Genomic DNA, 128,558 nt, shown 5'->3' with positions numbered 1-128,558 from the left:
GGTTGTGATGCAAGCCCAACATTTCTTGTGTTCTCATGAGGAGTTCTTAAAAACTAGGTAAGGGTGAAGCACTGCTTCTTTAATCCAGCTCTGAATTATAGAGGTTAGATATTAATCTCCAAATTTAATTTACTGTGGAGCATGTATTATCTCCTGCATGCTCTACTGCAGTAAACCCCACACTTCCTTCTGCTGATGCAGACTTTTCTGTAGGTTGGAGAATGGATGGATGAATGAGGAATTGTCATTCCATGCCATGTTAACAAAAAACATAATTATTTTTCTTTTCCAGTTGGGCCCAGGAACAACCTATGGGGGAGTCAGCAGGGATGGACATTGGAAGATGTGCTATAGCATTAGCCACCTTCCCTTTGCACATTTGTAGTCACTGCATCCAGAAAAATCTGCTTTCCTTGGCTTGCCCTTCACACATGCTGTTCTCAGTCATGTTACTAGCACCAAACTGGCAGCATGAAGCAGAAGCGCAGTGGTTTTAAAGATAACTCTACTTAATTTTAGTATCACACAAGTCTGGATTATGATCTAGTGTCTGTTAAAGCTGTCTAATTTCTTCTGGCTGTTACTGGTCAGCATTTAAACAGGAGGCAAGAGATGGATGCAATGTGAGGAGGTAGAATAGGATACCAAGGATTATCAAGTGTATGTACAATATTCAGCAATACTAGCAAAACATGGTTTTACTGGGGTATTTGATGTTAAAGGAGTGAACTTGATCTTTCTATAGTCTATTTATATAATTGTTTCTAATTAGTAACTGTAAGGCTATTATTTACTATTACTAGGAAGAAAAGATTTAAAAATGTGACCATTAATACCCTACTGGTTGTCCTGGGGGGTCTTGCTGATTCTGGTACTGGTGCAGTGATGAATTTTGTAGCTCCCCAAGACATCTGTGCATCTTGGGTACAGCTCACCACCACAGCCCTGTTCATTCCCATAAAGATCTAATTTGTGTGATCCTTGGGGTGTCCTGTGCAAGGCCAGGAATTTGGCTCAGTGATCATTGTGGGTTCCTTCCAGCTCAGGACACTCTATGATTCTAATTTCATGTTGCTTTCAAGAACTGGCAGAAAGGTTAATGAGCTCTTAAGGGAACAGCCAGGTGTTGAAAAAAGTGAAAATGTGCCTGGGAGCTCAGCCACAGGTTGAGAAGGGAGAAAGAGCCATGGACTTTTTAGCATCTACAAATGACAAGTTATGGTTTTATTTATGTGCTTAGTGCTTTACATATTAAGGAGTGTTGAACATGAAAGTACTGCTTAACAACATTCAGTCTGGTTTTTAATATCTAATCCATCATGGCCAGTTAAGTGGGGAAGCAATAATCCTTGCCTGCACTTGATGAATGGCACAGTCTAAACAAGGATTGACATGCTAATGAGGAGCTTAAGCAGCCGGGATACAGAAAACCCAAAATTAACCTGAAATGACATGTACATTTTCCCAGTAAAGACAGAGCCAGCAGTGAGTTTACTGTGCATGGATCTGTGCTTTGCTTCAAAAAGCCAGAGTGTCAGAGCACTCATGGGTCTTGAGCAGCATACTGAATTACTGAAATTCAAGAAGAAAGAACTGCCTGAGCCACGGTGCCATCAACTGCTCTCTGCTGCACCCACCTGAAGCACCTTTATATCACATATATAAAATACTTTTGGCTTTTGATATCACTAAGTTCTTATAAGAGGATTTGGAAACAATAATGATTTCTTCTGTTTTCCAGTTCCAAGTGGAAAAGGAGAAAAGCAATATTAACAATAGCCTCACAACTATAATATGAAGGATAACACTTGACAGTTACTTGAATTTTTATCTTGGAAAATTAGGATTTCAGCTCACTAACTGATCTATTTTTTCTGCCTCCAAATCAAAAGAGTGAGGAATGCCAGCCAGAGGAAATCTAATGTCACAGGTACAACTTGACCAAGGTGAGTGGCTTAGCATGAAAGATCATGAGGCTTTATTTAAGTCTGAAAGCCATATGTTTGAGATGACCCCTCTAAAGCTGGAGCTGCTCTGCTCACCTGCAGCTTTGATGGGAAAAGTTCTGGAAATGGCTGCCTGGAAACAGTTTGGCAGTTCAAACATTGTCTGTCATAAACAGATTATTTGTTATATAATCTGTGATTCTAATTTCATGTTGCTTTCAAGAACTGGTAAAAAAGTTAATGTTAGTTAATATTATTTGATGTTAACGTTAGCATCTGGTATTTGAAATGTATTTGTCACTGAATTCCTGTTCTCTGTATTCCAGCAGCAGTATTTTTTGCTTAGGCAGTAGCCAACAAACTCTCCTCTGCTGTTTGTTTTCTCACCGAAAGTTTTTAATCCCATTAAAAGCCCTGGGGAACTTAACAGTTCTCTATCATTTGCTAAGAACCATTAATCAGAACTGTGTTGAGCTATGGTACATAAAGGTAAATTAGAAGAGAACATAATACCAAGGCTCAATAATAATGAGTTTAGTTAACAGGGATAAGTTTACAGCCTCACATTCCCCTGGGAAAATTACCTCATGGTCTCCACTGTACAACTTCATAAAGCCACATTCAAATTATGTTGCAGAAATGGAGGCTGTGTAGGAAAATCTTTCACCTCCCAGAGTTGAGTACCACTTCCTACATTTGAGCAACTAAAAAAAAAGGAGCAAAGTTTCCAATTTAAGAGCAATCTATAACTCTGCCCCACCCTGTTTCCTGCAGTCAGTTCCTTTGGCAAAAAGGTTTTAGATACCAGGACTGTATTACAGAATTCCAAGTTTTCCTCCTGCCATCTGCAAAGGGTTGTTCAGAAAGACTATACTGGAAAATACATAGAGAACTGGGTTTTTTTTTCCCCATAACTACTGGTTTCATGTACATCTCCTAACCTATAGTCAGTGCCTGATGTGTATTTCCTCACTTTTACTTTCTACTAAAGGAATTAACAGCCATGTGGATGTTTTGGGAAAAAGGGGAATAAGAGTTGTCCCAACTGCATCAGTGCATTTTCCAAAGAAGGCAAGTGCAGGAAATCTCCATTATGGTGAGCAGAAAGAATAATAATATCAATATATAAAGTTATGTGGCTCTATTGCTATAATGCTGGCCCAAAGTTCCTATCTGTGGATGGAGAACAGGAAGTCAAAGCTCTAGTCATAAATCATAGAATCACAGAGTGGTTTAGGTTGGAAAGGACCTTAAAGATCATTCCATTCCACCCCCCTGCCATGGGCATGGACACCTTCCATGACCAGCAGAACACAGTCAGTTGCACACAAAATAAGCAAAACTCTCTTAAAGAGAAGAATTTGAGATCCAGTCACATTATTATCTGTTCCAAGACATCTCCCAAATATATCCCTGCAGAGATAAAACTGAAGGAAGTAAGAACCTGTAAGCTCTCTGCAAAGCCCACTGTGGAAGCAGAAGGAAAGGCCTACTAAACTCATAATACAAAAATTAAGCACAGCAATGGAAACTGCCTGGTTTTCTCTTAGGAGAAGCCAAATGAGAAGTTTTCTAGTACATCCCTGAATGTGAGACAGCTTTGGACTTCTAGATATTTATAATCTCCTGGAATGCTCCCATGCTTATAAACAAAGAGACCCAAAAGCCCCAGGGCTTTCATGGATTTATGCAGGAAAGGCAGAAAATGTATTTTCAGACAAAAGTTTTCAAGTATTTCAGGTCTTGAGACCCATCTCAAACAGAATAACCTGTCTCCCAGTGGATAGAGCAACCCCAAATTAATGAATTAATTTTGCTAATTCTCTAGTTTGTAATGTGAACCTCACTAAGCCAGGAGAGAGCTTTGAATCACTGACTCATAAAAACAACTCACACATCCAAGCTGCTTGGATGGCTGGGAGAGCAGATGAACAGCAGTGCAGGTGTTTACTCTGTGACCTTTTACAGCTGCCATGAAATGGTTCATCCCCTCCCTTATGGCTAGTGCAGACATTTGCTTTGGCTAGTGGAGCTGACAGGCTGCTCTCAGGAAGCTCAGCAATGCTTCAGGAATGGAATTTGGCTTTGCTCATCCTTTGGGCGTGGCAGCAGTCTGCCACAAGAGAAGAGAGAAAGAAGAGGGGGTAAAAAATACCAATCCTGTGTCTATGAGACCAGTTCTGTGCAGTCACAGGGGAGAGATGCTCCTGTATGAGCCCAGCAGCTGCACAGTGGCCCTGCTGTGCTGGTAAAGGGGAGCAAGGGCAATGAAGTCAAGAGGGGCTAAGCCATGCTGACTAAAAAGAACAGAACAGAAATAGACAGCAGTGGGTCAGCATCTTCATCTTGCACCAATCCTGCCCACAGCAGAGACCAACAGTACTTTTCCAAGGGCTTGCTAAGGAACTTGAAACTTTCCTATGCCAGGAGAGGCACTGGAGAGGTTGTCAGCCTCAGGAACATCTCCAGTGCATCAATTATAGAAGATACCTTTGTTATATGAACAAAGATAACTGTGCTTCCAAAGACTTTTCCTTGTTTTCAATAGGAATGCCCATGGTAATGGTTCACAAAGCATCTATACCAGGACATGGATAGCAGGTAAAAGTTGAACGTGCAACACACATTGATGTTGGTTTGATATAAATTAGGATAAATTGTGCAGAAAGATATTTCTCTGCACATGCTAATGACTGCTAAGGATCACATTCATCACCAGACAATGGGAGAATCAGAGCAAGTCTCTACATCAGTTTGTCCCCAAAACACCAACACCTGTCCATTAATCAGGTGAGTAAAGGGTTCTGTAGGGCCCTCACCTGCCCTGCTGTGAGGTTGTGCAATTGTGGCCCTAACACATAGCAAAGAGAGAAAAAGCCAAACCCTGAGCAGAAACAGCTTACAAGTTGCAGGCTGCTGTTTGATAATCTTTATTCAAAGGGTGCAGCACCAATGAGCAAAACAAATCAACAGCTGAATGTGAAAGCATTTTCAGGTTTGCAGACTCTCAAGACCTTCAGATTAAGATTTCTTCTTCCCTCACTCAGGACAAAGTCCAAGAATAATTTTTTCAAAACTCAGAAGTTTTGTGTTTTAGTGTTTGCAGTCACATACACTCAACAAAGTTTTAAAACTATTTAGTTGTTTGGTTTTTTTTCCCCTGAGAGAAACATCTCTGGGATTCAGACTGATTGTGTCACCGTAAGTGACTGCAAAGTCACTTTAAACTGTCACTTTAAATTTATCACTGGGACCAAGCCAATGTTACAACAACCTTTATCTCCCTGAATGGCTCTCAATCATGAGAGCCATCAGGATCCATGCCAATATTGCCTACTTGATATTTTTGACCAAAAGGATGTTTTAAAACATCTTGTCAGCTCTCGAGATAAATTGCTATAGCCTTAAAAACACCATGCACAGAGAATAGTAAAACAACATGGAACAGTGCCTGTGGAATAACAAGAGCAAGGTGGAAAGAAGACACACAGCTGGGGTGAGATACTGAGGTCAGAGATTTCTGTACAGCCAAGACTACTATGGTAGATATTTCTGTGTGAGGTCAACTGAGCCAGAGAAGTTTCTGAGCAATGTGACATTAACATTTCCAGGCACATGAAGAACCAGAGTGATGGACATAGCTGTATGATCTTGTGATTCAGCTCACAAAGCTACTTACATGAATAGTCTGTAATGTAAACCAAAAATCAGCATTTGTGGGAACAGCATCTTATCCTTCTGCAATTCTTTCCAGGTAGAATACTTGCTCAGACTCAAAAATATTAAAAAATATACATTAAAAATAATGTCTACATCAGGTAGCCATAGTAACCAACATCTAGAAGTGGACAACAAAGAGCATTGAAGCTGTCCCAAATGCTGGTTTCTGCATTTACTTTTTAAGGGATGGCTCCTTTCCTCATTGCCCACAACTTCATCTATCCTAAGCTGTCTAAACAATGCAAGTAACTTGGCTTTTTCCCACATTATGTAACTTAATTTGCTTCCAGCTTCCATGGAGCCTTTGCTTTTGGACTGAAGGTTTCCAGGTTCAGCCTCAGTAAGGTGACCTTTAAACTGACTAGAGACTCTCCAGAAGAGAGCCATGGAGAAGAAGTTACTGTGAGCTTAATTACAGACTCAGGTCTGGTTTGGAAATGTCAATGAGCTTTGTCAGGAAAGCAAGTTTAGTAAAACCACATCTTCAGAAAGCATTGTCTGAAAAGGGCTTTAAAATCATAAGTAAATAAATAAGGCAAGAAAAAGACCTGAATGCATAGTGGCTGCAAAGATATTTGTATAAAAACATTTCTATTAATTCTGTGTATCATAATGAAAAGATTACTTCTAAATTGTACCCAAATCTCACATCCAGCATTTTTACACTGTTAAAAATTCGGAGAGAGTTCAAAGTGGTAACAAAGTATCTAAATTGGCAATCCCCACCACAGGATGCAAAGGGAGTAACACACTGGGAGAACATCTGCTATCCCAACTGTAACCTGGAAGGGAATGTGAGTGACAGTACTTGAGTTAAACATAAGAAAAATGCCAAATGTCTGCTGTATACTTCAAGGGACTAACAAAGTCATGTGTCATCTGTTTGTGCTGCGTTGTTCATTCTGTTTTCTCTGTTTGCAAAACCAGATGTTGGTAAACTGGGACCTGGCCTGCTGGTCAACCTTCCAGTGAGGGAATGGTTGTTGTTGCCTCTTGTCCTGAGAAAGTGAATTTGTTAAAACTGGGGGTACCTGTACTTGTCCACAGGTGAGCTGGAGATGAAGTGAAAATGAGTAAAGCTTTCCAGCATGAATTTTACAGTTAACAAACCAGCAAAGTCTCCTGCTGCTTAGCTCCCTTGGACTTGAGGTGTCACATCCAGGAAGAGCAAAGAATGACTGGAAGACATAAAAACAAGGTGGGACAAAAAAATAAAGAAAACTTTAAATATTTTAATAGAATCATAGAATCCCAGAATGGTTTGGGTTGGAAAGCCCTTAAAGCTCACCTTGTTCACCCCCTGCCATGGGCAGGGACACCTTCTAGTAGACCAGCTTGCTCCAAGCCCATCCAGCCTGGCCTTGGACACTTCCTAAATTTAGGTGAGCTGAAAAGAACTCTTGGTGATTACCTGGAAGCTTATGATGCTTTCAAGTACTGTGTGGAGAACTACATTTTTATTTGTGTAAATTAATTGGAAGGGAGCAACCCTGAGGGTGGTGCTGGCAAAACTCATTGAATCAAATTTACCTGTTGTGGGATCAACTTCATTGTAAGAAGAAACATGGGTAGTTCAGGAAAATGAGGGAGAAGCTGAATATTTCTGTGGATTTGTAAAGCCCTCAAACAAGGGTATAAAATGAATATAATTGTTATGTGGTGGTGTCAGCTAAATCAATAACATTCATTATGGCAGCCTTCCCTGCTCATGGGCACACCTGGGGAAATTTCTTAATTTTAACTATAGGAAAATGCAGGACAAACACATATAAAGTTTCCAGTATGATTTTGGAGCTTTGGGAGTTGCACCAAAGCATTGATGACAATGGTATGGTATCTGTTACTGCATAAAGATGTTTATGCTCCAGAGCCTTTTTGTTTTCTTAACCCTTGAAGTCAAACAGTTCAGGTGGCAAAAATTTTGTTGCCACAAACCACTGGCTGATGGGGAGGTGTGAAATGTGTTTTGAGAATGATTCAAGTCAAAAAGTAGTCCAACAGAAACTACATTCTAGGTTAAAAAAACACTGGGCAGTCACAGTGAGATGCTATTTTAGAGAGCATTTTGTGATTTAAAATAGTATCTAAATCTCCAATGTTGATTCAATGCTACTTAAAATACCTTTCACTGACAGGAATCTGAATCTTTGTGAGAAAACAGGAGCAGAAGAGATTGACAGTGACATTCTAAAAAGATGTAGGTTCTCCTCTGTAACCTCCCCTGGTGTTTATTGTAAGTTAACTCTATCACAAACAATTACAGTTCATTGTTTAATAAGTCAACATGCTAAATCTTGATTTTCCTTCTTCATGTGATTTTAAAATAATGGGTTTATAGCTGGAGGTAATTTACTGTATCAAAGATAAATGTTGCAGTTGATCTACTCAGAGAAATGCTTTTAATACAATAAATATGCTGCTTTTAATATAATTAAACACATGATGTAAAAGTTTTCCAGAGCTCCAAAATGTAAGAAATGAATAACAGTTCCAGAAGCTACAGATTTCCTATTCTTTAAAGATCTGAGAAGTAAAGAACAGGATGCAGGGTATAGAATTTCCCATCCCTTTAAAACCACTCCATTTTGCTGAACACTTGACTTTGTTCCTCTGATATTTCCATAAATTGAGTGTCAGGGATGAAAATGTGGGTAGTATGCTGAGGTTCCCAGATAGCAAAATGCAGCCAACAGCTATAAAATCTGCGTTTTTTCTTGCCTACTGAGTTCTTACTTTAATAATAATAATAATTTTTAAATCTCCTCCTTAGGTAGTTTGCTAGTGGAACTTTAAAAAAAAAAAAAAAAGATAATTCAGCAGGAAACAGTCTATTTATAAAGTATTTTATACATTTTCCCATTGTTTATGGTATGCAGTGATGAGTTTAAAAATATCATTTCCTTTCCAACAATCTTGATTTTCCTCTTTGCTTTGATGATCTGTAAGTAGCTGTGTGAGTGTTTACACAGCATTTTGCATACCTCCAACCAGCAGGAAAAATCCTCTTGTTATTAAAAAAATTATGGATACAGAAGGAAACAGGGATTCAGTTCCTCCCAATGAATGAGGTTCCAACACTCTGCCTTATGGATCAAGATTAATTGTAAATTCAGTGCTTTATTTTGCACATGCAATTTATATCAAAGCCACTGTAGATATTTCACGGTGACTCTGTGTGATCTGAATGGCAGTTTGACATGGGGATGGTATTGATGTTAAGAATAAGCTTTCAGTGTTCTTGCAAGCATCTACCTAAGGATGGCTGGGTTAGAAACCTCTAAAAATTGCAGTTCATGTATGCTCTGTAGCTTTGCAAAGACTCTGTAGAGATAATAGCTGTATTTTCAGAAGATTCTGTTCATTCCAAGTATTTTTTTTTTCATTTTGGTTCTTGGCTACAGAGACCAGACAGATTTTCCCTCAATGGCTTCTTTTGTCTATTTAGTCTTTGGTAGCAGGGGGGCTTTGAGTTCAGAGAATGTGTCTGCTGTCCTCTCAACTGGTAGTTGTCTGACCATCAACAGAGTGATGCAGGGGAGCCATAGTGAGCTGGGGGTACCAAGATTAGAACTGGGACATGCTGCCAGAGAGCCAAGGACATGGGTATGAGTCCCAAAAGCAGCCCTCTAGGTCAGATTCCTTGAAGCTGCTCACCCTTCACTGTATTCTTCCTGTCATGTGTCAGGGAAGCAGCTCTGCCATAAGTCTGTGTGGGAGCAGAGACAAATTGTTGAGATATGTGGGGAGAGACAAGCAGCTGGCACAGATCAGTGATCTCCAGATCCCAAAATTACATCTAGTGTTCCCAGCCTCCAGGTGGACATCCAGGTTTAACTCTTCTGGCAGAACAGCAAACCAGACTGCAGCCTGCTTGTCAGGACAAACTATTTATTTAGCAGGGGAAACAGGAGCTCTGCTCATTCAAAGTCTGTCATTGAAAAGACTGGGTTTCTCAATTGGCTGTCAGAGAAGCACAGGGTGGCTTCAGCTGGAAAAGAACTTTAAGGTCATCTAGTCCAACCCCCCTACAGTGAGCAGGGACATTGTCCATTAGATCCAATGTTTCAGAGCCCTGTCCAGACCGACCTTGAATGGCTCCTCTATCAGATGATTGAGCTGACCTTGACTAAGAGTCATTAATCATAAGAGTCCAAAGGCTAAGAGAGACCTTAGGCTAAGAGCATAAAGTATACAAGGCATTACAGGTTTTTTACAGGAAAAATAAAGATCTAAAAGAAGATGGAGTTTTTCAGAGACTGCTTTTTTCTTTTGTTTTTGAAAAGCAAAGGAAAGTTCATGAAAACTAGGCTTAAAGAACATCAGACTGCAAAGGTGAGGTCTTGTAATGAGGGAGACACCTGAACCAAGGTTGCTCTCAAGAGCCATCATATATGAAGAAATGAAGGGTTTTACATATGATAGAACATCACAATTCACTGATAATGAAATTATAGTCATGGCAAGACTGACTGGCAGATGATGCCATGAAAAGACAGGCTGTGACCATAAAGAGCTGGGATGAAAATTTCATCCCTGTTGTTACTTGCCAAAAGAAGTTAGCCAGGTTTCTGTTGAAGCAATCTTGGGAATTCTGCTGGAAGGCCAGGAAGTTGTTTAACAACTTCATTGTGGTCATGCACCCTGCATGGTGAGATCCCCATGAGCACCTCCAATACACACACCACTTTCTGGGATGCATTTTATCAGGCTTGGAAGATAGCTTCACTGAGAATGTTTTGGTGTAGTGTAAACAGGCCCAGCTCATGCATTCGAAGGATTTGTGTAGCCAAGCAAGTTGGTGAAGAACAGGGCTCAGGCATTATCCAAATGGATTAGGGTAAATGAGTCCTGCTCTTTACAAAGCAAACTTCATTAGCATGTTGGAAACCTAAATATTGCTGGGATTTTTTGGTGGCAGAGACTCCATCAGCAGACCCTGCAGTGCAAGGATGACAGTGGCTAAATTCTCAGAGTAGTGTTTCTATACTGTAAATTTAATACCATACAGAAATAAACCAATTCCCCTGGTGCACTTTCATCCATGCAGTGCTGGTGTACTGTCTGAGAATGGAGTGAGAAGGGAAGGGAGAAGAACTGCTGAGGAACAGCTCTTCTCCAAGAGATCCACTGGATGTTTCAAGGCTGAACACACCTCTCCATGCATGTCTCTCTCTCCATGGGAAGGTGTGGGACAGGCAAGGGGAGAGCTCAGAGAGGGGATGGGAGCATAGTTTGGTTACTGATGTTACTGCCACAGTCTAATGTAGACTGCAAGATGTGTTTGATTAAATTCCACACAGGGGTACATGGCAAAATAAATGCAGGGAGTAAAGATAAAATATACAAATCTTATCTGCTAGGGTTAAAAGATTAAAAATTCAATTTATATACATGAAAATAGTTATAAGGATGAGCTGTGTTTGAATCCACAATCGGAAGATGGAAAGCTGCACAGGCCTTTCATGTTTTGTTTGTTTTAGCACATTTTTCCCAACATTATCAGTATTAAGAAGAAAAAATGAGGCTACATCCCAGACCCACTTGAGAAAACAGATAAAATGATCCCCTTACATCTTTCATTTCTCCAGGGTTTGCAGAAACTTGCAAAGAAGCAGCTTACCTCATGTGAACAGATTCAGAGATATATTTTTATTCACCTTTACAGCAATTACCCACAATTGCCATACAAGATTATTTAGGACATTCTGCAAAAGAGTGATGAAGAAAGTAAAACCTAAATAAACCATTCTATGAAACCTTCTGATTTCATGGCTAATAGCTCTGTTTTTCAGTTCTATTAATAAGATTAACTTTCTGCTTCCATAAAATTGTGATGAGATATGAATAGTTAGTAACTAGTATGGTTGTCTGACTTACTCTGTATTTGTACTGATTGTGACTACAGTGACTACAGAAATTGGGCCATTTACCAAAAAAATTCACATTCCTTTCCCACCTGCCCTTGATTGTGGAGGAATTTCTCCTGAGCAGGATGTCTTTAAGGCCGATTTTAATATAAAACTGCATTTCTCATACATTGTGACATCAATCCTGTGCTGTGTTAGTCCCAGGGCACGACTGGAGACTGCAGATGGGTTTCTTTTTGCATCCACCTGTAAGAGCAACTGAATTGTCACCAGCCTTTCTGAGTTTTAAGTCATCCTCACCAACTCTTTAGTGGATCTGCTGACTCACTTGCTTTCTTTTAAGTCTTTTTGGCTGTTTGGTGGCCAGGGGATGGATGTCTGGTGTGATTACTGTTGTTTTTATTGGGTCTGCTGAGAAAAGTGCTGGGGCCAGCGGGAAGCCCCCTGCATGACAGAGAAGGGCAGGAAGCTGCTGGAAACTTCTTTGTTGCCCAAAGCAGCCAGATTATGACAAGTGACATTTCCTACACTTGCTTGGGTGGCTCCTCCACTGGCTGATGACTCTATGAGGCTGATGGTGAGCATGGGGCTTTTCCGTCCTTCAGTTTTTAGTGAAAACTGACATCTACTGGTAATGAAATGTTGGGGTGTACAGCAGTTTTAATTTGGAGATCCTAAAACTATCTATTTGCTTTTATTAGTAAAAGCAGGGTTTTTTCTCTATGGGCATTACTTTTACCTGTTTTAGTAATTAACAGACATGGAGCAACCAAGGTCTGCTATCACAGTCTGAAATTTCTGAGTTTTTCCTTATTTCCTTAGCCTTTTCCTTTCCTATACACACACATGTTGTCCTTGAATAAATGCTGATACTAAATGAGTATGGGAAGAGTGAAAATTAAAATGAGTGCTGCCCTGTGACTCTTGTGAAAAACATTCTGGACCTCTTAAGCCCCAAATGGATCAAATATCTTGGTGCATAGGTGTGCTAGCACTTGTTTTGAGCTCCTGTAGAAGGACAGAGGCCAACAGTGCTCCTAATTATTTTTTTTTATCAAAAGGAAAGAAAACACTGCTTTTTCCTTTTTGGCCTTTTTTTTTTTCCCCTAAAAGGGGTCTATTCTAACAGGGAGACAGCCAGCCTTGAAAATTCTGGCCTTCTGACAGAATTTCCTGTAGGAGTGGCCTTTATAAAAGCTGTTTCCTATCAGGTTTTTATGTTGCTTTTCCTTTTTTGCATTTCTTCTCTTTGTTCTTAGTCTCTCCCCACTTTTTCTCAATCATTTAACCTGATATGTATCTGTCAAAAAAGAACTGAAGTAAGAACATACCCATTTAGACAGCTAACTTACAATTAACTTACAGTCAATATGTGTGTCTGATCTCAGCACAGTCATGAACCTTATCCACAAATACTCTTATTTTACAGCTGCTTAACTGTAGGTTCCATCCTATCAAATAGGATGTCACTTCCTTCCAGGCCACTTCTGCCACACAGGATGACTCATTCTGCATCAGGGGTGTTGCCAGCTGTAACAATTTATTTACCAATGTGTTTTTAATATTATTCACCCTGTAAGCATTGCAAAGTCACAGAAGTTCTCTAGGTTCTATGCTTTTAAGGCACAGTTATATTACACAAGGATGCTTTTTTTCTGTGTTGGGAAAAAATGGGTTAAAGGGAATATGTCGCAATGCTTTGATAGATTATTTCAGGAGGTTAAAAAGGAAAAGGAAAGCACAAATCATGTCTTCACAGGGATATGAGATTTAATTCTGGTTTCAGTTGAATGAGTGTAGGTTTACTGAATGAAATATGTAACTGCATCACTTGATCTGTCAGGGTGTTTTAAGGTGAAATTACATTAAGAGTACAAACTGGATTTTGATGGCAAATAGTAAATATCAGCAAATACCTCTTTGTCCGGATTTGTTACAATCAGTACCATTAAAATGTCAAGGAGGACTTTAAATAAATTGTGGTGCATTGTCTTACACAGGTACTTTAAAATGTTGGAAAGTGAATAGTTAAAAAACCCAAGTTATTTGGTTTAGGTGCTAAGACTGACTATCTCTAAACCCAAGAATGTTGTGCGAAGCAGAATTTTTTCCATTACCCATGGGAACATTCTGCATATGGACAGATGATCTCATTGCATCGCTGATAGGGATTTGTGGCAACACCCTTTGATCCTGCTTGTGGTCCCTGCCCCCCTCTCACCTCTATCCTAATCCTTCCCTTCTTCACATCGAGTTTCCATGTGCTTTCCTTGTTGCCCATCCTGCTGTGTCCTCTCTCAGCTCCAGGCACCAGCCAGGCTGCTGCTGAACCTGAGGAGCTCCATCAGCATGTTGTTTTCAGAGCTTCTGCCCTGATGGCATCAGCTCAGCACTGCTTTCACAACAGAGGGCTTGTTTTCAGAAAAGGAGGAAAAGTGGGGGAAGCAGCGGAAATCCAACTTTCCACTGGAGATGTGTCATCCCAGCCTGAACAATAGCGAGGCAGCGGTGACTCTGTGCTGCTCTGTGTCCCTTCTGCTGCCCCTTGGGGTGCTGGGGGAACCCTCAGCACAGACATTCTCTCCGTGGCTCTGTGGGGAGGCAGAAAGAGGAATCACCCCACTGATGTGCAAGAACAGCCACACATGTAAAAACAGCTCCCAGCAGCAGGACAATTTCCAGGCGTGCTGACCAGTATGTGCTGTGCAGACCTTGCGAACAGTCCAGCTCGGGCTCTTCATGCAAGGACTTCTGTAGGATACATGTGTTTACTTTAAAACAACAATGTGCATTTTTTCCCGGAACAGACTGTATTTTTTCAGCTCTTTCAGCCACAGGCTGCATTCAGGCTTTCTCGGGATATAACCAAGTTTACAAGGCCTTTCCTTGACTCCCCTATCAATTTTTTCTCAAGGAGTAGTTTCCTGTTTACCAAGAAGGCTTCTGGAGGCACTTTCTCCTGTAAAAGCAGTTTTGTAGATTCACAGAATGCCTTGGGTTGGAAAAGACCTTTTAAGGGTCATCAAGCCTAACTTCCTGCCGTGGGCAGAGACATTTTGGCTTTACAGGATTTCTGGATTTTACACAATCTTTACACAATTCCTTAACCTGAAAAGTTGTGGGGAGATCTTAGGATAGCTAAAAACCATAATGCAGTGTATGGCCAGGTCTGGCAGAGCTGATGCATCTAAGCAGCAGAGAGATCTGGGTTATGGTAGGGAAATAACCAAAAGTTCATTAAAAATTACAGTAGCTGAGGTGTGTCCCCTGAGATCTGCTTAGAATCATGTCCTTGGATGGCACAAACCATCCAGGTTTGGCGTCGCTTAGCTGGCAACCCACAACCGGTTTTCTTGCATTTCTCAAGAGACTTTTTATTTTCCCTATGAAAAGCATTTAAATGAACAAAGGACCTGGTGGTGGTGTTTGACAGCTGGCTGAACATGAGACAGTGTGTGCCTGGGTGGACACCTGGAATCAGAAACAGTGAGACCAGCAGAAGCAGGGAAGTGATTCCTCCCTTACGCTGGGCACTGCTGAGGTACCCTGAGAGCTGTGTCCCTTTTAGCCCCCTCAATTCAGGAAGGCCATGGAGGGGCTGGAGCACGTCCAGGGAAGGGAACAGAGCTGGGGAAGGGGCTGGAGCACCAGGAGGGGCTGAGGGAGCTGGAAAGGGGCTCAGCCTGGAGCAAAGGAGGCTCAGGGGGACCTTGTGGCTCTGCACAGCTCCTGACAGGAGGGGACAGCCGCGGGGGTTGGCGTCTTATCCCAGTAAACAAGTGACAGGATAGAGGACATAGTCCTAAGCCAAGCAGGGGAGTTTGAGGTTGAACATTAGGAAGAATTTCTTCATAGAAGGGGTGTTAGACAGTGGAAGGGGCTGCTGAGTCCCCATCCCTGGAGGTGTCCAAGAAACGACAATGGACGTGGCATTCAGGGCTCTGATCTGGTTGGCAAGGCAGGGATCGCGGAAAGGTTGCACTCGATGATCCTGGAGGTCTTTTCCAACCTGAGTGATTCGGTGACTGTGTAAAGGGCTCAGTTTTGGGGCTGTGCCGGTGCGGGTGCGCTGGCAGGCCCGGCGCTCTGCCGCGGTCACTCACTCGGCGCTGCAGTGAGGGCGAGGGCAAGAGCTGCCCATGCTGTGGGAGCGGGCCCACCGCCGTCATCGCCGCTTTAAGCCGGCGCATTCCGCGAGGCGGGGGCAGCTCCAGCCCGGCTACGCTGCGGGACTCCGCTCCCGGCCTGCTCCGCGCCCGCCCCGCCTCGCCTCGCCTCGCCTCGCCCCGCCGGGCCTCGCCCGTCTCAGCCCGCGGCCGGCGCGGAGCGGTGGCACCCGGCGAGCGAGCGAGCCTATTCCGTGCCCACCGCAGCCCCGCCATGGGGGGCGGCGGCGAGCGCTGGGCGCTGTGCCTGTGGCTGCTGTGGCTGTGGGCGCCCGCGCGGTGCGGCGCTGCCATGGACGAGTGCGCGGAGGAGCGGAGCGGGCGGGCGCAGCGCTGCATGCCCGAGTTCGTGAACGCGGCGTTCAACGCCACGGTGCTGGCCACGCACACGTGCGGGACGCCGGCCGAGGAGTACTGCGTGCAGACCGGGGTCACCGGCGTCACCCAGTCCTGCCACCTCTGCGACGCCGCCCAGCCGCACCTGAGCCATGGCGCCGCCTTCCTCACCGACTACAACAGCCCGGCCGACGCGACCTGGTGGCAGAGCCGCACCATGCTGGCCGGCGTGCAGCACCCCACCGCCGTCAACCTCACCCTGCACCTCGGTAAGGGCGGCAGCGGGCACGGGGCGAGGCACCGGGGCAGAGTTAGCCTGGGCTGCAGCGCAGGCTGGGCTGAGCTGCCGGAGGGCAGCGCTGCGAAGGAGAGCCGGGACTCCTGGAGGACAAGGAGGTGTCCACGAGCGTGCCCTGTGCGCGGTGGTGTCCCCGGGTGTGTTAGGACCAGCACAGTCAGCTCTTCCAGGGCTAATCCTGCCCCTGTCCTCAGGCCTAGGGAGGCACATCGGGAATGCTGTGTCCAGGTCTGGGCTCCTTAGGACCTGGAGCAGGTCTAGCAGAGGTTTTGGAGATGATGGAGAGATTCGAGCATCTCCCTCACGAGATGGGACTGTTCAGCTTAGAGAGGAGATGGCTGAGAGGAGCCCTGTCTGTCCCGGTCTGCAGGGAGGGCTCAGAGGCTGGACACAGCATACTGCTCCCTGGGTCCCAGCAATGGGACAAGAGACCATGGGCAGGAATGGATGCCCAAGAAGTTCCACCATGATGGAGAGGTTCTTTCCTGTGCAGTGACCAAGCACTGGAACAGAGACCAGAGAGGCTGTGCAGTGTCTCACTGAGGATATTCCAGACCTGTCAGGACACAATCCTGTGCCATGTGCTCTGGAATGTCCCACCTTGAGCAGAAAGGAAGGACCCAGTGACCCACTCTGGTCCCTTCTAACCTGCCCCATTCTGTCGTTCTGTGCTGAAAGGTCACCTGGACAATGGGCATTGCTGGGGCCATGCCTGGGTGAGTGCCAATAACCAGGCCCTGGGTGGTCCAGTGTTCAGGGGCTGTCATTGAGTCCCTGCTCTGGAGGTCCTCAGCCATGCTCACCAGCTCTAAATCAGTGCTGCCTGCACCCCATGGCTGTGGTGGGATCCTCAGCCAGGGGTCTGGCCCTGTGCTGGTTCTTCATCCCTCAGCTGATAGATTACTCACATCTGCTCAACAGTGCTTGGTAAACTTGATTTTCATCATTCTCCAATGAATATTGCAGGGGTTGCTCCACTGCAGTCTGCATTGGAGGTGCTGTTGGTTTGTGAGAGGAGAGGCCTCCCTGCCAGAGGCAGCTGGTGGAGCAGGTTGCAGTGATCGTGTCCCACCCCATGCACCAGGGATCATTGAGCCATTTAGGTTGGAAAAAGAGTAGAAAGAAATTGTTCCCTGTGAGGGAGGTGAGGTGCTGTGGATGCCCCATCCCTGGAAGTATCCTAGGCCAGGTTGGACGGGCCTTGGAGCAACATGGTCTAGTGCAAGGTGTTCCTGCCCATGGCAGGGAGTGGAATGAGATGAGCCTAAAGTCCCTTCCAACTCAAGCCATTCTATGATTCTGTGCAAAGACCTTTAAGATCGAGTCCAGCTGGTAACCCAATACAGCTGAGCTCAGGACTGGATTATGGAGTTTTCCAGGCAACAAGCTTTGGATGCAGGTGGGAGATGTTGGTTTGGAAAGTGGCAGGCACTGTGGGGAATCACGTGTGCCGGGGCACATCTGCCGTGTATCCTCTTACCCCCTGGGGCAGCATTGTCCTGTAATTGCTGGGTGGGTTAGGCGTGTCTGCAGCCAGCATTGCTGCTGAACTGTAACAGCCAGGCAAAAAAGGAAGGTAAATTTCCTGATTGGTTGTCACTTCCAGAGGTTTCTTTGGGATAAAGTGTTTTAGCCTTCACTTTGGTTTGTGGACAAGCTTTTCTTTTCTGTTCATTCAGTTATTCAAGCTGTCATGACATGGAGGAAGGGTAATCATTTAAGAACTGGAAGACAAGACAGCTGAGAGAAGGGTGAAACCACAACTTATATCCTCCTGTCATTAAATCAAATAAATATTAAAGAAAGCCCCACTGCAGCCATTCACAGCTTCCAATCAAGAGCAGATGTTGAGCATTAAGTTTAGTATCAGTAACAGTCTAATTCAGGGGAAAAATGGTGTTAGGGCTTGGAGAGCTGGATCTTGTGAGAGCTCTCACCTGCATTGGTGAGATGGAGTTGATGGCACGGAGTCCTGTACTGGGGTCACCTGATGAGCACATCCATGTGCCCCAGAAGTGTTTCCTTCTGTTTGGAGCTTCAACATAAATATAACACATAAGCATATCTAATAGTCCCTCTTTGTTTTCTTTTCTTTGCACATTAGGAATTTTTTTTTCAAAAGTCCTGGAAAGCAAAGATTTGATCTCAACTTCTTTTTTTAATAACAGTCATTGTAATTCTCATTATCAAGGCAAGACTCACACACCCATCTGTATTACTGCTGTGCTTGGTTTTGTGTACCCATGTGTATATGGGTGTTCTTTGAGAAACAGTACTGGGAGCGTTGTGCTGTGTCCTGAGCTTTGAAGAAATGCACACATTTTGCTGAAAACATCTGCATCTTCAAAATACTGTAGCACTGCAGCACTTTCACTTGTGTTCCAGGTTTGTTTGCAGGCTCTTGGAGCTTTGGGAATTTGCTTTGCCATGTTTTTTGAGTAGAGTACAACTTTAAAGCAGAAGCTGCCTGACCGACTTTGATGTATTTGAGTGGTTTTTTTGGCCTGATTTTTCCTAGTTAGGTTTTTGAGAGGGATATTTTTAGTATAAAGCCTTTTAAGAATCAGAAGCTTGTTGTGGCCATGGTGGTGGTGAAGTTGGTTTTAAGATGACAACAGCAAAGCATTTATCTCTCTACACATGTGCTGTGTGATTCTCTGCATTGCTGAGTTCGTGGCAGGTTGAAGAGCTGCTGAGTACTAACAGCTCCTTTTTAGCCTGAAATGCCCCAAACTTCTCTGCAGCATTGCTCTTCCCTACTTTTGTGAGGTCTTAAAACCACCTTTGTTTGAGTGAGCTGCTGGGTGCTGCTTTTGGGTTCTGTGTGCCCGCAGGCACTGTGGTCTGTGGGACACTTAATTATTGTCATCACTAAGAGGCAAGGAGCTTGACGAGTATTTATGCACTGGGTAGGACATAAAGGCATTCTGAGGCACAAAGCCCTTTCATGCATTTAGTTCTGCCTGGTCTTTGAGGATTAAGCTCTGTGCTCAGACCCATATCCTTATTTGATGCTGCAATTGCCTTCATTTCTGAAAGTGTTGGTGTCCTGAATGGTTAATGCTGTTTTGCACCTGGTCAGGACCAGCTGCCTTGACTCTGGGTTTTATGTACATGCTGCCCTGTGCTGAGTTTTTTGGCAGTTTGAGATGTCTTGATTAACATCCAGCAATGTTCAGTCCATGTAGAGCAGAATTAACATTTCACAGGGGCCTGCAGCAGGTCAGTAAGAACTGCAGGTCTGTTGCCAACATGTGGATGTGGATTTCTTTGAATCTCCTTACAATGTGCAGTTCAAAGCAAGTTTAAAAACCTTTAGTTTTGGGACTAGGTGCCAGCACAAAGCCTGATACAGGAAAACACAGCACAGATCACTATTACTGAGTTAAAGGCTCAGATCCTGGCAGTGTTTGGAGATGACATCTGTGCCCAGAAGTTAGGGTGCTCCCTGGGGAGAGAAGAATTGGGGTAATTACCACTCCCTGCACCAGGAACATTAGAGTTACACAGGCTATTTCTCTTTGTGTGAGAGGGTATTAAGACTCCCTAAGTAAGGGTGGGTAAAAGGCCTGGAGACACAAATTTGCGGCTGTAAGTCAGGAGAAGGGGGAGCTGAACCTGTTCATAGGGTGGTGTCTGGATAATCAGGTTAGTGAGTGAGAGGAGGGGAGAGCATTGCTGTGTCCTTTCTTCCACATTTCTTAAAAGTATCCCTTGGCTTCCCCATTTTCCATTTCCTCAGAATTTATTACTTATTTAGACATGACCCGGCCAGTCTTTTTTTTTTTTTTTTCTTACTGCTCTCCTACTATGTTTCCATATACTCCCAAAAAAAGGCACTTTGAGGCAGTGGTGCCAGCTTTGAAGTAGAAGATGGAAGCCAAGGCCTTACAGTGCGTTGTCTGCTTTGTTTTTGGAGCCAGGGTGTCACGTTATTTTTACTGTCTGTGCTGTTTGCTTGTCCTGGGAGCCTGGGATAGCTCTGGCATCTCCCCAGTGCTTTGTGTGCATACACTTGAGCACAGCATTGCTGTAGACCCCTGACACACAGAAGCAATGCTGTGCTGTTGGAGATGCTCCCTTGAACACTGGAAGAAGGGGAAAAGAGACAGCATGGAGGTACATGGAGTATTTTTGGTTCTAGGTGCTCTTGCTGGGGCAAAGGTTTGTGTTTTTTCAGAGCAGATTCTCACTCTTTCCTTCTGCAGCTCTAATTTCTGTGTGCTTTCTGTTGTTTCTACACTTTTTAAAATCCACTTCTACATGTACCTTTGTGTTCCCAACCAGCTCTGCTAGAGCCACCTCTCATTTTTCCCCACCACTTTTACTTTCTGGACACTCTCACACCTTGGTTTCAGCTGTTGTGATTTGTGACTATCCCAGGGTTTTGTTCCTCAGATAAAGAGGAAGCCTCCTCAGCGTGCTGGTGGCTGTTCCATGGTGGGGTGGCTCCATGTCCACTGAGAGCAGCCATGCTTTTATCAGCTGTGAGCTCAGAGCAGTCCAGTTCCTGGGGCAGGTGCCTGTGCTCTGCATCTCAGCAGGGATGGTGTCCAGATGTGCCTGACTGATGATGCTGGTGGCCTAACTATGGATTCAGGGCTATCTGGAAGGCAGACAGGATCAATTCCTTCCTCTTCTGTCATTGCCTCAGAAGACAAGACAGTGTTTGGTGCTGGAAGCAGCCCTCTGGTAGGCTGCCTGTCAGGAAGAAAGATGAATTTTCTGGTTGCCTTGGTTAAAAACATGTCAGCTCCTGAAATCATTGCTATAGACTAGCCTGGAAACTCATGTCACCAAGCTGGATGGTGTCTTGTATACATAAAGAAAAACTTGTGAAAGCTGTTGGTTGCTGAAGAAATGAATTACCCATGTCCTTCCCCTCCCCCTTTCCCACACGCTCAGTCCTTTATTTGGCTCTGAGGGAGCGAGGGTGCTTGGTTATATATACACTTTGCCGGCAAAGCTTGGTTTGAGGCATGACTGCCATTTGAAGGCATTTACAAGGAAACCCAGGCGAGTTGCCAGTTCTTGTGCTCAGCCCTGGCTTCATTTGCCCGTTGTTTTTAGCAGACCAGAGGTTTTTCTGAGTACAGAAAACCAGTGTGTTTTATTTTTTTCCAGAAGAGAGAGCTATAAAATGTGACTTAAATCAAGTAGATAGTTTATAGCATTGGGATGCAGTTGCTGTGTTTTACTCAGTGCAGTGATGCCCTCAGTTTGCCAGTTATCCCATTAAAGCTTTATGAGGCTGCGGTTTGCTGCTTTCCTTAGGGAACCACGGTGGTAAAACCAAGTGCAAGCACGCAGGGTGTAGGTATGCAGGTGAAGCTGTGCCTAGTGTAGCTGCAGTTTAAAGACTCGCTGGTAATTGAGGCGCTGGGAGGGCATTTCCAGCTCCAGGGCCGGTGTTCAGGGCGTGTCAGGAGCCCGGGCTTTGCCGTGGTATTTGTGGAGCCCTCAGGGAGACGCTATTTTAGTTGGTCTGGCAAAGGCTTGATTTACATTTTGCAGGTTTCAACACGAGTGCTGAAGAGATCGGGGCTTTTAGTGGCCAGCAGTTATTCAGTGCAGTTATATAAAGCTATCACTTCCTGCATTCACCTCAAATTCCCAAGTTTTTCTCCTGCTCTGTCTCGGGATGCTGATGTTGCTGCCTGATGGAACCTTTGGGTTCCATCCTTTGGGAATGCTGTACATGGCAGAACACTTACTTTGGGGGATGGAGAGAGCTGGAGCTGTGTGGTATTTTGCTGCAAAACCAGCTGCTATATGTGGTGCTTGCCCTGAGTTGGTAGAAGAAATAGTCACAGGTTTTCACACACTCAGACAGTTCCTTTTGTAGGTTTAAACCTTTGAAACAGTTTGCTGCTCAGAATTGTTGGCGTGCTGAAAAGCTTCTGGCTTATTAGGTACCATTTCTCTTGTAGCCTGAGGCCTTGGGAGGCTCTTGTGGCCTCTCTGAGTCTCAAGTGAAAATCCCAGGCTGCCTCTTCCCATGGAAATGAAAACCAGGATTGCTCTGCAAACAACACTTGGAGAAAAGAATTTCCAGTGTGGATGGATGGGATGGGAAACTTGGATCTTGGGTTCACCATGAGAAGGAAGGCTGTGAGCATTATGCTTACCACCTTTGTCTGGCTAAGACCTCCTGCTTGTGTCCTGGGGCCCTAATTCAGTGCTCACCCCCTCTGGTGAGGCCATGCTGAGTGAATTTACCCTCTGGCTGCATGCTCTTCCCTGGGCTAACTGAGGTATGGGATCTGGCATGTTAAACATCATAAAAGTCACCATCTCTGGTCTGTAACAACCTTTGGAAGCTCACCCTGGGCTGCTGCTCCCCATGTAAGCTCTGGCATGCAAAGAACCATTCTAGCCTGCTATTACATGTCTCCTAACCATGAGCTCTTACTTATTGGTGGCTACCACGGTGTGTTTTGAGCAGAAAATAACATGAGTTTCGTAGTTGCATATGAATTGCACAAATCTTGCTGGGTCTGCTGTCCCACCACACAGAAAGGAATATGTTTTCTCCCTCCCAGATAGCCCTGTGTGTCTCAAATCAAGCTTTACAGCCCTTAAGTCAGGGATGAATGTGGCTGCTTGTGTTGAGGACACCACTAGCTGTGTTTGAAACTCTTTGTGCAATTAGGATAATCTCTTAGCCATTTCCAGAGGGTGTACTGGGGATTGCTCTCACTGTCCACAGCATTCATGAGTTGGGTTTTTAGCAGTGTGCTGGTGGTGTTGGTTGTCACATCAGCATTGACGAGAGCTTCCCAACAGCTGCTAACAAACATGAGATCAGGGAGCTGCTGCTAGCAGGCATGTGCAGGTGCCAAATAGGACCAGGAATACTGAGAGGAGAAGCTGCCTTTTGTAGCTTGCCAGACCAAAGGTGCAAGCTGCTGGTAGCCTTGGTGGGCTTTTAGGTACTTTTGAGGTAAAACATAATTTCTAGGAATTGTTCTCATGTAGAAGCTTGGAAAATGGTGAAAACTCATCAGCTGTAACAGGATCTGAAATAGCAAGGTAATTTTATTTAAATTTAAAGAAAGCCTCAGTCTTTTTTTCTACCAACACAGCCCTATCTGAGAGCTCTTTCACCAAAAAAACCTAAATTCCCACCAACCATCTCATATATTATTCAGTGGTCTTCAGCATTCTGTTTGAAACTGGGTGGCAAAGCACTTTTTGTTTCCATGCTTCTACTTGTTTTAGATATTCCAGTGTGATAGTCATCAAAGAGCTGTTTCCAGTGGTAATCATACCCGCAGTTCTGACACAACACAGCTGTGTTCAGCAATGGAGAATTTCAAAATTTCCTCATTTAGAAATATTATCTAAAAACTATTATTGGACTTTTTTCTTCTTCTTTGGCGGGTAAACTAGTACCATCTTGTACATGGGAGGTACATTTCCAGGGAGCTTGAGGCCTTATTTGTACAGTTGTTTGGGGGTTTGGTGTTTTTGTGGGGGAAGGGGAAGACTTTTAAGATGTTTGTAGAGATGATATATTGAGAACTTGAAAAGACCCAGGGTTTGTGAGTTCTTGGCTCAGCTTTCTGCAGTGTTCTCATTTCTGGTACAGACTTTGGTGTGCTTGGGGAACTGTTTGTCTGACTTGGCTTTGCAGTGGGTCCTGTGTTTTACAGGAGAACAGGGTAAATGGCCATTTCATCCTTGGCGGCTTGGGGTGCTCCTGTGGGAAGGCCAGGGTGCAGAACCAGGGTTAAATGGCTTCAGGAGTGGCACCTGGCCTGACCTCACCTTCCATTGCTCTTAACCCTCTGTAATGGGAAGATCACCTCTTAAAAGAACATCCTTAACCCCCTTAAACCTATCAAATATTCAAACCTGCTTGGTGACAGAGATTGTTCAGCACATCTGTGCTCGAGTGGGCAGTGGCTGGCTGGACATGGTAGCCCTTGGTTTCCCAGTGAGTTGCCTGAAATGCTCATTCCTTTTGGTGCTCCAAGGCTGAGGGAGTGCTGAGGAGTTTGGGCTTGGCACCAGCCCAGTTCTAAGCACTCTGCTTTCTTCTTACAAGTTTGTTTTTTTTTTTTTTCAAAGTCTGCTTTATAGCTCAACCTACTTGACATCAAAAAAGACCTTGTTCCTAGCACAGTGAGCAGCTGCTGGCCCAGCATGCTGCACTTGGTCCAGTTTGGTTTATTGTAGTGGGGGGAAAATATCAGAGGTGCTCCACACGTTGTTTTTTAATTTTTAAAAACTTTTCCTTTCCCTGTATACTTTGTTTAAGGAAGGGGAATCTTTCTTATCTTTGAATTAAAAGATAATGTGTCTTGGAGACTTTTTAAGGAAATGGTTGCATTGAACCTCCTCAAGAGGGATAAAGGCACTGTTGGTGCCTCCACAACCTTGTAAATACAGTATAAGTCATGTACTTTGAAAGGCTCAGTTTGTTTTGGGTATATCTCCTATTGAGATTAGTGGAATGAAAAATCAGTCCCTTCTGGAAAAAGTCCCATTAAAATGCTTCTTGATGTCAGTTTTGTGCGGGACTGTTTGACTGGGAGAAAAGAAAATGTTCTTGTCCTGGGTCAGCTCTGATTGCAGTGATTATTTATAGTCCTTTCATCTGCAGTGCTTTGCATGCTCCTGTCTGCTGGGATATTGCAATGGGATTTTCTTCCCAGCGGCTTGCAGGGCTGGTCCCTGGGGAGCAGCCCTGGTCAGGCTGCCCTTGCTTCTCAGCTTCTGAAAAAATGTGGGTTATTTATGAGGATGCAGCGTGTCTCCCTCTGTCCTGCTCCTGCCTGTGGCTGTCAGGGTGCTGGGCTTGGCCCACAACCTCCTTTTACTGTGTGGCAGCAGCTGATGCTCCCCTTCAGCTGCTGCTTCCTCTGCCTTTGCTGGCTGCCTGCTGTGCTCTCATGGCTCCTGCTATCCTCCCTGGAGATACACAGGACAAGGGATTTATCAACACTGAATCTACTTGATGAACTTGTTAAGAAGCTGTTGATGAAGTCTGTGGTTGCTCAAAGCTTGCAGATCTCTTTACTGTCCCCTTTCTCCCTTTTTTCTCCTTCCTGAAGCTCCTTGCAGTCTTCCTGGGTTTCCCCTGCTCCCCACTCCTGTTTTCCTGGTGCTGGTATGTCCCTGGGCTGTGCAGATTAGGAAGGTAACCCCCTTCTGGGATGAGGTTTTTTAGCTGAGATCTCCCACAGTTGTAGTCCTGGCAGTAGCCTTGGCCTGCCTGGAGCATTGGTGCAGCCCTCGTACGCTCACTGATTTATGCATGTGCACAGACAAGGTGCTGGTGGTTTCATTTTGGTCCAATGGCCTGAGAAATACAGTGCAAGTTCAAAATTTATAAATGCTCAGTACTCCAAAGTTTCTCATCTTGCACGTGTTAGGGACTGGGCAGGGATGGGAGCCCCTCATCAAAGGGCAGTTACAAATTTTCCTCAATTGAAGCCATTTTTTTTTGGTCATAAAACCAAATGTTTGTGTCTGGTGCTTCCCAGCAGGGTTGTGAAGAAGTTACTGAAAGTAACTTTGGAGTAAAGAGAGTTGGGGCTGCAGGGATGGGGCAGCTGCTGCAGAGCCAGTGCCACTGCCAGAGCAAAATGTGAGCTCTGAATAAAGCCACAACCCACTATCATTGTGCAATGTCTGCTTAATGACATCTAGTTTTTAGCCCACTTGCCCTCCCTGCCTTGTTCTTCTGGGGCTGCAGGTGGAGCTGGGAGGGTTGCTGGGCACTGGGATGGCTCTTGGTGCCCTCCATCCGTGCTCTGCAGGCACGAGTTTACTGATCAAATCAGGGGCATTGCACGAGTCACTGCCCTTCTGCTTTCTAAGCAGAGTGACTCTGCACCCTGTGTTCTGCCCCTTTCTCACACCCTCCCTACCCAGGGCCAGCCCACGTTGCAGGGGGTGAGCAGGGATGGTCCTGGGACACCTAAACCCTTGTGGAACAAAGTACAGATTATTTTGGAAGTAATGATACAGAGATGAGCTTTTCCAAAAGCTTTGTGGCACTTTCAGGAAGTAAGGGCCTTTTTTACTGTTAGCTACTTCAGATGTATTTTCTCTGTGACATATTTCCTTGTAGCCCTATTTTCCTATACTTCTGTTCCTTCTAGGATGTAGGAGCTGTGTCAGGAGAAGCCACAGCTTTTTTGGGAGATGCTGGAAAGGCTGTGAATCATGAACTTGGGAAACTCCTTTGCACCCCACATTGGTTCTCCCAGTTCTCTGGCAGACTGCCACAAGTTTTTGAGCACAGAGCACACAATTTCATAAAAAGATAATCCAAGAGGCACTCTTAGAAGATCTTTAATTTGATATCCAGTTATACATTTAGAGCTCTCTAGGAAAATGCATTTTTCTGTGGCTCTGAAAGTACAAGGGTAGCCCTGGGAAAGAATATCACAAGATTGCCAAAGATTGTTTGTTGCCTTTCTGTTCTTTGATTTTCTTCAAATTCAAGCAAAAACATGGCAGTAACATGGTTTTTTGATGGTAAGTCATGTTTTGCTCATAATTCATAGCCCCATGGTGTTGAAAATTGCTTGGAGCAGCTATGGTGCAGCTGTGGCATTGACAGCTCATGAACACCACAGTCACCAGCTGAGTACAGGCCTTGTAAAAACTCTTGTGTCAGGGAAGGCACTGGGCTAGTTATGTGCTGCATTTGAAGCAGTTGGTTCTGGTTTTGTTGTAGTTACTCAGCAAATTAATGGTTAATTTATCAAGGATTTGGATTTGCAGTTAGAGCAGCGCTGTGGTCTGGCTCTGATCTCTGCCTGGACAGTGACACTAACGATTGTGTGGAAAAGGTTAAAAATGTTCGTAGGAATCTCAGTTCTTCCTGTTGTGAAACCTTGTACTGAATATGTCTCCTCATTAATTTGTCTGTGAATTTATCACTTTCTTCACATCAGCCATTCAGTCTGTTTTGTAACTTCAGGGCTGTGCTGTGTTCTTTTGTGAGCTGCGTGTTAGAACATTAACATGCTGCTCTGCTGGGTGGGAGGGACCCTGTCTTGCAGCCTTTCTGTCCTACAAATCCTGACTTTCTTTATTGCTATTACCCAGAAAATGTCAAAGTTGACTTGAAAGCAGTGGGAGGGAATGAAGTGTTTTGAAAAAGGTTGATGCCATGGATGGGAGCAGTATTGAATGCTGGGGTACAGAGATGGGCTGTGGGAAGAGAGGTGGTTCAGCCAAAGGGACAGAATTTGGAGTTGTTAATCTGCTTCATTAGAGCTGTGTACCGGAAAGTTTGAGCTGTGCTTTGAAATTCACAGCAGTGCTGGCAGCCCCTGGCATTTGTCCTTCCTGCAAACAAACACACAGCTGCTGGGACCTGGCATCCCCGGGGCTCAGCACCCCACTGTGGCCTTGGGCCCTGCAGAAAGCTGCCCTTGGCTTCTGGGAAACCACAAGAGACATCCAGGAAAGGAGGTGGTGTTGCCTTTGGAGCCATGAGGACATGAAAGCAGGAAGGGTTTGATTCACATCTCTGCGTGTGTGATTGTGTCACACGGTGAAATGTTCTCTGCTGAACCCCTCTGAGGGGTGACATGGGTGCTGGCTTGCTTAAATAATTTGCTGGTGAGAGTCTGAGCTGTTGTTGGGGTTTGACACTGGCCAAAAGCCAGGCACTCACGAAAATCATTCACTTCTTTCCCTCTGCTTTAGCTGAGCAGGGGAGAGGGGAAAAAAACCTGAAAGGCTAAGTGGTAAGGATTAGGAGAAAAACACTTTGAGGACAAAACAGGTTCAAACTTAAACAGTGTAAAGAAAATCTGTTATTAACAGAATTAAAAGTGGGTAATGAAAGCTAAAATAAACTTTTAGAACACCTTTTTCCCCTTCCAGCCCCTCCTTCCTTCCCACCGACAGCACAGGGGAAGAAAACATGGGGTCTTTGATCAGTTTGTCACTTTTAAAAATCTTTCTTCAGTTCACTTAGGGAGTGGAGTGTCTTTTGCTATGCTATGGGGCCCTTTCCATGGGAGAGGAGTTTCCTGTGGACTTCTCCAACATGGTTCTAATTTTCATGAATAGCAGTCCTGCCTGACCTGCTGTAATGGGAGTCCCTTCCATGGACAAAAGGTCTTCCCAAACTATGTGGCATGGGTCCTTCTAGTTCATGGTGTAGTCTACTAAGGATGAGCTGTTCTAGTTTGGAAGCCAGGGTCCTCTATCTCTGGAAGCAAAGGCCTTTCACTCTCTATTTGGGTTTCTAGAGCTTTATAGCATCCGCTTGCTCTAGCCATGAGCACCTTTTCTCATGGGCTCCAGGTTTATCTCTGCATCCCCCCATACACTTCACCAAGTACATGGAGACAGTTGTATTCTAGTCCTCACCATGGCTTGCAGAAAAGTCTCAGCTCTGGTGTCGGAGCACCTCCTCCTCTTCTTTCCTTTCACTGATCTGAGTGTTGCCATGTTGTTCTCATGTGTCTTCACCTTTTCCTTGTCTCTGTTTCAGGAAAATATTGTTGTTCGTAGGTTTGTGTGTTCTCAGACTCAATCAGTTGAAAAGTTCTTACAGGGTTTTGTGGTGCTGAAAGGTTGTCTGGTCTCCTTATCGGGGAATTGCTCACTGTGGTCCCCACCGCGGTGCTGGCACCATTCAGCTCCTCTCTTCATGCCACCTCTGCCCTTCTGCTCTCAGCATGGATGGCTAAAAGCAGCTAAACAGGCCAAGTTCTCTGTGAGCTGTGCTGAGATGGCAGCAGCTGTGTGGCTCTGGCTCTGTGGCCCCGGCTGTGTGGCTGCTCCCGGTGCTGGGAGGGCCTGGACCCCACCACCCTCAGAAAAAGAAGAAAAAAACTGCATGTGTTATTTTTTCTTCTTAAATACATCATCACAGAGGCATTGCCACCTTCTCTAATTGGGCCAGCAACGTGTCCATTGTCAGAGCCTTCAGAGATTGACTCTGCTGGACACAGTAGAAGCTTCAAGCAGCTTCTCTCTCAGAAGCCACCTCTGTAGCTTCTCTCACCCACCAAAAAAACCCCCCAGACATACAGATAGAAATTCACATTTCTAACTAACAGAAATGTGAATGGAGAAATTGAGTGTGTGCTCCTGTAACAGTCTCTGGTCTTGCTGTGTTCAGGTACCTGTGCTCATGGGAAGCTTATTTTAAAGCATACAGCTGAAATCTATCAACCTCTGGTTTTCTCCTGCTGTTGTCTTAAAGCTGACTTTCAGCAGAGGTAGCCCTCCAGAAATGGCAATGGATTGCAAAAGGTTTTGGCTGGATAGTAGGCATGGAGCCTGTTAAGGGTGTTGTATGCTCCTCATCCAGTTACCTGATGTTTGGCTACCCTTGGGAAAGAAGTGGCAGTTGCTTCAGTGGTACTACAGGGTGTCTTGTCAGGTGTAAAATAAGAATAGCCTCAATAACAAATAATAAAAAAGCAGTGGTGGCTTTCCACTTGTCCTGCTTCCTGAGGTAGATGCTGAAGTCACTTTATTCTTGCATCTGCTTGCAGAGAAGAAAGAGCCTTTAGGCCAAGTGACCATGACTTGCAGAGTGGAACATCATGTGCTTTTTATCATAGAGGTAATGGTTAATTAATTAAGTTCTAGTAGCCGAGGTTTGCTTTGAAGTGTAAACAAGCATTAGTAGTTGAAAGTGTTTGTAACTCCTTGGTCTGTGTGCTTTTTTTGCATCCTTTAGAAAGGCATGTTTAAAGATTCTGAAGGGGAAGATTCATATCTGCATTGGAAAAGATTACCAGTCATTCTGAATCAGTAATTAAAAAAGGATTAATAAATAATTGGTAAGGAATTCCTGAAACATCTTCATTTACTGTGCCTAAAGAACACATGCCACACTGTTTTTTGAGGTATCTTATCAAGGTAAAACAATCAAATCATCATTAAACTTCCTTTCAGTACTTAATGGGAACTAAGAAGAAAGGTGGGGACAGACCTTTTAAGAGTGATAGGAAAAAGTGTGGTTTTTTTAAACTAAGGCAGGGTTGATTCATTTAGATACAAGGAAGAAATGAGGGTGGTAAGAAAGTGGAACAGGTTACCCAGAGAGGAGGTGGATGGAAACATTCAAGGCTGGGTTGGGTGGGGATCTGAGCCACCTGCTCTAGTTGCAGATGTCTCTTCTTTTTGCAGGGGATTGGACTGGGTGGCCTTTAAAGATTTCTTTCAACCTAAACCATTCTGTAATTCTCCAGAGTGAAGTATAAGCCATGAGGATGAGCTGGTGGGAGCTTGGGTTTTCTGTCAGGAGCTGCTCCAAGACTTGCTGTGTAACTCTGTACTGTATTGCCAGGCCATTTTTGTCCTGCGCATCTGCTGCTTCCCCTCTCTCTTCTTCCACCAGCACCCAAGGCTTTTATGCTGACAGTCATGCTTTGTGTTCAGTTGCTGTGACAACAGAGTGCAAGGCAGAAGCATTTTGTGTGTGAATTGTGCAGTGCCCTTGCAGAATAGCTGTCCTGGGGCTCAGTGGAGTGCTGGAAGTCTGGGCAGCAAGGAATGAAGGTGTGACTTCACAGCCTCTCAGGGTACACTGCTGTCTCTCAGCCGTGCCCACTTAGTGCAGCTGGGGGCAAGGAACCACTCAGCCCTTGGCTGGTAGGATCAGCTTGCTTGCTTAAGTGCCAGCAGTTAATTTGATGGAAAGATAACCTTTTGGTGGCCTTGGGGATACTGAGGTGTGCCTGTGGCCAGGTAAGTGCTGGCTGGTGGGAAAGAGGCACCAGGGTGCACAGCCCAGGGATGGGGGACGTACTTAGACTGGTCACAGACGACTTTGAAAACATCCTAAAACTTTTTTTAGAACTTGTGTGATGAGAATTGAGGAAGAAATTCCTCCCTGTGAGGGTGGGGAGGCCCTGGCACAGGGTGCCCTGAGCAGCTGTGGCTGCCCCTGGATCCCTGGCAGTGCCCAAGGCCAGGTTGGATGAGTCTTGGAGGAGCACAGTCTAGTGGAAATTGTCCTTGCCATGGCAGGGGGTGGAATGAGCCTTAAGGCCCCTTCCAACTCAAACGGTTCTGGGATCCTCTGATGCTAAGAAAAACTCAAAAGTGTGGACTTTGGATTATGAGAAGCTACTGTGAGCTTTCAAAACTCAGACTTCTATAAAAGGAATTTGAAATTTTGACTTTTATGTCTTGCACATGGGAGCAGCTCATTAGGTAAAGCAAGAAATGAGAAAAGGTTGAAAGAGATCACAAAACATTTCTGGGGGAGGGCTTTCTTAGAAAAGACATTCATGTCTGTATTTAAGTTAAAAAGCTGAATTCTTGTTGTTTTACTTCATGCAAAACCTCTTTATTTGGAGATTGAGCTGTCCTAGCTTGTTTAAGCTGACTTTGCATAAGGAATAATAATGAATTAATTTTTTAAAATAATAGCCACTAAGTGGGCCAGGTGATATTTATGCATGTGCTTGACTAGCCTAGAAGCAGATTCAAGGGCAACAGATGGATCTACACTAAAAAAATAACTTGATAGATGGTCCACTTGTTTGTCTTCTTAAAGCTTTTCATCACTGTTAAAAAAATAATGTTAAAGTAAAAATTTCCCATAAATGATGTTGAAGATGGGGCTAGTGGATTCCAGTGCAATTAGAATTATAGGCTTATTCATTTTAGAATTAATAGCACTACAATAACTTGCTTTTTAGTTGGTAAGTTCACAGTTTTCATGGTGATGGATGAGATGAAGCTCATGAAGGAGTTTTGCACCTCTGATATTCATTGCATATCTAAGAGTTAAACATAAGGAGAGACGGAGGCTGAAATGATTTGGTTAATTACTAAAACAACTCTTGCTCTTGCATCAGCGTTTCTTTCTTTTCATCTCTCAGGAAGCTTTTCAACAAAAGTTGGCATATATGCCTCCCAGGAGGAGGTTTTCTTGCAAGTCACCTGCCACCTGTACAGAGCTGCTCTTCAGAGACAGCCAATGAATGGTGATAAATCTTTGCAGTTTATAGTAATAAAAATGGTCATGCCTTCTGGTTTTGGGGACAAAAAAAAAAAAAAAAAGGTGTTCTTTGATCCGGCAAATGAATTGTATTTATTGGTCCTAGAGAGAGGATTGAGGGTTTTTTTGCAACTTTCACCTACTTGCTTAATCTTCTGGGTGCCTGGAGGAATGGAAAACAAGTTTAGCATACCTGAGGGCTTTTCTTACTGAGGTCTCCCTTTAGTTCTGTCCTGCCCACACAGAGCTGAAGATGAGCAAGAAAACCCCCAGAGCAATGCATTTTTGCATGGGTATGCAGCAGTTCCTGCCCAGTCAACTCTTGCTGCAAAGATCCAACCCATCTGCTGACCTGGAGCTGCCTCTGATGTGCTGGGAAGAGGTGCTGAGATCCCAGTGGGGTGTTCAGGTTCTGGGGTGCTTGTGTAGGGTGTGCACCAATGACATTTTTGGTTTAATCCTGGTTGGAAGCAGAGCATGAGGACAGATGCTGTTCCATCAGATCAGGGGAAGCTCCTTTGCAAGGCCAGGCACAGCACTGTAATGCAACTTCATCTTTCCCTCTCACTTACATTTGGGGGAAAGGTGGTGAAGAGTCAGCTCCCTCCTCCCCAGGCAATGCTTGAGAGCTGTCCCCGGTGGGCTTGGTTTCAAAAGCAGTGTCAAGTCCCTGGAAGATGTAAGCTGCAGAGTCTTGTTGGGGCTTTTGGAGTGCTGAGCCCTTTCTTCCTGCTGGGAGAGACTGAAAAACCTCTGTATCTTTTTATTTTTGATACTAAATGCATCCTCACCTCCAAAGGCAATGAGTGTGTGACTGCTCTGGAGCAGGGTGTCTCCAGCTCCAGCACAAGCTGAATCCTGCCAGCAAGGCAAGCAAGGGCTTGTTAGCTAAAGATAGTGTGCACACATGTGCACAGGCCGGGGGGAGAGAGCTCTGCAAGCACTCTGATTTACAGGCATCCTAGACATCCTCAGCAAAATTAAAGGAACCAGATGCATCCAATAAATAATGAGCCATTTAAGGTTGGCTTTATCCCTTATAGCGCCTATTTTCAATGGCAGCCCTACCAGGTGACACTGCATCACATGAGCATATAGGGCACTGACCTTTGCATCAGACTCAGCTCCCATGTGCCCCCAGGAGACCAGGCACAGGTTTTTGGCATCTCTCCTGTCTTTGAGCTCACTATATGTTTGTAATTCAGTAATCCCTGCAAATCATTTGGGCTGCCTTCACTTGTGGCTTGTGCTGATGTGATTTGGGCTGGCCCTGAAGAAAGTTCTGTTCAACTCTCATTTAGTTATACTTCCTTTAGATTTATTAAATAGCTGTCTTTTGCGTGGATGGAAAATGTTAAAAATAGAGCACTCCAGCCAGGCGGGGCTATTGTGTTGGTGCTGACAGGTTCACTGAAAGCTGAAGCATGTCTTGTATTTTAAGAAGCACCAGGTTTTGGAAGGAGTTCTACTAGCTGATGTCCTCTTGACCCCATACTAAGGAGCTGCTTTTCTGAGCTAAGAAGAGACTGTCTCTTGGATAAATTGGGGTTTAGTGTGTTACTATTCACTAGGTCATGTGATTATTTTAAGCAATTGACTGAGCTTGGGATTTCTGAAGAATTGGGGTTTTTCTTGTCGATTGCTGTGCAGGCATATATTAGGCAACAAGGCACAAGTGATGATACAGAGAAAAAAATGACAGTGTAGTGATCGGTACCATACCGAAAAATAAGTTTTTGCAGTTTCCCTTTCCCCAGTAGTTGTAACTGCTGTAAAGACCAAATTCTTTGTTTTCAGGACCCCTAACTTTGCCGAGCTTGCCCCAAACTAAAGCCATGGCTTTCAAACGAGAAGGTAAAGGCAGGCAAGACCTTTATTTAGTGGGATTCTTTTACTATGAAAGTATGTGTGTCCCCAAACATAAACCTGAGCCACAAGTATCTCTGGCCATCGTGGTTGCAGAGACAAGATTCCAGATGTAAATAGTGCAGGGAATGATGGAGAGCGATTTCCTGATTCTCCCAGCTCAAGCTGTTTGCTTTACAACAGCTGTCAGCTGCTAATATCTGCATTTTGTCATTGTGGAGATCTCAGCAGTGACCACACAGCTTTTATTGCTCTGTGTCTGGTGGTACGAGCAGACACACAGGCTGATGTCAGGCCTGTGTGGGCGCTTGCCAGGTATTGTCCTGTATCCGTCTGTCTGTCTCTTGTGCAGCTGTGAAAGTCACCTGTAACTTGTGTGGAATTGCAGTTCTGTGGGAAACTGGGATATGGAATAAACAAAAGGGAAAGGTAACAAGCTATGGGGTTGTGCTTTTTTTGTTTTTCTTTTTTGTTAGCCTTCCTAAAATGGCAGGAATAAGGGGAGGTTTTCTGAAGTTCAGGTTTTGACAACTTAGTCGTGACTCCCTTCTGCCTTCCATTGCACTGCATAGATGTCCTTTTTGCCTTCTTGTCCAATGAGAATTCCCTCTGATTTAGTAGGATCATCTAACCTTGATAAAAAGAACTGGATTACTTCCTATTGCTTACTGGTTGTGCCTTTGTTCCAAAAGTGCTGAAGTTTATTGCTTTGTTGGCTGTGGCTGGTGTGTGGCAGTGCTGAGGCTGGAGCTCGTGGGCAGCACTGCTCCCTGACTTCACATGGAGCACAGCTAAATGTGTTCAGAGTGAGTGCATACATATACTTTCCATCTGCAGAAGTTAATTGTAAAATGATTTTAATGTATCTGGAGATTTTTAGTTGAAGAGCATTCAACTTTCTTTAAAAAAACAGTGGGGACTACAGGTTTTTTATGAGAAAATGCGATTAATGCTGAGGCTTTTTTTGGAGTTCAAGTGAGTAGCATGCTTCTGTAAGCCTTTTTTTAAAGCTTCTATTTATCCTTGTGGTCATAAGTTATGAAATAGTCACTGCCATAGGTCATAGTATTTCTGTGCTAAATTTGGGTATATAACTGGCAGCTTGCATTTTCCCTGGGAACTTTGTTGTCAGGTTGGTACAGCAAGCTTTAGCTCCTTCACTGTTGAGGGGAAAGAGATTCTTCATTCCATTCCTTTTTAATATTTTTCTTTTTTGCATCCAATGCATTTCTATTCACTATCTTTTCCATAGCTGTGGAAGACACTGCGACTCAGTGGAGCTGTTGCAGCCACTTGGTTTTAGTGTTTGTCTTGCCTCTTGTGTCCAAGATTACCGTTCTTCTTTGTGGTTCCTCACTTTGTTTTGCCAAACCCCTGTATTTCAGAGCTGCTTCTTGCTTGTGGCTTTGTACCAGCTTGGGAATCTCCACATAATTGTTCTTTGCTTTTAGTGTGTGATAGAAGCAGAACTGTGCCAGGAGGTGAAAGTGTAGAAAGCAATGAAAATCTGTGAAAGAGATCCAGGGGTTTTCCGTGATTCTTTCCAGCTTTTTGCATATGATTATTTTTCATTTAAAAACCAGCAAATAGCACTATTTTATTTTTTCCCCTCTGATATTATAACTAGTCAAATTTTTATTAAAAGAAATAAAACTAAGAAAGGCAGACCCAGAGATCAGTGGTCTTCACCTGGCTCTAAGTGCCTGGACTTGAACAGCCATGGCAAATGATGTGGTTTCCCTTGCAAAAGTGCAGTAAAAAGCCAAGCTGTTCTTCATGCCTTCCTCTTTTGTTTACTGGTGATTTTCCCAAAATTAAATGCTGCTGACGAAATTATTGCTCAACACATGGGAGTAGTTGTCCCTCTGGGTCTGTGGATGATCTGCCCTTCTGGCAGAGGCAGTGCAGGACACTCCATGGCCAGGGCTTGGCTGGGTTACAGTTTCCAGCTGGGGCATGTTGGGGGTGACGTGTGGTCCAAGTAAAAGTGACTGGGGATGCTCAAGCAAGAAATCTTTCCAAGGTACTGCTCTGGTGAAAAGAGTAGAAATGGTACTGGGCCAGCTTGAAACCTCAAGGCCAGGTCCATGCTGCAGGTAGGTGGTGGGTGGAAAACCACCATGTCTGGCTTGGTGCCCAGAGTGCGTGGTGTTGGAAATTCAGGTGTGCTGCAAAAAGTCCTTTATGTGTTCTACTTATTGCTGGGCTTTCCAAAGGTGTCATCATTTGGGCTGCTGCCAGCACCAGGTGGACACCTGAACAAAAGAACATTCAATCCCCCCAGACTAGGTTCACTTTATCCATAGTGGCCTAAGTGCTGTCACTTTTTGCTGGAATACTGGAATACCCCTTGCCAGGCTCACCATGGCCCTCAGAGGCTTGCAGGGTGTGTTCCAAGGGTCTGTTGTCCAGCCCAGCTGCCCTCTGGTACTCCAGCACACTGCTGGAAGCTAAGAGGCTTTCCCTGAGGATTTCTTAAGCACATAAGCATTAAAATTCTCTCCAAAAACACAGGGAAACGATTAGGGGTAAAACCCTAGGAAAGGAACCTGGCTGATCCTATTGTTTCTGGGATCTGCAGCTTTCCTGTTTACTCAGCCGGGCTTTGAAATTTTTGTCCTGCTGCTTAGAAGTAAAGTGCAACCCAAACCAGTGTTTAGTTCCTTCTATTTTTCTTTGTATTCTAGGGACAGCACAGCCCCTGAAAGGAGGCTTTGCAGAGCTAGAAATTTCCAGGTACTGATTGTTACTGTGCTTTTCTGCTGGAGACTTGCTGCCTTTGAGGTGAATTAAAATGTTTAAAAATTTCAATTATATAAAGTCTTCTATGTGTATGTATTGGGAATTGACATACATCTTCATTGCCTGACCCTGCTCTAAAAAAGTTCAATGGGTGATGGAGAAGTAGAAGATCCATTGGACAAGACTGAACATTCTTTAGTGCTGTCTGGTAACTGACCATCCAAATGGCCTTTGCCCCTCCCATCCACTTGGTCTGTGTGGGTGAGGAGAAGGTTCTGATTTTTGGGGATCTGGGAGTGGCAGGCAACTCTGAAGTTGAGGGTTTTGTCAGCAAGCTGAGATTGCTGGGGGCTCTCAGCTAGATGCTTCCTTCCTAACCTCTTCAGCAGAGCACTCTCAACTAAATGAAGTTTTGCCAAAATAAGCATTCCTGCTTAATAGCAGTATATCACCAGGAATGGCTCTGACTTTAAAGCCTTAGGAAGAGGAGTTGTCTGGACATTGTAACAGGATAACATTTTTATGTACTTATTTTTTAAAGCAGAAGCCTGGATTGCAGAGACAGATTTCAAGTTCTTGATCTGAAGTGAACTGGTAGGGAAAATGCCAAATTATTTTTCTGGAGTAAGAAATGCTTTGTACCTCTACCCAGCCTACTCATGGGATGATGCCCCTGGAAGGAACAAGGTGCTGATCTACAAGTGTGATAACTGATTACAGCTTTGTTCCTGAAAAATGTCAGGGACATTCTGTTTCTGTCCCAGAAAAAGAACAGAAACAAACTTCAAAACCGTGGAGGTTGCTATGAAACAAAGTGTCTTCCCCTTGGCTCTATTAATAAAGCCTTTAAATATACTCAAAGCTGAATTCCCTTGCCATTGCTGGTGAGGTGCAGTGTCATGTATGACTGGTAGGTATGCATCTTCTCTTATCACCAAACATGTCTTGGTTGTGGATTCACTGAACTACTTCAGGCAGAATTAGGGTCCTGTGTGCTGCCTGTCCTGTGCTACTGGGTACAGAGGAGGGTGGCTTTCTGTTCCTATTTTGTGCAGGTGGAGAAAAATAATTTTGATCTTTTAATACTTCAAAAATTTTTGAAAATATACTTATTTTAGAAAATATAGCTGTCCAGCAGATAACACTTCTGGTTATGTTTTTTTCTCTCTGGCTTTCACAGTTTCCTTAAAAGGGTTTGTGATTTCTTAGTGACTTACCTTTGGAAAGCTTGATGCAGTTTGTAGGAGGGACCATGTTACCCCAGACACTGCCCTGTGTGTTCCTGCAAGACCCAAGGATGCAGCACTGCCTTTGAGTCTGCTGCTTGCAGACTTCCAGCAGGGGCAGGTTTGGGTTTGTAGGGCAGAGATGGGCTGAGGGTCCTGGAGCCAGCTCAGAGGATGCAGCATCTGTTTCCATCTGCAGTGCTCAGCAGCAGTCCTGTTCATTTTGGATAATTCTGTGTAAAAATCAGACCTGAACAATCTATTCTATGCAGGACGACAGCCCTAATGAGGAAACCTGTCTGTATGCTGCCAAGGTGCTGTGGAGCCCTGTGTACCCAGATGTTTGTCCCCAGCATGGAGGGCTGTGACAGTGGAGCACGCTGCCCTGCAGCTGCAGTGTGCTCTGGCTGTGTTACTGGGCTGGATGCCCTCCCAGGGCGGGTGTCCATGTGGAGCCTAGGATTAGATTTTGGTCAGTGAATCCTGAGGCCCCTTCAGCTGACTTAGTGTGGTTGCTCTTCAGTCTCCTGGCTGCCTTAGCTTGGGTGCTACTAATTGTCCCTGGAGATCAGCCATGTATATTCTCAGTCTGTCTGTCTGTCTGCAGCCTGGACCTTAATCCCTTTCTGCTTCTGTTCATAGTAGAGGTGAGTCTAGAAGGGACCACAGACCCTTCTGGACTTCTAATCCATACTTCTGCTTGGAGCAGGATCAATGTTGAATTCAGGCCAGGTTACCAGATTTGTCCAGTCCCATTTTGGAAACTTCCAAGTTCTCCTCCTGTCATTTGTTCATGAAGTGATACAGTAACTCACATTGGTGTTGATGCCAAGGACATCTCCCCGTGTAGTTGTGCCTCTTTGGATTTGCACAATTTCTTGGTCATGACAATCATGATTTTCCAGGTAGCAGTCACAAAGCAGACTGCTGAGCCCTTGCTTGTTAAGCATCAATTACCAGATGACTTTTCAGATGTGGTTGGTTTGGGTGCTTACATCTGTGTAACATGGAGATACTGTCTTAAGAAAAAGCACTTAAGTGACTGGAAAGAAGGAAAAGGAGAAATTGAATTGGTGACCTCCCTGCTGGGTCACTTATTTCTGTAGCTGACTGCTTGGGAACATGTCATTCAGTGCATGTGCTGGGCCAGGGTTGAGGGATGTCTTGTTGCCCCTCCTGGTCCCCTTGGTGGGATGTGCTTGCTTTGAAGGTCTCTGGACTTGATGCTTTCCTACTTGGAGACTTTCTTGTCAATTTTTATTTTCTGCAGAGCTTCATGCATTCTTTCAAGGAACAAACACCTAACTGGTAAGTTTACAAGAAATGAGAAATGTTTTTCTCTTTAGGTGTTCCCTGAACCTCAGTTGCAGTAACTGTAGCAGTAAATGAAAGGTGTGAGTTGTCCTGGTCTCTCCAAAGGGTTATTAAACATCGGAAGACAGCAGTGGTGTTTGGGCCCTGGAGCTAGGGAGTGCTTCTGACATGGCAGAGACTAACATGCAAGGTGAGTGTTGCACAACTGGGTGTTAGGAAAGAGTAGATGGAGCTGACCCTTCTCATAGGTGAGTGTGGTGGAGCAGCTGTTGAATCCTGTTACTGGAGCTTGGAGAGGACCTGAGCTGTTCTGAGGTACCTGAAAAGCCTTAATTCTGAATCTTTCTTTAAAGCTTTGAAGTTTTAAACTGTTTGAAAGTAAAAAGATGTGGCTAGAAAAACCTGGAATGAGATTTCCCCTTCAGGCAGTTTAGAACCCCTCTCCACATCACATCTTCCTGGGCTGATTTCTGCTACTGTCATTAGCATGCTGATCTCTGAATTTGAGTTTTTCTACTGTTCTGGAAAGCAGAAACTGAAGTAGAAGTAACAGCTCAAGAAAAGTAGGAGGTGTGTATGGAGTGTTGGCTGAACAAGCCTGTACTTTGTGTGTGTTTGAAGGTGAGGGTGATGCAGAAGGCACCTCTCCTCTCCTCATTGCTGGAGCCTGCTTCAAAGAGCTCCCCCAAGCTGGAAGAGGAACAGATGATGCTCATTTCTGAATTTACAGTGTTTCCTCCTCTGTCCCCACCCCATGCAGACATATGAAATTACTCACCTTATAATTCCAGAGACTTTAGTAAACAGAATGTGTAAATACATACAAACATCTACTTGATCTGCTCTGGTTTGCATGTCTAGGGGCAGTGCTTTACAAAACTTTGCTCCCAACCTTGGGCAGAGGAGGAGGAGTGGGAGAAGGAGCTCAAGCATGCTTCTCTTGTCTTTGCTCTTGTCTTTGCTCAAGTCCACTCTAAAGCAGCCCCCTGAGCTGGTCTGGTATGGCAGCCCTTTACCCAGGGCAGGGTCACCCCAGCTGTTTCAGCTGGGCTGGGGGGCTTAAAGCCCATCTGCCCTTTTGAACCTTGGAATAAAAATGGTCTGTTGTGATGGAGTGGAAATGAACCTTGGTCGTGGTTTCATCTGCCTTCTTAGCATCCTCAGGATGGATCACTGTGTGCTAGTCTCCCTTTCCAGGTCACCATCCTTGTTTTTGCTGATATTGTAGTTACAGCTTGTGAAGTTGAGCTCCTGAAGAGTGGATGGCAACAGTTAGATGTGTTTGTGCCACTCAACACTGCAGGTGTTGGCAGGAGCCCTGCTGGGCAGACATGGGGTCACTTTGATGACCATCTAGTTGGAGGCTTGACTTGGTGTAGAGCAAGTGATGCAAAAGCTGTTTTCTGCCCTTTGTTCCTCAGCCTCAGGTGGTAAATTCTGCCAGATGTTACCAAGGGAGGGCAGTCACTTTCCTAATGAGTTTAACAGGGTTTGGGCACACTTATCCATCCTGGGACAGCCATAGTGGCACCTCAAATTGTTGTTCCAGTGATCTTAAGGATTTTTAAAATGAAAGGGTAAAAAAGCCCAGTTCCTTCCTAATCCTTCTCTGCAGGTAGGAGGATATTTGGGTGAGGAGCAGGTTCTCTAGGAGAGAGAAGGAACAGACTCATGGCCAAGTTGTGCTGGGAGTATGGTAAGGGCAGATCAGTGCAGTGATGCTTCTAAACCTTAACTTGTGCCCTTTCAGTGAAATTAAAAAACCAATAAATTGTCTAAGGTGTGTTCTGGGATTAAAAAAAATCATGAAATTAATTGCTAGAGCATGGGGTAGGCTTGGAAAGCTTTTACACTCCAGGTTTTGCTTGTGGTGAGGAGGGAAAAACTGATGCAGTCACTCATTAGAGGTTAGAAATAGGTTTCTCAAGAACCTCTGTTGGCATCTGTGGTTTTTAATCTCTTTAGAAGGTGAAGAGGTAATATTTTCAGATAATAGAGCTACTGAAGTTACTGCTAATGAAGTTGGTTACTTGGTTTTTGAGGAGCATAAAAGGCTAGAGCAAAATCAGATTGTTCAGTAGCACCTCAGCAGATAAAAGTACCCCATGGATGTGTTTTGTATGCTGTGCTGGAAAGGAAACATTGGAGTTCTTCAGTTCTATTGATGAGATCTGAATATACTCTGGGAGAAACACATGCATTATTTGGTGTAACTCCAAGGGTAAGTGGGATTAATGGTGTCTCATCTCTAATTTTTGTCATTTCCAAGTGATAGTGGGATTGTCGATACACAGTACCACTGTGGCTGCTCCACAAGCTTTGTGTGGCATCTGTAACTCTAAAGAGCTCTCTGCTGGTTGGATTTGGTGATTGACTTTAAGAAGGTTTTTGGGGAAGCAAGGGGGTTGACAATATGGATTAAACTTAAAGAAGTTGAAGAAAGGGGGGGAAAACTAGAGCAATGGGAAGACCTGAGATGAAAAAGTTGATATAGGAAAGTGGCATCTTGGATGTTTTTGGGAATACCACAGTGATGTGGTATTGCTATCTGTGAGTGGAGTCTCCCTTCTGGGGTTATGGGGCTCTGGTAGCATTTGGCAGAGTACCTGGTGCAGAATACCTTATTGCCCATGGACCACTGCTGTAGGTCATTTAAACTCTGCTGACTTCACTTGGAATATCAGTTAAAGCTCTCTGGACTGATTATTTCTGAGACTCTATGTGCCTATATAGTCTCAAAACTCCTTCCTACCTTTTTCTGGAATTGGGATGGAGTGGATGGTGACTTGCTGAAAGGAGCAAAACATCTTAAAACACGTTAAGTGCTCCAACTGTGAAGCCAGCAGCATGATGCTGTGATTTGCTGGATAATGCCCTGATGTTAAACATAAAATGCTTGAATGAATATGAAGTCTTCTGCTGATGTTTTTTGGGAGTAAAAAAGTGACCACCACTACCCCCGATAAACACTTCTCAAAGGAGATGGCCGTGTGGTCAAAGAGAGAAATTTCTCTTGGCTGCCACTCCTTGTGGGGAATGTGCAAGTCTGGAGCACACTCTGACTGCAGCCCTGGCTGTTTTTCTGTCCCTGATCCGTAGCTGGAATTGGCTTCAGCTCCCTGCATGTTTGGTAAGGGCCTGCAAGCTGCAGCAAGAGGAAAAGGGAAGAAGCAAATGCTTTTCTTGTGCAGAAGAGGGATGGGGCATGTCCTTTAGGGTGGCACTCTTTCATTATTCTCCAAATTTGAAGGACAAGTGATTTCTCTGTTGCTCACGGCCCTTGGCAGTTGCCCTGTGAAATGTGGTCCTGCTGTCAGGATGGGCTCTGGACCCTTGGCTGGAAGTTCTGGACCTTGTGCTCAGTGGGGTGGGGTGAGCTGAGCCTTTGGAGCTGACACGTGGGAGCGGAGATGCTGGAGTTGCTCTACGTGCTGTTCTGCAGCTTGTGGCCCAGTGGGGCTGCTGGGAGGAGGAGAGACTTCCCACTGCAGCTGCAAGTTTAAGGGGTAAACAGGAGGAAAACCAAGAATGTTAGTACAGTTTGTGCTGGATTGGGCTGTTGAGACTGTGAGTGATCTAAAGGGAGCAGATGTGGTGTGTCTGAGTGGATTTGGAAGCCCTGGTCATGGAGCACGGCCCTTCTTGGGCTTGCAGACTCAGCTGGATGCAGGACATTAGGCTTCTGCCTCTGAACCACACTGCAAACCCGAATTGTGGTCGTTTCTTCTTAATTTTTTAATAGTTTCCCTTGGGGAGAATGGTGACTGTCTTGAGGAGTGGTGGTGATTTGTCTGAGCAGACCAAAGATTAAACCAGCTCTTGCCTGCAAGTTCTGTATAAAGCTTTTGCTGGTTTATAATTTCCTTTTACATAGGTTTGAAGGTACTTTTTCCCCCTCCTGAATGATGTTTCATTTGAGTACACTTGTAAGATCTGTGGCTAGTGGCAGATATTAGGCTTGAGGGATTATCCAAAGAGCTGGAGCTGGAAGTTGGAGCACTTCATTGTTAGACTCAGAAGTGGGAACTGGGAGAATTAGTGGCTTATAAAATGATTTAATAGCAGTGTGAGAAAAGGGGGAACTGTGAGTTTCCTTTCTGTGCTGGCACTCAGCATCCACCCAGTCCTGGAGAACAAGCTCAGAGATCTCAGAACCAGGACTTACTGATATTTTTTTTCGTTTAAACTAAAAAACTATTGCTACTTTAAACACTATGTGGAAACTATCCTGTGCAAATAGAATTGGGACAGCTCCATGTTTGTTTGCTATAGAGATAGAAATATTTAGGAAAACTTTGCCTAGCAAAGCCACCTTTTTCAGTTGTAAAAGTCTGTGTCAGAGGGACCTTGGAAGCTCAGTGTGTTTTGGAGAGAAGGAGTTGAATCTTGAGAAGAACTGATTAAAAAACCCAACAATTACAATTATTTTCTGAATTGCACTGTAATATATGACTGCAGCTAGACAGCACAGCGATTTTCCTCTACGTCCTCATGCTCACAGATTTATCTGTTGAAGTTCATCTTATTTCCAGAGCTTATTGGTGTTTCCATGAAAAGGCTGGGAACAGCCTGGCTGTGTTTTCTCAGGAGCTGTGGGAGACTGAGCTGGGGGAGCATAGATTACTCTTCAACCAGCAAGTCTGGAGGAGGATATGCTCATGTTGGGCAATGTGGTTTAAATTTGCAAGCTGTTACTATCTAGTCACTTGGTTAATGAAGCAGTGAATAATTTGTGTACTTAATGTTCCTGAGAGATTGAAGTGTACTTAAGAAGCCAATCTGTCCAGCTGCTTTGTCTTTTTGCCGCAGAACTTAGCATAAAAAGTAAACAGACCTGGTTAGGTGACCAGCTCAGTAATACCTGAGGAAATGAAGCAGTGTGTGATTAGCATAGTGATTTATTTCCTTATCAGTGACCTTGACATGGATGAAAAATATTTTGTGTACAAATTTTTAGCTGCACTCTCTCAGACTTCCATACTTTTTTTTGGTTTTTTATGCTTTTTCCCCCCCCACTCATGTTTACTTACCTTCAGTACTTAGGGTTCTAGATCATTTCCACTCTTGGAGCTGAAGTGAGAGGTAGGAGGTTAAGCATGAATGCATCCTAAAACTCCCTGAAGGTCTCTTCCCATGTTTTCCAGAGTCAGCTCTGCTTAATCTAGCAGTATTTTACCAGAGTGATACTGCTCTGTGAAGTATATGGAAGGCTCTTCCCATATCCTCAGCAAAATCAACTATTCCATGAAAATCCCCCCTGCTAAATGGCCAACACTGTCAACGTCTTGTCCCTCATTTCCACTGTCATCACTGTCCTTCAGAAATCAGCAGTGCAGATCTGGATCTCTTTATACACTTGTTAAAAGAAATGTTAATTGCTTGGTTTTCATGGACTGAAAATTTACTTTTTACTGCTATCCTTAGATTGCCAAAAAGTAATTGCGTTAAAAGTTCAAATAGTTTCTTGTAAAAGTAAAACAATGTGATCTGGAAGTGATTAAATCATTGCTGGTATTGATATAAGGCTTTCTTCTTGTAATTTGTGTTAAATCTAGTGTATCTAATCATGGGCCCAGAGCTTCTTTTATCTTTTAATAGCAGTGCTTTTCTTTGCATTGGCTTGTATAGGGAGACCTGAAATTAAACTAGACTGTACTTGAGTCTTTTTGTTTGTATTGGGAAAATTCAGCAAGTATTGGGTAGAACTATGTGCTGGTAGTAAAAATGTTGAATGAGCTTAAAAATTACTTCTTTTTCCTGACTTGTAAAAGAAAATAGGATATTTATTACATACAAAGGCTTTTTGAGGTAAAATACTATGGTTTTGTTTTGGGGTTTTTTTTTTGTAGTAGTACAAATAATCTACAGATCTACAGCAAATATAGGGTCATCACACCTTGGTGGAGGGAAATCTGAGCATGCAACTTGTCCACACATTTGAATACTTGAAGCTTCCTTTTTGGAAACTGCTAACAAGTCCATTCAGTAAAACTGCTCTCCAAGTCTTTGGGAGGAGTTAGACATCCAAGAAGGTTATCAGTGTCCATTTAGTCATGCAGAGGGAGGCAGCTCTATCTGATACTGCTGCATAACTTTGTGTGCTGAAGCTTTTTTCCTGACAGTGCCTCTGAGAGGTTTATGGAGTTATTTGCAGTGACTCAGGCAGGCATGGCTGTTAGCTGACTCTTTGCAAGCAGCTGTGTTCCTCCTCCTGGAATGCACTGCCCTATGGAAGTAACCTCACCTAAGAATTTGGTCTGTGCCCTGTCATGTCTTGCATAGTTTCTGAACCCTTTGCTCTTCTGCTTCAATGGGTAGAAGGAAGAAGCTCTCCACAATCATGACAGTTATTTTTTAGTGTTAGGGAAAAATTCAGCCAAAGAGGGAGCTGGCATTCAAACATCATCTCTCACAACTTCTGGCTTCTGCAGTCAGATGTGACTTTGAAGATATCCTTGTTGTGGAGTTGAGAAGATGCAAGACTTGACTCCTAAGACTCAACAAGGAAGCTGACACATAGAAAGGCCTGTGTTCCTTTGCTCTGCTCCCAGGACTCCTTCTCACCCCACTTCTCCTGTTTTACCAAAACTGGGAATTCAGTGTTATTTTGGGTGAGTGGCTGCAAATGTCTCACTTTACCCACTTGGATCTTGGCAGTCATTAGTATTTCTTCTGCTTGTTTTGTGTCCATCTGCTGCCTTGCGTTTAAGGAATCCTTCATAAGATTTTAATCTCTAGCAAGTCTTCTCTTCAAACTGAAGTAGAGCAAGGCTTTTCACGTTTAATTTAGTGTGGAGTTCTATAAGGAGAAGTTGGAGGGTAGAAGGAAGAGTCAGTGTTGCATGTGTTTGTAGTGAACCAGATCCTTTCACCACTGCTCCACTGCACCTGCAGCATTGCCTTTACATGGACAGACCCTGGGTTTGACTCATTTTCTCCGTTCAGAGGCTCTTACATCTGATGAATCTCCTGTTTTGGCTCTAAATTTTATGTCATTGAAGTAGAGACCCAACATGAAATGCATTGTGCCAAAAGAAGAAAGCTGTCTACCATGGCTGATGTATGCTGCTCTTAAGGGTTTAAAATTAGCTTTTAGGGTTTTTTGCCTATGAGTGAAAATTTTGCCTTATTAAGTGCTTTAAGGATAAGGACTGATACTCAGTTGAAATCAGAAGTCTACTGGGAAGTGGTAAACTTTAAAAATAACTACCTGATCAGACCACCAAGGAAGCAAACTGTTAGAATTTGTAGTGTTTGATGTATTTTGGATTTTCCTCCATTTCTATTGCACTGTTGTACAGATCTTTTTTTGAAGCGATGCTGTGAAGATTAACATTTGGGGTTGTGTGGTGGTAGCTTTCTGTGAGTCCTGAGTGAAGTACCTGTCTAGGCAGCTGTAGAGAAGCAGAGACATGGAATACTGTGCAACCTTGGAAGTCTGAGCTTTTGGAGAAGCCAAACCCTCACTGCTGAGCCTGAGCAGTAGATTGAGGAGTGTGATGCTCATCATCTTTCTTGGGGTATCTGTAGATTGAAGGACCACAAGTAGGCTGGTTTGTTTTAGTTTTATCACTAAATTTAAGAATTAAGTGAAAACAAAGCCTTGAGAGCACTCTATTTTTGAGACTTCACAAAGGCAGGGGCTTTACAGATGGGCCTACGTGGCTGTTTCTTTTCCCAAAAAATACTATCAAAAGTGTCAGCATGTAAACTAAGGACCCTGAAAGGAGAGGGAAGAAGAATTCTTTTGACCCCAATTTTTGGGCTTCTACTGATGGGCAACAAATTACTTGAAGTTTTAATGCATGGTATTTTACATTACTAACTGAGTTATGAGAGCTGTCATCTAACTTCATAAAAAGTTTTTTAATTACCTAGGGATTCAGCATTTTTAAAATGAATGTACTTAGCAGTACTAATAAGAAAATGAATTTTAAAGTTCCTCTCCGGAGAAAAATATCTTTTTCTCTGGTAGAGTTCCTTTAGGCTTCACAGCAGTGTAATGTGCCTGAAGAAAATCTCATCACTCGGCATTCAGTGCAGATGGTTAAACTCACTTTCTGAGCAATGACCCTGTTTTGGGCAGTGTTGTTACCTCAGGACATCCCTGCTTGCTGTTCTGCTTGAAGAACCTGTGCAGGGCTGGGATGAGTGTGGTGTGGTCCAACAGGCTGTGGCACGTGAATCTAACATAGGGCTCAGGGATGTGGCGTTTGTCATCTCGTGTGCACAATGGTCCTTGGTGTTTGTTGGGAGAACAATCTGGGCATGGAATGCATTTCTCTGCACAGCTCCCACCAGGCTGCTCAGCCTCTTGACAGCACAGCTGCCTCACTGCTCTGCTGCTAACAAGGTGAATTAATTGCACATCTGGAATTCCCAGGGTTGCATTGCATTCCTGCCACTGGGAACCAGGCACTATCATTTAGCTTCCTACCGCTGTATGGCCCAAGTTTCAACACCGCCGCATAAGCTCAGAAAATTAGAAGGTCCTGCAGAAGCTCTTTTAAATCCATTAAAATACATTTTCTTGTATCTGTCAGGAAGCTCATTTGATGTTATACTGTTATACTGTCTCAGCAGTATCCCAGGTGGTGTTTGGTCCCACTTCAGCAACTCTGTTGGTATCTTCTCAATCCTTCCTTTACAAAGCAGCAAAAGTCTGTAAATCTCCCTCATACAAAACAGTAAGGAAAGACTGTTCATGTACCCATTATTTTCCTTTTTCAGTTTTCTCTGTTCCTGGATGGTCAGTCTTTAGCTTGTGGAAGGAATTTTGATCTATAGGTAGCTTTCCAAATCAAGGTCCGGTGTGGATACATTGAGGTGTTTTGGAGCCTGATGTGAAGCAGATCTTCTAATCTGTCAATTAAATCAAGAGCTGCCGATTTTGCAACTGAACCTATCAAGAAGTCTGGACTTAGCATTACCAGCAGGGAATCATCCAATTTTATTCTCTTTGTTCATGGTACATGTTCAAAATACTCTTACAGAATGGCTTCTGTCCCTTCATGTTAAGCCATGCTAACTTCTCAAGCACTTGTGTTTTTTGGCTAAAATCTTTTCTCAGAAATAGCCATTGCATTAAGTAGTACTTTGTCCTTCATGTGTCTCCAGATGGGATGTGTGGGGTGAACATGAATTCACACACTTGTGTGCTTAACAGTGACTTCCACAAGCACTGGCAGTGTGTACAGATTATTCTCCAGAGGCAAAGTTGAAGGCATGTTCTGGCTGTTACATGGGAATCAGGATCTGGAGTGCAGCTCCTTCTCTGCTTCAGTAAAAATTTGGAAGAGCTTTGCTTCCAAATTCCCCAAACAAATTTGAAACATAACTCAGTGGCAAGCTTTGTTTTGACCTCTCTCCAGCAATGGTTTTGTCAAGTCTGTTTATCCCAATTTCTTCCCCAGCTTAATAGGCTGAGAAAGTAAAGCCATTGTGTGGGTGGTTGAAAATGGGCTCTATGGATATTGCTGCAATTTGTGTTTCATAAATAATGGTAGCTTGTGCATAAGCCTGTAATTGACTGGAAATGCATTAGAAGTTAGAATCAAGGCAGGTCCACTGCTGCTTAAAATCCATTGCTGGAGTCTCTTGGGAGGAGGGGAAGATGGAGAGGCAGGAGATACACAAACTGTGCAGTGTTAAACAGCACATTTCAAATGTGATCAAAGTTAGTTTTCATAAATGTTTACTGAAGAGGGCAAAACTTAAATACTTGAGAAAAGAAAGCTGTTGATTCTGCATCAGGCCAGGTGATGGATGCTCACAGCAACAATCTTATTCCCAAATAACAGTGCTCTTAATTATGGCCTGTGTCTGAAAAAAATCTGGGGCTGGTGAGTGGGAGTTGGAAAGGCTGAAGGGAGAGTAAAACATCAAAATTCCAAAGAATTCAACGTTCTGTGTGAAGAACATTTCTGGCCTCTCCATGGCTGTACAGCCAGCAGTGCGTGAGTCAGTCTGCAGGGTCATGTTACTCCCAGAGCTGCTCAACTTGCTGCTGCTTAGAGCACTCATTGTATGTAGACATATCACTTAATTTGTTCTTAATTAAGCTCAACAATACGAGCTGTGTGTTTTTGATATCTAATTCAGATAGGAGCAAAGCCAGGTGTTAGAGCTGTTGCAGGCTGTGAGCACTTGTGGGTCAGGGGTGAGTGGGTAAAGTGCTGCCTTTTGACAGGGGAAAAGGCTTCAAAATGTTATTTAGTAGAAATTAGTGGCTGATTGTCATAAGTGATGGAGCCATTGAACTGGGTGGAGCAGCTGTGCTCCAGTGGAGCTGGTGTGCCCACCTTCAGGAGTGCTGGGCCTGGAGCAGGGGGCATCTTGCCTATATGGGCACCATACAGAATGATTTTCATGCTGCCTTTGGTCAGGACACCTTTGGCTCTCATCATCTGGGTTTGTTGGACTTCTGGAACTGAAGCATCACATGCTTTGACTTTAGGTGTGCTGGTTGAAAGAGTGGGGGAGGACTTTGAGCTGCAGAAGGGTGAGGCTCCTGGGAGGGCATGCAGAAGGGAAACAGGCCTCAGGAAAACCTGCCATTCCTGAACTAACAACATTCACAACATGCTTTTTATTTCTTTTTTTTTTCCGTCAGAGGTCAGTAAACTCTAGTTTTCCTTTAAAGAAATGGTTTCACAATTCCCACCAGACTATCTGATGCTACATTTCTTGCAAGGTACTGCACTGCAGTCCAGTATACTTTTTTCTTTTTACAGGAAATAATGTTTTTGCCAGTTGGCCAAGTACCATATTTAAAGAAGCTATGAACTCAGTTTTCTTTAGCTGTTTAAACTTTTGGAGTTTGAAAGTAGTTTTTAGTCTCTTTCTTCTCAGCCATTCTTCCACCCCCACATCTCTACCTGTGGAAAAGTACAGTTGGAGCTGAGCATCAGGAATACTCCCTCCAACACCTCCTACTGTCATATTAAAATTTCTGAGGAGAAATTATCAAAATGGGATTTGCTTTTTAAGTTGAAGATTATGAGAATGACTTGAAAGTGGGTAAGACTTGTTGCTTTCTTGTGATTCCTGTGGAGATGTGGTCTTGCACAAGAAGCATTCATGAGAGATGCCTTTCTGTGTTGCTGAGGGTCAAGGATGGAAAGTGTCCAATTCGATGGAAAGGTTTTGGTGCATCTGCTGCCACCAGCTGTGATCTTCCTGTGGCTGTGGTGCTGGTGGTTGTTTGCTTCAGATTTTACTGGATGGTAGTTGTATCTCCACCATGAGACAAACTCTCTAGAAAATGTAACCTTGCTTTGTCACCAGGGTCCCACAGTGACTTGGAATGGGTGGGAATTGTCAGTTTTCAAGGGTTGTTATTACTGCATGCACTGTTGGTGTTGTCATTGGCCTGTCAGTAATGAAAGGAAGGTAATAACTGCATTCTTCTGCCAGGAATAAAAGCAGAAGACAAGTTTTGTCTTTTCTGCATACATAAATTTTTCTGATTTTTTTTTTTCTTTGCCTCTTGGGTAAAACTCCAAGTTTTGTGAGCGTAAACTCCCACTTTCCTGTAATCCTTCAGTTGTGGGAGTGACCTGTTTTCACCTATACCAGTTGTGTATGGGTTGTGGAGGAGCTTCTGGACATTTGATACAAGAAATGAGCTTTCCAAGGATCCCAACCCACAGTAATACCAATCCAGCTTATTTGGATGCTGATACTGATGGCAGGAGGTAGCTTTGCAGTCCTGATATGTGAATGAGATGGAGCCCTCCCCAAAATGGCCCATGATATCCTTGATCATCTGTGATCTGCTGTGGTTGCCAAGCATAAAGGGCCTTTTAAAATGAGCTTTTATCATTTGTGCTGAAAAAGGACTTTGAGGCTTCCTGTGCAGCCAGGATTTTTGTGTTGGACATGGGATCTTCCCAGTCCCCTGTGAATAAACACAGCTGGCTGTTTTGGGAAATGGACTTAACATCTTTGCATCAAAGCTGTACAAATAAGGCATCAAGCTGTACTGAATTAATGGATAAGGTTTTCTGAGTTTTTCACTGACTTGAAAGTGATCAAGGAAAAAAATGCCTTTTTCGCAAGGCTGCCTTCAGCCCAGAGCAGGGGGAAATGAGCCTCCCCCCTTTGGATACATGACTAAAACAAGCAGCCTCGATGGCCTATCAATGTTGGATTATCATGCAATAATTTACTGGGCAGCCTTTTGCTGTCCAGGGCCGCCCACGCACGGGAGTCAATGGTGCCTTTGTTTGGGAGTGCTGGAAGAATGCATGATCTAATGGGGTGGTGGGAGTTCGCCTTCGTTCCAGCATGCTCCAGCCTGTGCTCATTCCCCCAGTGTCCCAAACACATTTCCTTCCTCTGTCCCCATCTTAGAACGGGCTCCCAGAAAAAACAATCCATGTTTGTGTCTCTGTCAGGCTTTTTTAAAACCCCAGCACCCGTCTGTGGTGGAGCTCCACATGCCAGAATCTCTGGTTTGGTGGGGCATGGTTTAAGAAAAGACTTTAAATCCTTCAGGCCTTTCTTGTTCGTGATATAGGCACATAAATCTTGAGGCTCTTCGGGTGAGGACAAGAAAATAAACCTCAGATTTATTCTTACTAGTTTGTGTTCTGTAAAGCCCACAGCTTGGAATGTGAGACCTGTTGTCTGTGCTTCTGCATGGAGTTATTTTCTCTAGTGGAATTCCTCAGAAAGTGGAAATTACAGAATCACAGAATCACAGAAGTTCAAGACTGGAAGAGACCTATAAGATCATCAAGTCCAGTTGATGTTCTAACAGTTCAACTAGATCATGGCAGCAAGTCATTCTTTACTTTCCTTTTTCAGATGCTGGATATTCCATTTGCTTGGGCAATACCAGTGCTCTTATCTTCCTCTACAAACTTTCTCAGAAAGCTGGGATGTAGTTGTAAAGGACATTTGCTCTAGAACTTTAAAAAAAATCTTGATTTTGGTCATAAAAGCGGTTTTTTTCATGTACATGTGATGCAAGTGATATAATTTAACACTCATGTCTTGCAGATGTTGTTTAATGAAAGTACTTTATTCTGAAGGAACAAGTGTCTCCAGGTGTTTCTCACTCTCCTCCCCTCCTTATAAACTCTGTCCTGCTCTTGTTATCCATCTGCATGCTGAAAACTCCTATCCCATTCCCATTAGATGGGATAACTCATTCTCCTTAAATGTTGCCCCCGTGATCCAGGAGGGAAGGCTCTGGCAGGGTTTCCAGCATGAGAGGCTGAACAAAATACTGCAGTAGCTGAGAACTTGGAGTGGCCAGTTGGCTCAGGATGCAGTGACTGGTCTTGAAGAAGACCTTGTGAACTTGCTGGCCCCTGTCTGCTGACATCCAGGTTTCTGTCCCTTGCTAGGAACACACTGGTTGTGTGAGGTTCTGGGATCTGTGTGTCTGGAAGAGTCTGAGCCAGTCTGTTTTGCTCATGGCTGGTCCAGCATTGTGCTGGGAGAGCTGATGGTTCAAGAAGGGCAGAGTTGAGGCAGGAATAAGGGTGAATGGCATGGAGCACATTTTGGTCTAGTAGCAGGGAAATTTGGCATGTCTTCCTGGGAATGATGGGGAAACAGGTCAGAAGAAAAAAGCAAAGTGAAATGCCAGTTATATTTGATTACTCTCTGTCCTTCACTGCAAAATAGAAATGAAATCCAGTCAAAAAACACTTAAGTAGGCTTTATTTGTTACTGTGTTTGTTTTCAATTCTTTAACCTTTACTGAGCCATAGGTTGTCAGCAAGTACTTGTGTGAGAAAAGCTGCCTTGAAACAGGAGCCAACCAAAAGGGAAACAGTTAAGTTTAACCATTTCATTACTGCCCAGTGGATTTTGTGGAAAAGAAATCTTCAAAGGTTTGGTTCTTTGCCCCATGCAGTCTTCTCAGGTGGATTAATTTTTGCCTTAGCAAAACTCAGTAGCTGTATGCAGGAGAAGTAGCATCGATTCTTTCCATGTGCCAGTCCCATGTGCAGGGCATTCAAGTGAACAGGCAGAGTGTCCTCTGGGCTTATCTCACCCAGGCATCTGCTCACAATTCAACACTTGTAGTCACCCGTGCCAGCTGGCAGGGCAGTTTTCCTGATGTAAATTATCCATCCGTTCTGAGGGGCCTGAATACAAGGAGGTCTTTTGTGTGTGGAACGAATTCCTAACTTCAGGGAAAAGGGAGGAGTTTCTGAAGATCTAAATGGCATGGGCTTATATGGTTTTAGCATGGCACATTTCCTGGTGGACCTTGGGATACTGAATTTGGCAGTGACCCAGCGGAGGGAGGGCTGTAATTGCTGATGACAGCTGGGCAAGCCCAGCAGTGTGAGCAGGCTCTTGGGGCAGTATCCCCTGAATGAAACAATGCTGAACATTTTCTGCTCCCTCTCCAGGCACAGGAGTTGCTCGTTCCTTTGAATCTGTAATTGCAATATTGTCTTGAAGATTTGTATGTGTGTCTGCTTACAGTAGAGAAAAAGATAAAAGGTTTTCTTCATCATCAGAATTGTCAGAGGGAGCTGGTTATCGTGTCATCTTGTCATTTGCTGGTGAACAGCTCCATGCCTCAGAAAAGATGCAGTTTTTAAATGTGTGGCTCATGATTTTGAGCTCTGTATGCTTTAAAACACACATCACTTGTGTGTTGCACTTGGGAAGTGCTAAGTTTGTGGTCACTGATTCCAGCATCTGGAGTTTGTCCTGCAAAACGGATCTGTCACTTCTCAATACACACAGCGAAATAGTACCTGACAGTTGGCACTGTCAGACAGTTCTAAGCCAAACTGAGCTCCAAGTCAGTACTGGCTTCTAGGAAGAGGAGAACAATGTCTTTTTGTCTTCTAAATGTAATGTTTAAAACTGCCTTTCACCTGGTTATTTCTGTCACCATTTCTTAGTGTAATAGCTGTATACGTTTATTCAGCCCAGCAAGACATGAAAGCAACCTGGGCTGCTTATCTGTGCTAGAAAAAGTCTCTGCTGCCTCAAAGAACTGCCAGGCTGTTAAACACAGTATTTATGTTCAGTGTGAACAGTGGGGAAGCACATTTCCACACTGTGTCAGCTGGGCTTGGGTAAACTCCTTTGTTCCAGCAGTATTTACCCAGCAAGGCACTGCACAGCCTCTCTCTGTGCATTAACTGCATTCCTCTGTAATGCCATTAACTGCACTGCTCAAGGAGTTAGGCTGCCAGCTGCCATAAATGTCTTTCTCACGTGGATTGCTCACTTGGGAGGGGTTTGAATGCATTTTCTTGGCCTGCCATGTAAAACTGGAGATGAAAAAGGGAGGGTCATTGCCATTTAGCAGAAGGGGTTCCCAGGGATAATGTTTTCATGCTGCCCAGAGCACAGTTGGCATGTGCTGTGTCTTCAGCTGAGCTGGGGCTTTCACAAGGAGCAGTAGGAGACCTTGTCAGGAAACAGGGATCAGAATTCAGTTATAGTGGAGAGTGAAAAAAGTAGTTATTTTCTGGGGCAAGCAGCCTGTGACCCTGCCTTTCATCTAGAGCAGAAAGTTGTGTGTGTGAGTGAAAGCACATGCTCAGCCCCCTCATCATTCCCAGGATTCTTTTGAAGCATTTCCTCCCCATCTTGATGAAGCCTGAGCACAGGGGTTTTGCTTCACACCAGAGGAATGCAGTACTAGTAGAAAACTAACTGCCCCAATTCAAAAAAGCTGGGTATTCCTAACAATTCGGCTGACACTGTTTAATGAAGTTGTTGTCTCTGGCTTATTTTTTATCCCCTCTTGACTTAGGGAATGGCTGCTCTAGCTTGATGTTTTCCTATTTTCACTTGTCATTAAAGTTGCCCAAAAAAATTGCACCAGGGCTGACATTCAGCATTAGATTTTGCTTTATCTTACCATGTGAGCTCTCTCATTAAGCTGATGACACTTTTACTAGTGATAAAACTATGATAGTAGTTGTGTTTTTTAGTTGCTCTCCATCCAAGATGTTGGTGAAGTTCTGGGATAGGCTGCCAAGTTGCAGATCAACACACTGGGGTATTCCTGCAGAAGGAGGAGTATTTGCTTCCTGGGCCCCTTGCCTTTTACCTGGAAAAGGTGTGAAGTGTATCCTGGGTTTGTGTACCGTGGACCTGAAAAAGATGTTTGTGTGTCTCCAGCCTATTGCCTTGTGTCTGTCTCAAGTTCCTCCATGTGCACTTTGTTCCTACCTCAAGCATATTTTGCCTTCAGTGAGGAGCTCCCTTTGAGAAGAGCCCATGTAGTGAGAGAAACAGGAAAGCTGGGAGGGTCTGCTCTGTACACAGGATGCCTGCTTCTTACCTTTATTGCAATCATGAGAAAAACACTCCAAATACACAGGAACAGAATTCATCTCTTGTATTGGGCAGGAAGGGGAGGGAATGCCTAAGCTAAGTTAGTGCTGATCCTTTGAAAGAAAGCAGTTTGGCATTAATGGTGGGGCTTGCTTCTCACTTGTCTTCTGTGTGTAAGATCTCATTAAATAATCAGCCCCAAACCAACAGTGAGCTGCTACTGAGCAAGAGCCACGACTGAATGTCTGGCTTCCAGTCTTGTGCTTAGGTCATCCATAATACATGATCCATGCACACGTGATATAAATAGGAAAGGGATTTTGTAGGAAGTATCAGGGGGCTTGTATCTGTATAATGTCCCAGCTGTCTTGCATGTCACACACAGACAATACTATTTAGTGGGTAGTTTATACACCAGATTGGTCTTTTTCTATTCTTGGGTGCCATGGTTTGATGCTGGCCAAATGCCAGATATCCACAAAGTTCCCTTACTTTTGTTACAGCTGAGCAGAGGAGAGGGGGAAAATTTTAACAAAGGACTTAGGAGTTGAGATAGGGACTGGGAGAAAACACTTTAAAGGCAATAGTTACAAAAAAATTATAAAGTAAATGTATTGTTAACAGAGTGAGGGGAGGATGATGAGAAATTAAAGATGCCTTTAAAGCACCTGTTTTCCCCCAGCCCCTCCTTCTTTCCCGCCAACAGTGCAGGAGGACAGGACATGGGTGTTTTGGTCAGTTCATCGTTTGAGATCTTTTTCTGTTCTCTCAGGGAGAGAAGTCTTTTCTCTGCTGTGCCCCTCCCATGGGCAAATAGTTGTCCCAAAACTGTTATGGCATGGGTCATTTGTCCACAGGGTGCAGCCTTTTAAGGATAGGCTGCTCTAGTTTGGAATCAAGGGCTTTTTCTCTCTATCTCTGGAAGCAGGGGCCCTCTCTGTCTCTATTCAGGTCTTCCACTGGACCACAGCTTTTCTTGCCATTCACCCTCTCCTCTTTTCCCATGGGCTGCAAGTGGATCTCTGCATCCTCTGTGGACTTCATGCATTCCAAGGGCACAGTTTGTTTCGCCATAGTCCTCACAACAGCCTGCAGAGGAATCTTGGCTCTGATGCTTGAAGCACCTTCTCCCCTATTTCTTTTCCACCAACCTTGGTGCCTCCATGTTGTTTTCCCTCACATGTCCTCACTTCCTCCTCTTCTCTGATTAGAAGAAAAACTGCTGCTTGTAGGTACCATTGTCAACAAGTTCCACTGATTCAAAGATTTTTGTGAGATCCCACAGTGCTGAGAGGTTGATCTTGCCTAAATTCCATGCCAGGGAGTCGCTTGCCATGTTTTCACTGCTGACCATGCGGCCCCATTGCCATTGCAGGCAGCGATGGCCGCTGTGGCACTGATGCTGTTTGGTGCCTCTCTTCATGAGGGGCACCAGGAGGAGAAGCTGCCAGCCCTGCCCCTGTGCCTGCAGCACACTGGCTGGGGTGGCCGGGCAGGCAGGGCTCGTGTGGCTGCCCTGAGATAGCGTTGGCCGTGGTGCATTGCCACACGCCGTGACAGGGCTGGCCCCAGCAGTGGCGCTTCACCAGCCCTGGAAAAACAAACTGTGCACGTGCTGTTTGATTTTCTTCTTAAATATGTCATCACAGAGGCTTTACCAACCTCTCTAATTGGGCCAGCAGCATGTCCATCTCCAGAGCCATCAGAGATTAGCTCTTTGTTGGAAATGGTGGAAGCTTCTAGCAGCTTCTCACCCCTGTGGGCCCCTGCTATGAAAAACCAGGCTGTCCCAAACTAACACATTGGGGGACGTAATTTTTCAAGTGCTGTATATCTTGATTTTTACTTTATTTTTTTCAGGTGTGTTGGTTTCTGGACCCTTTGCTGTGCTTCTCCTGCTACTTTGGCTCCTCCCTTGTGCCATGCAGGCTTTGGGTGTGATGTGCCTAATGCAGGCTGGCCCCTGGCCTAATCACTGGGGGCTGCTCCGTGGTTCGTGACCTAATTCATGGCTGCAGGGTTGTGCGTGTGTTCTTTGAGGACACTCTGTTCTTGGTCCATGGTGCCTCTGGTCTGCTCTCACGTGTGGAGGTGGTGAACACTTGAGCAAGTGCCAAGCCTCATGTTAAAATTTAACATGGTACAGTTCATTCATTTTACAAGTCGAGGTTAAATATGTGTGACTTTTGCAGGTTGAAAAAAACAGTTTCTCAATCAGCTGAAACTCTTCTAGTAGCTTTTTTTTTGATCAGTGAAAGAACTGGTGATGGCTGCAAGTTCTGCTTAGAGCACTGTTTTTCTTGGAAGTGGTGGGAGCATAAAAGAGCATGGCAGGGACTAAACACCCGAGGTTTTATTCCAAACAAACTCAACGTTGTTTTAGCAAGCCCCCTACATGCTCCAGGATGTCCTGATTGTACACAGTCTGCTTGCTGAAGTGGAGCAAGAACAGCTGGTACACAGCTGTGTGCCTCCTCCTGGGAACCCCTGGCCAGCCCCTTGGCCAGTGTGGATAGCAGATGAAGGTGGCTGAAGAGTGTTATGTCCTTTTCTCCTCATGGGTTCTCTCAGAGATGTGACTCCCCTGGGCACTTGGTTTATGTGCATGGGGGTAGATGCTCAAGTCACTGGAGAAGAGTAATGAGGGAGGATGATGTGCTGATTGCCACAGACCAGTTAGGAGGGGAACAGAGGGCAAGGAGGTGGCTTTTCTTTCATTCTTCTAGGAGGTGGAGAACATAGGGTAGCTTAGAAATCATTGCACTCTGATCTTAAAAATACCTTGGTGACTTCAGTCAAATGATGTGGGAAACTTAAACCTCATTTTGTTTTTCCCAGGGAATGAGTAGAAGAGGGCTGTAGTCAGTAGGTTGAGGAAAAGCTTTGTGAGCTGTAAAAGGAGATTGAAATATTGTCTATTTAGGGAGGAAGCAGAGGTAGAAACCAGGCTCTACTGTGTGACTTACTCCTCTCTGGTTAATACTGTTTCTCCCGTGCATATATTTGGGAGAAATATCATCAAATGTCATTATAAACTTGGTCTGGCCTTAAATACACACAAACTCCTCATGGGTCTGATGTAGTCTGTCATCTGTTAAGGATGTATGCAGAAGAGAATTGCAGCTTCTGAAATGCTTTTGATTGCACAGAAGCTTGTAGGTCTCTTTATTTATCTGTTCAGCCTGTCCTCAACTTCTGCTTTCAGTTCCTTCACCTTGTCTTTGCTTGGAGATACCATACTGGACTGGAGGAGATACTTGTGGTGTTGCTGGACACGTTCATCCTTCTGCATCATGCTGGGAGAGAAATGCAGTGCAGCTCTTTGCATTCTCTCTCAGTTCTGAGTCTTTCTCACAAGTGTCTCCTGTCCCCCCCAGGAAAAGCCTTTGACATCACGTACGTGCGCCTCAAGTTCCACACCAGCCGTCCCGAGAGCTTTGCCATCTACAAGCGCACGAGGGAGGACGGCCCCTGGGTGCCCTACCAGTACTACAGCGGCTCCTGCGAGAGCACCTACCGCAAAGTCAACCGCGGCTTCATCCGCACGGGCGAGGACGAGCAGCAGGCGCTCTGCACCGACGAGTTCAGCGACATCTCCCCCCTCACCGGGGGCAACGTGGCCTTCTCCACGCTGGAGGGGCGCCCCAGTGCCTACAACTTTGACAACAGCCCTGTGCTGCAGGTAGGTCAGCGGGACTGGCTCAGGGCTGAGTTGAGCATTCCTGTTGAGTCGCTGTTCATGGTGGGTTTGTGCCGACTGGGCTGCACTGCAGCCCTCACTCATAGTGAAAGGGCCTTGCACAGCTGAGTTGGGGTGGACAATCCACAGAGATGCTTTTGAAGGAAAAGTTGAATTCTTGAGTTTATTGATAGGAAGATTATGGAACAAAAAAGCAAACCTGGTGGCATGAAGGGTTTGCATTAAGGATTTGTCAGTAGGGATGATGGACATCTTCAGATCTCTGCCAAGTTAGAAAGCAGCTGTGGACATTCTGCTGTTATTTCACATGCAAGGACACAGGGAAGGTAAAGTCTCAGTCCAGTTAATATTTGAAGCATCTGCATGTGTATTTCAAGCAGAAAACAGTAAGAACTATAAGATTCTTCTAAATACATAAAGCATTACAGGAATCCCTACCCTATTCTCTTACATGCGTGTTAAAGCAGAGAAGTTTGATTTTATCCTTGGTATTTTTCTCTTACAGGTGGCTTGGCAAGGGGTTTTTGACAGGGGTTTTTTGTTGTTGAACATTCCTGAATGTTTTGGATTTTTTTACATTCACAGGAATGCTTGGGCAGTGGTCAGGAGCATACAGTTTATCTGATTTACTTGCCAGTTTCTGTGTTCTGCTTGATGACTTCTCCAGTTTTTATTGCAACAAGGAGCTAAAGCTGTGGGGTTTGCCTCACTGGGGCTCGTTGTCTTCCTTTCAGAGCTGTAATTACCATCACTTCCCTTTGCTCTTAGAGTTGCAGGAGTAGTCTGAGACAGGCACCCAGCAGGCTCAGGGCTTGCCTGTTTCCAGTTCCCAGGCAGGAGAGCAGAACCTGGTGGGGTTGATTCTGCAGACTAAAGTGAAATGAAAAAATAAGATGAATGGGAAAGGACAAAGAACTTCTGAAGTGGAAAAGAACCAGTTTGGCCACCTCATTGATGTAGCCAACCCTTGCAGAAAACCATGTCTTATCGTTAAGGTGAACAAGGAGATTGCAAGTTAGCAATTGTATAATTTTCTGATAAGCTTCTCTATGTAAGGAATAGAGATCTGACCACCAGTTTCTTAAAATACATACCAGCTCCTGGTGTTGCTTTTTAGAACTGAAGTAAATGTGTATATTGTGATTAGTATTTCCATGTGTTTACATCAGTGTAATTCAGTAAATAATCACGGTGTTACTGGCTGAGCAGTGACTCAGGTGCTGCACAGTTGTACATACAGGGATGTTTCTTTGTGTTCTTTTTTATTGTGTTTGAAGGAAAACAGCTTTGTAAAGGGTATAATAAAAACAAGGAGGTGCCAATGTCAGTGACTGGTAGAATGTGATATGAAATTTGGCAACAGGCTGTGTGTGCTGGCTGCTGCTGCACGAGGGCAGGGCAGCGTGTTACAGACACTGTATAAATATTATGAAAAACTCTTGTGTTGCAAGTCAGATCTGTCTGTTTTTCTTCCTCAGCCTCCCCCAGCCTCACTCATTTGTCTGTCTGTATCTTTTAGTCTGGTTCAATATGCCTGCAGACAAATATACCCTAAAGCTTTTCCCATTGGTGCTGCATAGCTTTGCAGGAAAACTACAGCCAGACAGATACATGCAATTAGCAAGCTGGCATAATTGCCTGCCCTGCACTTTGTGCTGGAGAGGTTACTCAGTGCTTCCAGCTGAAAGCACTCAGGAAGAGGCATTGAAAGGGTCTCCAGAGAGGAGAAAGGGTCAGGAAAACCCATTTGAACCAAGAGGATGTGGCAAAAGGCTTCTGGGACAGGAACATGTGTGCTCCCAAGGTGCAGAGGGGAAAACAATGAGGAAGGGCCCAGCTGCTGAGGAGGGACTTCGTTAACAGAACTGCTAACGACTGGTACTCTCTCAAGGGAAAGGGTGTTTCATCTGATGGGATTTCTCTCTGCTCTAGGAATGGGTGACAGCTACAGATATTAGAGTGACCCTCAACCGTCTGAACACATTTGGAGATGAAGTTTTCAATGACCCAAAAGTTCTCAAGTCTTACTACTATGCAATTTCTGATTTTGCTGTGGGTGGTAGGTGAGTAGACAGTAAAACTCTAAAGTTTACTAAAGTTTTTGGTTAGTTTTACTAGATTGCTTTGAAGATACTGATTGTATTCACATCATACCAATAGGCTCTGGTCTTTACTCACTATCCTAAATCAAAATGCATTAGAATGAATTTGACATAATTTGCAAATATTATATATAAGCTTTTGTGGCATAACTTCAGGGCTGGCAGAGATATTCTTTTCCCTAAGTAGATTAAATATTAAGTGATTTGAGAGGGTAAATGGTAAAAAGAGTTAACTGAAATGAAAAACAAAAGAGGAAAATCTTTTCTGCTCTGTGGTTTGTGTGGTTTTTAATGTGTTTTTCAATTATTCTCTCCTGTGTCTGTACTCTTGAATAACAGTAAGTAGAAAATCTCAGTGTCTCTACTTCACATACATTGAATAACAGTAAGTAGAAAATCTCAGTGTCTCTACTTCACATACATTGAAAGAAGCTATCTCCTTTGGAGGTCTGGAACACAGTAAAACATGATTGTGGTTTTCCTTTCCTTTTGCTAATGTCTATTATAGAATGTTTTAACCTTAAGTAGTTGATGATAAAATGTTTTACTAAACAGAGATGAGACCACTGCAGGGTTTTGGCCTGCTTGCATATGGCAATCCTGAGAGTGGGATTTGGCCACTTGGAGATTTGTATTGGCTGCACCACCAGTCTGGAGGTCCTTGGGCTTCTGTATTAGTTCCCTTTGTGCTATTTAATTTCCTTCTGATACCGCAATAGCCCACACTCTGTGAACATACCATATTCTGGGCTCTCACAAAAGAGAAGTTGTGGAAAATTTACTAACATTAAGCCAGCTAAACCTTTGCTTCTCCTACTCAGGTTAATCTGAAGACTGCAAAGGAGTTAGTTAACTTTCTTGCCTTTCTAAATGCCGACCTCGAGCAGGCTGCACCTCTTTGTTTATAGAATGGTTTGGAAGGGACCTTCAAAGATCGTCTAACCCCCATTGTGGGCAGGGACACTTTCCACTAGCCCAGGTTGCTCCAAGCCCATCCAACCTGCCCTTGGGCACTTCCAGGAACAAAGCAGCTGCAGCTTCTCTGGGCAACCTGTGCCAGGGCCTCCCCACCCTCATTGATTCCTTATGTCCGATCAAAATTAAAATTTTGAGATGTTTACAATTACTGCCCGTTGTCCCAGCACTACATGCCCTGATAAAAAGTTTCTTTGTTTTGTAAACCCCTTTTAGATATTAGAAGGCCTCCATAAGATATCCATGAAGCTCCCTCTTCTCCAGGCAGAATGATAGCAGTTTTGTTCTCGATTTTGTTGTAATAATTTACCTTCAAATTTCTCTCATCTCAGATTTTGAGATCTGGGCCCTGTTTTTTGCTGTTGCTTTGTGAGTGACCCGGAGCCCTGGAGTTTTAATACCTGTTCTTACCTCACCTCAACCAGGTGCAAGTGCAACGGGCACGCCAGTGAGTGTGTGAAGAATGAGCTTGGCAAGCTGGTCTGCAACTGCAAGCACAACACCTTTGGGGTGGACTGTGAGAAGTGCCTTCCTTTCTTCAACGACCGCCCATGGAGGAGAGCGACGGCCGAGAGCGCCAACGAGTGCCTGCGTACGTGAGCTGTCAGGGACAGCCTGGCTGGGGCAGGGCCCTGCCTCTGCTGCCAGCCACAAGCTGGCCCTGCCTGCTTCCAACTTCAGTTACAGCCAGCATTAAGCACAGTTCATGGGGCTCTTGGTCATTCTACTCCTGTCCTGTGAGAGCTTTCTGGTAGATCCCTAGGAATGGGCATCTCCTTTCTGCAGAAGGATGTGTACCACCCGTCTTTCGTAAAGAAATGTACAGGCTTGTACTTCATGAGGCCCATGGGAAAAAAATCTGTTTACTATGCTGGAGTATAACTGCCCTTTCAAAAGCTCCTCATTTAGCATCAGCTGATTTTTGTGTTTGGGTTATTGGCTTTTACAGTTACTTGTTGATTATTTAACCTAATTTCCAGACCGCAGATGCAGGTCTCTGTCACAGAACACCAATTTGCTTGCTATTTTGTTCCAGACTACAGCTCCTGGTAGTTTACTTTATGGGGAAGCTTTTTGAGACAGAAAAGTTTTCTTCCTGTCTGACCTCTGTGTGTCTAGATAGGTCCCAGCTGTCTGTGGCTTCCCTCAATGGGCTGGTGAAGTTGGGATGTTCCGCTCTCTAGGGATTTGCAATACGGGGGAGAAGCTCTCATTACAGCGTGGAGCAGCCTCATGTTACCTTTTCATGCTTGTTTGCATGACAGAGATCGGTGCTGCTGTGTGGGAGGACAACATTTTGGCTGCACATGGCAGCCTGATGTTGAAAGAAGTGGGGTAGCAAATGCTGGTTTTGTTTTGGGCATTGATGAGCATGGTGCCATCTTGGTCTCGGAGTGGTAAAAAGCTCCTTCCCCAGCTCGCCCAGAGCTGAACTGAGGGTGGGATGTGTGCTGTGGGACAGGCTGGTCACTGACAGTGCCGTGTCTTTGCAGCGTGTGAGTGCAGCGGGCGCTCCCAGGAGTGCTACTTCGACCCCGAGCTGTACCGCGCCACGGGCCACGGCGGGCACTGCACCAACTGTGCCGGCAACACCGACGGGCCCCGCTGCGAGCGCTGCCGCCATGGCTTCTACCGCCTGGCCAGCGAGCAGGGCTGCCTGCCCTGCAGCTGCAACCCCGTCGGTGAGTGAGCGCTGCTGCTGGCACACTGACAGCACAGAACCCACCTCTGCTCTCCCTCATGCTGCTCGTTGTGGGCTTGTTTGGATTGCTTGTCTTTTTTCCCATGTAGGAAATGTTTATTGGATTGTATTTTGGTTTAAGTTGTCCTTGGATCTAAATGGAGTTAGGGTGGCAAGGGCAGATGGGTCACCTCTGCAGCACTTACTCCTTTGAATTTATTCTGAAATAGATTTTTTTTTTTCCCCCACTGTGTATGTGTTACCCTGGATGCTCCCAGTACTAAAGAACTCATTTAAATTCTTAATAACCAAGATGATGTGAGTGGGTATTTCTGGAAGTTGTTCATGCTGAGAAATTGTAGTGAACTTTAGCTGCTGCATCAGTTTCTCCTACCAAGTATCCAAGCACTATAAATACAAACCAGTGAAACATTAAACACAAAAGAGGGTGGGGTGAGATAGAACAAACTCAAAATGTGTAGTTAAACTCCTTTAAAATAAATGGGGATGGGGGTAACTGTGGCAGGAGACTATATCTTTTATTGTGTAGGGAGCCACTTAAACTGTAAGGAGTGATCCCATAACTACACCAAGCCCACAGCAATAAGGTGGAAGGAGGGAAAAGGGTAGCAAATAGTAAGATATGATGTGAGGTTTCAAAAGAGAAGCTGACATAAGTCATTGCTTGCAGCATGCCCTAAAAGCAGCCAGGGAGAGATCTGCCAGGGTACATCTCCCATCTAATTTTGTCAAGGAGTCATTCACTTGTGAAATTTTTGACCAATAAAGGCCTTTTCTTCTTCTGACAGCTTTCCTGGGTCCTTGTGTTAGACCTTATTTTAAGAGGAGTGTGGGTTGGTGTGAGCGGAGATGGTTGAAAAGATGGAGGGAGGTGACTTCTCAGGTCTTTAAGGACAGCCTTTATAACTTAGCCATTAGCTTGTATGCCATGACTCACTGACACCCAGAGTCTATTTCAATCTCCTGGATATGTTTGGATTGGTATTTTTTATCAAGTACTGTTTCTTCCTAAATAATCCTAAGTGGGACTGCAAAGGGGATTTGAACTTTGGCTGTATATGGTAAAGGTTTTGTGAGTTCTTCTGTCCCGTCCAGCCTAATCATCTTATAACTCTTCACTTTGCTGTAATCTTCTGGTGTGGATTGAAGTGGAAACAAGCAACTATTTCTGTATATTAAAATATTTTTCTCCTGCTAGTTAACTCTTACAGTGCTGACAGCTCCGAGGCTGGCAGCTACATGGATGCTTGGGAGAAAGCATTTTGTCCACTGTGGATTAAAGAAACCTGCTGCTGCTTTTTGTGCAAGACCACTTGAATAGAGCAGTACTGAGGAAGGCATACTTCCAAAAATTAGCGTTTTGCTCATGAGTTTACTAGGATTCATAGTGGCACATGCAGCCTTGTTCCAAAGAGGTAGTTTAGTCTTTAAATACAGCTTAAGAATCAAGGAAGGAAATTGGAGCGTGAAAGGGGGAGGTCAGGGTAAGGGGAGATGCTGATTACAGGGAGCACAAGGGATTCAGGGAATAAAATCTTGGAAATTACATATTGCAGAGTAAAACAGATGTGGAATTGGAGGCATGCAAATGTAGCACTGAGAATGAAGCAGGAGAGGGCAATTTGGAGTTAAAATTATATTTTATATATAAAGAGGTTAGTTGTTAGGAAAAAAAGGCTGAATATCATTTGGGAAGACTAGATAACAGCTCAACTGTCTAGAGCTGCCAGGGAAAAATCCCTGGGAGCTAGAGGCAGTCTTTAGGTAAGCTGTCACTCATCAGCTTGAGGCTGTGCTTCGCTCTTTCTTCTTCCTTATTTCTTGGCCATTGTGTGAAGTGTGAGTAGCTGATGGAGCCGGGTGTGTGTGCTGAGGTGGCTGTCCCTGCTGTCCCCACAGGCTCCCTCAGCACACAGTGTGACAGCTATGGCCAGTGCAGCTGCAAGCCCGGAGTGATGGGGGACAAATGTGACCGGTGCCAGCCAGGGTTCCACTCTCTCTCCGAAGCTGGCTGCAGGTAAGGAGGATTGCAGCTCTCTAGAGGAAAACTAGGCTTTTTTAAAAGCTTTCTCTGCGTGCCTCTTACTGAACTCTCCTGACACCCCCAGGCCCTGTTCTTGCAATGCTGCTGGCAGCACAGGGGAGTGCAATGTTGAGACAGGGCGGTGTGCGTGCAAGGACAATGTGGAAGGGTTCCACTGTGAGAGGTGAGTTTTTCTTCCCATGGCTTTGTTTTCAAGAATGAAAAACATTTGAGCAAGGACCTGGGGTTAAGCATCAGGGAAATTAATTCTCTTTCCTTCACATCTTCAGATGCAAACCTGGATTTTTCCATCTGGAGTCCTCCAATCCAAGAGGCTGTACCCCCTGCTTCTGTTTTGGACACTCTTCAGTCTGCACCAGTGCTGTGGGCTACAGTATCTATAGCATCACCTCCAATTTCGAGTTTGGTAAAACTGAGCTTTCCTTTGTATCTCAGATTGGGCTGTAGACTCAAGTCAGAAGCTATTAAAAAGCCCCAACTCCTTCCTTTCTGTGCAAGACCACAAACCTTGGGCAGACAGGGCTAGGATCCCTCTTTTGGAAGTGCTGAGGTTTCTATGTCTGCAGCTTGTTTGTTCAGATGGGGAGGCATGAATTCACAGCTCTGGCCTCGGGCACACAGCTATTGTACACCATGCAGGTGCAAGTGGGAATTGCAAATAGAAACCTTTTCTGTCCTGAGAGGTGTGCTGACAAAGCAGAGTTTCCTCAGTTCTAGAATCAAGTCAGGACTTTCTGATTGAGAGGATCAAAATCACATCAGATTTGGGGTTTACATGGCTCTGAATAAAATGCAGTTGTGTTTCCTATGAGTGTAAGCCCAGGAAAAATCTGTTCCTTTCATGCAGTCAATTTCATGTGTACGCGTGTTTTTATTCTGCATAGTCTGAAAATAACATCTTTTTAATTAAAATTCCACTGGAGAACAGTTCATACAAAGGCTGTAGCTCTCAACAAATTGTAGTGGCCTGCAGGTTTTTCTATCTCTGCTTATGCTCTTTAGAAAAGAAGGTTTTGGACTAGTAGTCATCAGAGAGTTCAAAGTTCAGAGGTTTCAAGTCAGCACTTGAGTCAGGGGCTTAAATTGGAGAAGTGGTGTTTACTATCTGAGTTCTTCTGCACAGCTGCTTTCTGCAGCCTGTCAGTGCCCACACACATTAGATTAGCTAAGACACGAACAGTGTGATGCAAGAAGTGTGTGCAAATCTCCATCTTCCAAGGGTATTAATTCTTGCCTGTCTGATTGTTCAGGAGAGGATGAGTGGCGTGCTGAGCAGCGAGATGGCTCAGAGGTCCTGCTGCAGTGGAGTGCTGAGACGCAGGATATCTCCGTTATCTCTGACACCTACTTCCCCATGTACTTCGTTGCACCACGTAGGTCATTCCAAAAGCATGGCTTTCTGTGCTGCTTGTGCCCTTTGTGTTCTGTCCCCTAACTGTAAGGATTTCTTCCCCTTTCAGGCAAGTTCTTGGGCAACCAGGTTTTGAGTTATGGGCAAAACCTGACCTTCTCCTTCCGTGTGGACAGGCGGGACACGCGCCTCTCTGCAGAGGACCTGGTGCTGGAAGGGGCTGGGCTGAGAGTGTCTGTGCCTCTCATTGCCCAGGGCAACTCCTACCCCAGTGAGAATGTGCAGACCTACACCTTCAGGTACAGTGGGAGCAGCTGTCACCTAGCCTGGGCTGTCTTTGGCCTCTGAGCTCTTGAGGAAACGGAGATCGTTGGGTTTGAACTTATGTGGGTGATGTTGCAATAGCACAGCGCTGTTGCAAAGGGAGCTTTTGAGAGGGTGCAGCTGTTAGCTGCAAACTGTGCTGATCATGCTTGGCTCTTCTCCCCAGGCTCCATGAGGCTGCAGATTACCCATGGAGGCCTGCTCTTACAGCATTTGAATTCCAAAAGCTTCTCCACAACTTGACTTCCATCAAGATCCGTGGGACATACAGTGAGAGAAGTAAGTCACTGAACAGAACGTCACATAAGAGGGGGTAAACTGGTTTGTTTGGGTTGCTTCATTGTAGGGCCCAGCCATAAGCAGCTGTGGCAGCTTATTTGGCAAAGCTTGTGCCAATGGCTTTTCACCTGGTTTTCCTGTGTAGCATCTTCTCCCAGGCCTCCTGAAGAGGATATGGGAAAGAAAAGTGTTGTCTTTGAATGTCTGAATGCCGAACACTTACCAACTGCTGATTCCTTGCTCTGGACATGGGAATTTTTCTTTGTTGAGTAGCCACTATCCTCCAGTGGGTAAAAATACATAGTACAGAGTACTGAAGGAGGATGTAGGAAGTTTACAGCACTTGGCTTTAAGTTTGGCTACACTGAAAATGGTTACATCTCTTTCTGAGTCTTGCCTTTACATGACAAATGGGAAGGACAAGGTCTAAAGTGCTGCCTGTGCAGAACCTGAGTGAAAGTTCCTCATAATGAAGATTTATAAAAATTGGCATGAATTAGAAGCAAAAATAGGTCCTTAGTTAATGCTGTGTGATGAAGAATTTTTGCAGAAAGATGCAAAGGATGAATTTGCATTTGGGAAAGGTGGGAAAACTGCAAGTGTTTCAGAGAGGTGGCCCATAATGAGGAATGTGCAGCTGTGAAATGGAGGCGTAGAAAGGTGTGGAGCAAACCATCTGTGAGTGCTGTAGCCACTGCTAGTATGTAGGAACTGGGGCTCTGCTCAGTGCACTGGAACTGCTGCAGTGGTACAGACACAGTGATACAAGTTTAAAGTCAGCTGTATCTGAACTCTGTTTTGCTCCAGGGAAGGGGCTGGGAGTAGAGGAGGGAAGTGCTGAGATTCCAGAGGAAGGAATGGCTTGAGAGGAATAGTTGGCGAGTTTGTCCCGAGGCGTGGTTTGCAGACGGTGTATTACAATTGTTAGAGACATGTTCTGGCTTGAAAGCCAGGAATGGTTTTGGTATTTGATTTGGAAATGGAAACCATACACATGTAAAATATAACTTAATTTTAATTGACTGTACTTGCTGTTCTCAGATTCTCCTCTGTATTGTCATTCTCAGCTTTCCTACCCTGCATGTTCCCTTGGTGAGCTCCAGTGCATCTTTGCTCATCTCTCTAAACCTTCCTGGAGGGTTTTGCATATGATTCATTTTTCCAACTGCAAACACCCTCCTGTCTGCCCCTCATACCCCTCGTTCAGCTGTGTTTGGAGAAGAGGTGATGATAGCCTTTGTGGTTACAGACGGTTTTCCCTTGGTGCTTTCTAGGTGCCGGTCACCTGGATGATGTCACCATCACAAGTGCTCGCCCTGGACCCGGTGTGCCTGTGGCCTGGGTGGAGAGCTGCTCGTGCCCAGTGGGATACGAGGGGCAGTTCTGTGAGCGCTGCACCTCCGGGTACCGCCGAGAGAGCCCCGGCCTGGGGCCCTACAGCCCCTGCGTGCCCTGCACGTGCAACGGGCACAGCGAGACCTGCGACCCCGAGACGGGTGAGAGACAAACGGGGAGCAGCAGGAGCGTGCTGCTTCTCCTCTGGGTTGGACAGTGAAGCAAAACTCACATCCCTCTCTGTTGCAGGTATGTGCAATTGCAGGGATAACACGGCAGGAACTCACTGTGAAAAGTGCAGTGATGGGTACTATGGCGATGCCACGGCTGGCACAGCCTCGGACTGCCAGCCCTGCCCGTGCCCGGGCACCTCGAGCTGTGCCATCGTGCCCCGCACCAAGGAGGTGGTGTGCACCAGCTGCCAGGCTGGCACTACAGGTGTGTTCCTACACAAAACATTTTTCTCTACATCCACATGCTTGTGGAAATGTCTCCTGCTAGTTCTTGTTCTCTGATCCACAGTGAAAGCTGCTGCATCTTCTGGTTCAAATCCTTCTCCCTTCCTCAGCCCTATTTTCTATCCTGTGTGAGGCTTGGGGTTTCACAAGTTTTTCATGCCTGTTTCTTGAGAACAAAAGGTTTGATCTGCAAAGTCTGAGCATTTCTGTGCTGTATATGAGAGACATGCTGCCTTCCAGTAGAGCTCTGATGATGGCATGGTGTTGGGCAGAAAATAGATTTAAAAGAGCCAGGAAGGCAGGTCAGACTGAAATAAAATTAGAAGGTGCAGTTTGCCAGCAAATGAGGCTCTACAGGATGCTTCCTAGGAAGAGCAGAAAGGCTACAGTGACTCACGAAATGCTGTCCAAAAAAATAGAAGATCAAATTAGTGCTCAGCAATTTTAAGGAGAAATACGTGAACAGATACTGATCTTTTTTTCTTAGCAATAAGCTGTGAAGTCCAAGCATGTAACTGAGTTGTTAAGCAGAATTTTTTGTTCTGCCTGCAAGCAGCAAGGAAGCCATAGGATGATTGGCAGCCTTCATGCTTCTCTGCTGATTTCATGCTTGGCATGGCAGAGTCCAAAGTACAGAATACCTGTACATTCTTGAGTGCTTAGGAAAGCCTCTGACCAAGCACATAAGCAGCTCATGGGGGTTCCTGTGAGTGCCACTGAATTGTGAACCAAAGCAGGGCCCTTCAGCTCAGGTGTCTGTAGCAGCTGATCTTTCTTGTAGCTATGTGATTGCAGAGGAGTTTCTCCTGTCTCATGCCACCTTTTTGGGATGTGAGGGAAAAGGGGGTTTGTTTGTGCAAGAGCTGCCTAAGAAGGGGAACTCATAACTGGCTGGGGAGGTCAGATCTGCAGTAAGTGTAGGCAGCTGCTGAATTGGATGCTTCAGTGGCTGCCTGTGGAGGTTTGGCAGGTCTCATTGGCAGAGGAGCTTCCTGGAGCAGTGATGCCCCATGGAACTCTACCTCTTGGGATTCTTAAATTAACAACAAATTGCAGCAAATTGGTTTGGCTTAAAGGGATAAGAGGGGAAGGAAGAATGGAAATCATTCATAATGCAAAGTTCCACCAAAAAATCAGCTTAAATTTAGAGATGGGGAGGGATTTGTGTCTGGCCCCAGCAGAGGGATGAAAGGGAAGAAGCTGAGGAGTTTACTTTTCAGAAGGGAGGGCAGAGGGGATCCATGTGAGATGGCAGCACAGGGCTTTCTGCTGCAGCACCCGTGTCTGTGTTGTGTCCCAGGCAAGAGGTGTGAGCTGTGTGATGATGCCTATTTCGGAGACCCGCTGGGCAGGAATGGTGCGGTGAGGCCGTGCCGCCTGTGCCAGTGCAACAACAACATCGACCCCAACGCCGTGGGCAACTGCGACCGCCAGACCGGAGAGTGCCTCAAGTGCATCTACAACACCGCTGGCTTCTACTGCGACCGCTGCAAGGATGGCTTCTTTGGGAACCCCCTGGCCTCTGACCCCTCGGACAAGTGCAGAGGTGAGACTTGCTTCTGGTTGCATTTAAAAATGGTTCTGTCCCCAGAAGCTGCTGTCCGGCTGTCACTTGTGCCCGTCAGCAGCAATGTGTGGCTTTACCCTGATTCGGTGGTTTGAGCTTGCTAAAAGCCTTATCTTTGTGGGCACTTAGTGTGATGCAGGGGCTGGGTGGCCATGTGGTTTGGATTGAGGCCCATTACAGTAAGTACCAACACCACAAGGGATTTCTAACTCTGTGCATGTTTTTCCATACCTTTTTATTTTTGCAGCTTGTCACTGCAATCCCTACGGCACAGTGAATCAGCAGACAATCTGCAATCAAGTGACTGGGCAGTGTGAGTGCTTGTCTCACGTCACTGGGAGAGACTGCAGTGCCTGTGAGCCTGGATTCTTCAACCTCCAGAGTGGACGTGGCTGTGAGAGGTGAGGTTTGGCTTGGCTTGTGTCACAGACCCTGGTTTTGGAGGGTCTGTGCTTACATTGTGCAGGAATGTGATGTTGGTCACAAGTAACAGGTGTTCCTCTGCTGCTGTGGATGGGGAAGAGCAGTGGTCAAGGAGCAACTACTAAGGCTGTACAAAAAGCCTGACTTATAAATAGCCTTATAAAGAGCTCTAAATCAGGGTTTTAAATAGAAAACTGCCACATGACTTCGTGATTGTAGTAGGGGCTCTTGGGCTCTTTTTTTAGTGCAGGCAGCAATGACCTTGCATGGTTCAAAAACTCAGTGCCTTGCCTGCTGCATCTTCACAGCAAGAAAAGTGGCTTTTGGCAAATGCAAATGTTGAGCTGTGCTCTTCAGAGAGGCCCCACTTGTCCCTTCTGTGTCACATCTGACGTGTTCTGCCTCCCCCAGGTGCAACTGCCACGCGCTGGGCTCCACCAGCGGGCAGTGTGACATCCGGACGGGGCAGTGCGAGTGCCAGCCAGGCGTCACCGGCCAGCAATGTGACAGGTGTGAGCCCAACCACTTCAGCTTTGGCTCTGAAGGCTGCAAACGTAAGTCTGAGGGGCTACAGTGAGGCAGGTGGGAAGGATGTTGCACACCCAGCCCTGCCTTTGCTTTCCTTCTGCCTCTGGGAAGGTATTTTGTCACCTTGCTCCTCATCACAGCAGAAGCTGGCACTTTTATGTCCACATTGTGTGTGACATAATTTGATTTCTGTACTACAGCTTATCCCTTTCTTCTTTTGTTACCTTTTTCTTGTCCAACTTTCTAGATATCCAAATTAGTAGATATCTACTTCTCCTTAGTGTAAATATATTCTCTGCATCTTGGCCTCCAACAGCGCTGTTTCCTAATGTGTCCCTGCACAGTTACACTGCAGGTGGCCTCAGTATCCAGGTTCTGTCTGGAGGAGCAGCTGATCATGTAAAAATGATTGCAAAGCAGGTTGATCCAAACTTTCCTTATTAATATCCCTGCCTGTGAAGAGCAGGAAAGCTAACTGCAGTTGGTTACAATGCAATATGGTAGAATGATGCTTTGTGGGAGAGATAATGGCAGCAGTGAACACACACAGTGAATGATGGATCCTGCTTGTGAGTAGAAGCACTGTGATCAGGAGGGAGGTCCAGCTGTGAGTTTGTGCCCCAAAGCTCTTGCAGATGTTTTAGGATATTAAGCATATCCCCTTGTCCTGTGAGTTTTAGGGTATTTGTGCCTGTTCTGCAGTCTGACTGGGGTTTTCCTCCCCTGCAGCCTGTGACTGTGATCCCGAGGGCTCGCGGTCGCTGCAGTGCCGGGAGAACGGACACTGTGAGTGCAAGGAGGGCTTCGTGGGGAGCCGCTGCAACCAGTGCGAGGAGAACTACTTCTACAACCGATCCTGGCCTGGCTGCCAGGAGTGCCCAGCCTGCTACAGACTAGTGAAAGACAAGGTGAGGCCACAGACACTGCTCTTGGTACCACTGGAGATGGTGGCACATGTCCACTTGTGCAGCATTGCAGCCCGTGACTGTTGGTGGTTGCTGACAGCAGAGAGGCTCAAGGTGCTTTGCTGTGTCAGAGCTGTGCTCTGTCCCTCCCATGTAGGTGGCAGAGCAACGTCAAAGGCTGCAGGAGTTGGAAAATCTTATAGCAAATCTGGGTAGCAGAGAAGAAGGTGTAACTGATGAAGCCTTTGAAGAGCGGTTGAAGCAGGCAGAAAGAGAGGTTACAGAGCTGCTCCATGAAGCACAAAAGAGCAAAGGTGAGTTGACCTGATCAGACATGGACCAACTAAATGAGTTCTTTGCCTCATGTTCCTGTTCCCTTTGGAGACAGCATGTTATATTTCTAGCCAGTTCTGTGCTCCAGGATTGACAGCAATTTCAGGCAGCACTGAATGTTATCATAACAACAGTGGCTGTGCTTTTATCCATGCTGTTCTACCAGTGGTCTTTGTTGTACATGGAAGTAAAGATCTGCCTCTAGGTCTGCATGGATGGAAGTGTTTTATGCATTACCCTCTTCTCTCGATGCAAAGGAGGGTTTTATTTGTTACACGAGCAGAAAACTTTCCAGTACACTTATTATGTTTTAAATTTGCTCAGACATCTTGGGATCAAGTAGTTCTTGTTGATCTGATCATCAGTGATCAGAATGAAGGCTTCAAAATCCTGATGGCAAACTTAATTATTCCACCATCAAGTGTAGAATATTCTGAAGAATGTTGTTTTTCCTGTTAAACTCTGTTTCAAATTGATTCTTGTGTTGTCACCACTACCACAGGATGTTTGTCATGTCTGTGACAGTGGTTTGTCCTTAGGGTCTCTTTAATGTATAAGATGATGTGTGTTTTGGAAAAGAGAAGCCTGAAGAAGACTATTGACTTTGCAGTAAAAGATGTTCCCCTGGGAGCTGGTTCAGTGATTTCAGACCATTTTGGGAAAATTTGTCCCCTTTGTGTGAAGCTGGGAAAAAGCTAACACACATCTAATGCTGGCATTTGCTTGGGAAGATTCCTGCCAGTGAGAATGGTTGCTTAAGATTTTGTTAGCTTTAGCTGAGGTAGATTTTTATTGCCTAGATAATAGTCCTACATATGGGGGTAGCAGGGTGGGGATTGCAGAAAGATGAGGGAATGGATTTGGTTTTGTGGTGGAATTTTGATCTGTCTTAGAATCATAGAATCATTTATTTGGAAATACCCTCAAGATCAAGTCCAACTGTTCCCTGCCCCCCAGCACTGCCAAGGTCACCATTAACCCATGTTCCCAAGTGCCACATCCACCCAGCTTTAGGATCCCTCCAGGGACAGTGATTCAGCATTTCCCTAGGCAGCCCTTTAAGTGAATAAATTTTTCCCACTATCCAAACAAAACCTCCCCAGGCACAGCTTGAAGCTGTTTCCTCTCATCCTGTCTCTGTTCCTTGGGAGCAGAGCCCGACACCCTGGGTGCACCCTCCTGTCAGGGAGTTGTGGATAGACAGAAGGTCCCCCCTGAGCCTCCTTTTCTCCAGGCTCAACTCCTCCCAGCTCCTTCAGCTGCTCCTCATGAGACTGGTGCTCTAAACTCTTCCCCAGCTCCAGGTTCTTATCTTACTAAGAGGGCAAGGTAAATGCAACAAAAACTACCCTGGCAAAAATCTGTGCACACCTGAAGAAGTTTTTTCTGTTTTTCTGTGGTAGTATGTTTTTGAAATGTGTGAAATGTTCATGTTCAATACTTAAGATGTGCTGCAAGGTCAAGGTATTTGATCAATCTTAATTTTGGAGTTCTGTGGGCTTTGGCTTGCAGTTTAATCATTGGTAACACTCTCAGCTTTTCAAAAGTTACTGCCATGGTTGTGAGGCACATACCGTGCTGTGATGCCTCCATTATTAAGATGCTGTTGTGGAGAGTTACATGATGGTCCAAAAATTTGGTGAAGTGTGGGTGCCTTATAAATCCTACATATGTGAAAACCAAGGCTCACAGCTTTTGCCAGCCCTTTGGTTTAGGAGAGTTTGGAGTGGGTTTGCTATTTTACACAGCTCCTGGCTGCTCCATATGGAGCTCCTTAGGTCTTTCCTTGGAGTAGCCATTATTGCCCTGAGTGTGGAAAAATGTATGTCTGCACTATTCATCCACCTCTGCTCAATTTCTAGGAGATAAGCTAAAGGGAATTTGCCAAACAGACATTTCATACCTATTGAGGAGCAGCTCTGTTGTCATTTTAAGTCAATGAGAGAGGTAAACATGAGAGGTAAAACGTGATTCTGAACACAAAATCTCCCATCAGAGTCAGTTCCAACAACCAGCAGGATTGTCTTATTAACAGTTAATGGCTTTTCATTTCTCCTGTTTGGTGCACATTCTGATCATGACTTTGATCTCAAGCTAAGTGACTTGTGAAATGGCTTTGCCTGGTTCCCTTCCAGTAGGGGATTAACCTACCAATGTGGTGCCTGCTGTGGTAAGCTGCTGCTCCAGCTTCTCTTCCCGCTCTAATTAATTTTGCTTCCTCTCTTTTTTGTCCTGTGTTGCAGACGTAGATCAGGGCCTCATGGATCGTCTCAAAGACATCAACAGCACCTTAGTGAGTCAGCTGAACAGGCTGAGGAACATCCAGGGCACAGTGCAGGACACGGAGAGCCTGGCGGAGCAGGCACGGGTGCGGGTGGAGGACACTGAGGACCTGATCAGCATGGCTTCTGATATGCTGGAGAGGGCCAAGATGGCAGCTGACAACGTGGTGAGTGTGTGCTGGGATCCCACACAGCTGGGGAGGCTGAGAGCCTTTCCTTTTGGGCCTCCAGTGTGTTTCTCCACTTGCTCTCTCCCTCAAACAGCAAATTTGCATCAAGATCATGGGAAATCAGTGAAGGGAGTTCACCACTGTCAGTCACAGATAGTATCTTAGCCCAAACCAACATAAAAGTCTTAAATAAATATTAGCACTGTTGTTTTTCAAGTGGTAAACAGTGATGGAAACTGCATGGAGTTGAAAAAAACATATAGAGAAGTAGGCTAGATACATCTCTAAGCATTTAGATCATGACAATAAATATTTAAAGCAAATACAAATAAAATATGAAAAAAGAGCTTTAAGGGTTTTTTTTTTTCCTTTCTTTTTCTCTTCCAGTCCATTACACCTCCAGAGCAAAGTGGGGACCCCAACAACATGACTCACTTGGCCGAAGAGGCCCGAAAGCTGGCAGAAAGGTAGGCTGTGGCAAGACACACTCATTGTGGTCTGTGTCAGGGTTCTGCTCTTCTCTGCAAGGGGGAAGCAGAATTTCATTTGCTGGCTGGGAAACACACACCCTTTGCTGCTTAAGGGACTGGTGCTGTGGGATGGTGGCTGTGTAGCTCTGAGGGCAAACACTGCTCATGTGGATGACAGACATGGCAACCATCTTCCATTACTAGTGTTTCAGCATCTCCCATATGTAAATCTGGGAAAAGGAAAGAAGGAAAAGTAAGAGAGAATATAATCAAGAACTGAGGATAAAAACTATTGGGTGACAAATCTAATGGCATTATTTTTCTTTTGTCATCAGGCACAAAAAGGAAGCTGATGAGATTGTTCGCACAGCCAAGGCTGCAAATGACACTTCCACGGAAGCGTATCAACTGCTGCTGAAAACCCTGGCTGGAGAAAACCAAACTGCAATTGATATTGATGAGCTCAACCAGAAGTGAGTCAGTAACAGAAAATTGTTTTTATTTCCTGACTTTAGAGCAGTGCTTAAAACTTAAGGCAACCCTCTGTATGCTTTGGATTTTGTGGGAGGTGATTTTTGATTTCTTAGCCTCTCCACTCTCTTCCTAAGTTCAGTTCTACAGAATGTACTGTTTCATAACTGGATCCTTTGGGATTTTTTAGGTACAATCAAGCAAGGAATATTTCTCGAGACCTAGAGAAACAGGCCACCAAGGTGCTTGCGGAGGCAGAGGAAGCTGGAAACAGAGCCCTGCAGATATATGCTAACCTCACCAGCCTGCCTACTGTGGATTCCACAGGGCTAGAGGTATGTGTGGGCACCATCATGTGCACTATTTCTGAGGATTGCTAGGTTGCTGGCATGCCTTACATGTGCTCTGCTAATGTTCTCTGCATAAGAACGCTCTGTGGACAACGCTTCTTGTCCATCTAAGCATAATCGAGCTTTTATGCAATTGCAACATTTATGCAGGAGATATAAATGCAGAAAACCACCTACATAAACCTCACCTCCCCCAGTTTCTGAAAGACAGAAATCTGAGATGTTTGCCAGACGTCTTGGCTTGAATGTAGAAGTGGAAAAATTTACCACCTGTTCAGGAATTCTTTAACATTCAGGAATCTCTGTGTGTGATTTCCACCTGCAGAATAGAGCAAATAAGATCAAGAAGGAAGCAGAGGAACTGGATCAACTAATTGCCAGGAAGCTAAAGGATTATGAGGACTTGAGAGAAGATATGAAAGGAAAGGAACTTGAAGTAAAGAACCTCTTGGAGAAAGGGAAGACAGAGCAGCAGGTCAGTTCCACTTTGTGCAGGCTTTTGTTCCTGGAAAAAAAAAAACAACAAGGAAGACAAGTAACTGGCCAGATGCAAATTACTTCATCTTAGTGTTATTTACTGATTATAAGAATGCTGAAAAATGGCTCCAAAAAGGAGATGCAGAAAGAGGTTAAAAGCAATGGCTTTGAGGCTGTGTGGGAAAATTGGAGATATTTGCCAGATGTGGTGTCAGCTTTGTATTCAGAGCAGTATTCCCAAAGTACACCCACTTATCTGGTCTCAGAGGAAGCACTGCTGTTGTGGATGGTGTTGATGTTTGGGGCTTAACAGTGCTTTTTGATACACTTGCACAATTGTCCTTCAGAAAGTGGGAATGCATTGGTACATGTCCTGTCTCCTCAGACTGCAGACCAGCTCCTGGCTCGAGCAGATGCAGCGAAAGCCCTGGCTGAGGAAGCTGCTCGGAAGAGCAGTGGCACACTACAGGAGGCCAATACCATTCTCAGGAACCTGAAAGGTAAAGAGGAAACACTTGGAATGAATCCTTCAATTCCAGTGTGACAAGTCACTTGGCAGTAGGATATTCTGGTTAAAGAGGCCCTGCTATTGCCCTTATCTGAGTGTAGGGTGTGTTCTTTTGGCTTGTTTTTCTTTAAAGAAAAAGTATAAGCCTTTTCAGGGACTGGAAATTACCTTTTAACTTCCTTATTTAGCATCAGAAGATGTGCAATAGGGAGAGCTGACCCCAGTTTGCTCTTCATCCCTCCAGTGTGAGGGCAGCAAAGCCTTGGGTAGCTTGGTCAGAGGAGCATCCCAAGGCTCTCCTGGATCTGCTTTGCCCCCTTAGACTTTGACAAGCGGGTGAATGATAACAAGACGGCGGCCGAGGAGGCGCTGAAGAAGATCCCTGCCATCAGCCAGACCATTGCAGAGGCCAACAACAAGACTCAGCAGGCAGAGCTGGCACTGGGCAACGCTGCTGCTGATGCCCGTGAGGCCAAGGCCAGAGCAGATGATGCTGAGAAGATTGCCAGCTCTGTTCAGAAGGTGGGTGTGCTGCAGCTCACTCCCCTGAGATCCTGCTGGGGGATTGCAGGAGCTCTTGTTACAGTGTTTCCTGGTGAGCCCCGTGTGCTCCCTGCTCTATTCCCCACTGCACATGCAAAATAAGGCAAGATAGGAAGTCAGTGCATTTTGATGAGAAGGATTGAAGGAAGTTCTGCCCCTGAATTCACCTCTTTTTTCCATCCTCTCCCACCTGTTGGCTGCAGAGTGCTGCTACTACCAGAGCCGAAGCCGACAAGACCTTTGCTGATGTGACAGGACTGGCCAGGGAGGTGGATGACATGATGAAGCAGCTGCAGGATGCAGAGAAGGAGCTGAAGAGGAAGCAGGCTGATGCTGAGCAGGATATGAGGATGGCAAATGAGGTGAGTACTGCTGGCAGGTGACAGCAGTGGCCAGGAGCTGCCTTCTCCCTGCTGTCCTGGCAATGGCGCCTTTCCTCCTGCTCTCCTCGTGCAAAGACAGAGCTGGGTCTAGGCAGTATTCTGGCTCTTCCAAGTTTTAAGTGGGACTGAAAAGGAGACAAGTTCTGGTGCATTAGCATAGGTTCCCTGCTGGAATTTGAGTGCTGCTTTTCCTTTTATTATAGCTAAAACCTGACTGTTTAGCCCTGTTGATTCCATCCTGCCCTTTACTGCAAAATCTTCCTCAGGGATCCCCATCCTGAAATACTCAGAAAACTGATTATCTCCCCAGCCCTGTGATAAAGATCTTTGTGCAGGATTGTTATCCTGGAGTGAGAAGGCAGTGATGTGCTAACTGCAGAGGAGAGGCAACAATTTTGTAATCCCTACACCTTTTTTGTGCTTTCATTTTTTTTTTAATATCCTACAGGCCTCACAGGCTGCCCAGGAGGCAGAAGACAATGCAAGAAAAGCGAAGAACTCTGTGAACAGCCTACTCACTGTCATTAATGACCTGTTGGATCAGCTAGGTAGGACTATGTTCCATGTTCTCTATGCTTTTCCTGATGTGTGCTGGGTTTCCTGCCAGTTTTGTTTGAGGAACCAGATGAATCTTTTGATCTCTTGAAATGGGGTTTGTGTGTATTTGGCAAGGACTTTGGGATTTTTCTTTCCCAAGTAGCCTCAGAGCTTGTTTGGCAATGCTCTGTGTTGGTTTTCAGCAAACTGAAGGCTTCTTGAGGCAGTGGAGATGTCACCCATGTGGTTGGTCCAGTTTCAGAGGCTGGAGATGCCCTGCTGGAGATCTGCTGTGGGCTCAGCTGTGTGAGCCCCCAGGGTGCCATAGAGGTTTTAATGCACTTCACTGTTTGCTTCTGGCTTTTCAGGGCAACTGGAGACAGTGGACTTGAACAAACTGAATGAAATTGAAGGTACCTTGAACAGTGCCAAAGACCAGATGAAAGACAGTGACCTGGACCAGAAAGTGTCTTTCCTTGAGAGAGAAGCCAAGAAGCAAGATGATGCCATACAGGCCTACAACAGGGACATTGAAGAGATCCTGAAGGACATTAACAACCTGGAAGACATCAGGAAGACCTTGCCATCTGGCTGTTTCAACACCCCGTCCATTGAGAAGCCCTAAGGGTGTGCTGGGGGTGGGGGGAATCGCCCTGGTGAGTGGTGTTTCAGCCATGGAGTGCCTTAACACACATTGCCTTCTCCAAATCCCCAACTCTGCTGCTCGCAGCCACTGTTTCCTTTCAAATCAGGATAAGTTGAAAGTTTTGGGGTTTTTTTGTTGGGTTTTTTTTTAATGTTTTGTTTTGTTTTGTTTGTTTTTTTTTTTTTTGTGGGTTTTTTTTTGTTTGTTTGTTTCTTTGGGGTTTGTTTTTTTTTTTTGAGAAGCAAATTAAATATCCGTCTTTGGGCATCAAAGGGGTTTTTTTATATAGATTGTTTTCCTGAGCACTCCACCTTTGCCCCTTCCTCAGACACAGTTTCCTTTTGATTAGTGCAAGGATGAGAGATGCTCTGGACTCTTTATACTGTGGTTCAGAAATAACCATGTGAGCTGTATACAGCAAGGCAAAACTAACACAACTTTCTCTCCTGTCTTCTCCCTTTGTAAAATCCTCAGTCCTGGAGCTCTTTATCCCTATGAAGGAAGGGGATGGCTACCAAAGTATTACTGTAATGGCCAGTATAGCTGCACTCAATTCAGATCCTTCTTCCCAACTTCTAACCCTGTGAATTTATTTTTTTCATCATTAGGTAGTGGCCAATCCAACAGTGTTGGTAGCCTTTGGCAAAATAGCTGAAGCCTCTTTCTGAAATGCTTTCTGTGAGGATGCATTGCTATGAGAGAAAGGCAGCCTCTGATTAGGGCTCTTTGGGAAGATGGGATACTGGTGGAGTGGTGGATCTTGCCAGCCCCACTTCTGTTCTGTGGAGCAGTTTTGGGTCTGGTCTGAAAGCTGCTACCTGCTGGCTAGTCCAGACTGCCAGAGTGTGGAAGCCATGAGCTGCATTCCCATCTGTTGCTACTGAATTTCCAGAGGATCTGTTTTTCTGGGCTGGGAATGTCAGACTGACAGATGAGTTTGTTGAAGCAGGGCAAGTCTTGCTGAAGAGGAGAGCTGCCTTCCAGAGAGTTCTGGCAGCTGCACTGGCCTCCATGCTGAATATCTTTGGGTGGGGAAGGAAGGAGGCACATGAATGGAAATGGAAAGGTCCTGTTTTCTCCCCATCTTTTTCCTGAAGGAGGACAGTGGGATTTTTATCTCTCCTGCCATTGCTCTGGCCTTTTGCCTGTTTCAAAGCTGGGAGGAAGAGCTGGAATTTCCTGGTGCCCTCCTTTCTTTTTGCCTCCCAGTCTCACAGTCACCATAAAGCTGCCACAGCACAGGGACCTCAGGCCAGGCTCAGGTGGCAGCTCTGCCTTTTCCACCAGTCCAGGGCTTCCCTGCAGGCTCCCAGCCCAGGCAGTGCTGCTGCTGGCTGGGAGCAGCAGGGAGCCCCCTGCTCCCTGACAAGAGCATCCTCTGCAGCTTCCTCCTTGCCTCCAGCCTGGCATCCCTCCCCCTTTCCCTGAGATCCAGTATATATCTATCCTTTAACACTATGCAACTTTGTACGTTTGCGTAGCGGGGAAGAAATTATTATCTGACACACACTGGTGCTATTAATTATTTCAAATTTATGTTTTTTGTGTGAATGTGATTTTTTTTCCATTTTTTTATCATGATTATGGTGTGAGGAAGTCTCTCGTGTGTGTGTATGTGTGTGTAAATATACTCAGCCAGATTTCCAGAGTGGCACAGCCTGGCCTCCTCTACGTGCTTTCCCCTGTAGCCATTGGGGCAGGTGCATCATGTATTGCTTCTCTCTGTATCATTCCCTTAAAACTTGGGCTTTCTCCTAGCTGGGCTCCTGCTTGCTTCCCTCTGTTGTATCCCCAGCACCCATCCATAACCACTTTGCTTGTTGGGTGGATGCTTCCAGCCCAGTCTCCAAGGCCAGCCCTGCTCCCCACGGTGCCTGCAGCACCCAGTTTGTGTCCCCTATGCCCTGGGATGCTGTGCCAGCAGTGGAGCAGGGGCTGTGGCTTTGCAGCTGAGCTGGGAGCAGCTGTAGCTCTGTTGGGAGACCAGAACAGCGCTGAGGGGGTCAGAGAGCTGCATTTGGGGACATCTTGGTGCCTCTGTGCAAGGCAGGAGGCTTGGTGCAGACAGTGCTGCTGTTCCCAGCAAGCTCTGCATGGCTCTTGTATCCCTACCCTTCATGACTGTGGGATTTGCCTCCTGCCTGGAAACACCTCTGGAGGAGAGCTCCCTGTGCCTGCACACACAGGGACCTTGGGTCACTCTGGGAAGATAGCTGTGACCACATCACCTCTGCCAAGGCTGTGAGAAGAGCAGATGTGTGCATGCCCTGGCTGATGTCAGGCCTAAGGTTTCCTGCTCTCTTGTGGTGTTGTTTTTTTTTTTTTTTTCTTAAACTGTTTTTAACAGAATTTTATTTTTAAATAAAAAAAAATCTTTATAAGCAATCTGTTAATCAGTACTGCATTACAGCCATTATTCATTGTATAAGTCCAGTTATTTCTTTACGTAATGTGATGATGTGACAGCTGCTGGTGGAGTGCTGGGTGTCATGGATGACATGTGACATCCCTTCATCACCTTATTCCTGACTGTGGCCCCCTCAGTATGTGCCTTCACTCCAGCTTTTTTTGCCTTAATCTGTGGTCTTGCTGTCTGGGGCGGTGAACAAAATGCAACACTTGCAGTTTTTATGTATAAAACAGTATTTCTTATTTATAATAAAGTCTGAATATTTGTAACCCCTTACACCTGGGAATTCTGTTGAGTATTACTTTATTTTTCGTGGTAGGATATTGAAGGTGATGTGTCTTGGTTGCAAGATTCACCTCTTGCTCCTTAGCCTGGTTTGGTGTGGGAAAAAGGGAAAAGAAACTTGGAAATGCATGTGGTGGGTCACAGATGGCAAGGATGATGGTTTTTCCTTGTATCCACTGCTCCACTGCCATGGCTGTGATGGATGTTAAGCTGCTGGTTTTCCAGGGCTTAAAAACAAACTCTGTTGTTGGTGCTGATGCTGTTGGAGTGGCACTGTCTTCCTGGAAAGCCCTGAGGAACTGGGGGAGTTTATTTATCCTGTAAGGAAAAATCTTTTACTAAACAGGTTGAAAAGGATAAGGCTCCTGGGAAAAGAAAAAAAAAAAAAAACAAAACTGAATGAAGAAGCTGAACTTACTGGGAACTGCCACAAATCTGGGTGCTCTGTGTTGTTCCTGGGTCCTTTCTCCCAGAGCCTGGCCTGAATGAAGTAAATTTTTAAGGACAGATTGCAGTGATAAGAGATAGGCTGTTTTCTGCATTCACACTTGTCTTTCAGCTCCAGCTGGATTTCTGTTGTTTTTCTCAGCAGAAGAAAACACACAGGTCTCATTAACTTGCATCAGACCTAATCCCATCTCAGCTGGTAAATTTTTTTTTTTTTTTTGCATGTAAGTTGTGTACTTTCAACCTTTCATTCTTCAGTTGTCACTAACGAATTTGTTTTCTAAAATATGTAATTTTTTTTTTTCTTGCCAATGTTTTTGTGAAGCAAATCCCACCTGGTGAAATCTGGCTGAGGTTTCAGCTGGATTGTGGGGAGCAGACAATGGGTGGTGGGACAGTTGTGACCTTGCATGGGCTATAGGTTGACATGGAGCCTCTTACCATTTTGAGGTGAAAATGCTTAGATTAGGAAGCAAGTCTGTGTCCTTTATTTTATCTTTAGGATTTTTATTTCCAGAAGATAAAGATTTATTTTTTTTAAGATATTTTTTGTGGGCATTGTGCAAATGTGTCTCAGGGGTGATGTTGAGCATGAGCCTCGCATTCATGTGGTTTTCAGAGGTACTGCTGGAGGACAGTGGACGATGACGAGGTAAGAGTACCCTGAGTAGCTGCTCAGAAATCTCTTACAGGGAGGAGCAGACCCAGCTCCAAGGCACCACGATAATGGCTTACAGGTTGCCAAACTGTTATACCAATATTTTGAAGCCCAAGTAGAGATGCCCTGCTCAGATACTCTCTGCTCAGTGTAGCCAGTGCCTGACCAAGGTGGGTGAGGTGGCACCTTGCTGAGCAGTGACCAAGCCATGCCCTGGTACCTTTATTCTCTTTCAGTTCCCTGGGTTTCTTCTCACTGCCCAGGTTCAAGCTCCATCTTCTCTCACATGCTCTCTGGAGAAGCAAGAGGGCCTGGTGAGAAGGTGGCAGTGGGGAGGGCTTGGACAGACCTCATCTGGGTTCCCTCTCATTTTGGGGAGGACAAGATATTGTTACAGGTTATAAAGTGCTGGGAATAACTGCCTCGAGGGAGATGTCTCTGGTGTGTTTGCATGGATCTGAGGAAGTGGAGGAGATCAGATCGTGCAGCTGTCACACTGAGCTGGCAATGTCCTGTGGACCCCATCTACATCTGTGACATGCTGGACCACATTCTGGTTAGTTATTTTTTGTAATTGGCTGCTGGCTTGATACCTTCAGTGCCCCCATCCCAGAAACATCAGGAATGCCATGTAGAAGTTATCCCACAGAGGCTGGGCATGGGGACAGAGAGGGGAATGGCAATTCCCCTCATTGCAGTTGGATGGCAGTGCCTCCTCCCTCCATCCCAGTTTGTCTCAGCCCTCTCTGGGCCGGGCAGGGCACAGCAAGGCAAGGCCAGACATGACAGCCCTTCCGTGCTGTGCCAGTGCTCTGCCCTGCCCCGCCTGCTCCTGCCTCTGCCCATCCCCTACAGCTGCTGCCTGAACGATCCCTGCTCCAGCTGCCTCTGGCTGGCAGCATGACTTGTCCCAGGGCACCCCAATGTCAGAGGAGAGGCTGAAGTCCAGGCTCCATCACTGCACTGGTGTTTGGTGATACCAGCACGTCATGGTCTCTGATTTTGCACACTGTGAGGAAATCCCAGAGGATTTCCCCCTGGATGATGTGGCAGATCTGATGGGCCCTTGCAGGAGGAGGCTTGGGGATGCAAGGGCTGACCCGGGCTGCAAGGACTCACAGCATCATGGTGTTCATCTGGCATAAGTCACAAAATGGGTTTTCTCCCTTGCTTACATTAGTAAAACCATCAGTCCAGAGTTTTTACACACCCATCACTTTTAACCAGCATCAGAAAAATTTAGATTATTATGTTGTTTCAGACTGGTTCTGGAGTGGTTAATTCTGCCACAGCCACATCCTCAAGGACTGATGACCTTGTGAGCCACAGTGGTCTGCCTGCAGGAGCAGCTTTTTTGCCTCTGTGGGAATGAACATGAACCATCTTCAAGAAGGACTTTTCTTGTGTTGCAGATTGAAAGACAGGTTTTCCAGTGAAACAAAACTGCTTCATTGCAGTGTCTGGTGAGCAGAGCTGTTCTTTATGCCTCCCTTTGCTTACACTTTTGCTTACTCTAAAAGGTGAGACATCTCTGGTGATCCTGTTGGTGTGAGACCTTTTCTAAGGGGTGCTGGCATAGGTTGCAGTGGGACATTTGCTCTGTGGAGGCTGGTGGGCAGCTGCTCGTTCCAGATCAGATGTGTTTAGAAATTCAGGGCCCCAGGAAATACATTCTTGGTAGTCTCATGGCATGTGGTTTGCAGAGGTCCTGTTGAAGCATAGGCAGGTGTCAGGGTGAGAGTAGTCTGAGTCAGCAAGCAGAGATGACTGAGGAGCGAGCTGTCACGGCCTTGTTTGCACAGGTGGGGTGGCAAGGGTGACATAAATGGGGAAACACAGAGGAGACAGGGGAAAGGCTTCCTGCTAGGGAGGGCTGGTTTTCCAGGAGAGAAGTCAGCCAGGGATGTGGTCTGGGTGAGGTCTAAGGGAGCTGCTGTTGTGGACCACGCTGCTGGAGATGCCTTTCCAAGGAGAGGGGTGTCAGCAGGAAGGAAGGACCAGCAGAGGTGGTGTGGGCAAGTGATGTACTTAAGAAGTTTACTCAGAGGTATGAGTGGGATCCTAAGAACTGCTGAATTAGTGGGAACACCATAAATAATTTTCTCTCACCTAAAAACTAGTAATGAAAACCAGATAAAAGAACCTCAGATGCCAAAGCCCACCACACCACTATTACTTTTGGGGAGCTGTGTTCCTTGTTGTGAGCTATATTAGGATCCAGCAAGTGAAATGAAAAGGAAACCTCCTGTTTATAAAAGTTGACTCAAGCAGCAGAGGCAGGTACAGTTGGCAAAGGGAGGTGCAGAGATGTGGTGTGTTTGGGCTGGCTGTGCCCCTGAGATCACCAGGAGCCAGAGGAAAGCCCTGTGAGTCAGCTCCAGGTGTCTGCAGTGTCTGGAGGCTGTTGGGCAGTGCAGGAGGTTCAGACAAGGAGCTCACTGTTAATCACCCTGCTCTGTCAGACCTCAAGTGAGCAGCATGTCACACCTGGGATTGAGTTTGAGTCCCTAGTGCAGAAGGGGACCTAAAAGGCAACGTGTGTCTCTGGGGATGCACTTGTTGGGTGTTTTCATTGTGTTTAAAGGACCGCTCACAGTCACTTGTGACACAAGGAGTCTCATGGCATTGGGCAGGGGAGCTGCTGTGATGCAGCACGAGGGCCCATCCCTCACTGTGCCCCTCTGATGTGCTGCTTTCACTGGGCAGGAGGATGTGCTGGAGTCCTGCTTGTCCTGATGTGTGTGGGATGTGGAGAACCCCTGCCTCCAGATTGCTCTGTTTCCCTGTAGAAGTGGTCATGTCCTCCTGCAAGGCAAAGGCAAGGAGTGAGCTGGAACTGGCCTTCATGCCCTGTGTGGCTTGTCAGCTGTCCTTGAGAGCAAAGTGCTAATGGACCTGGGACTGTGGAGCCTGGCATCTTCCTGGCCCTGTCAGCAGCCTCAGACAAGCATTTCTCCCCACTCTGTCTCCTCTCCTCATCCTTCTTCTAGCGTAAAAATAATGTAGTGGGTGAGGCCAAGGACCCATCTAAGCTGACTTTCCATCTCGGGAGCAAAAGTGGACAAATATGTCTGATGATTTTCACCTCCAGCTCATTTCTAGGTCCGGGGATTTCCTGAACTTGATGGTTATCTGGTAAAGCCCAATCAGGATTTGCTTTCTGGGCATTTATTTAAGCTGTTCTTGGGTCTCTTTGCATCCCCAGTCCTGCTAGTCACCTGTAAACGAGCAGGCTGGCTGGCTGGCTGGACCTGGCTTGGAGCAGGCAGCCCCCATCCACCCTCCGCAGGTTCCGTGAGCTCATCCTGCTCCACTTTGTTCCCTGCAAGCCTCTGGCGTGCCCGGACAGCCCGGCCGTCCCCAGCCAGCCCCGCGGCGGGGCGGGACGGGCAGGAGGGTGGGCAGGAGCTGCAGGGGGGTGTGATCCCCGCAGGAGGATGGGCAGGAGCTGCAGCAGTGTGTGATCTCCCCAGCAGGGTGGGCAGGAGCTGCAGGGGGGTGTGATCCCCGCAGGAGGGTGGGCAGGAGCTTCAGAGGGCTTTGGTCCCCCCAGGAGGGTGAGGGGGCTCTCCGGGGGTGCTCGCAGAGGGTGCTGTGCCCGTCAGTGCCCCTGTCCCGCTGGGGCCGGGCTCCCTGCGCTGCCTGGGTTGGGCTCTGCCGTGAGTCACGGCCGCTCTTCCTGTTGGGAGTGACTCAGGTGGGGCAGCGATAAAAAACGCCCCAAAAAAAGGCACGGAGCTGGCAGCGGGTGCGGAGCCCGCCGGGACGGGCCCTGCTGCTGCTGCTGCTGCTGCTGTGGGCACCGGCCATGGCCCAGCGCTGGCTGCTCCCCCTGGCCTGCCTGGCCCTGCTGCCCGCGGCCCGCGGCGCACACGGGGGACAAGGTGAGCCCGGGGCCGGGGATGGGGATGGGGCTCTGGAGCGGCTTTTCCTGCCCTGCTCCCGCCGCTGATCGGCTCGGAGCTCTCCATGCTGGAGAGGGCCGGGAGCTGGAATCTGGCTGGGGTGCGGGACACCCTGATGGGGTACTCTTCCCCTCCTGCCTTCGGGATTGGTACTGGATCTGAAGGTGCTTCTTAGCTTTCCTCCGAGGTTAGTTTTCCTCCACCATAAATAATTTTGTCAGTTTCTGTCAGTTTTGTCACTGGCATCCCTTTTCAATAACTCATTTGTGTGCAGTTACCTTCCTGCTGTCGGTGCAGGGCTTTGCTCCCAGGTGGGATGTGGGTGTGGGCACAAGCATCCCCCAGGCGGTGGCTGATCTGCCCATCACTGCTGGAACCAAATCCTTCCCCAAGCCTGGGGAAGAGCATCCAGAATCCAGTTTGCTGTAATAATGTGGCGGTGTTTGGGTGTTTTGTGAGTCTGTGGAACTCACAAAGTCCCACAGTCCTGCTGCATCCTAAGAGAGACAGGAGTCTCCTGCAGTCCACAGCTTTAAAAATGCAGATCCTCTGGGACATGCAAAGCTCATGGAGTGCAGAGTGTCACGGAGGGAGATTTAAACCTGTTCAGCCCAGTGGTAATTCAGCTATTTGAATTTCAGTTTCATTGGCCTGTAGTCTGGAGATGGGTATGTTTGGCCAAAATCAGATTTTTGCATGTATTTTGTAAATACAGTGTGATTTTGTAAATACTAAGTGATTTAATTTTTTTTTCACCCCAGTACTGATGTTCTGAAATAAGCTTTCTGGGCTTGAAGTTAAATTTTATTAGTTTTGAGTTTGGTGCAATGGGAAGTAAGTGCTGAATAAGTGTTTTGGTTTGGGTTTTTTTCAAAAGAAAAAAAAAATCTGTTTTGCTGTACACACTACTTGGGTTAATTATTACATCACCCTAATTACATCTACATTTTAAAATACTGATATCAATTCTTCCTCTGCTCCTTCCTGGCAGTGTGTGGGAAAGTGCTGCTTTCCCAGGGACTCTTGAACCCGTTTCTGTGTGTATGTAAAGCCAGTGGTTGGTAACAGCTGTGGTCTTATGGTGCAGCATAAAAATTCGAGTGGGTTCAGTGGTGTGACTGAGTGTGCTGATGGAGCCCCAGGCAGGTGTTCCTGCAGTGAGAAGCTGTGAAGGTGGGCACTGGGGACAGCCAGCCCTGGAGCAGCAGATGGCACAGCCTTGGGGTCACTGTCCCAGGAGCAGGGAATGGCTCTATTGACATGGAGCCTTCACTGCACGCAGAGCTCTGTCCTTCTCCTGATGGAGGGAGGGATCTTTGCAGGCTGGCTCATCTGTACAGGGCTGTCAGATCCTCACAGACCCAGGGCCACCCTCATTGCCTGGTTTTGTGAATTTAAGGTGACAGTTTAGGAAGCCTGAAGCTGCCTGTCTTCTTCTCCAAGGCTTTCTGATGTCAGAATTCATCTGAGCACAGCCATCAAGCACTTTTCATGCTTTCTTCTTGGGTGGGAGCTGGGAGAATGACATCCTGCTGAGTGTGTGCCATGGATCTCCTGCATCCTGACATAGCACTGAAGAAATCCAGCTGCAAAGCTTTTCCTCCAAGGGAACCTGATCTTTTCCATGGGTGATCTCAGAGCAGAGCCTCGGGGCACCTGGATAGAGAAGTGATCAGTTGGTCCTCATGCTCCAGCAGCTCCTTCCTGCTCCATCTTGTTATCAATTCCAGTGCCTTGCTCTAGGTAAGGATTAGCCTGCCTGAGCTGCTGGGTTTCTGGGAGAACACCAGGAGCAGGCACTCCAGTGCAGTGGTGGCACTAACCTGCCACAGTGCCATAAATGGCTTTGAATCAGCGAGACACGAATTTATTCCAGGGCTGGAGAGCTGGTTCCTGACATGCTGCAGCAGCAGAGAAACACTCCAAGAAAGGTTTTCCTTCCTTGGGGGAATGGTGCTCATGCCTGTAATTTAGCAAGCCAGTAAATCCTCTGGATTGCGTAGGGTGATGCATGGGTGGAGTTCAACTCAGAGATCCTTATTTGTCCTTCCAACTTGAGATCTAGCTGGAGTGTAGAGGGATGGGGAGTGGGATCAACCCAAGTGGGATCTTTCTGCTGCGAAGGTGAGCACAAAGACTGAAAGAAAGTCTCACACTGCTGCTCTCCAGTGGTCCTTTGTGTTGTCCATGCTCTTTGGTCACTGGTGGTGCTCTCTGAGGCTGGAGTTGCTTTCCCAAGCCCTGGAGGCAGGAATTGTGTACCCACAGGTCCCCTCCCCGCAGGTTAGGCTGGTAGAAGATCTCCTGAGCTCGGTCTCAGACTCCTGCAGCCAGACTGGGAGGGAAGAGCTGTGCTTGCTGGAGCTGGAGAAGCCTCTCTCGCTGTTTGCTGGCGCATGAGGTCAGCTCTCCCTTGGCAGAGGCTCCCGAGTGCCTCCCTCGGAATGCGGCGCCGATGGGTGTGTGGGAGGGCGGCGCCCAGGTGTGAGCGGGGAGCAGGAGGCTGTGCCTGGCCCCAGGAATCACAGTGCAGAGCACAGGGACCTTGTGCCCTGCGGCTGAGCTGTGCCAGGACAGGGCTGGGAAGGAGGAGGCGGCTCAGTGTGTACGGGCACAGGACACTGTCTGTATCCGTGCAGCAGGATTCTGCCCGGTTTTGGGCTGTCTCCCCCTCCTGTGCTCTCAGAGGTGATCTGGGCAGGGGTTGGGTAGCTGGGAATGGCCTTTCCTCTCCCAAGCAGTGAGTAGAGCTCCTCAGAGGGAGGTTGAGACACCCATGGCAGCATCAGGTTGGTCTGGAGCAGTTCCTCAGCAGGCTCTGTGCCCCTGAGTACCTGGCTTTTCCCTTGGGATGTTTATTTCTCCTGCCTGTCTTTGCCAGCCATTCTCTCATCTGTGCCTGGTCCCCTCAGTGATCCTGAGGAGCGTGTCTGGAGTAAAGGTCCTCAGCATTAAATGTTCCAGTTCTGGCCACTGAGGGACTGCCAAGGAGGTGCAAGGTGGCTACAAGGGAGCAGCTGGACAAGGCAGTGGGGTGCTGGAGCAGGCACATCTGGTGAGATGCCTGAGTCTGATGTCCAGAGGGATGATCTGTCTTGGCTGCAGAGGAATGCAGAATCTCACGCCTGTTCCTCCTGCCATCCCTCATGCAGCAGTGTGGGAGCTGCAGCTTTTCTTCACAATGAGGGAGGGTGGAGTCCAATCCCATCCAAACCTTTTTTGTTAATCCCCCTTGTGGCTGGCACACTTCCACCAAGCTCCTTGGACCACAGACCACTCCCCATCACCCTGCACTGCAGACCTGGCTGGGGGGACCTGGTGGAAGTTGGTTGAGCTTTTCCTACTCAACTCACTCCTGGCCAGGTGAAACAAAGGATAACTTCAGGAAACTTTCCCTTTTCTTATAAGTAAGGTTGCCTGTGCTTTTCTCAGGACAAGACTGGGTTTTTTAAACCACCTCTGCTTATTCAGTGTCCTGGTTGTTGCAAGACCTGTGGAAGGATGGAGAACAGCCCTGGTAGTGCTGTTGTGTGGATTGCAGCTTCTTGGCTTGGGTCTGTCCATCCTCAGCAGTGAAATGGGGCATTCCTCCCCCGTGTGGGGATGTGGACATGGGTGGCACTGGGGTGGCTGATGGACACAGACATGGGGACAAGCACAGCAGCTCGCTGTGGCAGGGCAGGAAGGGGAGGTTTGCAGCACCTGCACCCTGCTCCCTGCCCCTCAGGGTGGGACTGCTGCACCACCTGAGACGCGTCTCTACTCTCCTCTCCGCAGTGTGTGACTGCAACGGGATGTCCAGGCAGTGCATCTTTGACTGGCAGCTCCTGCGGGACACGGGGAACGGCTTCCGCTGCCTGGGCTGCCAGGGCCACACGGAGGGCGCGCGCTGTGAGCGCTGCCAGCAGGGCTTCTACCGACAGCACAGGGGGCTCTGCTGCCTGCCCTGCCTCTGCCACCCCTGGGGTACGTGCACAGCCCTGCCTGGGCTCTGGGGCTCAGGGCACCCCCTGGGCAGGGCAGGCTCTGAGCCCCTGCCTACCAGAGCACAGGTTTCAAGACCCACCTGCCCTCTGAAGTAATTGCAAACTCTCAGAGTGGTGTGGGTTGGAAGGTGCCCGTCCCAGCCTCTCCCTCCTGTCTCCCTGCAGGTTCCCTTGGCCCACAGTGTGACAGCGATGGCCGGTGCAGCTGCAAGCCTGGAGTGATGGGGGACAAGTGTGACCAGTGCCAGCCGGGCTTCGAGTCCCTGTCCGAGGCAGGCTGCAGGAGGAGCGGGCAGTGAGTGCTGCCACCATCGGTGCCATGGGGCCAGAGGGAGGGCCAGCCTCCAGAGCTCTCCTGGGGCCTGTGCTGGCTGAGAACAGCCCCTGCAGGGGGAGCAGGGCTGGTTTCATAGCAGCTCGTGTTTAAACTTAGGCCAACCGTGCTAGGAGAGAGTGGCTTGAGTGAGGCTGGGCCTACCTGTCAACCTGTAGGGCTTGGTGTCCTGCCACACCATCAGAATCTGAACTTGGCCACTCTCTGAGGCGATGGCTTCATTGCCCAGATAATGCACAACAAGCTACAGCCCTGTAAAACAAAACCTGCCCATAGTGGGGCTGCCTCATGTTGGTGCCACTCACAACGAGATGTGTATGCAAAAACCAACCCCTTTCTTTTCATGAAGCCCTGTTTAAACACCTTTAGAAATGTTTCTGATCTGGCTTCCTCAGCTGTGTCCTCTTCTTCCTCACCTCAGCCTGCCATTACTCCTTTGGGGCTGCTGGCAGGCAAAGAGTGTCGGGCTGCCTGCAGTCCTGGCCAGGCCTCCTGCCCAAGCCTCCCCGGGGTGCTGCTGCTTGCTGGAGCTCAGCCAAGCTCTATTAAACTCAGCCAGGGTTTATTAAGCTCTGTGGAGCTTCACTTTGAGCTTGTGGGTGGGTCTGATGCTCTGGGATGCCCTGTAGCAGTAGCAATGGGCACTGGCTCAACCTGGCACCCACAGAGCGGCAGATTCTGGAAAGAGGTGGCTGTGCAGCTTATTTCCCCACTTCTTGCATGGGAATGGTATCTGGGAGGGTTCTCTGCTGTCTCGTGTGGCAGCAGAAAGCACTGGCTCCCAGGCCAAGCTGGAATGCCAGGTAGAAGTTGGTGCTGTGCCTTTGCAGGAGCCTGCAGTGTGAGTGTGACCCCGCAGGCAGTGTGGGCGGCTGTCACTCCGGCCACTGTGTCTGCAAGGAGAGCGTCACTGGGGAGCTCTGCCAGAGGTGAGGGGCTGGAGCACGTGCTGGACACTGCCTGGCACTGCCTCCTTCTCTCTGCAGTCACTTCCCAAGTCCACCAAGCCTTAGAATGGTTGGGGTTGGAAAGGATGTTAGAGCTCATCCCATGCCACCCCCTGCCATGGGCTGGGACACCTCCCACTATCCCGGGTTGCTCCCAGCCCTGTCCAGCCTGGCCTTGGACACTGCCAGGGATGGGGCAGCCACAGCTTCTCTGGGCAACCTGGGCCAGTCCCTCAGCACCCTCACAGGACAAATTCTTCCCAGTATCCAATCTAGCCCTGTCCTCTCTCTGGTCAAAGCCATTTCATGTGCCCATCTCACCAGCCCAGTGATGACCTTAAACCCTGCTGATGGCTGTATTGCATCACAGGGATGGTTGTGTGGGCCAGTAAAAGGAGAAAATCACTTGAACATTGTCACCTTCTTGCATTTTCCCAGGTGCAAGCGACACTTCTACAACCTGGATGCCAGAAACCCTGCAGGATGCTCCCCCTGCTTCTGCTACGGGCACTCGGACACGTGTGTCAGTGCGGACACCCACAGTGTCCACAACATCACCTCCACCTTCCAGCAAGGTGAAGCCCAAGCAGGACATCCCCATGGCTCCTGGCCATGTGTACTTGCCATCCCTGCTCTTTAGTGGGCTGGAGGAACCACGTGGATCCCAACCCTGCTGGAAGTCAGCCTTGGGCTGTGCTTGCTCCTTGGGTGCTCATCCATCCTGCCTGTGGCTGCAGCAACCTTGCTGTGATGGCATGGCTTGGTCACAGGCAGAAGTATAGTCCAAGGGTTGAGGGGAGCATAGAATTTCTTCATTATGTCTTTCCTGCCACTTGGAAAGAGGCCTCTGTGCCCAGCCAGGCTGATTTACAGATGTGTGGGCACAGGGATAACTGTGCCCAGAGGTCAGGGTGGGAAGCTGGAGAGCTTTGATAAGACACAGCTCAAGAAAGTTGCTGGAATCCTGGAAACACCTTCCCTCTCCACACTGACTGCTCCTTGTTTGTGCTCCAGGTGCTGAGGGCTGGCGAGGGGTCCATGAGAGCGGCTCCCCAGCCCAGCTCCAGTGGTCCCCACACCACCAGGATGCCTTCATAGCAGCAAGGACATCAGAGCCAATATACTTCATGGCACCTGGTAGGTGTGGGGTCAGTGGTGGCCAGAGTGAACCCTTGCTAGCGCTGGTCCCATGAACTGAGCCTTTAGGAGGAAGGAAAGATTTTAAGCCTTTGATTTTCCCTCTGCAGCGAAATTCCTTGGGAACCAGCAGCTGAGCTATGGGCAGACACTCTCCTTTGGTTACCGCCTGGACCGGGGGGGCCAGCAGCCATCCCCACACGATGTGGTCCTGGAGGGACACGGCCTGAGAGTCACTGCCCCCTTCCTGCCCCAGGGAGAGGCCCTGCCCTGCGGTGTCAGCCACGTGTACACGTTCAGGTAAAGGGGGAAGCTGGGGTGCTTGGGGCAGGGGGAGCAAGAATGGCTGAAGCTTCAAGGAGGTCCTGGATTCAGCTGTGGTCCCTTGGTGGTGGTAAATGGCTGCCTGGTTTGGGCTGGGTGCATCTCAGGTGCTTCTGTCCTGGATAAGGAGGTTACTTTGTGAGAGGGGCAGGAAAAAATATGGCTTGAGCTTGGGTTGAGTTCTCAGCTCTGGATCAGTTGCATGCATGGACATCGTTGCCCAAACCCTTGAGCTCCCAGGTGGCAGATGGGTGAGGAATGTTGTGTTTTTCGGAAGAGACATCTCAGTTTTTTGAACCAGTTCCACGTCCCCCCTCTCCCTGGCAGGCTGGATGAGCACCCCAGCAGCAAGTGGAGCCCGAGGCTGAATCACTTTGAATTTCGCAGGCTGCTGGGAAACCTGACAGCCCTCTGGATCCGAGCCACCTTTGGGGAGTACAGTAAGTGCAGAGGGAGCTGACAAGGCTGGCTTCTCCTAGTTGGTGGAGATGGATACACCTTTGCTAGAATTTATTAAAAGATAAAAACAGTAAGTGCTCCAAGGGGGCAGAATTAAATAGCAAAGAGATTGAGCAGGATAGCAACAGATGTGACTGCTCCACTTGCTGTGGGCACTGCAGTGGAATGTGCCCCCTGTGCCGGTGCTGGCTGTGGGGCCGGGCGGGTGGAGCCGCTGTCCCCAGGGGTCACTGTCCCTACTCCCCTGCAGGCACCGGCTACCTCGACAATGTCACCCTGGTGTCAGCACAGCCCGTGCCCGGTGTCCCGGCGCCATGGGTGGAGCGCTGCCAGTGCCCGGCGGGGTACCACGGGCAGTTCTGCCAGAGCTGTGCCCCTGGATACCGCAGAGACATCCCCAGCCAGGGGCCCTTCAGCTCCTGCGTGCCCTGCAACTGCCAGGGGGGAGGAACCTGCGATCCTGACACCGGTAAGAAACGCCAGCTGTGCTTGTGGGCTGGATGGGAATGCAGAGAGGCTGCCTGTGTCCTGAGAATAGGGCTGTGGGGAGCTGAGATCACTGGGTTCACAGAAATTTCTTCATGGAAGTGTCATTAGATATTGTAAGGGGCTGCCCAGGGAGGTGGTGGAGCCATCATCCCTGGAGGTGTCCAGGGAGGGACTGGATGTGTCACTCAGTGCTCTGGGCTGGTTGACAAGGTGGGAATCTGCCACAGGTTGAACTCAATGGTGTTGGAGGGCTTTTCCAGTCTTAATGAGTCTGTGATTCTGAGATTCTGTCTGTGATCATAAATCTGTGACTTGGGTCTGAAATGTGGGGAGCATCCAAGACAAAACTCCCCAGTGTCTGGAAGCACTGTGTCAGATGCATTTGGAACAAATTGGATGCATTTGGGAGAGAGAAAAACCATCTCCTGCTGCCCAGATAGCAGTATTTCTTCACTGGTGACTTCTTATTTCAAAGTTAAGCATGGCAGTGCCTCAGGCTGGATAGAGCTTGAGCAATCTGGTTTAGTTGAAGAAGTCCTTGTCTGTTGCAGGGCAGTTGGACTAGATGACCTTTAAGGTCCCTTCCAACGCTAACCATTTCATGATTTTATGATGTGCACGATGTGGGCATGCTGGGGATCTGAAGAGATCTCATGGAGTTTGCTGGACCGTGGGTGCTGTTGTTGCTGTGGCTGCAGAGCTGGAGGATGTCCCACCGGGAGTGTAAGCAAACTGCCCTGAGCCCTCTCCTTGCTCCTCCAGGTGAATGTTACTCAGGAGATGAACACGTGGGCAATGGTGCCAGCTGCCCCTTCGGCTCCTACCGGGACCCCCGGCAGCCCCACAGCTGCAGGCCCTGCCCCTGTGGGCCCGGCCAGGGCTGCTCCGTGGGGCCCGGTGGTGAGGAGATCATCTGTGACCACTGCCCTCCTGGAGCTGCTGGTAATTCCCTTTTGCTTCTGCTCTGCCTTTTCATACAGGTGTGCTTGGAGTGGGCAGATTCACACCATCCTCTCAGCCCAGCTTGTCTGTGACACTGCCCCTCCTGGGGCAGTGGGGTGTCTGAGCCCCAAGGATTGGCTAAACACACCGAGATCTCTGGGAAAAGTTCTCCTCTAAATGTAACATGCATGGAGAAAGGATGGGTAGGAGAGGGAGTGGAGCAAAAAATAAGGAAAAAAAAAAAGAATGACTTGTAGAAGGTAATTTGTGGCACCCAGTTTTCAAGAGCATGTGTGGGGCATTGTGTGTTGGCCGTGGTGGTGCTGGCAGCAGAGCAGCTGTGGTGCCAGCCCTGATGGGGCTGAACACCCCCATTTATGTGGGGCACAAGCAGCGAGTCAGCTTCTGCCTCCCAGGCACAAGCATTACCTTCTGCCCATGTCTCCTTTGCCAGGTGCCAATTGTGAGTACTGTGCTGATGGCTACTTTGGAGAGCCAGCAGCTTCCCAGCCCTGCCAGCCGTGCCACTGCAATGGCAACGTGGAGCCCAACGCCGTGGGTAACTGCGACCGCCGCAGCGGAGAGTGCCTCAAGTGCCTCCACAACACCGCTGGCTTCTACTGTGACCGCTGCAAGGATGGCTTCTTTGGGAACCCCCTGGCCTCTGACCCCTCAGACAAGTGCAGAGGTGAGACCCAGGTGCTGTCTGAGCTGGGGATGAGGAAGAAAAGCCATGAGTGACTTTGGAGTGGTTTGATGGGAAGGAGGATGCTGGGAAGTGGGAATGGTGAGCAGGAACCAAAGCACAGGGCTGAATGGTAGGGGAAAAGCAGGGAGAGATGTGCTGTGGCTTGAGGTGGGGCCGGATCCCCTGAACCTGTGTGACTCTGACCTGCAGCCTGTGACTGTGACTCGGTTGGTGCCGAGCCCCTGAAGTGCAGGAGTGACGGGAGCTGCATCTGCAAACCTGGCTTTGAGGGTCCCCGCTGTGAAGAGAGTGAGTGCCCAGCTTGCTATGGCCAGGTGAAAGAGCAGGTGAGCATCTGTGCCAGCCCCAGGGCCACTTAGCAGCAAGGAGTGCATTGATTTGCTCACCCTCAGGGTCTCCTGTCTTCCTCAAGCATCTGCTCGTGGTGCCAGTGAAATGTGAATTCAAGCTTTGGTTTTGTACCTGATTTAACTGATCCTTTGTGTCCCATCCTAAAATGAGCCTTCATTTTGGTCCCTGTCCTCAGGCCTGACTGTGGCCCTGGATTCCCCCTGGCCTTTCCCCATGGGGTTAGTGTGCTGCTGGCTGATGCCTGTCTGTGGTTGCAGGTGGAGCTCTACCTGCAGCAGCTGGCACAGCTGGAGCTGCTCCTGTCAGAGGTGCGAGCTGGCGGTGGGACCAGCCAGGAGCTGGAGGGGAGGATGCTGGAGGCTGAGGAGATGCTGAGGACCATCCTCAGGGAAACCCTGAGCCTTCAAGGTACCACCTGCCCACCGCCCTGGGATGGGGCCATCTGGGCTGTATCAGGGAGGGTTTGCTGCCTGGGCCTTTTTGCACAGCAACGAGTTTTTCTTCAGCCTTTCTCTTTCCTTCTCTCCAGCCTCCGACAGGTCTCTGGAAGGCCGTGTGGCCAGGATGAAGGGACAGGGGTCCAGCTCCCAGAGTCGCCTGGATGAGGTCAAGGCAACAGTGGAGAGCCTGAGGTCTCTGGGCAGGCAGTATGAGAGGCAGGTGCAAGAGACACGGCAGCTGCTGGAGAGAGCCAGGCTGGACCTGGATCGCAGCGGCGCTGCTCTCCTTCGGGTGGTAAGAGCATCCCGTGTGACACACTCCTGGTTCAGCTCAGGGATGGAAAACATCTACAGAGAAAGCAAGGATTTAAAGGATTACAGATGTTGTTTCGTGAATGTGGGTGTTCTGGTGGTCCTTTCTTTGGGGCCAGGACTTTAAGAGGAGCTGGCAGGAGTCTTTGGGGGCGGTGGAGGTTTAACTTGCTGTAGTTGCCTCTTTCACTGCCAAATTGGATGGAGAGCAGGGAAGAGCACTCACTCCTCTCTTCCTTCCTCCCTCCTCAGACCATTCCTGCTTCAAGCTTTCCCGGGGGTTCCAATCAGTTCTTGCTGCTGGCCCAGGAGGCTCTGAGACTGGCCAACAGGTGAGTTGCTCCCACTGTTACCAGCCCTGGAGCAGGGGAAGATAAAACTGCTGGACTGTCTTTGCTGCCCTATAGGCTTATCCTCAGCTGCCTTTGAGGATGTAACTGGATGTGATTTAGAAGCATCTTTGGGATCAGAGTTTCCCCTTGGATATGCAGTTGGAACAGAGAGCTTGTGCCTTCCCCAGAGCAAGCCAAATACAGGTCACCTTCACAGATGTGCTGTTTCTCAGGGGGGTGAATCAGTGAAGGCAGCAGTACAGGAAGCTGGTGGAGGAAACCTGGGTGTGAATCCTTTGTGACAAGCCCCCTGTGTGCTCTGCAGGCACACTCAGGTAGCCAATGCCATTGACCAGGCTGCCAGGGCTGCACGGGAGGATGCACGGCAGGCGCTGGAGCTGCTGCGCGCGGCCGCTGGCGGAGAGGGCACCGAGGGCTCCCTGCCAGGGCTGCCCAGGAGGTGAGCACTGCCTGCCTTGGCCTCTGTGTCTCTGTGTGCACCTGGGGGGGAGCGGGGCATGGCCAAGAATCCAGGCCACCTTCCCTGCCTCCCCATCTGAGCTGCAGAATGGGCAGCTGGAGGCAGGGAATTCACTGGTGTGTGTGAGGGGTGCAGATGGAGGGTCAGCAGCTCTGTGGAGGGTTTGCTTCGCACCTCACAGCCCTCAATGCTCCTGAGGTCCTGCCTGCAGCTGGGCAAAGCATCACCACATGTGTGAACAGGCTTCTGGGGATGATTTCCACATGTGGTTGAAAATCTGGGCTGGGTTTAGCCCAAGGGAGAATTTAAGCCCATGGTGTCTCCTTTGGTCAGACTTGGCCTCTCCAGAGGCCACCACGATGGTGCTGGGACTTTGCACACCATGGGTGGGATGTGAGCAGCGGCCTTGAAGGAAGTTAAGAGATTAAACAGGGATGTGCAGGAGAAACATGCAGTGGTAGGGCAGGGATCAGCAGAGCCACCATGGAGCCTGTGAGGGTTCAGCTGTATGAAACAAGCTCTGATTTTGGAGCAGGAGTAAGGAGCCAACAGATGCCCTGCTCATTGGAGGGGCTGGGATGCAGGAAATGTTTGTAATGGACTTTTTACGTGTGATAAATCTGTGTGGAGCTTTAGGGAACGTGAACAAGTCAATGCAGATGGTAGTATTAGTGCTGGGGTGGGAGGCTGGCAGCTTGGCTGGCACCAGGCTCTCCAACCTCACATCTGTACAGGTATGAGGAGCTCAAGTCACTGGTTGGAGGCCTGAAGGCTGATGCTGATGGAATGGCCTCCAAGGCAGACACGGCTTATCAGGGCAGCCTGGTGCTCCTCAGCTCCCTGTCCCGCCTGGCAGAGATGGACATCACCTCCTTTCAGGTGAGGGCTTCATTTCTGTCAGGCCTGGAGATCCCCTTTGGCTCTTCCTGATGCCCTCCCTGCTTATCCTGCCACCAGTTCAGCCCTTCCCAGGGCTCCATCCCTGTTGGAGAGCCCTAGATAGGCCTCTTCCCACCCTTTCCCCCCTTTGCCTCTGGTTCCTGGTGGGCCCTGGGGAGATGCTGGGGGCCTCACTGTGTCTGTGTTTCAGGAGGAAGCCTCGAGGCTGAAGCAGGACTCGGGTGCCCTGCTGGCCCTGGTGGACACGTCCCTGTCGCAGTACCGGGGCCTGCGGGGCCGCGTGGGGCAGTGGGAGCAGGAGGCCAAGGAGCTGCTGCAGGGGCAGGAGGGCCACAGAGCGGTAAGAGGCTGCCCAGTGAGGGCTCATCCCATCCCCAGCAGGAGCTGCAGCCTTGGAGGTGCCTGTGGCCCCACCATGTCCTTGTCTGGCTGTCAAAGGCAGCTCTGCCTGCCTGGTGCAGGATTGGGCCCTTCCTTGGGGCTGCTGAGCTCAGTGTGGGCAGGGAGCTGATGGTGCAGGGTCTCACCTGCATTCTCCTCAATGAAAGGCAGGATGAAGACCTGCTCCTGCAAAGATTAGAGCTAAAATGACTCAGGGTAGAGCTGGAGCTGGTTGAGGAGCATGGGCACAAGCTTCTGATGGCAGATCAGCCTGTGGTGGCCTTGATTAAGGGGCAAGAGCAAGCATTTGGGAACAGACTCTTGGGTGTCTTCCAGCCCAGCTCCTCTCAGACTGCTCTGGGACTGTGTGATGCTCCCATACCATGTCCTTCACCTGCCCTTTGTGTCCCTTGGTGCATTGCAGAAGCTGACACAGCTGCTGTCCCGAGCTACCCTTGCCAGGAGCACAGCCCTGCAAGCCGTGAGCACTGGCAATGCCACCTTCTACGAGGTGGAACAGATCCTCAAGAGCCTCAAGGGTAGAATCCCAGAAACCCTTCATTTTCCTTTCCATGTGGGATCTCACAAAGGTACTATGGCTTCATTTCCACATGTGTTTCTTCCAGAGTTCAACCTGCAAGCAGGTGACAAGAGGAGGCAAGCCAAAGATGCCATGAGGAGGCTGCCCATTATCAGCAGCATGGTCACCACTGCCAGAGAGAAGACAGACCAAGCCAAAGGGATCGTGGGCAGAGCTGCTTCTGAGTCCAAGGCAGGCAGCAGTGTGGCAGAGGAGGTGACAGAAATCACCACAGGGATCCAAGAGGTGAGGATGGACTCTGGTGCTATTGCTGGCAGAAAAGGATTGGGAGGGGGAAAACTGTGGAATAAGAGGAGATGGTTGGCAACCTCTTGGTGGACCCCTTGGGTTGATTTTTGAGCTGAAGTTTCTCTACAGTGGGTCCTGCAGATACAGTTTGCCTGTAGGTGATCTCTGCAGACACATTTCTTCCATGAGGATCTCTGTGGCATCTCACTGTAGCCACCTTTCAGTGACCAAGGGGATTTTTTTACTCCTGCAGCCAGAGTCACTCTCAGGCTTGTGATGTCCCAAAATGGTGTTTGTGGATTCACCTCCCCGATGTGTGCTGTAATTCCCCAGGGATTTGCTGATGTGTGGGGGAGGGATTGAGCCATGAGCATAGAAACATCTCTGGAGATGTTGGTGGGAGAACATGAGGACAGCTTGTGATCTTTTGAATCTCTTGTAGAAGGACCAGTTTCTACCAGTTCCCTATTAACGTGCACCCAGAATGATTTTGGTTGTGTTCTGCCCTCTAAAAGTGCTTTTTCCTCAACACAACCCCAGGAGATTGCCCGGCTGAGGGAGGAAGCCAACAAGACAGCTGATGGTGTCCTGGCCCTGGAGAAGGCAGTGGCCACCTTGCAGCTGGAGGCCAAGGAAGTGGATGAAGCATTTGAGAGGAAGCTCACTGAGGCTGAGGCAGATGCTGCTGCCATAGAGAAGGTGGGTTCCCATCTCCCTTGCCTTGTCTCCTCCCCTGTTGATTGTGGGCCTGATTGCACCTTACAGCTCCTGCCTTTCCTCCTGCAGACAGCTCAGGAAGCTCAGAGAGTCCACGACAAGGCTGGCCAGGCAGGGGCAGCTGTGCAGCAGGTGCTGAGTGCCCTGGAGGAGCTGCTGCGGCTCATGAGTAGGTTTTGTGACGTCTCTGTGGGGTGTGGATGGAGACAGGTCCCCTCTGGGGTCTAGGCAGGGCTTCTGGGAGTTTAGTGGGAAGCTAGATTATGTGATGCCTGTGAACAGGCTGGGCAGCAGGGTGGGGATGAAGTATCTGGGAAGATCTAGTCCTCAGCCTCCATGCGTGCTTTCCCATTCCTTGTTTTCCTTCTGTGCCAAAGACCAGCCTGGTGCTGTGGATGAGGATGGCCTGAGGCAGCTTGAGGAGAACTTCAGCAAAGCCCAGAGCAGAAGCAAGCAGCTGAAGGAGGAGATGTCAGAGCTGGAGCAGACAGCTGCCCTGCAGAAGGCCCAGGTGCGTACGCTGGAGAGCAGCATCGATGGCATCCTGGCTGATATTAAGAACCTGGAGGATATCCAGAAGAGTCTTCCTCCAGGCTGCTACAACACAAAAGCCATTGAATTGCCCTGAGCCAGCTCTGGAAGGGCTGCAGCACCTGCCAGGCTGAAGGCAGGAGGGCCTCCCCAAATCTGGCAGAACTGGCTGTGTTTGTTGTGTTAAACTGATCCTTACCCTCAAGATCAGTGTGGCACATGAAGTTCACAATGTTCCGCTGGCCCTGGAAAATCCCTAAGTTTTCAAAGTGCTCCGTCCCTTGCTCATGGGAGGAAGGAGACTCCTGGTTTGTGAAGGTGCTACTGTCTGAAGAACAGCCCATCCCTACAATATATCTCTGAGTGCAGGGTTAGGTGTCAGCCTGGTGAGTTTGCACAGTTTGGACCCTGAAGCTCATAGCTGACCGGTTCCCATCACCTGTGGCTGCCCTGTCCTGGTCCAGCACACACATAGTATGGGGTCTCTGTCCATACTTTTGATACTGCCACCACCAGCTCCTCCTCCTGTTCTCCATGGGGTTTCCTCACCTTTGGCAGTGACAGGGAGTGAGCAGTATGAGAGGCTGCTGGGAGAGATTGAGTTCCGAGTTGTGGCACTGGTGATGCTTCATGCAGTGTCTCCTCCCAGGCTGGAGTCCTCCCCTTGCTGGGGGTGGTGCTGGCATTCTGTTGCTCTTGTACCTGAGAGCCCCATCCCATTCTGCTGCAGTGCCTGTAACCTGATTCATTAGTTTAAAAATACTGAAGATGTCTTGAATGTGTCTCCACCTCTGATTTGGTGCTGCCTGTCCTCCCCCACTCCCTCATGGTTCTGCATGTTTATCAGAGGCCACCATCACCACTAAAGTAGCTCTCCACAGGGGTTTCCCACTGTTCACCTTAACAGAGCTTGGATGAGGCAAAGACCACAGTGCTCCCTTCACTGCAGCTCTCACGTGGGTCCAGCTGCATTCTGGGGCACTGCACACTGCTCCCACCTCCCTTCAGATGCCATGCAGGGGGAAAAAGTTTCAGGGGAAATAGGTGCCACCAAATGCTGGAAGCTGAAGCTCTGCTGGACCCCTGCCCTGTGTGCTGGTGAGAGAGGAGGTCCCAGATGGAGGACACTGGGGACTCACTCACCCCTCCTTATCTCTCAAGTCTCTGATAAAGTGGTATCTGATAAAGCACCATCCATGCTTTTGCTTCATGATATACTGAGTATTATGTCTGCTTTACACTTTTATTTAAGTGAGATGTATTTTAGGCCCTGGCATGTGTCCCTTCTCCTGTTGTACAGCACAGGGACAGCTATTATGGAACCTGTTTTTCCATGAACTGGCTTTTTTGAAAGGCAGGTGTAGGCACACGGTGTGTGGTGATTGTGAATGGGCTGGCCCAGCCTCATCCCCAGTGGGTGCAGCTGTGAGCTGCAGTGGAGCAGCACTGAGCAGCCACCAAAGGGAACAGAGGGCACACAGGGGCAGGGCACCAACAGGAGGGGATAAAAGGCTGGGCTGGAGAACAAGAAGGGTGGCTGCTTGCAGCCTGGTGTTATTCTGTATGGGTTGAAGCTTTCTCAAATTGTATGGTGATATTCTGTGTACCATGGCTGTCTCAGCTGTGACAGGTAAGAGGTCAATAAATGATCAATACTCTTGGCTAGATCTTGCTTATCACTTTCTTTTTTCAGGCTTCCTCATTTGGGGGGATTTGGCCATGGGTTATCCCAGCAGTGCAGGCATTTGCTCTCTTGTTCTGACTCAGTCTTGGGACTTTTTTAAAATCACACCAGTAATATCTCTGTTTTGTTTTGTTTATTACATAATTTAAACATTTTGCTGATAAAGTATTTTTTGTCAATGACTGTTTTTTCATATAGCAACAGAAAAAAAGAAAAAAAAGGCTCCAAAACTTTTGACAAAGGTGAAATTGGTGGCATGGCAATTTCAACCCCTTCCCTCCCCCCTTTATTAATTTTCTTTTCCCAAAAGACGTTTGAAGTTCATTTCACTTTCAGCAAATTGACTGTTAAAAAGTGGCGGTTCAAAGACCAAAACCCACGAGCTTCTTCCCACACCTCTCCTGCACCCTGGACACCCCCATCCTCACCTCCCCAGCGGTCACATGGATCATCACAGATGATTATTTTCTTCCCATTCCCACCCAAAGACATTTTTCCAAATCAGTCCCAGAGCTGAAGGCCCCATTACAAACCCCCATCCCTCCCCCCATCCTGTGAGTTTTACTGAGCAGGTATGTGAAGGTAAGAGCAGAACAAACTCCTCATCCTCACCACAGCTAAGCTTCACCATCCCAACCACGTGGATCAGGAGGCCATGGCATTCCCAGGTCTCCTTCTGTGTACTGGAGGGAGGATCAGAGATGATGTTTGGACATTACTCTTTCTTCCTCCCTCTCCATTGTTAATTTTCTGTCTTTCCTCGGGGAAAACCCGCTGTCCTTGCTCCCACCTCAGAGGTGTTGCTCCCCAGGAGGTTCAGTCCCTCTGTGTGTTTTGGAGGTTGATTGCCATCACTGGGCTTGGAGCTAAGGAACACAGGGGACATCTGGAAGGAGGAGAGGCTGCTGTCTGGGATAACTTGTGTGTTGGGGTGGGGAGGGAAGGGAGGCTGACAAACAGAATGTGGAGAGCAGCCCAGCGAGTAGCTGACACACCCTGGGTGTCTCAAGACACTCACAGGTGTCACTGCCAGGGGACATCAGTGGGGTGGTGATGGTGGTGACCTTGCTGAAGGCCTCCCTGGAGCGGAGTCCCCCACACCCTCACCACCTTCTCTGCTTTGGCATCTCCATATCTCCTCATCCTATGGGATATGTACTCAACTGCCTGGAGATACCAGAGCTGACACTGAGGGGCTCAGCTGCCACATTTAGAACAGTTCCCAAAGAAATCTCTCCATGCAGAGGGAAATCCCTGATAAGGAAACACCTCTTCTGGCCTTTGGGTGAGTCACATCACTTCTATCTTTCTGGGAAGGGCTGTGCATTCCTGAGAAGTTGTGAACTACTGCTCCTAATATCCTGTCTGCTGCAAGGACCCTGTGGGTTTCCTTGTTTGTCCAAAGTGGCTTGCTGTTCCAAGGATGCCAGCAGCACCCAGCAGGTCACCAAATTTAGCACAAAGTCCCACCTTGTGCTAAATTTGAGTTTTCTTGAGAGCTCCTTTATGGACTTTTAAGGGACAAAATAGAAGAATTTTCACATTTTTCCTTGAAAGACTCTGGAGGACTCTCAGCCACAGCAGAAGGACTGTACCCAAAGTGATCCAAGGTTACAGGGAGCAAAGGGAGAGGAGAAGGTGAGGGCCAGACCTTCCTGATGGCTGTGACCCTTCCCAGGAGCTGTTCAGAGTCCTTGTGCCCTAGGGATGATCTGCAGGACACGGCCCTGCTCGAGCAATCCTCCCCTCCACAAGACTCCAGTAACTGCTCTGCATTACCTGTCCTGCTTTCACTGTGAGCATCTCCTCTAGGATCCATCCCTGGCATCAGGGGGAGTACCACAGGAGCCTGGCTTGTCCCAAGGAATGTGCAAAGCAGCTATGGCTGGCTTGGGAGGGGCAGCTTATCGTGCATTTAATGAGCTCTTCAAGGAGAGGCAGAGAGTAGGAGTGGCAGGAGAAGATGGATGGAGCAGAAATGGAGATCTGGAGGGTAGAGGATGGGGATGGACACAGCCAGGTTTGGGGTAAATTCTCACCAGAGGCTTTGGCTCACCACCTGCTTCTTTCTACTCTATAATTTCTTGGCCCCATGAAAGGCAGATCCCTTTCTAGGTTCTGTGGGATAGAGCATCACCCCAACTTCACTATCTTAGGGAGTGGCTTCAGTTCTTGCAGCTAGGGCAAGGTGAGATGTGACATTCTCTCCATAATGTTTCAGCAGCAGTGCTCACCAAGGCCTCTGCTGCCTTTTAGAAATGCCCTCTCCATGATTTTCAGGGGCAGGAGGAGGGTTTTTTTAGCTGGGTTGTCTCATGGCTGGCCTGAGGAGGTTTCCCCTGCCGTGGGGCACTGAGCTGGTTGTGTTACAACTGTCTGCTGCCAGCCAGGGTTTGGTTGGTCACTGGGCTGAGAGGCCCAAAGGGCTCACAGTAAAGTTGCTTAATTAAAAAAAAAAAAAAAATCCACCCAGATTTATTGAGCTTAGGTTGTGTAAGATGATGCAGAATAGGCAGCCCCTGCCCTGAGCATGCTGGGAAGATGGACTGAGGGGACCATTTCCCAGGGACATTCTGGGAGCACACGGAGCACGTCGCTCCCTGAGCAGCCCCCGTCCCTCCCCATGCACACAGGGCAGGGCAGTGCCCCAGAGCAAGAGACCAAACCATTCCCTGGACAGGGCTGCACAACAGAGTGTTGGTGCTGGGGGTGAGGGGCAGACATGGGCAGGAGGCCATGGGATGGGGGACAGATGGAGACACTGAGAGAGAGAGAGAGAGAGGGGTGATGCAGGCACGCGGGACACGGGGCTGTCTCGCTGCGAGGGCTCGGGCTCTTAGCCAGAGGCGTTGATGTACAGCTGGCTCTTGAGGATGTAGTCAATGACAGGCTGGCAGAGGTAATCCACAACGTGTCCATCCCCGTGCTGCAGGGCCAGTCTGGGCGTGTGGGGAGACAGAAAGGTGTCAGAGCCCACTTGGGTGGGTCAGGTGTCCCTGCAAATGGAGGGGCTGGCTGGGGACACCCTGCTCTGTAGTGGGAGTAGCCCAGCTTCACTCACCTGCTTTTGGTGGAGCTGACAACTGACATGGGGTGGTTTGAGTCATCCTTCACCACCAGGATGTTGTTCTGCAGGGGTAACAGGAAAAGAGGAGTGAAGGGATGGCTTGAAAGCAGATATCTGCTGCTCCAGCCTCCCCACCCTGCTGTGTGGTGACCCCATTGCTCATCCCATCCACCAGCCGAGAGCACCTGACCCTGAGATGCTTTGTGTCCCATGACAAAACTGTCTCCCTGGGTGAAGAGAGACCGAGAGTCCTCTCTCAGCCCTCCCTGGGCACACGTGCACCCTCTGACTCACTTTGTACTTGCGGAGGATGGAGGAGTGGTTCATGATCCGCTCGGGGTCGGCTCCGTCCCGCGGCACCACCACGATCCCAAACTCCCCGACAATCACCTCCATCTGCCAGCAACACAAAGTGTGGAGAGCTTCAGAGCCACCCCATGCAAAACCTCCCACTGCCTGCCAACCCCACCCTGCCCTGAGAAAGCTGGACCATGGTCTGAAGGGAGATGGGGAGTGACTTTGAGGCTATGTCACTGGCCTTGGCAGAAACATGGAGTTGTGCAGGCAAGTGGTCGGCACTAGATCAAATAAAAGGCACAGGGTTAAATCCTACTAGTAGACATTGAGGTGAGGCTTTGAGGAGAACTTGTGGCAGAAGGAGGTGGCAGCAGAAGAGGTTGCCCAAGGTGAATGTGATCTCTGCCTGGCTGGAAGGGTTCATGAGCAGGATGGATGTATTGGTCCTGACAGAGGTCTGGGAGGATTGCTTTTCCAAACTTGTTTGGCCAAATTTGCTGCTGCATGAGGAGCACTCATAGTGCTCACACTTCTCTCAGATGAGACAAATCAGGCTCATCCAAAAGAACTTTGGGTCAGCAAATTCAGGCAGCAGGAGTCTATGAGGAGGTGCTGCTGCAGAAAACATCTTCTGCCTGTGCTTTGATGTCATTTCTGCATCCTTTGTGCTGGGCTCAGGGCTTGGCTCAGCTCATTTCAGTTTTTTCAGCCCTTCAAAGGAGATGCCCGCTGCCCAAATGCTTTAAAAAGTTAAGGATTGAAGATGTGCTAACTGATTTTTGAAGGCTGAGAAGTTCAAGGAGGGAGGTTTGTGTTGAGTGCCTGATTTCAGGGAGGAGCTGGGGAGCCCTCACAGCCAGCATGGCTCCAACCAGGAGCAGCAGGTGGGGCAGCAGCCCAGGGCTGGTGTTCTCCCATGAAAATACAGCTTCTTCCAGCAAGGAACAACAGTGAAACATGTTGATTTGCCTCTAAATATGTTTAATTCCTAACATCTGAACCACTCCTGTAAATACCTTATTTCCTACCTGCACACCTCACTCTGCTGGGATTGGCAGATACTGGCTTGATACTGGCCCCTTCCAAGGGACAAGGAGTGGGAGCACAGCCTTTGAAGTGCCTTGGGATGGGCTTACCCTCCACCCCAAGTGACATCCTCTGCATTAACAGGGTGCAGGGCTTGGGGCCATGGAAGCCCTGTGGAAATGTGTAGGGGAGATGACAGTCAGGGTAGGGATGGAGGAGGCAGTGGAGATGGTGGGCACAGCTCCTGTCATCCCAAGGGACCTGGTGGCTCCCAGGAGCCCTGGCTGTGGGAGGCAGAGTAGGAGGAGCATGGAGGGGTGCCTGGCAGTGGTGACTCACGTCTGCCTCGTTCCAGAGGCCAGGGATGCAGAAGGATTCCAGCAGGTCGCTGCCACAGAGCAGCAAGATGCGCAGCTCTGGAAAAGACAGGAGAGAAGCCCAGAGTTGGGAGCACAAGGGGCTGAAGGAACTCCCTCCTCCCCCACCCAACTTTGAGGGTTGGCTTTGCAGCTCAGTGAGAAAATTGTGCTGTGGGAACTTTTCTGCTCTGACAGGCCCATAAAGATTAATTTCTTTGCACAACTGCCCGACAAAAGCCATAACCCCCCAACCGCCCCACCCAAGAGGGATGAGAAAAGGTGGCTGCATGGGAAAATGCCTCCCTATTTGGCATTCCCAGGTGGCCAAAGCCTTTAGACTCTACATGGTGCCAGTGCTAGGATGGCTGTAGTCCCAGGCTGTGCCTGAAAAGGGTCACAAAACCACTGGTAAAGTCCCCATGCAGAGCTCTGGGTGATGTCTGGTGGGGCTAAAACCCTAAATGCCTTCAGAGCAAGGGGCGCCGTGGCTGGTCAGGCAGCCAAAATCTCTCCTGCTGCTGCTGTGTGAAGCTCTGCAGGGCTGCAGGCAGTGTGGGCATGGGGTGACACCACCATGGGAGGCCGAGTTTGATGGCACTTGAGGGGATTGTCAGGACAGGGTGCCATGGCAGCTCTGTGCCAGTGCTGGGAGCTGTGTCCCCAGCACTCCCTTATCTCAGGCTGCTGTCTGTCATGGGACTAGGCTCATCCCAGTTGGAGCTGTTTCTGTGGCATCCCTGAGCCCCAGTAGCTGGCACCAAGGTGGGATGATGCTGTGTCTGCCAGAGCTGCCATGCAGATGCCCCCAAGCCATGCAGCACTCACCCAGGAGTAGGAGCAAGGTGGAGAGATGTGTGCACTTACCAATTTCCTCATATCTCATCACTGTCCCCAGGTTGGCATTCTCATCTGAGAAAGGGCAGCAAAAGAGAGGTGCTGGTGCCCAGCCTGGAAGAGGGCTTGGGAGGAAGGGAGGGGAGGGGGTCTCTAGAGGAGATGCTGGACCTTCCCTCTACGTACCCACAAAGGTGAAGCGCTCCATGGGTGGGCGGACGCAGCAAATCCGGCTCAGGCTTTCTCCCACCTTCCCCAAGATCTTTGCTAAAGGGCAAGAAGGAAAATTAATGGGAAGGAGGCTGTGTCATTAACCCTTCCACGTGCTTCAGCCACCCTGGTTCTGCAAAATGCTCCTGTGCCTGGGTGTGCAACTACTCCCAGCATCTCCCAGCACCTCCTCTCATGGTCTTAACTCCCAGGAGTGCTCCACTGTGCCTTGAAGGGACCAGCTAGGCAGCTAAAAGCATGAATAAAATCATAGGATGTAAATTTTAATGGGATTTAAGTAGTGTTCCCTCTTCTCAGCTAATACCTTTATGGTGCACATCCCTCTGACTTGTAGGGATTCCCACTGCATCATCTCTCCTGCCAGTTCATCCCTTGGTACCAGGTAACCTTTCCTTTTGTAGGTTTCACCGCCTAGACATCATCCAGCTGAAGTCCAAGGAGATTTCACAGCCATTTTAAGCTGTTCTTGGCTTCTGCCCTTGCTGTGCTGGATGCTGACTCCTGCATCACAGCCCTGCCCCACCCTGGACTTGCTGCACCAAGACTGATGAGACACCTGCCCAAAATTAAGGTGATGGAGCATTGTTCTAATATTTGGCAGCCCAGGCTGGGAGGTGGGGGTAAGCAGCCACCCCTGTGTGCCCTGTGCCACCCCACCCACCTGCAGTGGGCTTGCTGGAGACGCTGTTGTTGTTCTGGTAGATGTTCTGCGACGACTCGTTCTGGGGCTGCCCGATCACAGGGGTGATGGAGGGCGTGTTGACATTGGACAGGATGCAGCCAGTCACTCTCTGCAATCAGGGAAGGATGTAATTGGAACAGTGTCTTCACCCCAGCAACCTCACAAAACCTTTCTGGCCCTCTCACCCCTGGTTCAAGTTTACCTTTGGTGACAGGCACATCCCAGCTCACTTTAGGGTGCCCAGTCCCATCTGACCTCACCAAATGGGCCTGGGGCTATCAGGACCCTGTGGATAGACTGTGACTTGTGTTTAAGGTGGTATCAAGCTTTTTGTGTGGCCTAGCAAGGAGCATGCATGTTCTCTTCTGCTCCACCCATCCCTGCAGGGAAAGGAAGGTATCACCAGCAACTCCCTGGCTTCAGCACCACAGTGCCTGGATGCACTGGACATCCTGCTGGGCTGGCTAGTGCCACTCCTGTGCCTCCTGTCTGGGCTGTCTTTGAGCTTGTACAATGCTCTTTCATCCATTTCCTGTCTTTGCTTTTCTTCCTATATCTGAGTGTACCAGCAGCTCTGCTACCCCTGTCACCCAAGGGCAGACACTTTCCTCCTTGGCTTTCAGCACTGCCTGAACTTTTCCTCCTGGGGCTGTGCTCCCTGGGGACTTCCCAGATGCTGAATTTTCCTGTCAGGTCTCTTTTTCAGGTTTATACAGCAGTTCTGGCTCAGCTGGTGAGCGGGGAGGCCCCTCCACCCCTCCCTCCCTCCCTCCCTCCCTCAGGGAGGAGGAAGCAGGGTGTCACTAATGATGTGCCCACCCCTGCTTTGAGTCTGCCTTAAGCCCTGCTGCCCTCCTGGTGCTGCTGGGTCCAGGATGGCTGCTGGCTCCAGCTGGAGGGCTCCATTTCCTTCTGCATCAGGGCCCAGACCTCAGAGCAGCTGTGACAGTCTCACCCCTTCCAGGTCAGGATCTCTCTGTGTTCCTGCAAGACTTCTCACTGTCAGTCTCTGATGTGTTTCTTCTCTCTGTCAGTCTCTGGTGTTTTGGCTGTTGATGGCCCTGAGCTGGGGAAGGGCACCCCCACCCCTGCACTGTCCCCATGCCCTCACCCTGGTGCACCCATGGCTGCCTCACCTTCATCAGGTCGCGGTGGTGCTCCAGCACGCTGCAGGTGGTCTGCCAGGTGTCCTGGTAGCACTCCCAGGGGTCCACCCTGCCAGAAGCACAGCAAGGCAACAGTGCAGCTCATGGCCACTGCCTGGACCTCCTGCCCATGCCCCCTCCTCCCCACATGGCTGACCAATGCAGTGCCATGAGCAGCCATCATCAATCCCTCAGCCCCGGCATGGACCATGTCCTTTCTCCAGCCCCTCTCCACAGTGATCCCTAACAGCTCTGGAGAGCTGAATGTGTGCCTGGTCATCTTTCCATGCTTGGTACGCAACTAACCAGCTTTTTTTGGGTTTTGATGTGAGTATGTGTGTCATAACCCTCTTTCTGAGGGCAGCCCAAGATGCTTCTGGTGTCCCTTCAACCACCAGATGCCCCATGGCAGTGCTGGGAAGGTGAAAGTCTGCAGGCTGGTGCTACGAGTGAGCTGAGTGACATTGGGTATCACCCAGACACCCCAGGCTCAGTTAGGGCTTGAATGACTCCCCAGATCCTGAAGGGTGGTGTAACCCTCCTTGTCTGTTCTCTGCTGGACCGGGAGAGGAAGGTCTCTGATGTTTGGGCTGGGAGGAAATTCATCCTGGAGCTGTGCCAGCTGGTGGCATCTCCACTGTGCATGCAGGACTTTGTGCCCAGGGTGCAGGGAAGGGGCAGGGGCTGTGGTGGGTGCCATGGCAGTGCCAGCTGTGCCACCCACCTGATCCAGTCGGAGGACTGCACAGCCAGCTGGCACATGGTCAGGCGGTGCCGGCTGGAGACCAGCCCCTGCGCGAGAAGGGAAGGAAGAACGCTCATGAAGCCTTGTGCTCTGGCCAGCCTGGGCTTGCAAACCCTTCTGGGGCAGAACATCAGGCTCAGTCGTGTGGGACAGGCCAGAAGGATTCCTTCCTGCCCACAGAAGTTTATTTAAGCTCCTGTTTGCTGGAGGGGAGGAGTCTCTGTTGGGCTCAGCCCTGGCTACGTGCTGAGGTGGGGAGATTTGCTCAGCAGCACCACTCCCAGACCTGTGCTCCAAAGGGGCCAGCCTGAGGGGGTGATTTCTTGATGAAATTCCTCCACCTTTCAGGAGACAAGTGAGCTCACCACTCCTAATTTGACAAGTGCTCCTAAAGGCCACTCATAATTGCATAATTTTGATATCCCCTCCTCCCCCCAAAAAAAACCCTAACCCTAACAATTTACTTTGAAATAATTAAAACTAAAAAACCCCCACCAACCCCCACCTAAGGCATCACCATCACTACTGTTTTGGATGGACTGTTTCTCTTTGCTGCCTAGTACTTTGGCTCATTTTAGGGTCTCACTGCAGTTTCTATCTAAACAATGAGAGGTTTCATCCTCTCCCTTCTCTCTGAGACTTTCCCAAGGTCAGGAGCTGCCCCAGGCAGAAGAGGGCCATGAGGGGACCACGGGTCAGGCAGTGCTGCCCAGTGCTCAGCCCTAATTTTGGAGGCAAAGAGGACATGGGGACAGCTCACCGTTTTCCCATAGGAGTCGTGCACGGGTGACACGATGCCGCCGATGACGATGAAGCGTCCGGTCTTGTGCAGGTAATCCCGGGCTCGCTCTGGAGAGGGGACAAGGACAAGGATGGAGGGGGTTTATCAGGACCCACTGAGCCCTGCAACACCAGCCATGGCCCAGCCAGTCCCTCACAGCCACACAGCTGCTCCATCCCTCCCTGGCCTGTGTCAGCCCCATGTGCTGCCCATGTCCCAGCACCGTGTGCCACCCATGTCCCAGCTGTCCTAAGAGACGTTCAGTTTCAGGCTGGTATTTACCTAAAGGTGACATTTGAGGATAAAAGTGCTGGTGACAAATTGCCAAACCCACCTGGTCTGCTACATATCTACCCCAGCTATTGAGACAGTACCAAGGAAAAAGAAGATAAGGAAGGTAAGAGCAAAAAGGCAGATAAGATTGATGAGCCATTAGACAGATATTTTTTTTCTTCAAGATCTATAAAATATTTTGGATTTGCAAATAAAAGGAGCATTTCTGGAATGGAGGTGGTGATTTCAGGATCCATCAGCAATCCCAAGATGTCACTGTGCATCACATCCTTCAGACACTGAATTCAGTGTCTGGCACTGCCCTAGGGGATGATGAGGGGTCCTTCCTGAAGGGTGGGTGTTCCCAGGGGGGACATCCCTGGAAGCATCCAAGGCCAGGTTGGATGGGGCTTGAAGCAACCTGGGTTAGTGGAACACATCCCTGCCCATGGCAGGGGCTGGAATGGGATGAGTTTAAGGTCCCTTTCAACCCAAACCATTCCAGGATTCTAAGTCACTTAGGCAATTTTTTTTTCCAAATTTTGAAATTTCTGCTAGGGAATTTTATTCAGTTGCTGTCAGTTAAAAGTAAATTAAGGAAATATAATTGCCATGGACCTTTTTTTCCCCCTCGAGGGCATTGAGCAGCCTCAGGCCTCTGTGACAGCCTGTGGGAAATTTGCCAGCCTTAATATAACCTTTTCCTCAGACTCACCTGAAATCCTCACTCTGGCTGCCTTCCCAGCTCTTGTGCTTTGGACACACCAGCCTCCAGAGAGGGAAAAATGGGCTTAAATCATTTGATTGGTGCAGGGAGTAAAATCTGATTGCCTGAATTGGATGCACCAAAATTATCCTTCGTGCCCTCAAAATCCCATGAGAGCACATGCAGCAAAACACAGTATGCTTGGGTTTGGTTTTTTTGCACAGGTAGGGAGAAGTGAAGATTGATGGCTCAGCATTTACCTTTTTATCATAATGCAAATTAAAATGCAAATTAAAAGAAAAAGGAAATTCCCTAACAAAAAAGATGCCGTTGAGTTTTAAATGAACACATCCTTTCATTATTTTCTGATTTGCCCTGACTTGATTTTCCTTGACAAAGGAAGATTAAAAACCACTGATCTGTCCCTCTTATGTCCCCTTTATGAAGTTCATCTTTCAGGGGAGCTGAACTCTTGACATGTAAACTCTGTTTCAAGCTCTCTAGGGTGGCTGATGGTATTAATCTGCTCTGAGTTCTTGGTGGCAAAAGCCAAAGGTTTTCCCTGGTTTACCAATATCTCAAGGTCTGTATTTAAACAGCCTGGCACCCTCTCCACATCTTCAGGCAATGTGGCCCTTGCTGCTGGCAGGTCCTCTCAGCTCCAGCTTCCAGCATACACCACACATGTACTACCACCTTCTGCCTCAACAGAACATTTCTTCTGGTGAAAACAGGCCCTGGAACAGGATGCCCAGAGAAGCTTTGGATTCCTCATGCTTGGAAGTGTCCAAGGCCAGGTAAGCAGGGGTTTGGAGCAATTGGCTCTAGTGAAAGGTGTCCCTGAGGGGCTGCTGATGGCCTTGCAGCACTCAGGGAGGCTCTGCTGCTGGCAGGAAAGGGATGCTGCTGCTCTGTACTGCCATCAAAACTGCTCATTTGGGTTTTAACCTGCGCAATCTGTAAAAATGAGACTGCTTTCTAAGTTGGCATCGGCATTTCCAAGAGTATGTTGTCTACCTCAGAAACACCACATATAATTTCAATATGCAGGGGAAGTATTTGGGCAAATGAGGGCTAAGAAGCAGCAGTACAGTGTAGGGAATGGGAACACCTTCTGGTTCTCTCTTGCCCATAACTTTCCATTCCTCCTGTCCTCTGTCACAGCTCCCCATCCCTTCCCCAGCCCACTTCTTGCCTGTTGATTACCTGTGATGTCCAGAGATTACACCAGACCACAGAAACCCCCTCCAGTATTTTCATTTTCTACGAGCACTTTATATCCTGCCCCATCAATGCAAGGATGTCAGCCTGTAAATGCAGAGCCCATTCCTTGTCTGCAGTAAAATGTCTGCAATGCTCCAGGCAGCCTCCCTGGCTTTCAGACATTGGTGACATAAATAAACCCGGGGTGGTGGCTCTGCCAAGACATGCATTAGCCCCCTGGCAGGCTCCTTGTGGCATGGGAGGCTTTCAGCCATGGCTCTGTGCCTGGCAGCTGCTGGATGGCCACAGCCTGGCTGTGCTGGGCAGGGAGGGGACAGGGGTGACACTTGCACCCATCCCAGCACTGGTGACACTTTCCTGCTTTCCCAGCCCAGCTTGGCTTGCCTGCCCTGCAAATGCCCTTCAGGTATTTTCATCTCTGCTGCTTTCCTGAGGGACAAAGATAGGGAAAGACCAGTCAGAGGATATGCTCCAGGGCTACAAAACTGAAAAGTGATGACTCTTTGGTTTGAATGAAAAAATAGCATTCCACTTGCCCAATAGGAAATCAGTCCTTATTTAAGAGATGTGACTTTTTGGAGGTTCTCACTGAGTATATTTAATCACAATGTTTGAGCTCCTCTGGCAGTGCTCCATCACCTAAACTGACATTACTGAAATCAAATATTCCTCATGTTCAATTTTTCAAGGTGTAATTTCAGATTGTATTTGCTTTGCCTTTGTACCTGGTTCATCTGCACCCCTAAGCCTTCCTTTTTTCTATTTTTTTTTTTCTCCTTACAGAGTAAAGCCACAGGCCAGCTCTGATTTATGCCCTTCCCCCAGAGGGGATTGAAGCTGCAGCTTGCTCACACTGTGCCAGCTCTCTGAAAACACACACAAGGTAGCAGGGAGGCAAGAAAGCTCTGCACAGCCTTCATTGCATGGCCCTGAGAGTTGGGACACAGAAGTTGCACAGCCACAGGTGATGGAAAAGGCAAAACCATCTCCCAAGTGTCTCATTTTTATTTTCAGCAATTTGGCCTCTGACAACCTTGGGCAGGAGGTGGGACATGGCCATTAAAATCCCTTCTTCTGCAGGAGAGAGTGACCCAGATATGCCAGCACACTTTGTTTTATTCTCAGCTAGCAGCACTTGCAGGACCTAAATGGTGCTTCCAGAGCTCAGTGTGGGCAAGGAGCCAGCAGTTACTCTCAGTCTAATTGAATGATGTGTATGTATATAGATATATATAGAGATATTTTTTAAAAAAGCCCTCTCTGAATGCCAAATCAGGGATGTATTCATCAGAGGTGTCCTCCTCCCAGAGCCCAGCTCTCCTGCCTAGCCCAGAGCCTTGTTCTGGGTCCCAAGCAGTGTCCTCACACACTGTCAGGTCTTGGCTAGTGCTGGGAACACTATTGGCATCTCCCTTCCCTGGGCTCCCAGAAGAAACATTTCTACCAGAGCAAGCCCTGGCTGCTCTTCAGGAGAGGTCTCTCCTTTGGGAAGAAGCAGGAGACTGATTCTCCACCGTGGGGTTGGCCCTTCCCAAGGCAAACCTGGGGAGATCCTCGTGTCCCACTGACCCAAATAACCTGTCCTGCCTCGTGCTCAGTGCCTCCTAGACAATTTCAGTCAGATCCTCAGGAGAATTCTAGCTGGCAGAAAAATCCCATTAAGCCCCCTAATGATTTTTTAAAATATATTAATCTCTCAGCTAATTGCTCTGTTACACTTTCCCCCAGCCCATTAGTCCATAGCTGTACCCAGGCACTGTGGAAATAACAAATATGGGAAGGGCTTTGTAGGCACACAGTGTGTGGTGATTGTGAGTGGGGCTGGCCCAGCCTCATCCCCAGTGGGTGCAGCTGTGAGCAGCAGGTGAGCAGCACTGACAGCAACGAGCCATGGAGTGCCCAGGGGCACTGAGCAGCCACCAAAGGGAACAGAGGGCACACAGGGGCAGGGCACCAACAGGAGGGGATAAAAGGCTGGGCTGGAGAACAAGAAGCTTGAAGACTTCTCAAGTGGTAAGATTTTACTCTACATGGGTTGAAGCTTTCTGAAATTGTATGGTGATATTCTGTGTACCATGGCGTCTCCACTGTGGCATGTGCTGTGACAGGGCTTCAGGTGCTGCTGTACATCAGCTTTATCAGCTTTCCATAAGCACAAAAAAAGCACTGGCCACCAAATGCCTCAAGATTTGTGGTGGAAGAGGAGGCTGTGAAAGGCCCTGAGAGGTGATGCTGCAGGACCTGACCCTGCCAGCCCACCCAGGTCCCCACCAGTGTCCAGCTCAGAGCCACACAAGTGATGACTAATGAGACTCATGCTATCACCATCTGTTGATCACTCCTGGCTTCAAGCAGAAAGGTACAACTAGGTGTTTAAAACTAACTAACTAAAAATAATAAAAGTAGGAGACTGAGTCACATTAAGCTGATCTAGAAACAGCAGAACATTTCCGGGAGCCCCAGCTAGATGGGGCCTGGGCAGGGGACCTGGCTCGTCCCAGAGGATCTGGGTTTCCTCTCTGAAGCTGTAGAGGGACAACCTCTTTGATATAATTGAAATTGAAAGTGAAGACATCCTATTTTTCCCTCTTTTATTAGAAGTGGAGTATTGCAAGTGTCAGTGTGCCTGAGAAGTTACACAGGAGTCCAGGAAGGAGAGCTCTCAGGCCCTAGAGCTTGAGAAGGAGCATCTGAGGAAAAGCATGGCAGAACAACCCTGGCCAAGGTGCTTTTCCCTCCTGTAGCTGCTACTCCTGCTGCTGTGGAGTGGGAGGGAGCAGGCAATGCCCATCAGGTGAGCAACATAAGGAGGAGTACAAGGAGCTGCTTCTTGAGTTGAAGTGCCACCAGCTCCTCAAGACAGGGACTGATCCTGCTTTTCTGTGATCGGTACAGTGCTGCCACTCTCTCCACTTGCACAGAGAAGCAATGTAACTTATTCCTTGGAGATCTCCACTCTGGTATCACAGGGAGAGCAGGAACGTTCTCACACCCTGCTGGATCTCACCTGAGGTGTGGGCAGCCAAGTGGGTGGATGTTAAACACCTCCATGAGGTGTTCAGCACCTGGGTATCTCAGAGGTCTTGGGGCTAAAGAGGTAAGGCAAAGCATCTAATGGGGTAAAAGTAACTCTTACCAGATAGTGGGATGGGGCTTGGAGCAGCCTGCTCTAGGGAATGGTGTTGTAACAAAATGATCTTTAAGGTCTCTGCCAAACCATTCAGTGATTCTAAATTTGGATGACGAAGAGGCCTTCACCTAAAGAAGGTTTTTTGAGCTGTCTTCTGCAGGACAGCACTGAAACAACCTGCTTAGAAGCCCTTGGAGAAGGATTAAGCATCTCTAGGTAAGATGATTTTTTTTGTATATGTTGAATTGAAGTGGAAAGTGAAAGGTCATGTACATTTCCCTGTCTGGTGCATCACCTGTCACCCCACCCAGCAAAAGGGTAGCAGCAAAAGGCAAGATTTTCACTATTCTGCCATGGTTTTATATGTCAGTTTAGTCAAAATGTGGATAGAACATCCAAAATAGGACAGGCACCTTAATGTACATCCCTGGAGAGGTCCCAGTCCCCATCTCACTCAGGGAAAATTGGTGTCACACAGTGCCTTTAAAAAAATGAAAGGGAACTAAAACCCCAACAGATTTTCACACTTGTTTTCCAGTGCCCTAATTTCCCTGAGGAAGCACTGTGTTTGTTTTCATTTCCAAGCTGTTGTAGCACATCAAAGGCAGAGCTTTTTACGTCCTGGCATGTGTGGTGCTGCTCCTTTGGGCTGACACGTGGCAGGATCACAATCCCACCAGGAGCAGAGGATTTATGGTTCCCAATTCCCCACGTAGCAGGGATGAGGAGCCTTTGTCCAGCAGCTCTTGGGCTGCCTCCACATGGAGCTGACCCCTGTTTGTCTGACCCAGGGCTTGCCTTTGCTGGCAGGGTGTCTGAGGATGCTGACCTTGTGTGGGATCTGTGTGGGCTGAACCAGGACTGTGCAGGCAGGAAACATCCCAGCTACAGAGGGGCAGAAAGGCTGGGGGATGCTGGTCAGGGTGTGGGGTGACAGAGCCATGGTAGGATTTCAGGCTCAAGGTGACACTAGAGGGATGTCACATCCCTGTTACTGCAGCTGTGTAGCAGTGAAACCCTGTCTCTTTGCAGAGTCATTCCCAAGACCCCATTTTCCCCAAAAAGAAACATCAGCCATGTCTGTGCACAAAGCAAAGGTGCCAGAAGCATAGTTACGTGTTTAAGCATCCCCAACCCAGCTTGTCCTGGGAAAAGTGGATTTTCTGCTTTCCCTTGCCAATGAACCACAGAGAAACGTCATCTCCTCAGGGAAGGCTTAAGCTCAATTAGGGGCTGTTGGATTTTCAGTGAAAATAGAAACCTTTGTGTAGCAGGGGCTGTGCAAGTTCTTCCTTGCCTGGCTCGGAGATGGGTTCTCCACCTATCCCATGGGGGCTGCCTGTGCCTCTTATTCCAGCCCTGAAACAGACTGATCTCAGTTAATCTGCTCCTGGGGCAGGCCCTACAGTGGCTTTTGAACATGCATATTTCTGAAGAATCTAGGCTTTTGTGTTCCCAAATATTGATTTAGCAAATTTCTGCTGCTATGATCAAGATACATCCAGTGGCTCAGGATTACTGAAGAAAACTAGTTGATGCTGAAAAGAGGGAGGGGGGAAAAGTGTTTTTGAGCCAGGTTGCCTTTTCTAGCAACAATAGTGTTTCAGTGGAATGAGAGCTCGTGCCTTGAGTACTATTGACTGTCTCCACACATGGCATCTGAAAATCTCTCCCTGCTTGGCTGGGCACTGGTGGCATCATGGAAGTGCTTGGACTGAGGGGTTATAAATACCAGAGAGGGCATGCTCATGCCCAAATCCAGAGGTGCCCTGGCTTTTTCTCTATCTTATGCTGATTTCTCAGTCCTCAGAGGTTGTTGGGTCTTCCCAGAGCTGCTCTGGGCTCCCTGGTCCCAGGTGGAGGTTGAGGTTAGGGTTAGGATTAAGGGTGGAGGTACTTGTGCTAGACTTCAACACAGGTGAATTTCCTTGGCTCAGAGGGCCTCTTGCAGCCTCCCAGCCTTGCTGCCAGAAGGGATTTTGGGAGCCAAAGCGTTCAGAGGTGAGGATGCCCATTTTTGGGTCCGTTGCCACTCAGATGCAGGCAGATCAGCACAGTCATGACCCACTCCTACCCTGGTCCCCATCCCTGGGGTGCTTGCCCCACAGCAGCCTGGCAGCAGAAGGATGTGATCCTCCCACTGCACCTCTCAAGCAGTTAAATGAGCTGCCCAAGGTTACATGAGAGATGTGGGCTGCTGGTGTTTAGCATGCAGCTAATTGATACCTTGGCACTGCACAGGCTGATGTTAAAAAGCATCAGAGAAGGCAGTGCAGGGGGTGAGAGCATCACAGTGAGTGCAAATGGTTTTAAAATAGAAGCAGAGCCCCTGTTTCCTTCTTGAATGAGGTTGTAGGACTGAATTTCTCACTGCCAGGTTTGTTTATAGTCGGTGGAATAAAAGAAGGTATGTGGCACATTTTGGGAGGTGGCATTATCATGGAGCCAATGTGATGTCTCAGAGACTGTAATAAATACTGCTAAATATTTAATAGCTTATAAATGTTTAAAAGAATCCCTGAATAGTTATTGATGGAGTTTAGTCTCATGCTCAGGAAAACTCACTCTGGGTTATGAAGAGGAGATGCAGGAAGCTGATGACAAAGGCTGTAAAAAATGACTCTGTATGGCGTGCAGTGATGGGAATGTGACATCAGCTGATATAAAACGTTCCCCAGAAGAGCCATGGGTGCTGCTCTGCCCTCCCAGCAGAGCAGTTTCAGTGTGTTTGGGGCGAGTGGTGGGTGTGGAGGTGTGCTGTGACCCAGCCCCTGGCACAAGGGCAGGGCTGGCAGTGTCGCTGTCCCGCTGATCCAGGGACACTTGGGCAGGGCACAGCTCACCTTCCCAGCCCCCCGTACCGAGGGGAGGGTAGGGCTGCTCGCTGAGATTGCAGCGGCTCGGGTGTCAGTGGGAGCTCCTCTGCTCTCTTACAGAGGGATGAGCGGGGATGCAGCAGCTCCCCGTGTCTGACACATCACCCCGGCTGTTCTGAGATCTGCCCTGGCTCTGCCCTGCTCAAGCCATCCCCACTGCGCTCAGCCGCTGCTGCTGAGCTCCAAAGCTGCTCATCCAGGCTCTCCCTGTCCGTCTGTCCGTCCTCCCGGAGCCGCACGGCACCTCCCCTCCATCCATCGATCTCTCCTGCTCATTACTCGTTCCCATTTCAGCACAGGAGGAAATGGAGCCACGAGGCAGCCTCACAGGGCCCCACTTCTTACTCGTGCTGCAGACAGCAAAGTCTCTCCCAAGCTCCTGAGAAGCTTTTGTTAGATGGAGAGGGAAGGAATTTTGCTCCTGGACATTTGCAGATGCATTGTTATTGAAGCAAAGGGGAAAGGGTAAAGCTGTCACACTGCTCAGGCATTTCTCCCAGCTCTGTCCCAGGCAGTGACGCTCTCATTAAACTGCTCTGCAGTCCAGTCATCTCAATCAAGTAAGAAAAAATGATGCTTGAAATTCAGGACATTAAGACAATACATCATTAACAAAAGCCTCAGCTCCTGCCTCTTCATCCCTCTTTACTTAGGGAACGCCATCCTTTCATCTCAAATCCCTTGCTCTGGGATGCAGCAGCCCTCAGTGCTGCTCTTCTACAAGGATTGCAGTGCACAATCAAAGAGCAGCCTGCTGAGATTTTTAATTGCTCGAGTTTTCTTAAGAACCAAGCAAGAGGGTTTTATGTTTGATAGCAGAGTCCTCTTTCATTGTTTTCCACCAGAAATGTTTTTTACCCAGCTGTTGGTTGGGATATTAACTCTCTTCAACAACAGATGCACATAGGACCTAAGGAAAATTTAGTTAGACAAAAAGGAAAGAGCAGTGGGGATTTGCTGACTTTCAGGATTCAGGCTATTTACTGGCAGTGTTCTTCTGTGCAAGTCCAGGTCCTGGGCACTGCTTGAAATGAGGCAGGTGGGGAAACTCCATGGTCAAACACATTTAAAATATCTGAGGTAACAAAACTCCCTGTCATGAATGACATCTCACAAATCTCTTCCTCCCAAAGAAGCTGATCTGGAGCAACCCATCACCCCACAAATCCACATGCAGGAGATGAGGCAGTATGGATACAGGCAGATGATACAGATTTGATTAGAATCCTCTATTTGCCATCAAGTGCTTCATAGTACCCAAAAACTAGCTGTTAAAAAGCCAAATACCTGTGACTAAGTCAGATAATGTCCCATTTTTTGGTAGGGTTACCCAACCTGCTGCCTCTGAGACCAGCTCTGAACATCCCCATGGACCCCAAACTCCACCTTGCTGGACTTTGTGGGCACTGTGCATCCAGAAGGGAGGGAGGAAGGCTGAAATTTCCCTCTGCAAGAGCAGGGAGGCCCCAGTGAAGCCCTGCTGCTTGCAGGCTGATAAGCAGAGGTGGAAAGGGGAATCGAGGGGTCATCCAGTCCCTGAAGATGAAGCTGTTCTTAGAGGTGGGTAGAAATAAAACTGTGGTTGATGAGCAAGACTTTGTGAGTGAAGCCAGAAGTTTGTACATGAAAAGAATGGATTGTGAAGAATTTCAGAACTTTTAGAAGACAAGGAAAAAAAAAGTCTAAAATGCCAAAATAGAGGGTGTGGGCAATTCCAGAGGGACAATTTCTTCTACAATTGAAGAAAAATCAGTTAAAGAAAATAGAGAGGAAAAAAGTCAGTATCAAAACACAGCATGGTGTTTGACCAGATACCATTTCACTCCACCAAAATCCTCATTTCAGTTTGAAGAAATCATCAGAACAATCCTCCAATTCTCACATATCCATCGGATGGTACAAGCCCTTCCCACTGCAGAACCTACAAAGAAACTACTCTCAGCACCTTCCTTCCAAATCCAGTTAATTTTTGGCTCTATCTCCAACTCTGAAACACTATGACAGAGAACCTGGAGCCTCTGACCTTGTCTGGTGATGCCTTTAATCCCAGCTTTTTACCCAAGGCCATCTTCAAAATGAACTATATTTTTTTGAATTGAAAAATTTTATTTCTACTTTGCTCTGCAGAGCTGCCTTTTGGTTTTGAAGCTCTGGACACAGTTGTGTTATGGCTCCTTGAGCTTGGGACCACATGGGGAAGTGATTTAATTGTCAAAGCAAGCACGAGCTTGCTGTCTGGCAGAGTGCCAGCATGGGCTGTGCTGTGTGAGGAGAGCTGCATGGATTAGGTTTTGCTTTTGACGTTGGTGCCTTGGCTTTTGTCCTTTGGGTGGCATTGCTTGCACGGGAAGGGAGGAGGAGGCAAACTGAGAGGAGGCCAAGATGGAGAAGAAGCGCTTCAGCCAGCAGATACCACTGCTGGGTGTCTGTGCCACTGAGTGTGCCCCAGTGCTTTGTGCTGAGACCCAAAATCAGCGTGGGGATGTCTCAGGGGTTCCCCTCCTGAGCTGGCTGCAGGGCAGGGGGATAAGCAGCAGCCCATGCTCAGTGCTCCTCTGAGTGGCAGCAAGAAAGGAAAGTGAGCATCCTGGGGTTGGTGTGTACTGGCGGAGGTGAGCAGGTGGGCTCCTTGCATCCAACAGTGGTGGGGTTTTATGTGGCTTTAATGAAGGACTTTGTTCAGAATCTTTTTTCTTCTTTGATTTGGCTCTGCTTTTTCTTCTCCATACCTCCTTAGGTTATACATGGAGTTTCATTTTGTGTTAAAGGCCACCAATGTTTGTGTCAAGTTTTGGAAACAACCTTTGCCCTCTCTGTCCTTCCATCTTTCCTGCCCACCACAGAAACATCCCAAACTTTTTCTCATAGCCACAGAAAGCTGGAAAATACAACTGACATTTGTGATTCAGAACCCTCTCAAAGCACGGCTGACACCACAAATAACTCGGAGTGTTTTCAGGACTATGTGGGCGTTTGTCTCGACCCCTTGGTAGGGATGGCTGTACATGACTGTGTCACCTACTTTTTTGTTATATGTCATATATCTTAGGCAAAGTATTAATTTATATGTATGATATTCATTTTGTATACACAGTTACGATTCAGCCTCATTTGGGGAGCCCCAGTGACCCAGAATTTTAACTGGCAGATGAAGCAGGGAGCTCTGTTGCAGTAAGTTCAGCTGCTCACGAGGTTCAGCAGTGGGATGCAGTTGCAGATTTGGGGTTGTAAGAAGAATCCCAGCTTTCTGAAATCCCAAGGATGAGTCTTAAATTCATATGACTGATGGAAAGAATAACTCAATGGGAATCTTTCCCCCACTAGAAGAGACTTCCACATAATTAACTAATCCCCTATTCAGGCAAAAATCCTATGGGAAAAGGTTGGGTTTTGGTCTGAATAAAACATGGTAAAATCCACACTGAGAAAAACGATGGCTGACATAAAATGGTGTGCTTACAGTGACATACCTGAGCAAATATTGTACTTCCTTTTGGCTTAATTAGTGCCATGTGTTAAAAAGATAAATTGTCTTTCTCTATGTTAAGCAAAAAATCCTCCTATTAGGTCCTCAAAGCCCAAATATTTGTCTGAATGACAAAGGCAATATTTTTGCCCAAATTCAGCTGTTTGAAATGCATCATTTACAGGATAGAGCACTGTTTTGGTTGGACTCTATAGTGCAGAGCTAGAAGAGTAACACAGATTTTGGTTGAGATTCCCATGGCTTCACAGGATTACTCTTTTTTAGGGGAGAAGTGTTCCTCAAACAAAAATGATGATGGATTTAGAAGCTGAATTCTGTGTCCTTTCCTCATGGGAGTCTCCTTTATCCCTATCAGGTATCTCAAGTATTGTATTCCAGGAGCTCTACAGGACACATGCATCGAAAAATTCAACATCAAACCACCCTTTTTTAGCTAAAACCTGTCTTCCTGAAAGATGTCTGAGTATTTATTTACAGCCTTCATGTGACAGAGGATCCACCAGGTGCCCAGGTACTTTCTCATACTACTTGATTACCCTCACTCAAACCCACACAACAGATTTGTAGTTTGAAGTGTTGTGGGGTCCAATCTTGGCATCTCACCCGTACTTATTCTGCTGAGCGAAGTTGCTCACTTTCATCACATATCACATATCCCTCCCCTAAGCATAGGGCAGGGATACGTGATACCCCTCAACATATTTAAGGATGGATCTAGGCTGAGCCTCCCTAGTCTCCTGCCACGAAGCCTGGCTTCCAAAACTAATGTAATTCCTCTCACTGTTCCTCAGAGAAGGGTTTTGCTAATGCTGTACATGAAAATAATGCAACCTTTCTTCTTCTGCCTGATATTCCCCTGCTCATATCTACAAGGGTCACATTTGCTGCTTTATTTACAGCACCACACAGAGTTTGCATTCAGTGGGTTGTGCACAATCCCCGCTCAGTCCTTGACACCACTGCTGTTTGCAGAAGACATTTGCTTTTTGTTTATCTTTGAAGTGTGTTCTTCCCCGCTGGACATATGACTTTGCCTTTGACTCTGCTGTTGAACAAGCCCTTTTCATCAAACAACCAGAGTTAGGCAGCACAACTGACTCATTTCCAGCAGGAATTGCTATTCTGCCCACTTCGGGGCCATGGCCACTTTTTGCCATCAGGGATTATATATTTTCTTTCACATCTTTGATAAAGATTCTGAAGAGTACTGAGTAAAAAGAAAATCTTACTGCGAGTCTATAAGAACATGCACTGCATACAAATATCTCACTGATCCTTATTTTCTAAAATACATTTTGTTACTTGTTGTTAGTCCACTGAATAAGGGCCACATGGATATCTTCAGTGTTCCTTAATCAAAATAAGACTAAAGAAATTTTTTCATCAGTGTTGCTTCCATCAACCAAGTTCTTGTAATTTAATTTAATAATTGTTTTTATTTTTAAATAGTTCCTCTTGATCCTGGTTGGCAAATTCTTTTTGCTTAGGGGATAGGATATATATATTTATAAAATTTCAACCATATTGGTGCCCAGGCCTACATTTTGCTGGCACTTATGAAATGGAATAACAATGTGATCCTTTGCATCTAGAAAACCATCATTTTCAAACCTGATGTGCAACTGATTATGTTCTACAAAACCAAGGTTTTATGCAGAAATACCCCAAGCTGATTTCAAGTATTTTTATATAGTTTATATATTTAGAAACTTATATACAGCTTTTAGAAACCCCAGGGGTGCTTCTCCACTGGTAGCACACGACCTTCAGTATCTGCTTCCCAGGCTCAAATCTCCAATCAGACATAAAGGATGAATCCTGTCTCTGCACTCTGGAGTGGTCTGCAGTGGACACTTCCCAGGACTCCTCCCCGGCCAAGGGAGCCTCTGTTTGCATTGGGATTTCCGGGCATTTTGAGCTTTACCAAAACAGTATCTATGGCATGTCAGACCGCCTTTGATGGAGACTGCCCTCCCTCTCTCCCTCCTTCACTCCCTCTTGTCTTGCCAGGCTGTAGCAGTGATTCCAGCATCCCTATCCTCTGTATCATCACAGGGATGCTCGATAATATCCATCATCTCACACAAACATTTTCCATTCCTTCGACCTAGTATCAATCTGATGGTTGACTACTCCAATATCTCCATTAAGTGCCAGTATTTTTGTTGACTTTTGTACCTGGCTGTGGCTGCTTGGTTCCATCTCCTCCCTGGTCAGAGGAAATGGAAGTGCTGCAGCGGCTGCAGTCTCGCAGACCCGAGGACGGAGCAGCAGCGGGCAAACAGCGCCAGGACCGACCCCGGGGGCTGCGGCCCGGGAGCGGGAGACTGTGAGTGCAGAGGGGGGACCCCGCCATGCCAGGGGACAGCCCCACAGGGCTGGGGACAGCTGCCAGGGATGGCCAGCGGGTTCGGGAGGCCCCGGCGCTCCCCGCCCGCGGCGCCTTCAGCACCACCCGCCGCGGACAGCGCCCGGGAGCGGAGCCGCGCTCGGAACGCGCCCCGAGCCCCGCAGCGGCCGCATCCGCACATCCCCGCATCCCACATCCCCACATCCGCATATCCCCACATCCAGACATCCGCACATCCACACCCGGGGGCAGCCCCCGGCGCTTCCCAGGCCTCCCCGCCCTCTCCAGCCCGCCCCGCCGCCGCGGCCACTGACCGAACATCTGGATGTGGCCCTTGGTGATGGGGTTGAAGCTGCCGCAGGCCAGCAGGATAACGTGGGTCTTGGTGGTCTCGGTCATGGTGCGGCCCTGCCCGGCCCCGCCGCGGTCTGAGGCTCGGTGCGGCTGCGGGAGGGAGGAGGGCGGGGGATGGAGCGGGGCCGGGCGGGAGCGGGGGCGGCGCCGCGGCTGCGGGAGGGGGCCGGGGCCGCCCCTCGGCAGCGCGGCCCCGCGGGGTCCCAGACACGCGTGTGTGTGTGTGTGTGTGTGTGTGTGTGTGTGTGTGGTGTCGAGCCACAGCCCGCGGGGACAGCGGCACTCGGCCCGGCACAGCTCTCGGCCCGGCACAGCTGCGTCCGGGCACACACACAGGGATGGGCACGCATCCCTCACACCCACAGAGGCGCAGCAGGGACACGCCGGCATCCCCAGGACTGAGGAGATGGAACGGGAGGTTCAGCCTGCAGATGAGGAGGCTGAA

General features: G+C 47.6%; 3 protein-coding genes across 3 annotated transcripts; 2 read left to right on the top strand and 1 right to left on the bottom strand.

Moving 5' to 3' along the window:
* Positions 1–15,843: 15,843 nt before the first annotated feature.
* On the top strand, positions 15,844–83,242 carry LAMC1 (laminin subunit gamma 1). The gene is made up of 28 exons (XM_059477740.1): positions 15,844–16,304; positions 59,071–59,375; positions 61,326–61,456; positions 62,896–63,062; positions 63,964–64,152; positions 66,072–66,189; positions 66,281–66,379; positions 66,486–66,622; positions 67,467–67,589; positions 67,677–67,866; positions 68,058–68,170; positions 69,445–69,666; positions 69,755–69,943; positions 71,264–71,509; positions 71,778–71,931; positions 72,365–72,507; positions 73,211–73,389; positions 73,544–73,700; positions 75,963–76,168; positions 76,559–76,638; positions 76,977–77,114; positions 77,303–77,447; positions 77,788–77,937; positions 78,325–78,439; positions 78,770–78,969; positions 79,194–79,352; positions 79,822–79,921; positions 80,279–83,242. The coding sequence occupies exons 1-28, from the start codon at positions 15,914–15,916 to the stop codon at positions 80,533–80,535; spliced, it is 4,803 nt and encodes a 1,600-aa protein (XP_059333723.1). The 5' UTR covers positions 15,844–15,913; the 3' UTR covers positions 80,536–83,242.
* A 4,922-nt stretch (positions 83,243–88,164) lies between these two features.
* Positions 88,165–104,627, top strand: LAMC2 (laminin subunit gamma 2). The gene is made up of 23 exons (XM_059477741.1): positions 88,165–88,240; positions 92,039–92,227; positions 92,413–92,542; positions 93,412–93,510; positions 93,967–94,103; positions 94,543–94,665; positions 94,776–94,965; positions 95,317–95,429; positions 95,699–95,917; positions 96,700–96,879; positions 97,334–97,567; positions 97,778–97,914; positions 98,197–98,347; positions 98,469–98,674; positions 98,944–99,023; positions 99,349–99,483; positions 100,239–100,383; positions 100,595–100,744; positions 101,210–101,324; positions 101,412–101,611; positions 102,155–102,313; positions 102,401–102,500; positions 102,709–104,627. Exons 1-23 carry the CDS (start codon positions 88,165–88,167, stop codon positions 102,957–102,959), a joined length of 3,519 nt encoding a protein of 1,172 aa, XP_059333724.1. The 3' UTR covers positions 102,960–104,627.
* Positions 104,628–104,662: 35 nt separating this feature from the next.
* On the bottom strand, positions 104,663–128,211 carry NMNAT2 (nicotinamide nucleotide adenylyltransferase 2). Its single transcript, XM_059478757.1, has 11 exons — positions 128,074–128,211; positions 113,693–113,781; positions 112,912–112,979; positions 112,179–112,257; positions 111,022–111,151; positions 110,316–110,396; positions 110,160–110,204; positions 109,276–109,352; positions 107,908–108,009; positions 107,608–107,675; positions 104,663–107,485 (listed from the first exon to the last, which is right to left on the bottom strand). The coding sequence occupies exons 1-11, from the start codon at positions 128,156–128,158 to the stop codon at positions 107,383–107,385; spliced, it is 927 nt and encodes a 308-aa protein (XP_059334740.1). The 5' UTR covers positions 128,159–128,211; the 3' UTR covers positions 104,663–107,382.
* Positions 128,212–128,558: the final 347 nt, after the last annotated feature.

The sequence above is a fragment of the Ammospiza nelsoni genome, chromosome 9, assembly GCF_027579445.1.
Source record: "Ammospiza nelsoni isolate bAmmNel1 chromosome 9, bAmmNel1.pri, whole genome shotgun sequence".
NCBI lineage: Eukaryota > Metazoa > Chordata > Aves > Passeriformes > Passerellidae > Ammospiza > Ammospiza nelsoni.
Note: the sequence above shows the minus strand (reverse complement) of the source record. Positions and strands in the feature narration are given on the sequence as shown.

Coding starts and splice junctions, on each gene's coding strand:
- LAMC1 (XM_059477740.1), top strand. CDS start 15,914: ATGGGGGGCGGCGGCGAGCGCTGGGCGCTGTGCCTGTGGCTGCTGTGG. Junction 59,376..61,325: donor ACAACAGCCCTGTGCTGCAG/GTAGGTCAGCGG, acceptor TCTCTGCTCTAG/GAATGGGTGACAGCTACAGA. Junction 67,867..68,057: donor GTGCAGACCTACACCTTCAG/GTACAGTGGGAG, acceptor TCTTCTCCCCAG/GCTCCATGAGGCTGCAGATT.
- LAMC2 (XM_059477741.1), top strand. CDS start 88,165: ATGGCCCAGCGCTGGCTGCTCCCCCTGGCCTGCCTGGCCCTGCTGCCC. Junction 98,675..98,943: donor GCGCTGCTCTCCTTCGGGTG/GTAAGAGCATCC, acceptor CTCCCTCCTCAG/ACCATTCCTGCTTCAAGCTT. Junction 99,024..99,348: donor GCTCTGAGACTGGCCAACAG/GTGAGTTGCTCC, acceptor TGTGCTCTGCAG/GCACACTCAGGTAGCCAATG.
- NMNAT2 (XM_059478757.1), bottom strand. CDS start 128,158: ATGACCGAGACCACCAAGACCCACGTTATCCTGCTGGCCTGCGGCAGC. Junction 112,258..112,911: donor CAGTCCTCCGACTGGATCAG/GTGGGTGGCACA, acceptor TGCTTCTGGCAG/GGTGGACCCCTGGGAGTGCT. Junction 110,397..111,021: donor CTCCAGCAAGCCCACTGCAG/GTGGGTGGGGTG, acceptor CTTGCCCTTTAG/CAAAGATCTTGGGGAAGGTG.